The sequence below is a fragment of the Pan troglodytes genome, chromosome X (genome assembly GCF_028858775.2).
Source record: "Pan troglodytes isolate AG18354 chromosome X, NHGRI_mPanTro3-v2.0_pri, whole genome shotgun sequence".
NCBI lineage: Eukaryota > Metazoa > Chordata > Mammalia > Primates > Hominidae > Pan > Pan troglodytes.
In genome coordinates, this window is record NC_072421.2 from 586,560 (window position 1) to 730,738 (window position 144,179).

Below are 144,179 nucleotides of genomic sequence, written 5' to 3' on the forward strand. Positions count from 1 at the left end.
ATACCTACACAGTCATCTGTATAAACTTGGAAATATCTACACCTCCGTCTGTATAAACAGGGAAATATCTACACCGCCTTCAGTATAAACATGGAAATATCTACACAGCCATCTCTATAAACTTGGAAATATCTACACCGCTATCTCTATAAACTTGGAAATATATACACCGCCATCTCTATAAACATGGAAATATCTTCACCGCCATCTACATAAACAAGGAAATGACTACACCGCCATCTGTATAAACATGGAAATATCTACACTGCCATCTGTAGAAATATGGAAATATCTACACCGCGATCTGTATAAACATGGAAATATCTACACCGCTATCGGTATAAATATGGAAATATCTACAATGCTATCTGTATAAACATGGAAATATCTACACCATGATCTGTATAAACATGGAAATATCTACACCGCTATCTGTATAAACCTGGAAATACCTACACTGCTCTCTGTATAAATATGGAAATATCTACTCCGCTATTTCTATAAACATGGAAATATCTGCAACGCTTTCTGTATAAACATGGAAATACCTACACCGCTATCTTTATAAACATGGAAATATCTACACCGCCATCTGTAAAACCATGGAAATATATTCACAGTAATCTGTGTAAACATGGAAATATCTACACCACCATCTGTATACACATGGAAATATCTACACTGCCATCTGTATACACATGGAAATATCTACACAGCCATCTGTATAAACATTGAGAAATCTATCCCGCTATCTCTATAAACATGGAAATACCTACACCGCTATCTCTATAAACGTGGAATAATCTACACCGATATCTCTATAAACATGGAAATATCTACACCGCCATCTCTATAAACATGAAAATATCTACACTGCCATCTCCATAAACATGGAAATATCTACACTGCCATCTGTATAAACATGGAAATATCTACACAGCCATCTCTATACACGTAGAAATATCTACACCGCCATCTCTATAAACATGGAAATATCTACACCGCTATCTGTATAAACATGGAAATACCCACACCGCTATCTGTATAAACATGGAAATACCTACACCGCTATCTGTATAAACATGGGGATATCTACACCGCTATCCCTTTAAACATGGAAATATCAACACCGCTATCTGTATAAACATGGAAATATCTACTCCGCTGTCTGTATAAACATGGAAATATCTACACCGATATCACTATAAACATGGAAATAGCTACACCGCTATCTCTATAAACATGGAAATATCTACACCGCTATCTCTATAAACATGGAAATATCTACACCGCCATCTCTATAAACATGAAAATATATACACCGCCATCTCTATAAACATGGAAATATCTACACTGCCATCTACATAAACAAGGAAATAGCTACACCGCCATCTATATAAACATGGAAATATCTACACCGCCATCTGTATAAACATGAAAATATCTACACTTCCATCTGTAGGAAGATGGAAATATCTACACTGCCATCTGTATAAAGATGTAAATATCTACATCGCGAGCTGTATAAACATGGAAATATCTACACCGCTATCTGCATTAACATGGAAATACCAACACTGCTATCTGTATAAACCTGGAAATATCTACACCGCTGTCTGTTTAAACATGGAAATATCTACACCGCTTTCTCTATAAACATGGAAATATATACACCGCCATCTCTATAAACATGGAAATATCTATGCCGCCATCTACATAAACAAGGAAATATCTACACCGCCATCTATATAAACATGGAAATATCTATACTGCCAGGTGCTCAAGAGCAGCCTGGGCAATACAGCAAGACCTCATCTCTACAAATAAATAAGAAAAATTAGCTGGCCATGGTGGCATGCACCTGTAGTCCCAGCTTCTTGAGAGTCTGAGGTGGGAGGTTCCACGTATCCCAGGAGTTTAAGGCTGCAGTGAGCTTGGATAACGTCTGCACTCCAGCCTGGATGACAGAACAAGAACCTTTTTCAAAAATGAAAAAAGAAAAAAAAAACCTAAAAACTAAAAACTGGATGTAGTTTGCTAATAACTAAACAGCAAATTAATTTTAACATGCTTACATATCAACGATGTCTTTCTTCTTTGATCATAAACCTGCTCACTAAGAAGCTGCTGAAGTCCATGGTAGTGACAGGTGCATGTCTGCATCCTTGTCCTGACCTGCATCTTCTTTGATTGTCCCCATCTGTGTCTCCGACTGGCACTGCCAAACCGGCTTGCTACCTGATCAATGTTGTACTGAACCGGACTGCTAACTGATCAATGTTGTTGGGCTCACTGCACAAAGCTGTTCTTACAAGGTAGATTTCTGCCTGGAATAGTCGTACTTACACTGTTTATATTCCTTACTCCTGACCCATCCGACGCAGCACAAGTTCTATTTATTGCCATGGAAACATAGATCATTTGGAAACACCTCCTTCATTTCTATGGAATGTTCAAACATTTCTGACATTTTGGACTCTGTTCTAGCCTCTTGTTAAATATATCCAGAAAAGAGACAAAGCTTTATTGGGGGGCTATATGCACACATATGCTATAGAATAAGCTATCTAAATGTTTAAAAATACTTTCCATTTGGCACTGCACCTTAATTTGTAGACAGAAATTAAGTATGTGTATATCTATCTGTATAGATACGTATAAATATATATCCCCAAAACAAAAACTCATTCTCTTACTTATACATAGGTAGAATATAGGTGAATATACATATACATTTATAGGTAGAACAATAAAACCCCTCAGCCTCTTTAGGGCCATGTGTTTTCTCTGAGTAACTGTCACAATTAATTAAAATACATGTGTATGCCTTTTTAGATAAATTCCATCAGACCAGTTTCTGTCTGGTTGGAAAATAATAAGTGCCTATTTGCTAAGTGCCCCTGCCCCCATACTATGTTCCAGTGAACTAAAGACCTCTGGCAATCGTAGATTTACAACTCAGCAAGATTAAACAATTTATTGTTATTTATGACATCCAAGCTGGATCTTCTGTATTATATTCCACATTAGCATCTATCACTTTACATTTGGGAGATCCTGTCCAAAAAATGATTATGCCTCCTAACCAAACATTCAGCAGGGCTGCAGGAACAGGCCCCCTGAACAAACATCCTGCCAAAGTACTTTAAAGCACCGTGAGCTCCCACAGCTGTGCATTTTCAGATCACTCAGCAGATTAGCGTGGAGTCTCTTAGCCTCTGCTTGGTCTGTTCCTTTCAGTGATCTCTCACATGGCCCAGTCCATTCGGTTTGAAAATCCTCATGAAATGAGCAGATTATGATCTGGCTTCAGTAGAGGGCCATGGGGTGGGCCTGGAGGGGAGAGGGTTTGCTCTTAACACAGCCTGAGGCTCAGAAAGGTTTCAGATGGAAAAGCATGGCACTGACTCAGCTCATGCTTAACAGGAAATAATGCACAGACCACACCAAAAAAGCCCTTTATGTTGTGTGAAAGTCTATGCCGGAGCAGCTGCTGCCACCTCATGTACTGTGATAGAGTGTGCATGTGTGTGTTTGTGTGTGCATGAGTGTGAGTATGCACACAAATGTGTGCTGGGAGGGGGAGGAGATCACACCTTCCACAGTCGCCACCTCAGCCTTAGCTAGCAGCATGGAGAAATGCCAAAAGTCAAGAGGAAGCTGCACCAAAGCAACTGTGATCACCACATCAGCAGGCGCTTTCTGTTTAGTAAAGCTACTGGGACTGAAAAACACACACGATCTCGTCCTTCTTTTATTTTAATCAGAGCAAAATATTTTTATAATAATTGTGTTATATGAATAAATAATTCATAATGCTGTAACCCATTATCACATTCAATCCTCCTAACAACCCTAGAAGATACGTAGACAAGTATTATTACTTTCCCTATTTTTATAAATGAGGAAATAAACCCCAGGAGGCTAGGCGACTTCCCCACGGTCATAGAAGTTGCAAACAGTAGTATCATGATTCAAATCCAAAGCTTCTCCTTTTGTCTTTATCATTTTAATTTTGAAGGTAATGCATATGCATGTATGATCTTTTAAATCCAGAGATGTATATGGAATAGATAGGAAAAGGGACTCTCCTTCCCCATTATACACCCCCTCCACCCAAGCTATATACACTGTTGACTAGAGTATGTCCTTTCAATCCTATTTTCTATGCCTACATTATATACAGAAAAGCAGGATTACGTTACACACAATATTCCAGTCATTGCTGTTTTTCACCAACAAGCTATCATTCACATCTTTTTCATACTACATATAAATTTATATCCTTTATTTTACTGGTGTATATTGTGCAGTTGTGTCATAAATTATGTACCTGTTCTCTGTTGAACATATAGATTTTTTCTGAGTTTTTCCTTAGCAAAATGCTGCAGTGAGTACCCTTGTACACAGATGTTTGTACATTTGTTCTAGAAAAATCTACAGTAAAGTTTCTTAGATTAAGAGATTCCCAGGTTATTAGAAAACTACTCTATTAATTTAGATATATACTTCCAAATTGCCTGACCAAAAAGTTATGTCAATTTAACTTCTATGAACAGTATACAAACATGACAATTTTCCATCACCTACACCAACTCTGGGTAATTTCATCTTTTTTACAAGTTGATGGATTGTTTTAATTTATATTTCTCTGGTTATTAATAAGGTTGGCCACCTGTTCATGTGTTATTATTGATGATATTTGTATTGAATTGTTTGAATTTTCTTGATTGCAAAAAACTTTTTACATGTCATAGATATTAAATATTTGTTGTAAAACTCTCCTTCCAGTATTTTGTATGTGTTTGGTCAAGTAGAATAAACTCTCGTCCTCTGATTTCAGATTCCTTTCTCTTTCCATTAGAAATCCCTAAATGTAAAACTACATATTGATAGCTAAAAACCAGGATGTTTACTAGAGAAAAAGAATACAAAGGCAATAACTAAATATTATATTTATACAAAATACCTACTAGTACAAACTTAAAAAGAGAAAGTAAAAGTCAAATGCTTCTACGACTTCAGACTAAGAAAAAGAACTTTTGAGGTTGAATGTTCCTGAAATTTTTCTTTTCATACAACTACGGACATGACTTCAAAAGTTGATGTAAAACTTTTACATCAAAAGTTGATGTAAAAATGTAAGATATGAAAGATATTTGAAGACTCAGAGAAGGTGGATTTTCATTTTAACAAGTCACATATATATTCTAGATATCCTCTTATTCGTAACTAAGAGAGTCAAATCAGATGAAAGAATCTAAAAATTTCCCTTTGACTGTGTTAAGTAGAAGTAGTAGAGGCATATTGGCCAAATCTTGAGTGTTTGCAAATTGACTCTTAAGGCTATAGGCTGGCACAGGTCATTGAAGCCCTAGCTTTTTATCTTTAATTTTAAAATCCCCAACAATTTATACTAATTTTTCTTGTCCATTATTTCCAAATAATCTTGTTTAAAGGTTATTACAGTGCTTGCTCATGTTACTGTTGTCTAACAGAAGGGTATCCGGGGCCTTAAAACTGAGAGGGTTAGGATTAATGATTCCAATACCTATGCTTGGACATCTCCAAAAGTGGGTTCCAACTTCTTGTCCTCAAGTCTGTATAGAAACTAGCAAACTTCCAGAGTTCACAAAAGGCTCAAAGAGAACAGATGTTTTATAGAAAATTCTTAGAGCAAGTTTCACGCATAATGTTGCTGATGCGTGTCTGCCTTTTCAATAAACATCACTATGCTTTATCACAAGATTTAATAAAGCAGCTTAGTTAAAAATGCCATCTGGGTCTCTGGACACATTAAACAAAGCTTAAAATAACCACCCCAGCAACTGGGAGGACCCAGCTGTTCTCATAATCTGTCCCACTCCTTTTACTTCCCAATAAAAAAAGAGTGAATGAAGACCACAGACTAAAAGCATCCAGAAGGAACTGACACAAACAGGGAGATAGATGGAGCCAAGGGCTCCTGTAAGTTTGCTATTGCTCACATAATAGATTTGCTAATTCCACAACCTGCGGATGGTGATTAAGAACGGGAAGCAGAAAGAGGGAAGGGAGAATCATAGAAGGGCTCATTCAAGTTTTCTAATGTATCACAAACCTGTCCTCCCTAATGTCTGGATCATAGCAGCCCATTCCATTCACCTATTCTGTAGTGAACTCCAATAGAAAATACAAAGCCATCACCACCCAGTTCTTTCTCCCTTCTAGAGATGAGATATTAGCCACCCAATCCCAGATTCTCAGATCCATTCCAGGAAAGAAGCCCTAGGTATTGAAGCACAGCTTTCCCTCCCTCCCTTCTTTCTTCCACCCCAAGATTTGTTCCCCAGATAGTTCTAGTAAACGCAAAACCAAGTATATTCTCATTCTTTAGAGCAACCAGCTTTTCATGGCCAACTGGAATCAAATACAACCTGCACAAACATCTATCTGGAGGACACTCCCAAGGCTCCTACTGAGCCAGCCTTCTGCATACCACTGCATTTCAGCTTCCTAGTTCACAAGACACTGAGACATTCTTGAATTCTGCAAGGTGCACTGTGTGTTAATATCTTTGCTGCTCATCATGTGGCCAATAAAGGGCATGACTAGTCAACAAATAAATTTTCTCTTGGCTAAAACTTGCAACAAAACTGTAAGCTGTTTACCAAGGGGCCCACTACAGGTTATATTCAATATATACAGTCAAATCATAACTATCTGAGATATATTCAGTTGACCATACACCTTTATATTTCAGTAAAAGGTCTTTACATTTCCCAGTGCTATCGATGTTACAAAGTGCTTTCATATGCAGTGCTTCATCTGATTTCCAGGATAATTAAATGATCCTGTCATACCTGATTTTTAGATGAGGAAACAAGTGGTTTCTGGGTATTTCAAGAGGCTAACGCATCTGCCCTCCAACTTGTATGTGAAAACCAAAAACAAAATTCCAAGGCCCCTCAACCATCTGAATGGACTTTGACTCTTTTGGTGAATATATGGCAGAGCTAGGAAAAGAAGGTGAGTCTTCCAGCTGCTGATACAGGGTTTTTTCTGCCATACTCCATTACCTCCAAGGCTAAAGTCAAAAGAGGGTGTGGTTATCACATGAAAAAATCTGGTTTGGATTTCCCAAATGTGTATGTAGTATTTGGTGATTTACCTTAATTTAACCTACAGTTCTTTTGGGTTGTAACAGTCTGACTCCATTTTTGAAAACAAAACAAAATCGATTTTAAATGCTGAATTATAGATCTTTGCTGTCCAGTATGGTAGCTACTAACCACTTATGGTTATTTGCATTTCTATTTTAATTAATTAAAATTCAGTAAAATGCAAAATTCAGTTCTTCAGTTGCTCTAGCCACATTTCAAGTGTTACAGTAGTCACATATGGCTAGTGGCTGGGACAATGCAGATTATAGAACAGTTCCATCATCAAAGAAACTTCTATTGAACAGTGCTATTATATAATGTCATCTCCAGAGAAAGAAGACTTTAGAAAATGTCAGAAACGGCCGGGCGCAGTGGCTCACACGTGTAATCCCAGCACTTTGGGAGGCCAAGGCAGGCAGATCCCTTGAGGTCAGGAGTTCAAGACCAGCCTGGCCGACATGGTGAAACCCCGTCTCTAGTAAAAATACAAAAAATTAGCTAGGCGTGGTGGTGCATGCCTGTAACCCCAGCTACTCAGGAGGCTGAGTTGGGAGAACCACTGGAACCCAGGACGCAGAAGTTGTAGTGAGCCAAGATTGTGCCACTGCACTGTAGCCTGGGTGACAGAGCAAGACTCCATCTCAAAAAAAGAAAAAGAAAAAGTCAGAAACATCTTGAGGCAGGCATAGTGCTGTCATCTGTCCAATATTGAAGATGATTTAAGAATAAGAAAGAAGAAGAGAACAAAGAAGAGAAAAAGAAGTTGCCTTAGGTGTACCTACCCAGAAAAGGACAAAGGCATTCTTGTAGTCATTGTGTTGTATTTTAGCTCTTAAACTTTTTAAGAGATTAGAATAATTTGACACATAGAAGATCTAAACCACTGAAGAGGCTCTGAAGCAGATAAAAGTAGAAAGAAAATAAAAAACTAATTAGTTACAAACTAAGCTTAACCACAATTCGTTTAAACGATACTATTTACTCTTCACATGATTGGTTTTTCTTTTGCTTTATAGTATGACATAGGTTATACCTTTAAAGGGGAATTAAAATATTTCTGGGAATTTTTAAAAGTAAGTTCACACAGCCACATAAAAACTACAGAAACAGATAAAACCTATCTTCTCATTTATTCCCTAATCCATTCAAATTAAATATAAAAATCCAAGCAGCCACAGTGATATTCAAAAAAGCAAAAGTGAGACAAAACAAAATTCATTTGTCACCTGTGGAGGTAGTTAACTCACCTAATCTTCACTCCAAACACCAGTAATTTTTAAAAGACAGAAATAAACATATGTTCTGCCTTCCCGGAAGGAACTATGTTTCAGGGTAGCCAAATAACCCAGTTGTGAAGAAAATGGTCTGCTTATAGAAAAATGCCAGCTAAAACATGTAGATAGAATTAGAGAATTAGAAATTCACCATTTTGAAACCCCTAATGAAATAATCAACTCAAGCAAGGATCATTAATAAATGCTAAAACAATCAAGTAACTATTGATACAGAATATAACTGGATATACACATGGTACAAAGTTCACGTCACAGACTACTGGCTTGACCCAAGGGGGAATATAGCAGAGGAGATAGGCAGTGATCACCCTAACCTTGCGATCATCTCACCATCACTAATGATGGGATGTGAATACACATTATTGCCTATGAAATAGTCTTTAAAAAAAGAAGTTGAACCTGAATCTAACTAAACCTTGCAATGGGCTGAACGTGTATGTCTTCCCAAAATTAATATGTTGACATCCTAACCCCAAAGGTGCTGGTATTAAAAGGTGGGGCCTTTAGGGGGTCATTAGATCATAAGGACAGAGGCTTCATGATTGGAATTAGTGCCCTTATAAAAGAGGCCCCAGAGAGCTAGCTAGTCTCTCCCACTATGTGGGAGAAGCCACATAGTGGCAAGAAGGCCAATCTATGAACCAGAAAGTTGGTCCTAACCAGATATCAAAACCACATGCTCCTTGATCTTAAACTTGCTAGCCTCTAGAACTGTGAGAAATAAATTTCTGTTCTTTATAAGTCATCCAGTTTTTGGTATTTTGTTATAGCAGGCCTAAAAGCCTTTAGAACTAACTTCCAGTTAACCAGGAAAAAACAGAGTGAAAAGTTAAATGACACCATAAAAAGCAACCAGAAAATTCCAGAAGGGGAAATATTCTACAGGACAACTGACTAGTTTTTCAACAAGTCAATTTCACTAAATAAATACATAAACAAAGAGTATGGGTATTTTCCAGGTTAAAAAAGTCTTGAGCTAAATAATCAAATGCAATGTGTGTCCCTTGATTAGAAGAAACTAATTTGAACGAACCAGCCACAAAAGATATTTCAGGGAGACCAAGCTGGAAGGATCACTTGAGGCCAGGAGTTTGAGACCAGCCTGGGCAACGTAGTAAGACCTCCATCTCTACAAAAACAATAAATTAGCTGGGCATGGTGGTGTGCACCTATAGTCCTACCTACTCAGGAAGCTGAGGCAGGAAGATCACTGGAGCCCAGGAGTTTGAGGCTGCAATGAGCTATGATTGTTTCACTGCACTTCAGGCTGTGTGAAAGAGCAAGACTTTGTCTCAAAAAATAAAAGGACATTTCATAATAATTGAGGAAATCTGAATGTGGACTGGGTAATAAATGATATAAAAAAGCCATTTTTTATTTTGTTTGAAAAGATGATTTTGTAACTATACAGGAAAATGTTCTTATTTTTTTAGAAATCTGTACTAAAGAATTTAGGGGTAAAATATCATTTTCTTTAATATACTTTCAAACACAAGCAAAAAATAGTCATGACACAAATATAGCAAAATGTTTACAATCTTTGTTCTATGCTTGCCTGTGAGTGCCATTAATCTCATCTCTCTGCTTTCCTGAAAGTTTGAAAATTTCAAAGTTTTATAATAAATTTTTTTACATCCCATAATTTTATAATAATTTTTTAAAGTTTGAAGCAAATCAACAACTATAGCTTCAAAAGTATCCTGACCCACAATAAACATTGAACAGGGTATATTTCTCCCATTTCCTAAAAAGTTGGCCCAGGAAGGAGTATGAGAGCTGCCATAGCTCTCCCAAGGCTCATTATTCTCCATCACTCCATGGGAAATCCCAAAATAAATTTTTTAAAAAGTTGTTTAAATTTATAATGTTTTTGATTCTATAGTAATTTTATAATAAAATCATTGTAAAATGTTTTTGATTTTATATTTTAATTTATAAAAATTTTTATACATGTTTATGTTTGAAATGTCTATTTCAAACTTTATGAGATATTAAAATATAAGTAATATAGTTCATCATTTTAGAAATGCCATGCTTTTCTTCTCCAGCAATTACATAATCAAAGAGTAACTGTAGTTTTTCCCAGAACATTGCTTTGTAGGCTGGGCATGGTGGTTCATGACACTTTAGGAGGCCAAGGCAGACAGATCTCTTGAGATCAGGAGTTTGAGACTAGACTGGGCAACACAGAGAAACCCTATGAGTAGTAAAAACACAAAAATCAGCTGTGCGTAGTGGTGTGCACCTATAGCCCCAGCTACTCAGGAGGCTGAGGTGGGAAGATCACCTGAATCTGGGGAGGTCAAGGCTACAGTGAGCCAAGACTGTACCATTGCACTCCAGCCTGGGCAACAAAGTGAGACCCTGTCTCAAAAAAAATGAAATTTAATTTAAAAAAAGAAAATTGCTTTGTAAAATTAACTTTTTCAATCAAAACCAAGATTTTTCAGATATAGAGAATGCAGCCCACTGGTCAGATTTGTCAGTTCAAAGAGAATAAATTCTAGTTTCCTATTTTTCTAGCCTGCTTATGATTATCCAATAGGATATCAAAAAAGACCAAAGCCTTTGGGATCCATGTTCAGTATTCCTGAGTCTAACTCAGGATGCCAAATCAGGAGACAAGCACATTCTCATCAATTTTCAATCATTCGAGACCAATTTTGCTTATAATTATCCAGTTCTTTTAGACCACCTTTCTCCTGAAGCCAGCCTTATGGCTATTCACTTCACTTTAGCATAAGCCCCCAAGAAGGTGAACAAAATGAGGAAACGATTGGTTAAAGTTGGCGTTTGAAATTCTGAAACATGTCCACCATTCCCTTCACCCATGCCCGCCCCTCTTAGAAGTAGTACTTTCAGATTATTTAAGAGTCGATGCTTCTATGTGGATTTTGTCATCTGTCCTTTATAACAGCTAGTAGGTTTAATTTGACTCTATTTTAAGCATATATTGACCTATGCTAATTATCTGTTAAAATAAATTCCACTCTTAGAGTTAATAAAGTGTGTTTGTCATGGAAGACCCATTGAAGTAAGAAGCTGAGGAGCCCTTATGGTAAAGTGGGACAAGAAATAATAAGACATAATAATTTTCCCATGCAAATCAACAACCGTAGCTTCAAAAATATCCTGACCCACAACAAGTATTGGACAGGCCATGTTTCTCTCACTCCCTAAAAAATTGGCTCGGGAAGGAGTATGAGAGCTCCCATAGCTCTCCCAAGGCTCATTATTCTCCATCACTCCACAGGAACAGCCTGTCAGAGAAGAGTGAAAGACCATTTGTCAACCTCTCTTCAACTCCCTGATTCTAGCCAAACTTCATCAATCTCAAGTGAGAAGCCAGAGAGAAATCAAACCCCATATATCCAGCATCATTGTCTACTGGAGTCAAAAATCACAATTCCACTACCCACCCCAACACCACTGGCCCTGTTTCTCCCAATTGCTTTTTATTGTGTTTTTTAAAAAATCCTCTTTCCCCATCCCTGCAACACCGAGAAGGAGGAATTATAGTAGATAAATATGAAGCATGGAGATCCTTTAAAAATGTTTTTAATAATAAATGAGAAAATGAAAAGGAGAGGGTTGGGAAGGAAGGAGGGAATTCAAATGCCAGGGAATTGTTCAGTTTCGCCTTTAAAGATGTTAACACTCATTTATACATCTGCAAGACACTCCCCTTAAAGAAAAGTTCTATGAGTGTGGGTCTGGTTGCATGAATAAGGATAAAATTACTTTTTTAGACGATGTTTCCCACATATCATTCAGAGACCCCTGAAGTTAGGTATCCCTCTTGTAGATGTCCTTGAGATGCTGCTGGACCTGGGAAAGAGGAAACTGGGATACGGGTCTATGCCAAAAGGTGCTTCTAGTTATAGGACAGAGAGGAAAGGGGCAGAGGGAGAAAAACCCGAAGTCTGAGAATCTGGATTGCAGAAGACTACCGAGGTCGTGGGAGAAGGGAGAGAAAACAAGGATGAAAAGCGAAAGGGGAAGAGGCATGAAATGTTGTCAAATGTCAAAAGGCATTTGGAGAGAAGTTGGGAATTGCATTAAGAAAACCACTGCAAATCTCGTTTCAGACCATTTAGAGATATGCCCCCTGGGAACTGCGAGCTCAGGCTGTTTAGCATCAAACAAATGGATCCACTCCATCCCTACCCTAATTAAATAAATCATTCAGTAATTCCACTGGGTTAAAGAACCAAAATATTAAAAACCTTCAGGGCCTACTCTTGCCAAATATGTCAGGGATCGTGCGCGCGCGCGCGTGTGTGTGTGTGTGTGTGTGTGTGTGTGTGTGTGTGTGTGTGTGTGTGTTCTGAGACACCACTACTGTTAAATAGGCAGAGCTAAGACTTAGGGGACTGGCAGATTATTGCAAAAAGGGCACGGGGCAGAGGGACTATGTTGTGAGCCTGGGAAAGAAGTTTGTGTGGGGACTGTGGGCAGTGAACGCGTTGGGAACAATATGGAAAACTGGGAGCTGCCTCGGAATCTACAGGGCCGGGTAAGAGAATGTCCGAAAGAAAAATGAGCAGGTGTGGGATGTGTGCAGAGTCGGAGAAGAGTCCAGGGCGCCCGGAGTGGCTCCAGGAATGACGGACACCCCTCAAGGCTTTTGGGGGCGGTGGGTACTAATAGAACCCAGTGTCCGGGGTGCACCGGGGAGGCTGCGAGCGCGGCGGGAGTGGGGCGCTGGAGGGTGAGGACGCGGGAGTGAGGAAGCAAAGCCGGGGCCGGGCAGGGGCCTCCCAGCTGGGCCCGGAGGCAGCAGGGGGACAAGGGCTAGGAGAGGGCGTGGCGGCGGCGCGGCGGGAAGCGAGGGGCATCCGGACACTCACCCCGTTGGCCGCGGCCATCTGCACCACGATCTCGATGGCCATCCTGCTAAAGTACCTGCCGTCGCTGCCCACCACCGTGGTGCAGCCCCGACGGTCGCGCAGGTCGATGGACGACAGCACGCTCTGGATAAAGTCGGGCAGGTAGTTGCGCTGGCCCTCGAAGAGGCCGGTAGGTCGCCGCAGACCCCCGCCGCCGGCCGGCCGCTGGTCCTCGTAGGGCGCGGTGGGCACTGTCAGCACCGGGATGGGGCTCCCCTCCGTGGCGCCTCCTGGCCGGTCCTGCTGCGGCTCCCGGGGCCGGAGGGAATCTGCAGCCTGCCGGGGGCCTCCGCCAGCCTGGCCGCGCGCCGGGACTCCGCCTCGGGCCCGGGCCCCCTCTCCGGCAGGTCGGCGCCCTGCGCCCGCCCGCCTGGGGACCGCCCGCCCCTCCTCTCCGCGCGGCCGCTCGCTGACTCCCTCGGCGGAGATTGCTTCTGCCTTCCTGTAAAGTTTTCTCCCGCCCACCTTCTCCGCTGCCAGACCGCCCGAGGTGCCCTCAGTTTCTCCCCAAGTTGGACTCACTTTCGGGGTGTCCCAAAAGCCTGATTCCAGGGCCTGCTAGCCCGACCCCGGTGACGCCTGCACCCGCGCCTGGCCCCAGCCTTCACGCGCGATCGCCGCCCTCCGGGGCACACCCTCCGCCAGAAAACAGCCGGCGGGCGGCGAGACTTTGGGCAGAGTCCGGGTTCCTTTCCGGCGCCAGGCCCGTCTCCCTGTCTCCCTGGGAGTGCGCAGCCTACACGCACCAGTTTCTCTTTAGAACGGGGAGGGATTTGGGAGGGGGCTGAAACCTTTTGCCATCAGCGAACAGCCTCAGCCAAAAATAACCCTGGAAAGGCGAGCTAAGAATGGCTATCTCCTGCCAGCGCTGAAATCGGAGGCTGGGCGCTGCGTGTGGGGTGTGTGTGTGTGTGTGTGTGTGTGTGTGTGTACCCTCCCACCCCGACCATTTGTTGAAGGGAATCACCACTGTCAGACTTCAATCCAACAGGACCCACTCGAGCCATCCACACTTTCCCCAGCCTCCTCCAAAACAGCACACTTTCTGGTATGGACAATTCTTTTTTTTTTTTTTTTTCACTTGTTTGTTTGTTGTGGTGGTTGCAACAGCAGCAACACAGACGACACATATTTCCCTATTCTTCTCGCCCTTCTCACCCTCCCTACCCAGCTCCTGCCTTAGAAACAGGCTTGGCCTACACTGTATCTGTCCACACTGCCTGAACTCTTCCCTGAATTAATCGTTTTCAATAGAAGGGGGCTAAATCCCTTATTAATGCCCTACCAGGAGTGAATGAATAGAGCCACGTTAAAGGGGAACTGGGTACCACATACTGTGCTAGGTTCCTTTGCATGTATCCTTTCATTCTGCTGGAGCTAAAGATGTTCTGCCTCCTCTCCATAAAACACACCCAAACTCCAAAACCAGGAAATTCTCCATAGAAAATAGGAGTGAAGAGAGAAAAGACTAACAGGATAAACCCCAAAGCAGGAAGAAAGTTTTGTCTCCCATTTCGCTCAAGGAATTTTTGGACCCACCAAGGCTACTGTCCTGAAAGATCCTGCTGCTTCTCCTTCCCCAAATATTGTCCACTTCCTGAGAGTAAGGCTGACTTGCCGCAGGCTTATAAAGTGTTTGGTCACAGTAAGACAACTGTGAGTAATAACACACATTGTATACTGTTTTGCAATTGATAAAAGGCTTTGCATCTGTTTTTTCTTTGGAGGCTGAAGAAAAGAAGAATGGTATTCACGCAGTTCCCATTTTACAGATGAAAACAAGAGGACTTTTTCTGTGAAGTCAGGAAAGTGGTTACAATGGTACTTTCTGCCTGTCTGAATTATGTATTGCCCCTCCCCTTTCTATTAATAACATTGAAGTGCGATGGGACAACCACTGAAGCCGTCAGTTGAAACCTGCTGGGACTTTTTAGCCATTCTCTTCAACATAAAGAATGGGTGTTTTTGGAGGGGGTGAGAGGAATGGGGAAATGTTGTCAAAGAGTACAATGTTTTAGTTGAGACAGGAAGAATACATTTTGTTGAGATCTACAGCACAGCATGGTGACTGTAGTTAACAATGAAGTATTGTGTATTTCAAAATTGCTAAGACAATAAATTTCAAATGTTCTCACCACAAAAAAAGATAGGTTTTGAGGTGATGAATCTATTAATTCTCTGGATTTAATTATTCCACAATGTATACATATATCATAACATCACATTATACCTCCGTAAATACATACAATTTTAATTTGTCAATTAACATTTTTTTAAAAGAATAGTGTGGCCAGTTGGGGAGGTAGTTTTTTTTTTTTTCCTCTAGTCTCTACTCAGTCTCCAAGATCCCATTCCCCATAAAGTTCCTGTCACCCAGGTGGAGTGCAGTGGCACAATCATGGCTCACTGCACCCTCTCCCTCTTGGGCTCAAGCGATCCTCCCGCCTACAGGTACATGCCACCACGCCCAGCTAATTTTTGTAGTTTTTGTAGACATGGGGTTTCACCATGTTGCCTAGGCTGGTCTCGAACTCCTCAGCTCAATCAATCTGCCCACTTTAGCCTCCCACAGTGCTGGGATTACAGGTGGGAGCCACCAAGCCCAACCCATAAAGTTCCTTTTTATCTCCCTGGGAGTGCACAGCCTACACACACCAGTTTCTCTTTAGAACATACTTAAGAGTCTTGGCTTAGCATCCAACAGACAGAACTTTAACACTTCTACGGATCTGTGCACCTGTCTATGGTGTGGGGTTTTTAAGATCTCTAATGACACTTTATTTTGCAAAGCAGGACAGTTTCATTCCCAGAAGAGCAGGTATGGTAAATCCTTTGTTCCAGTAACAAAGACAATGATCCAAACCCTAAGCCTCAGAGAAGCCCAGAAACCCTCCAGGCCTCCATCTCTCTGCTCCTAGCACCTGCCTCTCTCTTGACATCAACATCATTCTCCCCTCTCACAGCCCAGCTCCTTCCACAGACCCAGGGATTAGGCACCAGCACCTCAGACTAGATTTTAGAGAATTACCATTCAAGAGGCAATCCTCTTCCCTTGGTTCCAATTTCAAGGTTCTCAAAGACTGGAACAGGGCTAGTTTGAGGCAATGTGCCCCATCGCATAGCCAGAAAGAACCTTACAGTGAAAAGGAGAACAATTCTTCCAAAGTAAGGGGGTGCTGACCCCCAGAGGGAGGACTGATGGGCAACCAAACAGTAACCGGGCCACCACATGCTTCACACTCACTGATCAAGAATTTCTAAAAACCACTTTTCTTTTCTCTGAATTTATATAGGACTTTGTATCACTCATAAAGGAATGTCTTATAGGCTGATAACACCTTTCTATTCATGCTTATACTTAACATTTAGGCTAGGATAATTTCCTAACCTCAGTGTCCTCACTATAAGATGGGAATTATTATAATCCCTACCTCATAAATTGTTGGGAGGATTAAAATACTTAGTAAAGTGCCTGACTAATAGAAAGGCATTCAATAAATGTTAGCTATTCATGGTGTCATCATCATTATATTTACCATTATTACTAATCTCCTGTATTGCAAGAATTACACTTTATATTTTTGTAGACCATCACTGTAGCTAAAGGGTCTTTGGGCCATAGGTGATATTCCATAAAGGTTGGTTAAATTGATCTGTGGTTTTTGACTATGGAAACTCAGAACTCCCTCAAAATGTACAAAACAGATTTACCTGCTAAATAAATCTCTTCAAAGCTGACCCCAGGTTTAATTGAATTAATTCCAATGAATTTGTCACAATGATGGAGAAAGGAAACTTAGAGGGCCCCACAGTTGTTTGCTGGTAAAGTGAGAAGTTTGGATTAGATCAATGTTCCCCAAAATATTTTCCTCAGAATGTTAGTGCCGCTCGAATCCTGCACAAAGCAAGAGTTTCATGACCAAGTAGCTTTTAAAACTCCTGTACACTCTACTCCCATTCTTCACAATGCACACTTTCATATTAAAAGTTCTGAGAGGTCCTCAACAGAAGACATCACTTAACTTTTTTTTTTATTTTTTTAAGACAGATTCTAATTCTGTCACACAGGCTGGAGTACAGTGGCCACCACTCCTGGCCTAAACATTTTTTAACCTGGTACTTCCCAATCTAAACTCACAGGGACCAGTTTTCTTAATGAAAGAGAATCAGACTAGCTTGTAACCATAGCTGGTGACACTCCCCTGCCCCATTCCTTGTATGTCCTCAGTGGACTAGGTCAGGAATAAATAAATTTTCCTGATTCTCAAGGGCTGGTCACTCCTTTGCACTGAGCTCAAAGCTTCTCTGTAGCATGGGTCACAATGAATGGTAGCCCTGATAGCCTAGAGTAGCCTTTCAGCCTTCTCTGAGCCTCTAAAGACTGAGGATCCTTGGCATGAAATGGAGCAACTGATATACCCTTGCTTCCCCTGGGGACTCTCTTGCTCTCAAAAAGGCATCAGCCATCATCTCCATCTAGAGAATATACTAGCTGACTCAGCTTGACCAGCCTGTCCCAAAATGAGAATCTGGGTAAAATAAGCATTGAAACACTTCATTCCTTGTAGATTCACAAAACATATTAGCATATTAAAGACTATGAAGTTCTGCAGGAAAAAAAAACCTATTTAACTTTAATCCAACATTGCCAAGTTTTATTTGACCATGGAAGATTTTTCCAAAACACTTACAAACAGATCAAGGACATTAATCTTTCATGAAACACTAGATCCCCAGGGTCCTCTCCAGCTACATCATTCTGTGATTTTCTTTTTTATTTATGATGCATTAAAAGATTAATCTCTATCAGACTTCCATTTAGAAATTCACCAGAATGTGCAAAGGCAGCAGGTAAAATTGCTGAAGGGTATTATAAAAATACCCTCCAGTGATTTTTGAAACTTAAACTGAAATATTTATGTAACTATATATTTCAGTTTGTATATTATATATATATGTATATACACACATACATATGTGTGTATATATATTGGTGTATGTATATCTATATCTATGTATATATGGCATTATATCCATTTTACAGATGCAGAAACTGAGCTTTAGAGGGGGTGAGCAATTGGTCCAAAGCCACACAGCACACAGGTAGTCATTGATAAAGGTAAAAACAAGAGTTGAAGCCTGAGGTGTAAGGACACAGAGACAAGTACACAAATGTTTACAAGTTACACATATGACACGTGCCTTTAACATGAATTTCTTGAACATTCATTTAGAGGCCTTACAATGAAGACATCAGAGTGGCAGCAAGTTCTGTTGGAATCAGGGGAACGTGTTCTTCTATAATCCCCTGGCTAACAGGAAAGCACACTGATTTGGCCCATGGTAGTTATACACTCCCATTGAGTCAGGGGCCACTTCTATGCACACAGGAGGTGCTAAAAATATGCTGTTGACTCATTGCCTCTAAGAGCAGAAGAAATGCCAAAAGTATAGGACAAGAGGCAGAAAAGCACACGGAAAAATGTCGTAGGGCAGTCCTCTGAGGAAGTGTTAGATCCCTTTGAAATATGTCCAAACACTTTCTTGTGCTGGGGAAAGTCAATTACATATTTCAAGCAACCCCACATGTCATACGAGTATCTTGTACGTGTTTGTGTACTCGTGTCTGTGAACTTACATCTCAGACTTCAACTTCTCGCTCCCCACCCTTATCAATGACTGCCTGCATGGCCTTGGGCAAGTTGCTTTCCCTCTTCAAAGCTCAGTTTCTGCATCTATAAAATGGACATAATGCTACCTACCTCATGGGGTTAGTGATCACATTTAAGGAGCTAATATGTGGAAACTGCTTACACAGTACCTATCACATAATAAGGGTTTAATAAGTGTTTGATGTAATTGTTTTGATTATTACTACTATTACTAAAATAATAATTACTACAATAATAATGATTCTTATTCTCTATATTAGTATTATCTTTGAAAATGGGCATGGATTATGTCTATGTAACACTTTTGGCACAATATCTAGCATTATATCACACACAAATTAGAGAATTCATGTTATTAAGGATGAAAAAATATTTTTACTGACCCTTAAATTCTTCGTAAGTAACTGCAAAAGAAGCCATTATCCCAACACATGAAATAAAAAAAAAAAAAATTCAGTTCCTCTGGAGTTTGTTTTTAGAGGTAGCCACAGGATACCTAAATTTTTTTTCTTTTCAGAGAGACTGAGGGGCTCACTAGGTTGACCAGGCTGGTCTTGAACTCCTGGTCTCAAGCCATCCTCCCACCTCAGCCTCCCAAAGTGCTGGGATTACATGCATGAGCCATCACATCCAGCCTACCTAAAATATTGAATGCTGTTAATAAATCTCCTGAGGCCAGCATAAGAAGGTGATGGGCAAAACTAATGCAGGTATGTTTTTCTGGCTTTTTCATGTATTGGGCCAAACTTTGAAAAGCACTTACTATTAATGGCTAACTTGCAAAATTTGTGATTTATTAAAAGCAGATTTTAATTGTTTTACCTAAAAATAATAGGCCTCTGATCTGCCAAAGATGAAGATTTAATTTCTAGGTGTTCCCCACAATACCTAGAAACATCAGTGTAATCGATTATTAAACACTTTAGAACTATTCTCATCAAAGTTCTTTAATATATAATACAGCAAAAGAAAAGTTTCTTTTCTAAAGGCTTCTCTATACTTTTTTTAATAGTTGAATTTCATTTCTGAAGGCTCCTAAAAAGAATAGAATTTAGATCTTTATTAAAGAGGAAATACATTTTCCATGTTTAATTTAAATTACATTCCATCAGTCATTTGCAATCTTAGCCTACACGGAATTTTTTTTTTTTTTGGTAGTTTTTATGTTTGGGCTTTAGGAGGGGATTCCCAATAATCTCTATATAAATATTTCTAATCTCTATATAAATATTTTAACATTTCAATGTAAATTAGTTTTTTAAAGCTATTTTATCCATAAAAATAATGAATTTGCATGGCTGAGGGTGAAATAATGTGTTACCAGGACCCCTCAGTTTTGGGGGTTGTGAGTAGATCCCATCTTCATGTTCCTCCAGCCCAGCCCAAGCCTGGCTCAGGTCCTCCTCCCCCATTTGTCAGGAACCACCATCCCCAGGGATTCTATGTGCCCTGCCTGACCAGTGTTCTCCATCAGAGTTTACCAATCTTTTGTTCATTCCCTCAGAGCACAGCTAAGCAAGAGTACACTAATTTCAAAATTAACTCAAGCAAATAGAGGAACAATACCCCCAACACATTGCATTTTAACATAGGGTTTCCTGGACACACTGTTTCAACTCAAGAGTTGGGCTAATAGTAGGAGTTCCATCTGCTAAAATACGGCTGTCAGCTTCAGAGGGAAATTCATGAATGTCTTCGTAGTTTGTTTTTACGTTTCACTTGGCACTGTTTCTAAAATTTCCTCTGAAGCCAAAAAATAAGTTATTTCCCAGCACACTGGTCACTTTTCATTTATCATTGGATTGATTTTTGTAACTTGCAGTAGGAGCTGAAATCGACCAGGGGGTTCTTATCCAACAGACAGCAGCAAAACTCTTTGTGTATCTGCGTTCCTTTCAACAAGCGTGACTTCCTCAATGGCATCATTCGTGAGCGTAACACAGAGCTCAGCAATAACGTTTCTTCACTAACCCTACCAGGTATCCAACATAGGATGTTACTTCCTTTCACTGTTTTCCGACTCCTGGCAGATATTAATCATTGGGATTTGGGAACAAGGAAATAGAATTTCTGAGAATGCTTGGGAATTCCCAAATTCATATGATTTTCATAACACTTCACTTACAAGTTTTTGAAAAATATTAAGTGACTATAATAACAAGCAAATAGTCGTTTTTTTCTGTAACAGGATTATATGAAAAGTTTTAGTAGTCTTCTGTTTTAAAAAGATATGATAACAAATGATGATTTATTATTATTATGAGCCAACATATTGTAACAAGATTATAAAATCCAATAGCATTAATAGAGAAAACATTAAAAAGAAATGAATATTATCACAAAATAAATGCTACAGAAAAGTCCTTTAAAGATTGAAAGGTAACACCACAAATACTTAATGCTTTAATCATTGTTTACATGACATTGTTAAACAAGGCATCAATCATCCCCGCCAATACCATTTAAATAACGTAACATTCCGATCTCCTGGCAAGATGAATAGCACTAGAAAGAAGCAACTGTCAAAATTGCCGATTTAAGGGCATATTTTGTTTCTAAAACTTGGCATTTCTTAGAAAACCTCTCATAGGATTTGTAAAACATATACTATGCCTATGAACACATTAATATTTATTTGCAGAAATGGTTCACTGTTAGCAGTGGACAAGGCCATGAACACACACTTGTAACACAGCAACAGATACAAGGAAGTCTGACTGAGGCTCTTTACTGCTCCTGTCCTGTTCACCTTAACTTTCATCTCCACATGTCAGTGCTTCCTCATCTTGCTTGACTTGAAGTCAGTGCATTTCTTCAAGCCAGTAAGTTCTCTATACTGACTATTAAGCTGTAATTTTCACAGCAAAATTAGAATGTTCCTTCCCATTTTCCTAATTTCTCAACTGATTTTTCTCAGAATTCAGAATCCATAAATATTGAAATGCCAGGAGAGAATTTCCAAATGGAAATGCTGTTCCCTTCGTCCATTTTCAGAAGAAACTGTAGGATAGTGTTATCCTTCTCTTCTCCAATTTTTTTTTTCCTGCAAACTTATGGTTATCACCTCTTTAAGTGCATAGCTCACAATTTTGCCTCCCCTGCAAATGGTCCCAAAACAGCGAAGTGGGTCCTCTTTAGCTGTGTCTTTACTACATAATCCTGCATTTCTGACCGTAGGCAGGGAGGGTGACCCAGGGAATGATCCCTGACTCAATGGGATTTCTCTTGCTGTCTCTAGAATTTGAACACCGGAACCCAGACGTACAGAGGCTGGGAGCCATTGTGGTGTGCTATATTGATGACGGCAGCAGTGGGTGGTGTGGGGGCAGTTAATTGACAGCTACCTGTTGCTGACATCCCAGGAACTGCCTGAACCTCCTCTTTCCCAGTCATAAGATATCTAAGATTCTGCAGTATTCTTCATTAAATCCTAGCATGGTTTAAGCTAGCCAGAATTAGGTTCTGTTGCTTTCAATCAACAGAACCTTAGCTAATACATTGTTATCTCCTGGTCCTTGTTCCTTTAATTTTCCAGGAAAAGAAGGGAAAATGGCTTACTGGTTTTAAAAAGAGACAAGGGACAACATACCATTTATGCAAAATTTAGAAGCACTCAAAGGAAACTCTGGAAAGCTCCTGAGACATATATAGGTAGGATCAGCATAAAACTTGAAAAGTGTATCTAGATCATGGTTGCCATGGTTGCCTTGACACAATGAACATCTGTATCAAGATCATATTTTCTTGGTGGGACAGAGAGAAGCACAAGGCGGGGCTCACATTTACAGTAATCCTTGTTTTCCAGGGACCATACAACCCAGTTTGTCCAGAGCTGTTCATCTTAAGTTTGTTATCCCACCATAATTATAAATAGAACCTCCTTTTTCTCTCAAGAATATCCCACTTTGGATGATAATTTCTATGACTACCCATAAAGAATATTTAATAACTATAGAAAACTGCTTCTCTATATTTTTTGTATGTTTGAAACATTTTATAACAAAAATATCTTTAAAGTTATCACCTACACAGAATATAGCTGCCAAATGCTCCTACTCTGCTATTCTAACCATGAATCCCTCTGGGGCCCCTTCCTCCTACAGCGCTTGTGAGGATGAAATGAAATAAGCTCTATGAAATGCCCAACAGTGACCAACACTGAATAAAATACAGCCACCATAGGCGGCCTTCCCTTATGTTCACCAAACTCCTGATAAGTTATTCGGTGATGTTTTAATCTTAATATTTTATGTAGATTATACATTCATCTGATTCAAAATGCAAAAGGTACAAAAGCGTATACAGTTAAAAGTTTCCCAACCCACTACCATTTATCTCCCTGGAGGCAACTGTTTCCAGATTTTTGAATATCCTTAAAGAATATCATATGTATGGAAAAGAAAGATTATATATTTATATGCATCTGTGTATCCATTTTCCTATCAGAGGCTCACAAAGTCTCCTTGAAGAGATATCATTATTACAAATACCCCTCAATTTACAATGGGGTTATATTCCAATAAACTTATGAAAATATTGTAAGCTGAAAATGCATTTAATACACTTAACCTACTAAACATCATAGCTTAGCTCAGCCTACCTTAAACACTCACATTAACCTACAGTTAGGCAAAATCATCTAACAGAAAGCCCATTTTATAATAAAGTGGGCTTTGAATATCTCATGTAATATAATGAATACTGTACTGAAAGTGGAAAACAGAATGGTTGTATGGGTACTCAAAGTACAGCTTCTGCTGAATGTGTATTGCTTTCAAACTATCTGAAAGTTGAAAAATCATAAGTCAAAATATTGTAAGTCAGGGATTGTTTGTACTTCCACTTTACATGATGAAATTGAGCCTTGAAAAGATTAAGTGACTCGCCCAAGGTCACACTGGCAGTTAAATAGTGAAACTTGGATCCAAATTGTTCAGTCACTACATGTATTGTCTTGAAATTTGAAAAAGAGGAAGAGGAATTAAACTACTAAATTGAAGGAATATTTTAGGCATAGAAGAAGCAGATGCCTTCATGTCCAAGTGATTGTGAAAAGCCCACTTGCCCCAAAATATGTCTCCTGGTCATATGAAATTCCACCATTTCAGATTTTTACCTGGGGATTTAGAGTAATCTGCTGTTTTCCTAGAGCTCCCCTAAAATAGAAATAGAAATTTTGAAAGGCTAAGTATATGCTAACATTGGAAAACTCATTTTCTCCCCTTTGTAAGGCAAGGTACTGAAGGAGGGGGCCCTACGGGCTGTGCAGGGACATCCTGGAGGCATGGGGAGAAGAAACTGAAAGGCAAGTTTGTATGGAACAAAGAATACCGATCTCAGGATTCTCCCTTGAACCTGCCCTAACTTTGTTCAAATAGACTTAGCCACTGACCGGCTGTCAAAAGACCACAGCCAATCTGACTTGTTTTCAATATAATGATGAATATTGATTTGGTCCCTTCATCCAACATTCTCAGCTGGATCTTTTTTGACCAAGGATATACATTACTAGGTGAGTACAGGCAGTTAATTCTTCCACACGGGACTTCGGAGTTTCTGAGTTAATCAGAATCACCCACCTTAACATCTGCCAGTTTATACCCCAAGTCCTGACCAGTGCCCCCTACCTGCTATGCCTCATGTTTTCAATAGAGCATAAAATCAGAAATGAAAGATGAAACATCATAGCCAATATCACAGAAATACAAAGGATCCTAAGAAACTGCTAGGTATAATTACACACTAACTAATTGGATCATCTAGAAGAAATGGATAAATTCCCAGACACATAAAACCTACCAAGATTGACTCATGAAGAAATTTAAAAATCTGAACAGACTAATAGCAAGCAAGGAGGTTGAATCAGTAAGAAAACGTCTCCTATCAATGAAAAACCCAAAACCAGATGGCTTCCCAGATTAATTCTACCAAATATTTTAAGAAGAACTAATACCAGTCCTTCTCAAACTCTTCCAAAAAGCTGAAGTGGAGGGAATACTTCCAAACTCATCTTACAGGGCCAGCATTACCCTGATTCCATAGCCAGACAAGAACACTACAAGAAAGGAAAATGGCAGGCCAATATCCTTGATCTACATAGATGCAAAAATCCTCAACAAAATCCTAGCAAACCAAATTCAATAGCACATTGAAAGAATCATTCACCATGATCATGTCATGGTTCAACATAAGCAAACGAATACATATAATATACCATATTAAAAAAATAAAGGATAGAAACTATATGGCCATCTCAATAGATATAGAAAAAGCTTTTGACAAAAGTCGAAACCCTTTCATGGTTAAAAAAAAAAAAAACACCCAACAGATCACGTATTGAGGGACTGTATCCCAACAAAATAAAGGCCATATATGACAAACCCATAGCTAACACCATAATCAGTGGTGAAAAGTTGAAACTTTTCTTCTACCATCAGGAACAAGACAAGGATGCCCACGGACACCACTTCTCAGGGTAATTAGGCAAAAGAAAGAAATAAAAGGCATCCTAATAGGAAAGGAAGAAGTGAAACTGTCTCTACTGACAGCATGATCTTGTTATATATAGAAAACCCTACAAACTTCACTAAAAAAAGGTTAGAACTCAACACAAAGAAGGGAACAATAGACACTGGGGGACTCCAAAGGTGGGAGGGAAGGATAGTGGGAGCAAGAGTTGAAAAACTACCTATCGATTACTATGCTCACTGCTTGGGTGGTGGGATCATTAGAAGCCCAAACCTCAGCACCATGCAATATACCTGTGTAAGAAACCTGTACATCTACCCTCCTGACTCTAAAATGAAACATACAATATTTAAAAAACAAAAACAAATAAATAAAATTTGAAAACTGTTGGAACTGAACTGATAGGTGAAATCAGTAAAGTTGTAGGATACAAAATCAACATATAGAGCCTTGAACACAGCAACATCCAGCTGTCTGACATGAAAGTCTCAGGGGCAAGAAAACCTCTATAGGAACTCAGAAACAATGAGCTAAGTTGTGTTTATGTCTGAAAGGATGTTAAGAACTTCATTCATGTTACATCAGAGCCAACAGAAAGAACCAACAGGAAACCTGTACCCAACAAACAGAAATGACAAGATGAAGGGAAAGCAGAGGTAACGGCTTACCTTAGACAGGGCAAGTGATTAGCTCACTATGCAATACAATGTTTGCTCCTGAGCCAAAAATTTGTACAATAATTTGGATATTACTTGCTCAACCAGAAAAATCAGCCACTCATTAGGAAAATGTGTTTCTGTATATGTCTTAGGACTCAGCTATCTATAATAACATGAAAAGACAATATTTTCATCCAAAATGAGTATTTTTGTTTGTCTTGGCTTGTTATTCTAATGTCAACAGCCTCTAAATAAACTGTTGAAGTACATGATATAACCACCTCTTTCTCCATCTTTCCCATTGCTCCCATAGGGTTTCAGTTGTGCAATTTCACCATTAGGAAAGCTTTTTGCTGAAATCTGGCTTTTCAAAGGGAGAGTATCCAGAAACAGAAGATGCTGATCTGGGAGGCTCTTCCTAATAGAACTACTGCTTCAGTTTAGCTTGAAAAAGCCCACACCCAGTTCCTAATGACAAACATCTGAACACCAGGTCTTCCCACGAGCAAGACCATGCTATGCCTCCTGCTCGCTCTGTTCTATAAGCAACCCACAGATTGCTCCCTGTGAAGAGGAGCCTGCCAGGGGAGCAGCATTCCACCAGACCCTGATTTAGCAAGATATTTCCGTATCATTCCCCCAACCAGCTGGAAGTCCTCCACTGCTCTTGTGAAAAAATCTAACTCATCTCGCTGAATTTCCTGATTTAAAAGTCTAATTCATTTCAGCAAAAGTGTGACAGAAGGAAACCAAGTACACCATCTCTCTCTTACCAAACCAAAGCTATTGCATGTGCATTCTGGGGGAAAAAAATGGTCCAAATATGTTATGGAGGGGGTGCCAGCCCAGTGTCATCCTCTTACTATTGCCATAGGATCTTGGCTGATGGCATCAGAGGAAAAACAAGTTTATCGATTACTTTCAACCATTAAGCTCACTCCTCCATGAAAAATAAGTCACAAGTCCAATGTCTCTTATTAAAATAAGCACTGCAAAATATAAAGGAGTCACAGTTTTAAAATGGGACACACGTTCTCTAAGCGGTGAACCACGTTAGAGGTGCACTGTTTACATTGTATAAAGTCCCCTGGAGCCAGGGTTAGGAAGCGCATCTGTTCTTTGGTGTTCTGGGATGAAGGAGAAAGGAAAATGTGCTGCCAGAAGTGAGTGGGAAGGAGCCCATGAGATAAAGGAAGTAAATCCATTTGCTGATTGCAATAATAATGGTAATACACGAAGCTATACATACATACATACATACATACATGCAAACTTTCACATTTTTTAAAAAAAAGAACTTAAGGCTTCCACTCATGTAATCAGCCCTTATGAACTCTCCTGATTAGCTGCAAGGAAAATCTTCCTTTCTCCTTTTTCCTGCACCATCCTGGGCTCCCTTTTGACTTGTTTTTTTTTTTTTTTTAACTTATAAACGATCAGCTCATATTCTGAAGTTTGTAGTCCCCTCCCGCCCCCTCTCTCTCTATACGGCTCATTTACATTGGCAGCTGTCGTGCTGCTGGGCATCCTCAAACCCACCAGTTTCCCTTTAATGTTTGAGCAGACAAACATGATCATGCACTAGGCATCACTGTGCCACTCAAAATGCTTTTTTGTTTTTTTTATTGCATCTGAGAGAAATCTCAAGGTTGCAAACCTGGAGTCAGAATTGTTTCCATGTGTCTCAGTGGGAAGAGTATCGTGTGAAGAAACAAGTTGATTCTACTAATCAAAAGGAATTTTTTTTGATATCAGGTCATCCTCCGAATGAATTTATATTACCAAGTGGAGGGTCACATGAAGAAAATGGTCAAACAGCACCACCTAGAGCAAGAGCTGAGAAGTGCAGCGGAGCCGGGCTGTGTCAGGAAAGAAAAGCAAACTGGGGCCTGGCTCAGCGCTCTCCCCTCTGCTCCTGTCTGCACGGAAAGATTAGGATGACAGTGGCAGGAAGCCTGTGCACCTAGTATGCATCACTTGAAGGGAACACACAGATTCCAGTAAACAGTTGGAAGGAAATGTTAATACCAGGCTCTGCTAAACAATATGAAATGACTCCTAGATGAGACAAGCGACTTTCATCAAAGTTTCCTGATACCTGAAAAGACAGCCCAGGGGATCCTGCACTACATGTGGTGTATGTAAATTAAGCGGGTTTTTTTCCCCTTTGTAATCAAGGCTCATAGACAAACAAAATCACACTTTAGAAACGGCCTATTTCAACTTGTAACTAGCTTGCTTTCAGGGGCTCCAGGTCAAAAAGAAATAGAGCACAAAGACGCTTTCTCCTTAGGGATCATACACAAATTCACTCTGTCCGTTTCTTTCCCACATGGAGCAACAAAGCCGTCAGACCTCTCCATCCACCCATCGGGTCCTTCCTGATTAAAGTGAGATAAATCACAGCCCTCTCTCTCCAGATGGCAGGTGACAAGAGGGGGATGCTTGCCTCAAGAAGTCCTCTCCATCCCTCTGTATTCATGCAAGCCCGAGCGGAGAGATGCAAGAAATTACGGATGCATTTTAATTCCCCAGACCCTGCAATTAAAAATGGAAAATTTTTGGCCACGCGTGTTGGCTCACGCCTGTAATCCCAGCACTTTCAGAGGCCGAGGTCAGCGGATCACCTGGGGTCAGGAGTTCGAGACCAGCCTGGCCAACATGGTGAAACCCTGTCTCTACTAAAAATACAAAAATTAGCTAGGAATGGTGGTGGGCGTCTGTAGTCCCAGCTACTCGGGAGGATGAGGCAGGAGAATCACTTGAACCCGGGAGGCAAAGTTTGCAGTGAGCCAAGATCGCACCACTGCACTCCACTCTGGGTGACAAAGGAAGACTTCATCTCAAAAAATGTTTTTAAAAAATGGAAGTGTTGTTCTTTCATTTGTAAATGTGTTTTGGTAAAAGAGGGGCAGTTTAAGCAACCCTTTCTATTGTCTACATTGTTAAAATTCATCAGACATGGACTCTTGACTCCGTTTTGCCTGGGCAGACCCAATTCAAGCATTTACAACAGCTATAACCTCCTCAAATCAAAAAGAGGAATCAGCATTATTGCTAAGTTCAAATAAGGTCTTGTTTTATTTCATTTTTGAATGCAGCCATTCCTCCAGGTGCTGTCATCAGGTAAGATTGTCAGTCCTGATTAGGTAAAGGTATTATTACAAAATGCAATTCTTAAAAATTCAGTGTCTAACTACACTTTTAATAAGCCTTTCCCCCTCCCCTATGTATTCTCCCTTAGACACCCCTTCTCAAATTTAAAATCACAGAAACTAAAATATGATGCCTAAAGAGAGCCTAGCGACTGCCCAGTCCTCTAATTTGATGAGTGGGAGTACTGAAGCCCAGAGGAGGTCAAGTAATTTGTTCCCAATGTCTTAGATAAGAAGAAAATGACCAGCTGGGAAATCCCACTCATGTCAAGGCAGAGGCACAGGGCCACAGACTGTGGTTGAATTGTGCCACACTCCTACATCCTTCTTTAGGAATCACAGAACATTCCTGTGTTGAGTCGGAGTCACTGACTTCCTTTTCAGGCTGATTGAGTTCTGTCCTTACGGGCTGCGACAAGAAGTTTTGGTATTATGCTACACCAAGACCATTTATCTAGTTCAAGAAATGAGCACAGTCCTTAGAGCCCAACAACTTTCCCCATGTCCAGTAAATGTAGCTTCTCCATTAGAAGCTGTCAGAATGGAGCCTTCTGGCTCATCTTGATTTTGATTTCTGCAAGAATGAATGGTTGTGCTAAGACAGCTTTCCTAGCTGATAGCGAAACTTTTTTCTCATAATCTATAAAAATTAAATTAGAACTTTTTTCTCATAATCTGTGAAAAAATATTAAATTAAATCTGGCTCGTCTTGATTTTGATTTGTGCAAGAATGAATGGTTGTGCTAAGACAGCTTTCCTAGCTGATAGTGAGCAAAACTTTTTTCTCATAATCTATAAAAAAATATTAAATTAGAAGCATAGAGTTTATTTCATGACTTTTATCCTGCAATTTTCTTGTGGGCATAAATGATTTGTTTTTATCCTGCCTGCCCCCCAATCCCTTTTCCAAGAGACTAAAAGAGTATCTAGTGCAAAGTAGAGACTCAAATATTTTTTAATAAACAGTGATCCCAGCCACCCAGTGCATGTTGCCAAATGCCAACCCCATAAATGATCAAACACATCATCTCATTCAGCCAATCAAAATCAAGTGCTACCTATTTTTTTAAGTTTTCATAGCCCTTGGGCATCTGTTTTCTCAGCATTTCCCAAACTTGAGTCATTCTCATCCTGCCTTCCTAATTTTGCTCTGTCAATTACCTCTACTATTATTTATTTCATATATTTTTAAATAGCCCCACTTTTGAAACTTAAATACATGCCTTTTAAAAGGAAGCTTTCTTACTACTATACATCAAAAGCCATTATTACTTGTTCTAAGTACTCATAACAACATGTTCACAACTATTAAAATTTACTAATGTGCATCCACATACTCTCTAAATTCATGGAGCATCTGCACACAATTTAAGAAACAATTCTGCATTACTCACTCAATTTTCTTGACATCCTTCTGAGGCAGGACAAACCTTGGGCCCAAAGAATTGAGGTAGGAGTCCAAGCAAGTTGCCAGCCACATAAAGGCAAACCTTGGCTTGGAAGTCAGGACTACCAGCCCCTAGGTTATGGTTCATGCTCTTTCCTCTGCTCTCCAGAACCTCCTATCTCCAAGTGTAGTTAGCAGCCCAGATGCAGCAGCATCCTCTAGAGACTTGTTAAAAATGCAGAAGCTCAGGCTCCACCCCAGGCCTATGCAGACTGAATCTGCATTTTAACAAGGTCCAGCTAATTCACGCGCACATTAAGTTTGAAAAGGCCTGGTCTAGATCAGCGGTTCTCTAACTTAGCAGCACATTAGAACCATCTGTAGAGACTTTAAAAATACCAGTGCCTGGGCTTCACCTCCCAGAGAATCTGACTTAAGTGTCTGGGGTTTGCCCTGAGTCTAGGTATTTTTAAAAACTCCTCAGCTTATACAAAGCTGGCAGGGCCGGGCACAGTGGCTCATGCCTATAATCCCAGCACTTTGTGAGGCCAAAGTGGGCAGATTGCTTGAGTCCAGGAGTTTGAGACTAGCCTGGGCTAAAACCCCATCCCTGCAAAAAAAAAAATACAAAAAGTAGTTGGGCATGGTGGTGGCACATACCTGTAATCCCGGCTACTCAGGAGGCTGAGTCCTCGCTTGAACCCAGGAGGTCACGGTCTGGTCAACAGAGCAAGACCCTGTATCAAAACAAACAAACAAACAAACAAAAAATGCTAGCAGCTTACCAGCTAGGGAGGCCTGTACAGCCAAGTTTTCCAAACGGGGCTACATTAGTTGTTCCAGAACTTTAGCTGCATCAAAACCACCTGGATGGCTTGTTCAGCTACAGAGGGTCTGGCCATGCCCCTAGAGTTTCCAGCTGAGGGTCTGGAATGAGGCCCGATGATTTGCATTTCTAACAATCTCCAGGTGATGCTGATGCTGTGGGTCCAGGGACCACATTTTGAGAATCTATGCTAAATGAATCGGAGAAGACCAAAGCTCAAACTTATTCCAAGAACTTTTCAAGGCCCACCTGCAAGTTGTAGTGGAAGTAAGCATCTAAGGGTGCAAAAAAGTTTCACTGTAGACTAAGGCCTTTTACCTGAGCTCTCAAATGTTCACATTTCTCTTATCAACCTAAATAACAAACAGAGAGAGGCTCTCCACAAGAAAAAGATATTCGTTTGGAAACAGAGCCTTGCAATAGAAATAGGCAAGCCAGAGTAAACTATATGCATATTCACGGAGGTAAAGGAAGACAAAAGAAAAAATTAGGAAGATTATATGATCATTTGGAAATGATTATCCTTGGCTACAAAGATCAATAACAAAGGTGATGCCAGGCCCAGGTTGGACAGGCAGTTGTTGGGCAAATATCCTTCAGAAGCATTGTTGTGTGCAAAGTTGCAATGGGCTTTGTGCAAGATTCTGTTTTTTGCAGTCTTCTGTGATAAGTTTTTGTTATCAGGCATACAAGCCCAAGAATCCTTTTTTGCATGGCCTTCCCTGGCTCTATTTGTCAGGGTTTTGGTTAGGGGAGGGGTATTTTTAACACTCTCAATGTAAAAAAATGCCATAAGGTAGGTACCCCAATTGCTTGTTTCGTCTTCATAAAATAACTTTTCCACCCGAACAAAGTCTACACATAAATTGTAAAAATACCCTGGCATGCAGTCCCTGGAAAAGTCTGGAGTCATTCTCGGGGTTCCCACCCAGGTGGGCAGGCGTAGCCACCACAGATAAACACAAAGTAGGGGTGCCCTCTGGGGTTCGGTGGCAGGCAGTGGCCCTGGTTCTGATATTTGGCTGAAAACACAGCTCCTCTTTGTCACCCTCAGGACATTTCAGCTATTTCCTAGATAATAATCTCACTTCACCCTGCACAAAACAGGCACATGATCATGTCACTCTGACCTGGTTTGAGTCCAAGGAGACTTTTGTTTTTAAAATAATTTAGGTTAGTAGTTAAAATATGAACTTTGGGCCAGGAGTGGTGGCTCATGCCTATAATCCCAGCACTTCGGGAGGCTGAGGCGGGCGGATGACTTGAAGTCAGGAGTTGGAGACTGGCCTGGCCAACATGATGAAACCCCATCTCTACTAAAAAAAATAATAATAATACAAAAATTAGCTGGGTGTGGTGGCGGGCACCTATAATCCCAGCTACTTGGGAGACTGAGGCAGGAGAATTGCTTGAACCTGGGAAGTGGAGGTTGCAGTGAGCAGAGATCTTACCACTACACTCCAAAACAAACAACAAACAAAAAAATTCTAGAGTCACACTGAAAATCTTAACAACCTGCTTCTACTACTCATTTTTTTAATTTTTATTTTGACCTGATTTTAGACTGATAGTAAAATGCACAAATAACACAAAGTGCCCCCTATGTCCCTCACCCTACTTCCCCTAATGCTAACATTTTCAGAGCCATCCTTATTTTCTCTATAAAAGAGCAGAATTCTCCTTTTAGAGATTTGGAAAGATTATTAAAAGATAAGTTACAAAATACAGTACCTGACACGTATAAAATATTAAATATATATTAGCCATGCTTAATTATTTTGTTTTAAGTCTATATGAGTCAAGTTTTAGTAGAAATATGGGCTAGAAAAAAAAAAACAGAAAGCGGGACTCTGTGATCCGACTTGGGCTTATAGAACAGACTGTACTAGTTTGTTCTCATGCTGCTAATAAAGTCATACCCAAGACCGGGTAATTTATAAAGGAAAGAGGTTTAATGAACTCACAATTCCACATGGCTGGGGAGGCCTCACAGTCACGGCAGAAGGCAAAAGAGAAGCAAAGGCACATCTTAAATGGTAGCAGAGAAGAAAGCTTGTGTAGGGAAACTCCCATTTTAAAACCATCAGATCTCGTGAGACTTATTCGCTACCACGAGAACAGTAGGGGGAAACCGCCCCTATGATTCAATCATCTCCACCTGACTCCATCCTTGACATGTGGGGATAATTACAATCAAGGTGAGATTCGGGCGGAGACACAGCCGAATCATATCAATGACTAATGAGAGTTATGTCCAGAACCTAATGAAAACCTGTCTGAGGCCACATTCCCTGTAAAGCAGATTTGAGATAGAGATTTGTGTAGAGAACATTTAACTGGGTAAAATCCTAGGAACCAACAACTGTGGCGAAAAAGCTGAATTGGATAAAGGGAGTTGAGATGTGAGGCAGTCACAACAAATACCTCAGCTAATCTCAAGGGGGAGCTGAGAAGCTGGGGTGACCCTTCAGAGTTGCCCTAAATTGAGGCAGGAGTATGGAGTTTTAATACCTTTCACTGGCCATTCTTCAGATACGAGTTGTCCCCAAGGATGGACATCAGCTTGACAAGTTATTAATTAGATCTCCTGAGAATAAATTCTAGAGAGAATCAGCTGAGAGGCATGATTTGCCAACACTCCCAATAGCTGGGCAAACTTCAGTTTTGAGGGAGGATTTGGGTCACACACAAAAGTCTCCACAACCAATTATTCATGGGAAATTCTATGTAGGCAGAGCTATTTCATGGCCAGTTAATCAAAACTACATAATCTATTTGGTTAAGCAAAAGAAATTAAAAAGATAAAATAAAATCTATATATTAACACTCAAAAGTTTTTAATGCATTTGCCTTGCATTTCGTATGTTTTGCCTTGCATTTCATATGTTTTGCCTTGCATTTGTTTATTTGCTTTTAAGAACCTTTAGAGAACAATAATTACTAATATAATATGGAGTAGCACAGCACCCACAATTGCGTTTGAAATGTGAAATTGTATTAGTCAGCTCATGTTAATAACAGTACCCACTACTATGCTTACATTTATGAGAAGATTGTTAGTGCTATGGTGATATGAGGTGGGTTGTTATTAGACAAGTAGTATAATTTTTTTTAGATAATCACATTAACAGTATACTATAGTAATATAGATGAACAAAATGTATGATTCGTAAAAGACCCTACTATTTTTTCTCTGGGGGTAGGCAGAAATCAGTGATGTATTTTTAAAATAACGTGATTTTTTTCTGTCATGTTAAATGTTTATTTATATTGTCTTTGCATTATATATATGTGTGTGTATATATATATTTTTTTTCCCCAGACTAGGCTAATGATCTCAAATGTTTCATACTTCTTGACAAAAGCTCAATTACCTAAAGAGCCAAAATATGAATATTTTAAGCTAAAACTCAAGTTGCTTGCTTAAAATTCACAGGTATCTCTTATTACCCAAGATAACCTGCTCTCCAGGATATAAGGAATTATTTATATTAACGCTACCCATTTTTACAACCCAAATCAAGTGCAATTGCATTAATATTCCCATGTCTTGTAGCACAATTTAATAATTCCATTTTTCTTTTCTTTGTTTTTTTGAGATGGGGTCTCGCTGTGTTGCCCAGGCTGGATGCAGTGGCATGATCACGGCTCACTGCAGCCTCAACCTCCCGGGCTCAAGAGATCCTTTCATCTCAGCCTCTGAGTAGCTGGGACTACAGGCATGTGCCACCATGCCCAGCTAATTTTTGTATTTTTTGTAGAGATGAGGTTTTGCCATGTTGCCCAGACTGGTCTGGAACTCCTGGGCTTAAGCGATCCTCCTGCCTCAGCCTCTTAAAGTGCTGAGATTACAGGTGTGAGCCACTGAGCCTGGCTTGATAGTTCCATCTTATTTCATGGCTATGTATGCCTGATGTTGTAAGTTATTTTATCACTACTTCCCATTCCCTCTTAACAATTATATTGTTGATCGTTTGTTGAAATAATGTTGGCCTCCTTTCAGAACTCATTGTGGGGCATACAGTATTTCCAGGAACTGAAGAAATATTTGAAAAATCTGTCTAATAAATTTCAAAACTGAAAAGAATATAAAGCCATATTTCAAGGATCCCTGTGAGCACAAAAGAACAAATACAAAGAAAACCCACATAGGCACACCCTAGCCAAACTGCCAAAAATCTGTGTCAGAGAGAAAACTGTTAAAAGCGGCTGGAAAAAAAAGCATAAATCACCTTCAAAGAATAATTATTAGACCTCTTTAATAGATGCAATGGAAACCAGAAGGAAAAGGAATGTTATCTTTAGAGTGTTGAAAGAAAGTAACTGCCAGTGCATTTGTTTTCTATTGATACCCAGGTCATTTGTTTTATTTTAGTTTCTATTAGTTTTCTATTGCTATGTAACAAACAACCACAAACCTAGAGACTTGCAACACTCATTTATTATCTCTTAGTTTCTGTAGGTCGGAGGTCTAGGATGGCATGGCATGGCTGTCTGCTTAGGGTCTCAAAAGGTAGTAATAAAAGTACAAGGTACGATGGCTCTATCTGGAGGCTGGGGGGCGGAAATCTACTTCCTGGCTTATTCTCATTTAGATGGTTGGCAGAATTCAGTTTCTTGTGGCTACAAGACTGAGATCCTTGTTTTATTGCTGCCTGTCTGCTGAGGATTTCTTTCATCTCCTTAAGCCCACCTGTCATATCTTTTCATGTGGCTCCTTACATCTTTAAACCAGCAGTGGTATATCAAGCCCTCTTCTTATTTGCTTTTTCCCCTACTTTTTCTTTATTGTGATAAAATACACATAACATAAAATGTATTATTATCGAAACCATTTTAAGTGCACAACTTAGGAGTATTAAGTGCTTTCATATTGCTGCACAACCATCACCAACATCCATGTCCAAAACTCTTTTCATCTCACAAAACTGACATCTGTACCTATTACACAAGAATTATCCACTCCTTTCTTCCCTCAGGCCCAGGAATCTACCATTCTACTTTCTGTCTCTAAGATTTAGGCTATTCACTATACCTCAGATAAGTCTAATCATATCATTACTTCTTTTTGTGACTGGCTTATTTCACTGAGCAGTATGTCCTCAAGTTTTTTTATTTTATTTTATTTATTTTCATTTATTTACTTATCTCTTTGGACAGAGTTTTGCTCTATTGCCCAGGCTGGAGTGCAGTGGCACGAGCGATTTCAGGTCACTACAACCTCGTCTTCCCAGGTTCAAGCAATTCTCCTGCCTCAGCCTCCTGAGTAGCTGGGATTACAGATGCACACCACCACTCCCAGCTAATTTTTGTATTTTTAGTAGAGATGGGATTTCACCATGTTGGCCATGTTGGTCTCAAACTCCTGACCTCAGGTGATCCACCTACCTCAGCCTCCCGAAGTGCTAGGATTACAGGTGTGAGTAACCGCACCTGGCCATGTCCTCAAGTTTTATTCACTTTGTAGTGCATGTCAGAATTTCTTTCCTTGTTATGACTAAATAACATTCCATTGTATGCATTCACCACATTTTTCTGATCCACTCATCAGTCAATGAATAATTGGGTTACTTTCAGGTTTTAGCTATTGTGAATAATGTTTCTATGAACACGAGTGTGCAAATATCTCTTTGAGATCTTGCTTTTAATTATTTTGAGTATATACCCAAAACTGGAATTGCCGAATCATATGGTAATTATATTTTTAATTTTTTTGAAGAATTGCTTTCCTCTTCCACAGTAGCTATGCCACTTTACATTCCTTAACAGTGCACAAGAGTTCTAATTTCCACATCCTCACCAACACTTGTTCACTTCTGGATTGGTTTTTTGTTTGGTTTTGTTTTGGGTTTTTATTATTTTTGGGTAGTAATCTAATGGATGCAAGGTGGTATCTCATTGTTTTGATTTGCATTTCCCTAATGTTGGTGATGTTGGACATCTTTTCACATGCTTATTGGAGAAATGTCCATTAAAATATTTTGTCTTCTTTGGAGAAATGTCCATTAAAATATTTTGTCTATTTTTGAATTGAGCTGTTGGTCTATTATTGAGTTTTAGAAGTTCTCTCCTATATTGTGGATATCAATCTCTTATCAGATATATAGTTTGCAAGAAGTTTCTCCCCTTCTTGGGGTTGCCTTTTTACTCTGTTGATAGTGTTTTAGGATGCAAAAAATTTTAAAGCTCTCATAAAGTCCGATTTGTCTATTTTTTATTTTGTTGCCTGTGTCTTTGGTGTCATCCATTAAATCATTGACAGACACAGCATCATAAGGTTTCTGTCCTATATTTTCTTCTGAGAGTTTTATAGTTTTAGGTCTTATATTTAGTTTATGGATTGATTTTGAGTTAGTTTTTGAATATGACGTTAGGTAAGGGTCCAACTTCATACTTTTGCAAGTTGATATCTAGTTTTCCCAGCAGCATGTATTGAAAATACTGGATTTTACCAATTGAATGGTATTGGTACCTTTGCCAAAAAAAAAAATCACTTTTTCATATATGTGAGGATTTATTTCTGGACTCTGTAATCTATTCCACTGATCTATACATTGGTCTTTTTGGCAGTACCATACTGTTTTGTTTACTGTAGTTTTGTAATAAGTTTTGAAATCAGGGTGTGTGTGTCCTCCAACTTTGTTCCTCTTTTTCAGAATTATTTTGTCTATTTGGGGTTCTTTGAGATTCAATATGAACTTACTTTCTATTTCAGCTAAAAAATGTTGACTGGTATTTTAACAGGGATTATATTGAATCTGTAGATCACTTTGAGTGATACTGACATCTTAAGAATATTACGTCTTCTGATCTATGAACATGGAATATCTTTTCATTACCTATATTTTTAAAAATTTATTTCAGAAATGTTTTTTATTTTTTATTGTACAAGTCTTTCACCATCTTAATTCCTAAAGACTTTTATTCTTTTTTATGTTATTGCAAGAGAATTGGTTTTTTAATTTCCTTTTTGGATGGTTCATAGCTAATGTAAAGAAATGCAACCAATTTTTGTATTTTAACTTTACATTTTGTTGAATTCATTTTTTAGTTCTAACAGGGTTTTTTGTAGAACTTACAGGGATATTTACATATAAAAATTCTTTGTTTCCAATTTGTATGACTTTTATTTCATTTTCTTTATTCCTATTATTTTCTTTTTTGTTATGTTTTAAACTAATTGCTTTTGCTAGTACTACGAATAGAAGTGGCAAACATGGATATGGATGGACATCCTTTCCTTATTCCTGATCTTAGAAGAAAAGCTTTTAGTCTTTCACCAATGAGTATAATGTAGCTGTGAGTTTTTCATACATGGCTTTTATTATGTTGAGGTGGTTTCCTTTTATTCCTGGTTTGTTGAGTATTTTTATCCTGAATTAAATATTGAATTGTATCAAATGTTTTTTTCTGCATCAATTGAGGTGACCACGTGTTTTTTTCTTTCCTTTGTTCTGTTAATGTGGTGCATTACATAGACAGATATTCCTAGGTTGAACCATTCCTGCATTCCAGGAAAAAAATCCCACTTGGTCATGTTGTATAATCTTTTTAATATGCTTCTGAAATAAGTTTGCTAATATTTTGTTGAGGATTTTGCATAAAGGATCATAAAGGATATAGGTTCATAGTTTTTTTTTGCAGTCTCTTTGTCTGGCTTGAGTCTCAGGGTAATGCTGGCCTCATTGAATAAGTTAGAAAATATTCCTTGTCTTCAATTTTTTGGAAAAAATTGAGAGGATTGTTGTTAGTTCTTTTTTACATACTTGGCAAACTTCACCACTGACATTAATGGAACAGTTCCAGGGCTTTACTTTGTTGGCAGATCTTTTATTACTCATCAAATCTCTTTGCTAGTTGTAGGTCCATTCAGATTTTCTATTTCTTTGTGCTTTAATCTTGGTAGGTTTTACATTTCTAGGAATCTGTTTATTATACTTAAGTTATCCAATTTTGTGGCATGTACTTGTATATGGTACTCTAATCTTATAATCTTTTTTATTTATGTAGAATTGAAAGTAATGTCCCCACTTTTATTTCTGATTATAGTAATTTGAATCTTCTCTCTCTCTCTTTGTCTATCCCTCTCTCTGTCTCTCTCCCTTTCTCTCTCTCCCTAGGTCCATTTCATTAAAGGTTTGTCAATTTTACCAATCTTTTTGAAGAATCAATGTTTGATTTCTTTGATTTGCTTTATTATCTTTATATTATTTATTCATTTCTATCAAAGCTTTTCACTTCTACCTGCCTTCAGAATAGATCCAGAATCTGCCCACTTCTGACCATCTCTACTGCTCTCTCCCTACCTAGCTCAAGTCACCATCATTTAGTTATTCAGTCCTTGGAATACTCCCCAACTTCTCTTTCTGCTTCCATTTCTGGCACTGGCCAACAGTTGGCAGTTTGCTGGTGATGTCGTCTAGACTTTGGTGTTGCTAGTACCTGAACTTACAATAACAGCTGAGCTGTAGTGATCTTCCGTTGAACATAAAGATTTGCACATATCAACAACATTAAACAAGGTCACTCCGTAGACTGAGAAATAAAACCACACAAAAAGAAGCCCACTCTATTCATTTCTGAACACAGACAAAAAAAGATCACAGTGTAAACTCGAAACTCCTCAAATATTCATTCCCCTTTCCTGACTGACATGAGTATTGTATTTTAACCAATTATAACTTTAGTTCAATTTCTCTCACCTCCTAAATAAAATTCGTTCAGATATACAATTACAGAATTATCCTATTTCTTGAAAACATCCAATCAAAAGAAAATTCTTGCTTCCTTGAGCCCTTCTCTAAATGACCCAACACACGTCCAAATCCTAGAACAAGTTCCTCTTGTTAAGCCACGTCCCAGTTTCTCCTAGTAGGCTATTTTCCTTGCTTAGCAACTATCAATAAACCCAATCTTGTTACAGGTGGTCATTGACGATGGGCATCAATAACCCCCTTCTATCTCTTCTCAATGTAGCAAACACAGTGATTGTGGCAAGTCAGATCTTGCAAGTCTTCTGTTCAAAATGCTCCCAGTCTCATTTAAAAGCTAGTGTCCTTACAATCACCCATAAGGCCTCGGCTGAAATGGTCCTCAACCTTGGCTGCACATAATTTAAAAACTGTGAATGCCAGGATTCTACCCTAGAGATTGTGATTTAATTAGCCCTGCCTCAAGACTTTTTATTTCGACTTTTATTTTAGATATAGTGAATACATGTGCAAATTTGTTACATGGCAATGTTGCACGATGCTGAGGTTTGGAGTACAGATCCCATAACCCAGGTAGTGAGCACAGTACCCAATAGGTAGTTTTGAAACCCGCCCACCTCTCCACCCTCCAGTAGTCCATTGTCTATTGTGTCCATATTTATGTGCATGTGAACTCAATGTTTTAGTTCCCACTTACGAGTGAGAACATGTGGTATTTGGTTTCCGTTTCTGTTCATTTGCTTAGGATTCCGGCCTCCAACTCAATCCATGTTGCTGCAAAGAACTCTGAGTGTCTCTCACACACAGCCAATGTTGGGAACCATTGCTCTAGGTGGGCTGCTCTTCCTCAGCCTTATTATCCTATAATTGTTCTCTATAATCAACCTCGTCCAGCCACATTGGTCCCCTTGCTATTATTGTTCAAATTCACCAGATGTATTCCTGTCCCAATCCCTTAGTTCCTTCTTTCTGCTTAGAACACTCTTTCTTTTCTTTTGAGATATCTCAAAGCTTGTTTCCTCACCTTCTCAAGTCTTTGTTACAATGCCACCTTGTAACTGAGATGCACTATGACCACTCTCTTGGAAATTGCAAAGTTCCCTTGCCTTCCCCCATTGCCCTTTCCTTGCCTCATTTTTTTTTCTACAGCATACATCCCTTCTAAAAATAGTACATAATTTATTCACTCATTATAAGGGTCAGTCTCTCCCAAGCTAGGAAGCAGGGCCCTAATATTAATCCTCTTTATGCCTTATTTTACAGAGCTATAAATTAGTTTGTGCATGCAAATTTACTTCAAACACTGTCAGCTATAAAGTAAGTGCTTAAAAGTAAGCATGTGAGTATTTATACTACATAAATTAACTAAATTATTATGTGGTCTTTTAGGTGTCTTTCAACGTATAACCCAAAGAGAGAATTATATCACATCAGAAGCAGTGTACATTACACTCCCTACAGTGGTGTGTTTCTGCAAGGCAGGGAGACATCGATTGCTTGGATGCTTGGAACACTTAGTGTCAGGTGGGGAAGGCTCTTTCCACCCCCTTTTTACCTATCACACACATTGCTAACCTGAAAATGGAAACAAAATGAACAAGAGTAGTGGCATGTGAGAAAAGAGAATAACTGAATAGTTTCAGCAGATAAGCAACAAAAAGAAAAGGAAAGGCAGTAATACTTCTAACACAATTTTAAGAGTGAAGAAGAACAATGATCTTGTCAAAAAAAATAATATCCCAGCCGAGCTCAAAGTATGACATGGAAAAAAAAATCCACTCTCTCCACAGTCACCATTAATAATCTAATGTATTGAAACTTAATCTTAAATAATTACAGAAAAAGGCTTTCTTGTTAAATGCCTGACTTTTATTCTCAATAGAATTTTCAATGGCGGAAGAAGAATCACTTATTTTCACTACTATCCTGAATTCTCCTAATTTAACAACATGATTATCTGCAGCAAAGATTGATCAAAATAGCATGGGTTATTTATCAGATTTTACCTGACTATAGAAATAGTTTTCACTTTTCTTTATCGGAGATCAGTGACTTCCATAAATGAGGGTGAATGGACGTTTTCTCCTCTTCTTGATTTCATGCCACAGAAATGATCAGCCTTCACCAGAAACAACCTCCCATTAGGGTCTTTCACAATGACATCTGTCTAGAGGGGTTTGTCTGAATAGAAAATAGTTGTCTAGATTTTAAACTTGAGGACAATGAGAAGAGAATGGAAATCCAGTTTACTAAGGAAAAATAACTAGATAGCCTTTTTTTTCCCTACAGAGACTTATTTGCCAATATGCATTTAATAAAAGGGGAAGATACTCAATAATTAGCAAGTGTAGGTATATTTTCAGACTTTTTTTCCTTGTATTCAGGGCTATAGAAAAAGAATATAAGATAGAACATAGAAAACAGCAGCTCATTTTTCTAGACCTTACAAAATTAAAAGTAATTTGTAATTATACAGAGAGACACATCATAGAAATCCTTTAATATTATAATTAAGATGAAGTATCTCCAATCTAGCCAAAAAGGCCTACTCAGAAACATTTTTCAGAAAATACACTGAAAAAAGTAGTCCTAATTCAAAGACTGACACGCACACACACACACACACACATCTCAAAACATATAGAGCAGAGAGTTGCTATAGGAAATTCAAGCCTTCTCTTAATGCATTTATGTAATAAAAGAAAACATAAGTCTCAGTGCAGAGTAATGCAATTATTCTTCGTCAATACTGAGTACATAAGATACATGGCTTGCAAAGTATCAACACACATAAAATGACTTTGTCTCTATTATGCATCTCTGCTGTGGAAATGCCAGTGTCTAATGCACATATTTCTGTATTTAGCAGATATACTAGTTTGGGGAAAATATATAATCAGCATCTAAGATTGAATAAATAAATAAATAATAAATCACTCCTTTTCCTTGTACTATTCAACCTTGGCTAAGGTTTCATTGAATTCAACTACTCAGTAGAGACTTACATGGTTTTTTTTTCTCATGAGTAGACAGAAAAGTAGAATATAGGAAATTGTTTAGAATTTTTTCATAAAATTAGTACATGCACTTTGGACTAAATAGGTTTTAGACAGACATAAATTATAGTGCTCACTAAATGCTGTTTGGAAATATTAAAATGTCTTTACAACTTACAGAGCTGCTTAAGTAAATTTTGGCTTTCTTGCCTGCATTACATAGCACAGCCAGAACAAAATAGTTTATATATGTCCTGTTAATACAATGTAGGTGTGAGAAAATGTACCATTTATACTATTTGACACATAATATCTTCATTTTCCAGTATACACATTATCTCTTGGAACGAAAGAAAGCACTACATAAAGTAGCATTATTTATTTTAGTCTTGAGGAAACAAAGTATTTGTTCACAAAAATAGGAACTTATAAATAGTATTTGCATAATCATGAAAAGTGAAAGTAAATTTCAAAATGGACTTCAAACACAGGGACACTGCCACAGTTTTACTTTGTTGATATCATTGTTTATTAGCATAATGTTTTGGGGAAACATTTGGCAAAATGTGTTGAATGTCATTAAATGACAATTTAGGCCAGGCATGGCAGCTCATGCCTGTAATCTCAGCACTTCGGGAGGCCAAGGCGAGTGGATCACCTGAGGTCAGGAGTTCGAGACCAGCCTGGCCAACATGGCAAAACCCCATCTCCACTAAAAATACAAAAATTAGCTGGGCACGGTGGTGCTCACCTGTAGTCTAGCCACTAGGGAGGCTGAGGCAGGAGAATCACTTGAATCCGGGAAGCAGAGGTTGCAGTGAGCCAAGATCGCACCACTGCACCCCAGCCTGGGCAACAGAGCAAGACCCTGTTTCAAAAACAAAACAAAACAACAACTACAAAAAACTCAAACCCCAAATTTCCCTTTTTATGATCTATCCTAAAGAAACAATTCAGAGTAACAATTTTGATCTAAAAAAAAATAAAGATAAGCTTTCAAAAATGATGAGGTAGCATTTTGATTGGCCTCAACATCAAATAACCCGTCCAGGAGAAATGGACTTTTCAGAACACTGGAACTATGGGAAGACACCTAGGTACTGGCTCTGCTCTCTGGAGCTCACTCCTCATCTGCCTTCTTTTAGGGTTTGTCCTGATGCCAAGTTTGACTTGAGAGCTAAGATGTGCAGATCATGTTAAACATTCCCTTAAATGAAAACATACAGAGTATTTGTCTAGTTCCTCATAAATGGCAACATGATCCCAGGTCTAAAATCCACTCTGGCATTGAACTTTTCTGATACACTGTAATTTCGCTACGTCCAGGCAAAAATTACAACCAACAGTGATTCACCCTGCAGCCTGTCCCTTAGAGTTTCTGAAGGTCCAGAGAAGTTTTGTTGAGATATGTTGTATTTGTCATGCTATGTAGGTTTTTCAGCCCTTCAGTTATCATAAATAAAAATCAGAGATAATTTAACATCATAGTCAGTGTGTGGTGTTTTAACTGGCAGAGAGAGAGAGACTCCTTGAAAACCTGTACACCTGGGTTACATTTTAAGTAACTGCACTTTTATATCATAATACAAATAAGTATGGAAACATTCGATTAAATTATCCAAGGCTATCAAAATTCTGCAAAGCTTCCTAACCTCTATGTATCCCAAACAGTTCTTGAACAAATCCAATAACTTGTTCTCTCATTTACCAAAATTGGTTGCAATTTATGTTTGCTATTTTTTTCTACAAAATCTGAAAATATTTCAAGGCACTGAAGACCTAAATTTTTAGCAAACTTAATAACCCGTTTGAAGTAGGTCATAATCAGTCTCATGTAAAAAAGAAAGTAAATTGTGTTAAAGATGGTTGTGAACGTGAGAAAAATTAAAATAAATAGCATTAAAATATTAAATGTTTGAAATTCAAGAATAGCAATGGTCCTTTTTAGGAGGATTTAAGTTCATAAATAGAAATCCAGAGGGTGGCATTGCCTTTTCCTCCTTATAAGAAACCCCTGTCTTTTCAAGCAGTTAAGGTCTCTGTAAGAGAAGTGATATGCTCATTTGTTCAACATTAGAATCGCAGCCTAAATTTTGCATGCTTCCTTCAAACCTTTTTGCTGCAAAGAAGACAAGAAAAAAAAAAAGACTCCTACTTCTCTGTATTCTTCACTGTGTCTTTACCTCACCTCCACTCATTGCCAGAATCTTTAATGAAAGGATTCACAAAAATGGGATGAAGAATTAGCACTTCTATGAATAAACAGATTCACAGTATAAAAATTAGTTTTTTCAAAAAAGCAGGCAAAAAAAAAACCCTCAAAATAAGACTTTAGAGAACTGGAGGTCGTTTGCTAATTTTCTAATTCAATTCCCTATGAGGGTGGGTCCCTTATCCAAATAGTGATCTTTTATTTTCCTTTTATGTCTAAAAAATTATCTTTTAGGTCCCCGAAAAGCACTATAAGAATTAAAAGCAATTTAATACATTTCAGATTATAAAAGGTACTGTGATTAAAGAAATAATTACTAAGGAGAAAGTATTAAGTATTATTTTTTAAAGACATTCATTCCTTAAACTTCTCGACAGCATTTACTAACTGACCATTTGACATATTAGAGACTAAGGGCATCGTTTCTCCTCCAAAAGTGAAGTTTTGATCATTGGCTTCAAACTTCCCATTGCTTAAACTGCTCATGTAGGGAACTTTTCACATTTTCTAAAAACATCATTCTCAATGTAATGATGACCTTAAAAGGATAGAAAGGCTATACGATTTGCAGTTAAGAACGTAGGTTTTGGGCCGGGTGCGGTGGCTCACACCTGTAATCCCAGCACTTTGGGAGGCTGAGGCGGACGGATTACGAGGTCAGGAGATAGAGACCATCCTGGCTAACACGGTGAAACCCCGTCTCTACTAAAAAAATACAAAAAAAAAAAATTAGCCAGGCGTGATGGCGGGCGCCTGCTGTCCCAGCTACTCGGGAGGCTGAGGCAGGAGAATGGTGTGAACCCGGGAGGCAGAGCTGGCAGTGAGCCCAGATCGCACCACTGCACTCCAGCCTGGGCAACAGACTCCGTCTCAAAAAAATAAAAAAATTAAAAAAAATGTAGGTTTTGGAGGCAGACTGTGTTTAAAATGGAATTCTAACTGATAAGAAACTAAATGACAAGAAAGTTCGTAAAATGAGGAAAATAGTACCTCTTATATTTATTTTGCTGATTAAAAGACTATATAGGTAAGGTTCTTAAACCATGTACATTTGGTAACAGTCTTAATGTATATCAGAGACAGGCCTAGAACTGTTAATCCCTGGCAGAACTTGCAATAGACACTCTTCTTACACAGCAAGAAAACTAGAAAACATCTTAAGAAATTCCTAAAGTATGATAATAATAAAATAAAATAAAATTGCTGCTGAGGACTTACCTACTTTCTGTTGAATATATTCTCCAACTTCCTAGAGTTAAAATAGCTACTTGTTTACATCTCTATTCCAGTTATCATTACAACACTATTAAATCAATACATTTCTTACCTAATAGACTACGCTTCTTTTCTTAATTTTTAAAACAAATTTTATTATGTATATTAAAGATATACAACATAAGGTTATGTGATACATACAGATAGTCAAATGGTTATTATAGTGAGGCAAATTATCCATTATCTCACATAATTGCCCTTTTTTTTCTTTTTTTGTGGCAAGAGTAGCTAAAACTTACTCATTTATCAAATCTCAAATCTCAAATCTGTTATTAACTGTAGTCCTCAAGTGTTATTAACTGTAGTCCTCACGTTGTACATTACATCTCTAGACACATTTCTCCTCCATATCTGTTACATCATATCCTCTGAGCTACATATCTCCATTTCCTTCCCTTGGCCCCTGCCTCTGGTAACCACTGTTTCATTCTCTATATCTGTATATAATTTTTAGATGCCACACATAATTGAGATCATGCAATATTTTCCTTCTTGTGTTTGGCTTATTTCACATAGCATAATTTCCTCCAGATTCACCTAGGATGTGAAAAATGGCAGAATCTCTTTTTTTAAGGCTGAATAATATTCCACTGATTTTTAGATACCACAGTTTATCTATCTGTACATCAACAGACACTTAGGTTGTTTTCATATCTTGGCTATCAAGAATAATCCTGCAGCGAACATGGGAGTAATAAATAAAATTACTCCAGTTAGGTTTGGTTCAGGAGTGCAAGAGGGGTTTAATATTTAAAAAATCAATTTACCTTACAGACAAAAAAGATAATCTGACAATCATATCATAATAGATGCTGAAAAATACTGAAAACTTTCAACATACATTCAATTTCTTAATTTTTTTAAAAAGCACACTCTTGAATAGAAGGGAACATTTTTATCTGATAAAGAATACAATTTTTCAGTAAGCATGGCACTTAAGGTTCAACTATTGACAGCTTTTCCTCTGAGAGAGAAATAAGACAAGTCTAGCAGCTACCACTAGTTCTATTCAACACATTCTAGAAATTCTGTCCAGTACATAAAACAACAAAAGGAAGATAGAACTGTTAATATTTAGAAAAAAGGAAATAAAATTGCCATTATTTGCAGACAAAATAATTGTGATCCTAGAAAATAAAATATATATGTATAAGTTCCTAGCTATGATAAATAAAATTAGCAAGGCCACTGGATACAAGGTCAATATTTTCTATAAAACTGCATTTCTATATGTCAGCAATAATCAAAATCAGAAGTTCTTTAAAAGTAACACAAAAACCTAGGAAAATACTAGCAAAAGATTTTCAAAATCTCTACCCCGAAAGCTGTAAAATATTACTTAGTAAAATTAAAGAACCCAAATAAATTGAGACATTGGAAACATTTGAAAAAAATATTTTTCAGTGAAATGCAAATAAATATTACATATGAGAAATCGTTGTACACCCATTAATTGGAAATTTTTATAGAGAATTATAATGCCTCTTGCTGGTAGGAAAATAGGAAAAAGTAGTCCCATTTTGTCACTAAAAATTGAAGTACTAAAGTTTTAGGGTAAATGAATCTATAAATGTTTATTGAAAATATAAATACATATCTTGCTTAAAAAATATAGAAGTCTCACTCCTAGTTATTATCTATTGCATAAAATCGAAAGTATCCTACAGGAGGAAATGTGTACAAGAATAAATTTGAAACATCGTCATGATATTGATGTCACTGGATAGGGGAATAGCTAGATACATTATGGTATATCCAAATCAAATAAATTTAGCTAAATAAACAAACATGAATCCAGTATCACAGACTGGATTTTATCTTCTGTCTTAAACGAGCAAAAGAAAAATATTACAAAAAAAGCATATTTAGCATGGACTGTCAAATATAGGACAATGGGAATGTAAAATAGTGATAGATTACAGGATAGTGATCTCTGAGAGAGGGGAAACAAATGAGTTAAGTCCTGTAATTCCCACAGCTTACTGCCTAGACAGAGTTTCCAGGAGCCTGTGCAGAGGGGAAACACAGGAGTGTGGTAGTCTCCTCAAGTTGAAACAGATAGAGTCGGTGCTTTGGGGAGACCCACATGGGTAGAATTCATAAGACAGAGTGCCAGCTGCCCCTTTCAGGTACTGGAGCTTTGAAAAGACAGCAAGCTCCCGAGATCTGCAGACAGTCCCCCCTAAATTGCCATGTAAGGACCGATCGTGTGCATGGATTGGAGAAAACTACCTGAGTCTGGGGGTAAAAACACCTGAAATGAATAGCTGGAACATTTCCCGAAGGTCACAGAAAGTCAGGAATGGTAGAGTTCTCTCACCAACCAGAGTGCAAAAAAAAACAAAAACAAAAACAAAAACAGACATAGGCATTGGATAGAGAACTCAAACCAAATAAACACTTATGTCCAGACAAAAACACGTATGCAAATTTAATGGTGTTTTTACTCATATTTGACAATATTTGGAAACAATCTAAGTGTCCTTCAGCTGGTTAGTGGATAAATGAAGTGTGGCTCATCCACACAATGGACCCAACTATTCAGCAGTGAAAAAGGAAGGAATTGTGGCTGAAGCCAGCGACATGGATGAGTCTCAAGTCCTTCATGCTAATTGAAAGAAGGCAGAATCAAAATGCTACATATGATATGATTCCATTTTCAAGACATTCTGGAACAGGCATACACTAGGGCTAGAAATCAGATCACTGGTGTCAGTGGTGGGAGGTGGGAGAATTATTGAGTACATAATGGCACAGAACAATGTGTTGGGCAGGAATAGAATTGTTTTATATCTTCATTTTTGTGATGGTTACACAATTGTGTATGTATGTCAGAACTCAGTGAACTGTACACTAAAATGGTTGAATTTTACATTTAACCAATACTTTATCATAAAAAATGAAAAAAAAAGATAGTATTTGATGACTTGGAGCAACTGCCAGAAGCTATCTTTAGTAAGAAGATAGGGACAATAGTTACAAGATAATATATTTCTTAAAAAACAAACAATCACAGAAACACATATAATTTTGAATATGTATGTATCTACTATATATATATATCTGTGTGTGACTATATGAACATAGATAAAAGTGGAACATAATTAACATGAGTTGCCTATTTCGATGGAAATTTAACAGAGTAGGAATAGGAAGGTAGAAACGAAGCAAAAAAGGCAGGAAGGAAATTCGAGGCTTAATTACACACATACACACAAAAACTACATAATATCAACATATCCAGCCTGGTCAACACGGTGAAACCTCTGGCTCTACTAAAAATACAAAAACAAAAAACCAGCTGGGCGTGGTGGTGTGCACCTGTAGTCCCAGCTACTTGGGAGGAAAAGGCAGGAGAATTGCTTGAACCTGGGAGGTGGAGTTTGCAGTGAGCATGGATCACACCACTGCACTCCAGCCTGAGCAACTAAGCGAGACTCTGTCTCAGCTAGATAGATAGATAGATAGATAGATAGATAGATAGATAGATAGATAGATAGACAGATAGATAGACAGATAGACAGATTTAAAAGCTGCAACCTATATGTTTAAGGCTGTAAGAACAAAATGAACTAGAACTCCACTTTCTTAGATATCGGAACTATTAGGCTGCCTCTGACTCTACCAGAAATTTCCATTTCACTTTCCTTTCCTTTCCTGGTCCTTTTTCATTTTTTTTAATTCTCCTCCTCACTTGCAATTTAAAACCACTACTGATTCTCTTTAAGGTTTGATCATGGCAATCATGGGTAAAGAGATGTTGACTCCGTGATCCAGATAGATATATATATTTTTTTTTAATTGGCCCTTTCTAAAATGAGAAAGACTGCGTTTTTGTCCCTCACACTCTGGGTGAGACCAGCTGCCCCTAGTTTTATCAGTCATATTGTTATCTTTCACTATTCTTCAACTCACCGGAAAAGAATGGGTCTTTCAACATCTAACACAGGGGCTCTATTAGAATCTTTTTAATGCAAATCATAGTTATGTAGTAATTATAAGATGGCAAAAGACTAAAGGTGAATTACAAACATATTTTCTAATTGTCTTATCTGGTGTTTTTCCTAGTCTTCTTATTAGAATGGACAACAAATATCTATTATTGTTTATGGAGCTCTTACTACATGGAAAAACCTTCACAGGTGTTATTTCATTTAATCCTCATGACAACTCCACAGGGAAGCTACTTTTCTTTTCTCTATTTTCTATCTAATAAAACTGAAGCACCCTAATATTTAGACATGGGTGCAGTGTCAACATCGTGTCGGAACCCTGGGCAGCCCGTGCTCTTCCCTAACTGCTTATGGTATGCTCACATCAGACCAACATGACACACTGCCCGCACAGCTTCCCTTTGAGAATCACTGCCTTGGCTTAGGCCTTCATCATCTCTCACTGATATTTCTTCAGCACATCCATGTTTTTTTGACTCCAGCCTTTCACCCTCTCCATTCTCCTCATCTCAGACAGAACAGCCCTTTAGAGCAAATTTGATTGGTCACATGCTTTAACATGACTACCTGGGTCACCATCATCCTGCAGACACATTTCCAATTCCTCAGCACTCTCTAGAGTCCCCTTCCTTCCTCTCCTGTTTCATCAGTTCTCTTCTCCCTGTCCAATCACACACGTCTTTCATCCCTAACTACTCCCATCTTTCTGCCCTCTTTGGGGATTCTTCCCTCCAATTAGGACATGATCCCTCCCACCTCTCTTTGGTTCCGTCTTCTCTCAGTAATTCCTTACTTCTGGCTTCCTGACTACTTTTCATTTCCCTTCAGTGCTCAGTTCAGGAGTCATCTCCTTCAACAAGGCATCTCGAATCCATCTGAATCACCTTCCATCCCTCTTAAAGCATCCTTCATAACCGATTGCAATTCCTTGCTTATCTACTTAAGCTACCAGACTGAGACCACCTCAAAGGCAGGGATCGTGGCATCCATCTTTGTGCATCCAGGTATCATCTATGCTATGTATTTAATAATTGGCTTGAACAGAGAAAAAGAAGTAAAATATTATATGAGTTTAGAGAAAATGTGTTGTTAATACATAGTTCCAATGATTTATAGTCCCCTTTCTATTTTAAACTTTAAACTTAACTTTGTCTGCTACAAAATGTTAAAGAAATGAGTCATGGCACAAAAGCAAAAATTAAGAACTTACCACACTGTTAAACAATTAACTGGGTTTATGGCTGTAGCCAACAGATGGATGGTTGAATTTTCCCACCCCATCCCCTAGCACCCTCACCCACTACCACCAACCCCAATTTCCAATGGCTGTAATTAAAAATATGATCAATACTTATTTTTGGTATAATTCTTTGGAAGTCTGAAAGAAGAAACAAATAGGATAATGTTCAATGAGGTTGAAAGATGATCTATAGTACAAGTACAGTTGTGCTATTGTAAGGTTTGCCAGGTGTGGTGGCTCCCTCTTGTAATCTCAGCACTTTTGGGAGGCTGAGGTGAGAGGATTGCTTGAGGCCAGGAGTTTGAGATCAACCTGGGCAACATGGCGAGACACTCTTTACTTAAAACATATACATTTAAAAAGTAAAGTTAACACGATGCTAACGTATATGGGGAATGACATTCGATGATAAATGTGAACAAAACAAAAGAGAAAAGAGAACAAACACTTTCTGTTTTATTGGAGTTTCACAGACACTTATTGGAATACCACAGGTAGTTATGGTTCCTCTATTTTAAGATGATATGTAAACACTGGAATGATGGTTAAAAATATATATGTGGAAGAATAAGACTGTTTATTATAAAGAAGCCCGAAGACTGATTAAATTGCATTCAAGTATTTGTAAATTTATTTCACAGATAGTGCTAAATCTCTGTTCTCAGTTCCCAGAAACAAGATTAGACTATTTTTCTTCCTGTTTTGAAAAAATTGGATTGCTCTAAAAAGAAGGCAAGCCTACTGTACTTGATTCTGGGCAACTTGAGAAAATGATCAGAAAACTTTTCCACCTCTTTATGCCTTTAACCCAACTTATAAAAATTGCAACAACAAACATGTTGGTGATTAAAACAATGCTCCTTTCAGGGAACTCAATTACCCGCCAATTATTAACTTGGTCAGGAGCTTTTAAAGCAAGACAAACCAGAGTTCCATGTATACAGTCTACAGAATAGAAATGCGAATACACAGTATCATCATTCCACAACATGCAAGAAAGAAAACTTTTTTTTTTTTAAAGAGGAAAATGTCCTACCATGATTTATGTTTGCTGTGTGATCAGCTGCAGGAAAGTGGTGCTCTCCATTATTCAATCCTTTCATCAGCTTCCAGTGTGAATCTTCTGTGAGAAATGGCTCCCAACCGTAGAAACCCGACTCAAAGTCACAGGCGAGATGCTTTGCTGTTACACGTAGAAAAGAAAACAGGTGAGGAGAAATGAAGAGCATGCAGGCAAACACTGCTCTACGCTAGCTAATCATCTTAGGAGGCCTGCAAAATTATTCTGCTTGGTAGTGAATATTCTCTAATAATCGGAGTAGCTTTCCTTTATCTAGTCACACACAATATCTCAGGTGCTGTGTGAGGCATGACCCTTCCACATGCTTCCATCTGTAAGTCTGGTACATTTCATTCTGGTTGGCCATCTCCATTTTATTTAATGATGCAAGGTGGAACTCCAAAGCTTTTCAGGGAGTAACTAATTTGCTTGCCCAGTATAAACCTGCTGAGATGGTAGTTTAAATGAAAAAAATCCACTGGGAAGGGGGAAGTTTAAATTAATTCTGGACACACAAATAACTTGAGGTCAGCATCTCAGTATGCATTTTATTATTCTATCCTAACACTTTCTCAAAAAAAAAATACCTAGCCATTTTGGAATTGCAGGTAAATTAGATATTCGGAACTGAGCTGGTGTTATCTTTTGTCTTTTTTTTTTTTTTTTTTTTTTTTTTAAGGCAGAGTCTCGCTCTGAGGCCCAGGCTGGAGTGCAGTGGTGCAATCTTGGCTCACTGCAAGCTCCACCTCCCGGGTTCACGCCATTCTCCTGCCTGAGCCTCCCGAGTAGCTGGGACTACAGGCGCCCACCACAACGCCCGGCTAATTTTTTATATTTTTAGTAGAGATGGGGTTTCACTGTGTTAGCAAGGATGGTCTTGATCTCCTGACCTCGTGATCCACCCGCCTCAGCCTCCCAAAATGCTGGGATTACAGGCGTGAGCCACCGCACCCGGCCCAACATTTTTTTTTACATGAAAGACATCTGGAGACAATATCACAGTAAAAATTAATGCATCATACAAGATCCTTGGTTTAAATTTCTTTCATTTGACTATTATACCAACGTCCCCTGTGAAGGTACACCATTCATATTAGCATTTAAAATTGTTTTTAAAGTCCTATAATTTAAAAAACCCCTTTTTCATGGAATTTCCTGAACTATTTTGATTTGAAGATATATCTATCATGCCAACTTTTTTGGAACACAGTGAAGTAGATTCTATATATATTTTTTTTCTTATATGAGTTATTGAAATTTTATATATAAATACAAATGTGTATTTTATTGTGGTAAAATATACATGACATAAATGTAACATTTTAACAATTTTTAATGTAAGCTTCTATGGTATTAGGTACATTCCCATTGTTGTACAACCATTACCACCATCCATCTCCAGAACTTTTTCATTCCCAAACTGAATCTCCACCCCCATTAAGCAATAATTTCCATCTCCCCTCCCCTCAAACCCTGGCAACCACCATTTTACTATCTGTCTCTATGAGTTTGCCTACTTTAGGTAGTTCATATAACTGGGACCAAACAATACGTGTCCTTTTGTCTCTGGCTTATTTCAAGGTTCATCCATGTTGTAGCATGTGTCTGAAAATTAGATCTATTTCATGTATAAACTGTTCAGGGATCCAATGTGTATCTTTGGACATGTTTGGCATGTTGTATTTTAATTATTTTGATAGAGATTTTTAAAACATATTGCATATATATGTATTAATTTTTTAAGCTTTATTGATGTATAAGTGACAAACAAAATTGTAACTAAGGTACGCAATGTAATGTTTTGATATACATATACATAGAGAAAGGATTACCACAGTAAAGCTAATTAGCATCATTTCATCATATAGTTACCTTTTGTGTGTGTGATCAGAACATTTCAGATCTACTCTCAGCAAATTTCAAGTATACAATACAGTGTTATTAACTATAGTCACCAGGCTGTACACTAGACTCCCAGAACTTATTTATCTTGTAAGTGAAAATTTGTATCTTTTGACCAACACCTCCCCATTTCGGCCAGGCCTCAGCCCTGGACAACTGCCATTCTACTCTCTGTTTCTACAAATTCAACTTTTTTATGTTCCATGTATAAGTGAGATCGTGCTGTATTTGTCTTTCTCTGTCTGGGTTATTTCATTTTGCATAATCCCCTCCAGGCTCATCATTGTCACAAATAGCAAGTTTTTTCTTCATTATTGCTGAATAATATTTCATTGTGAACACATATACATTTTATACACACACACACACACATACACACACACACACAGCCCACTTGTTTGATCCATTCTCAGAGACTTCAGTTGTTTTGGCCGGATATTTTGAATAATGCTGCAATGAACATGAGGGTGCAGATATATTTTAATCTTAACTGCCCTCATTTAATACAGGATTATGTTAATAAACATCAAAAATCTATTGTTTGGTTTTAGAGAAATTTTACTCAGAGTTCATCAGTTAAAGTAATATTTTAAGATCATGACAAAGCTTTCTCTTGCATATTTAACCACTACAGCATATGAGCAGACAAGAAAGAATTTCATTGTGCAGCTGGGAAAGTTCTGGATCATGAAAAGTAAAATATTTTATGAATCCTCCAGAAGTTAATCAGCTCTCTGTGAAATAAGAAAGAAAGCTATGTATGGGAAATGAATGGGGAATATTTCATTTAATGAGAATATATTAGATTCTAACAGGATTATATTGTAAATATTGTGTTAATATACATTACAAATACACATTATAAATATTGTACTAATATTGATGCTCTTAAGGACTAGCAAAGTAAAGAGAGTTTTTGCTTCTACCCTGAGAGAACTCTGACTTGTTTGCCTTTAGTTTTTCTCAATTTTTTTAGATGCCATCTGTTTCTTCCCCTAGCTGTCTTCCTTCCTGAAGCCTCTTTGGTACAGTGGTTCTCAAAGTTTCATATGCAGACAAATCACCTGGGACCTTGTTCCATGTAGCTTTTGGTTCCGTAAGGCTGGGCCAGGGCCTGAGGTTCTGCATTTCCACTAAGTTCCCAGGTAATGCTGATGCTCTGGTCCATGGAGTCTGCTGTTGCAGCAAAACCCACAGGCCATTTTTATTAACTGATTTTGAAAAGCCACCGGTCTGGAGGCTACGTTATGCCATATATTAAAATAATACCTAAAAGTAAGAGCAACTTGATAATGAGAGAAGACCTGAGTGAGTCTGCCTTTGGGGAAAAGCACACTGGCTGTGGAATACCAACTGACAATCCTCACGAGTTCATATTTACTCATTCTCCAGAATTTGGTAAGTATTCCTGGTGCTATTCAAACTGCCTGCACAAGCTATACCCTCCTAGAGATTCATTCTAAAGTGCAATAAAAAATATATATAAAGAAATTTTTCTTGTGCTTCATGAACATGGAAGAATCGTTTATGAAAAAAACTTGATATTACAAATTCGAATTTGTAAAACACAAATGTTTTCGTATGTGTAAAATGTTTCAATATGGTTTTAAATTTCAAAGGAAAGCCTCTTTTATTTTGTAAGAATATACATATGCACGTGTCTATATGCAAAAATATATTAAATACTTTAGTGCAGCAAATAGTGTAAATTTATATCAATTCTAATAATCCAAATCTATATAATTTCACAGCATAAATAATTGTATATATATTTACATGAAACACTCATTTTGGTATCAAAATACATGAATACACATATATACTGTATGCAATATGGCTACATTTTTATGACATATTCCCTATATCAAGTCAATCTCAATCATGCAAACATGACAGGTTTTCTTTGGACAAATGAGGTTACACTATTTAAAAACTTGAAAGACTAATAAGTAACACTGTTTTTGTTGAGAAACACAATTACCCATTCCTGCATTCACCCAAAGAAAATAGCAGAATATGGCATCAAGAGCTACTGAACTGGAAAAATGTCATATACATAATCAATGAAACTTCAATAAATGAGAAAATATGTCGAAAATCAAATGCTAAACAATTTTTTAAAAGGTGAACATAAAGTATGATTTACTACGGGGAAAATAATGGAGGGGAAAAAGCTAAGCTTCCAAATATACAAGTGCCCAGGTGCAGTGGCTCATGCCTGTAATCCCAGCACTTTGGGAGGCTGAGGCCGGTGGATCACCTGAGATCAGGAGTTCAAGACCAGCCTGGCCAACATGATGAAACCTGTCACTACTAAAAATACAAAAATTATCTGGGTGTGGTGGCACATGCTTGTAATCCCAGCTACTCTGGAGGCCGAGACAGGAGAATCACTTGAACCCGGGAAGTGGAGGTTGTAGTGAGCAGAGATCATGCCATTGCACTCCAGCCTGGGTGACAGAGCAAGACTCTGTCTCAAAAAAAAAAAAAATTATATACGTGGAAAGAAAGGAAATATATTTTCCTTCAGTTATTGACATTAAGAATTATAGAAACTGTTAGAAAGAAATATTTCCCCAACAGAAATGAAGCAAATTGTCTGTAAAAAATTTAAATAAAACATAGAAAGAAACTTCACATACATTGGAGTAGATAAATTGCTCTTACATCGCTTGTTTTGAACAAAAGAAGAGAGCAGCCCAAAAGCTCCGTTGAGCTCACACTGGTTAGCCGATTACTTGGTTTAAAGCTAGGAGTCTGAAGTATTAACTGGATTGCTGTTGATGAACATGGCAGAAGGGGATTTTAGCCTTACTTTCTCATCTCCTCTCTCCTGTGTCCCTCCGCATTGCTCTTAATAAAATCCAAGCTTCCCAAGAGAAACCAATTATACAGAGCTTTTCACTTAAAAGGTGGCATTTATCTTATTACAATATTTTCACCTCTGCTCAACAAAACATCTCACTAAAATAAGACACTGCAGTAAAATAAACGTCAAATTTTTAATATCTTTTAAAAACCACCTGTTTGTGATACAGATTGGATTCATATCCTTGGAATTCATGTTTTCTAAAGAGACACAGGGATCTCAGTTGCTAAGTTACCTCATATGAGAATCATCCTGTGGATTGTAAATTAAATTATATTTTTGTTGAACTATGACTATGCTTGAATAGCGATGGGATCTCTTGTCATCACTTCTATCAAAGACTCTTCAGAAAAGGCCTGAAAGAAAGGTGTTGGGGCACTTTGGCCCTCCCAAACGCCAGTCATGGCTGAAGTGATTTCTTTTCTTTTTTTTTTTTTTTTTTTTCAGACGGAGTCTCACACTGTCGCCTGGGCTGGAGTGCAATGGCGTGATCTCAGCTCACGGCAACCTCCACCTCCCATGTTCAGGCAGTTCTCCTACCTCAGCCTCCCAAGTAGCTGTGATTACAGGTGCCCACCACCACGCCTGGCTAATTTTTTGTATTTTTAGTAGAGACGGGGGTTTCACTATGTTGGCCAGGCTGGTCTTGAACTCCTGACCTCGTGATCTGCCTGCCTCGGCCTCCCAGAGTGCTGCGATTACAGGTGTGAGCCATTGCACCCGGTTGGCTGAAGTGTTTTCTAGGCAAGTAAGAGGAGAGCGGCCCTTCCTCCAGGGCAGCCATGATGGCTGAAGTGATTTCTACAATCATGGTAGCTGCCCTGTAGGAAGGGCCACCCTCCTCCTACTCATCCCTCCCAGCTACAGCTTCCAAGATGATTGACTAGAGAGGAAAAAAGCATACACAATAAAAGTTAGCAACCCATACTATATGCCTCCAAGGCAAAGGTACAAAAAGTTTCCTTCTACCACCCATCTTCTCTTTAATCAAAGCACACACATTCGCACACCCAGCCAACAATAATCACAACTATTCATTTGTAGAATAAATTGAGAGATGTTGCAGACTTTGCAACAAGCACCAAAACATTAAGTTAAAATAGAGATCCCTGAAGGCATAGTACTAATAGTTTCAGAGCAATAATGCATATTTATCACATTTCATACATATGACTTACCTTTGCCTTGATAGAAACAAAGACTGTTTTAAATCCAACTAACAGTCTTGAATTAGAGCATGTAAACTAGTAAGCCATTCACTCACTTACAGCAAGTTGCTGGGTCTTCATCACTCTCATCGGAGCAGTCCTGCCGAGAGTCACAGACAGATTCTTTGGCGATGCACTGGCCACTAGTGCAAGGGAATTCGTCTGCAGAGCAAAGCTTTCTGGATTGGGTCTGTCCACAGGCATAGACCCAGAGGTGATCAAGGGCAATAAAACTTCTCTGGCTCTAAAGAGTCCCTTCAAAAATAATCTTTAGGAAGAAAAAGATTAATTTATGAGTTTGCAATCTCCTTAATAAGACAAAAAACTAAAGAAGGTTGATAAAGACAAAGTAGTTATTGAGAAAAAGTGTTTAAAGCAACCAAGGCAATATATAACAAAGTTCCTGTTTGATAAGCTCAACCCATGCTCATACGACTGATGTAACAAACCTGCACGTTGTGCACATGTGCCCTAAAACTTAAAGTATTAAAAAAAAAAAAAACTGATGGAAACATTTGCTCCTCTAAAGGCTCAGAGAAACCTCCCAGGATCAGGCAAAACACAAGCATCCCACTTAACTATCAAAAATGTCCCTGACTGCAAACTTGTTACTTGGTCATCATCTTTACAGCTCTCTTTCTTTCATTTTCAAGGAAAATAAGAAGTATTGTCATTACTTATAGAACAAGAGCTGTAACTGCATCTGACTTATTTTTTAACTAGTGAAATTAGTATTTGAATACATGAAGAAAAATATCAGGCAAACGGAAACAGACACAATATAGGAATAAAAAAATGTAAGGGAATAAACATAAAACTCTATTCAACTTACATAAAAGAGTAACTTCTTTAATGAGAAAAGAAGTGTCAATTAAAGTAAATTAATTTTGTTGTCACCAATTGAATTGCTAGCTTTTCTGGAGATAAGCAATATTAGCAAATGAAACAACCACACATTGCTGGTCAAGTGTAAGATAATGTCAAAGTATTAGCATTCCTTGAGTTTCTACCAAGAGCAATTATTACTTAACACCAAAAGTGCAGAAGTATAAATAGCTGACTGTATCACAGATAACTAATTATTTGCTGTCCAGAACATTAGCCATGAGCTACAGAGGACTATTTCAATTCAAATTAATGAAAATAAAATAAAATTTAGTTCCCTCAGTCATGGTAGCCAAATTTCAATTGTTCAATAGCCTCATGTGATGAGTGGCTACCATAGTGGACATCAGATATAAAGCATTTCCATTAGGCAGAAAGTTCTATTAAACAGCACTAAATGTGGTTAAAATTCCAGCCAGATACTAAGAATTAAAATTGACTTCCTTCAGTTTCATCCAGCTTAAAGTTTCTGAATAGATTTTCTTTTCAAAACACGAGGGATAGGTCAGGTGCAGTGACTCACACCTGTAATCCCAGCACTTTGTGAGGCCAAGGAGGTGGATCACTTGAGGTCAGGAATTCGAGACCAGCCTGGCCAATATGATAAAACCCATCTCTACTAAAAATACAAAAAATTAGCTGGGCATGGTGGCACATGCCTGTAGTCCCAGCTGCTTGGGAGGCTAACGCGAGAGAATTGCTTGAGCCCAGGAGGTGGAAGCTGCAGTGAGACAAAATCCCAGCACTGCACTCCAGCCTGGGTGACAGAGCAAGACTCCATTTCAAACAAACAAAATACGAGGGATATATATTTCTTTGTTCATTAATAATTACTTAAGGTCAGATTTTCAGTTTGCAAATATGTCTAATAATTTGGTTTAGAAAATAATATTAAATTTAAATCATATCCAACAATAAGAAAACTTTGTATGCTGCTACATACTTTTCCCATAATGAATATCATACATGTAAAAATTATTAATGTATAGCTGTATATTTTCACAGCAGCAAGAGATCAGAAATGCAGAAATGATATCAATTTGAGGTTCAAAAATTGATGGTTTTAAACTTAGATCTCAAAGGCCTATAATTATTGAACAGCTAATTACATTACATATCCACTTGAGAACCTGGAATAACTCTCAAATTCATTTTCTTTACATTTTACTTCGTTTTATCTTTGAGTTAAAACAAAATTTAATCTTCAGTTTATAAAAAAAGAAACTTGTTTAGTACCTGAGAAGTTATAAAAACAGATATCAGCCTATGAAAATTAAATAGTGTCAAAATGTTAACTCAATAGGCTGTGATAGGATGTATAAATGGAATATCACTATAAAGAAATGAAATTGGCTTCATAACCCACACATATAATCAGTATCATCATTTTATACTCACACTCCAGCATAAATAAACTTACGCATTCCGTATATCATGTTGGTGCAAAAATAATTGAGGTTTTGGCCATTAAAAGCAATGGCAAAAGCCACAATGGCAAAAGCTGCAATTACATTTGCACCAACCTAATACAACACAAAATATCAATTTAATTTTTTAAGAGACAGCATTCCTATTGAGCCTATGTATGTTTCTTATGTTTCTTGGTGTACATAGAGCTTTCCATGTGTTATAAAGATATGAATTATTGCATTCAAAACATTTGCCTATACTCTACTAAGTTTCAATGCCAGTTTACTATTTACCTACTTCATAATGCAATTTGTTTCCCTGGGGCAAAGCATGGTGCTGGGGAGCAAGAAAGGAAGGCTGTGGAGAATGAGGAAGCTGTGAACAACAGTGGATACACTCTATTTCCCCCGCCATGGGAAATTTGGTCTCAGAAGGAAAAGGTACAATTTAAAAAGTAAGCAATCACTCTCCCCAAATATACAAGCACGCATCCCTAACTTAAATGCTAATTTAACTTTAGCAGTGCATGATCAATTTATTGCTGCAAAGCTAAAACTTAAACCATGATAAAAAAATACTTTTTTTTTCTTTCATACCTTAAATGTCTTCAGATCTTCTGGTATTAACACATCTGCTTTCACCCATTGGCTGTGAGTTGATATGTTGTATGTCCAAAATATTTCTTCTTCCTTTGATTTGAAGAGAAAAACATCACTCATTACCCATATTCTAATCTTCACATTTACATACATGCTCTTTTAATTACATTGTAGTACGTATTACCTTACCTGTATGATATAAAGTACTAGGAAATCTAAAGTCTTGGTAGTCAAATTGAAAAAGCTGAATATCATTAAAAAATAAGAAAATGAAGCATGTTTATGTAGTAAAGCTGCTTTTTGTAGATAAACAGTATTAGGATGGAACAAAAATTTGGATGAAATCTTTTAAAAAAACAGTACTGCGTTTCAAAAATAAAATTCTAAATAACAGTTAATAAGATCAGCAATTTAAATGTTGATCTCAATAACATCATTACATTTTGTAATATTGCCATGATACTAGAAAAGAAAAAGATTACAGGCAAACAATATAAAGGTTACAAATGTTGTCAGATGCATTTTCTGCACAATTTCAATTTATACTAAATATTTTTTCCTGTGGAAACATTTGGTCCAAGTTCCAAACAATACAGTTACATTCTGAAAATTATATTCTTAATTTGGTCATTCTATCAAAGGCCTATTTACATCTTTTAGAGAAATCTGTGTTATGTACCTGTACAATGATCATTTTTCAGATTGCAAAATCTATGTAAAATTGTTACTACATGCTATGAGTGTAGTAACAAGCCTTTACTGCATTCAAAACACGTATTGAATGTAAGAAGCTCAATAAAAGTCTATGGTGAAACTCCATCTCTACTAAAAATACAAAAATTAGCCAGGCGTGGTGGTGGGTGCCTGTAATCCCAGCTACTCAGGAGGCTGAGGCAGGAGAATAACTTGAACCTGGGAGGCGCAGGTTGCAGTGAGCCAAGATGCCACCACTACATTCCAGCCTGGGCGACAGAGCATGAATCCGTCCCAAAAAAACTAAATAAAATAAAAAAGTCTATAAGGTACTCAAAATTTTGTCTACGGCATGTATGGCATTGGTCTTTATGATGTATGTTGATGCTTTTATGCTCTGAAATCTTATTTTTATTTACATTTTATTAGACATTCAAATTCACATTTCTTCCCAAAAATAGACCAAATTGTTCATAATGTTTACATATAGAATGCATGAATTTTTAGGTAACAATATGGTAAAAATGTGAAGATTGACATAATTATGTCTCAGGTTGAGCTCTGAGCCTGGCTCTGTCCCACTTTCTAGCATGAGATAGAAAACGGCCCTGAAAGGCAACATCTTGTTTTAATCCAAATGATAAGTGATATCAATATTTGTGTCCTCACTCAGCCTCACATATTTTATGCATGCCCAAGATTTTCTAAAAATGAATCTACTTTCAACTTAGTCCTGCACCCTCAGATGCCTACTCCAAATTTCCAAGACCTAAATATTTCAGAAGATAGTCTAAATCCATTACAATTTGCTTCATTACTTATTCATATCAACTGTGAAGATTTCCACAAGACAATGAAGCACATGGGGTGGACATATTTTCGGCTGATAGCTTTCATGGCGGATCAGGATGAACTGGAGTTATAAAAAGTTGAGACAAGCAACTAATTTTTCTCCTGCTTATTTCTTACACAACTTCAGTTATTTAGCATCAAAACACTTACACCCTACACAGATGCTTTTAGTGACACCTCTTGGCAAATTGCATTCACCACTTTCCCCCGTTTTCATTTTATGAAAATAATTTAGAGCTATTGTGCTCTTTTTTCACAGTGACTAATTGATTCCCCTCTGCTCCCCCTGAAGATGGGTGCACTTACATTTTTGAAAAGTGAGCAGTGTTCTTTCCAAACTTAAATAGTTTTTCATAAGCCAAGTTCATAGTACACAGTGAATGAGATCTATATTTTTCTATACATTTTCCAGTCTGATGGCACAAGCAATGTTTTGTAAAAAGAATTTATTCTTAGTGAAATCAGGTTTCATTTTATTTCTGTTCTTACTCTTCCACTTTCTAGCTACTTTTCACAGGTGTTAATGTAAAAAAGAAATCTCCAACTCAGCAAAGCTTTTCAAGTGATGTTCTACTTTTATCTTAAAATCAGTAAATAATTTTTTTTTAAAATATACCTTTGCTCCGCCGGTCCAGGATCAATAATGCCGATTTACCTTTCAAGAAAAAATATTTAACATATTTATTAACACTCTATCTCTTAGAGATGCCAGTCTATGCTTTTCTCTTCCAGTGAAGAAATCAAGGGTACCAAAGTCAATGTTGTTGAGTTTCACTGCTTTTGATCGCATCTAGGAATAAGACCATGTAATTTGGTAAAGAATTACAAGTAAATTTGGTTGTAAAGAAAAATTACATGTAAATTTCTTGGTAAATAATTACATGGAAACCCTACACAGAACAAAAGTAGTCTGTTGCTATGAGTATTATTTTATAGATCATGGACGCAGATCTAACCCAAGAATGGTTAGATGGTACAAACTAGAAATGCTACACACTTGAGCTGATTCTAAAGAGTGAACTCTTTATTTAACAACTTGCCTTCACCTGAGTTTTTCACTTCTCAAGTTCTAATGTCCTCTGGAAATAAAGAAAACAACCTTCAGATTTCTTGCTAGATATTTCTTGGCTTACCTCCTCACATTTATAGAGTAATAGATGTTCGCAACATACAACAGCATTCTGTTCATGGAAAGATGTAAATCATCATTTTCATCAAGAGCTACTTTTTTAAATGATAGGTTTGTTTGGAGTCATTTTAAGCGTGTGATAAAACATTGTCTTGGGACTTAAATGTACTTTGATGCAGATTTTGCATCAGTGAGTAACATATGTATACAGGGTAGCAAATAGTGTCAGAAAAGACAGGACACCTCACAGGATACTAACAAATCAAACATCAGTCAACAATCTCTAAGATGTACATTCATTTGGTTCTGGTTAATACACTAGATCATTTCCCTATGATTAACTTCTTTTCTTATAATATGAGAGACAGAATCTTGATAACTGTATTACTGATTAATAGAGTTAATGATGTGTGGTATCTAACGTCATTTTTATATGATGTAACACTTGAAGCCAATTTGTTTTCACTCTTTTCTTGTATGGTTCTAAAGCCACCAGAAGAATGGCATGGCTCATTTTCAGTAATTCCAATCTATATACATTCATAATTACATACATACTAAATACACACATTCATAATTACATAATACATATACACATTCATAATTACATACACAGTACATACTCACATTCATAATTAAATACACAATTCCATTCTACATGCATTGAAACTTTTAAAATACATCACTCATTTTCAGAGCAGATTAAAATAATCCTCAGGATTAGACCATATTATACTACAAATTTCCACTTAAATTTAGGCTAAAAATTCATTCAATTTTCATGAAATAATTAATTATCTGTCATCTGAAAAGCATTACCATAGGCCCACATATATAATTTAACCATTTTAACTATAATTTAAACTCATCGAAATTATTCAAGAATTTCTCTACTATGCCTTTATTGAAGAAGGAGTTGGAAATTATAGAATGCTGTAGATTGCATGGAGGCTTGCTGGGATTGGTTCAAACAGCACAGGTGACAGCAACTGAAATATTGAGGCATGAATGGTGGAACATACATGGATACAGTTAAATTTTTTCTCTCTTCCTTTTTGGTAAAATTGATCCCACGTCTCTGGACAGTTTGTAATGCTGCAGGAAGGATAGGGAGATGTTGTCCCCTTTTCTTCCTCCCCCCACACCTTACCAAATGGAGTGAAATATATTAAATAGATTGCAGGGCAGTGACTACAAAGTACTATTGCAAAAAACACAAAAACATAACAAGTTCCAGAATGCCAGGAAAATTATATCTCATTCAATTAAAAAAGAATTTATATACATATGTATATTACTTTATATATCTATATGTGTGTATATGGATGTGTGGGGAGATATATATATATATATAATCACATCCACATATCTACAGATATGTGATATATATATGACATCCATATTTATCTATCTATATATTTATATCTATATTGATGTGTAGAGATATATATCTATAGATATCTCACATACATATAGATGTAATTATGTGAATCATATAAATCTGGATACATAAAATAATAAATATGTTATTTGTTATATATTATATTACATATAATTATACATTATATATTATTTATTATGAATATATTTATTCATCTCCAGTTTCTGGCAGATAGTTCCCAAAAACCTGTTAATTTCCTAATCAGTAGGGATGTTAATAGAATCTTATGGGACTCATCACCAGAAAGATCAAGCTATGATTAGAAGCTTTGAACTTTCAGCCCCACCTCTTTGGGGAAGAAGAGAGGGGCTGGAGATTGAGCTAATAAATGATCATACCTATGTGACAAATCCTCTATACAAATTCCTGAAGTACAGGTTTCAGAGAGCTTCTAGATTGCTGAACGCATTTTGGTTCCTAGAGGGTGCACACCCGGGAATGCATGGAAGAGAAGCACCACCCCTCTTCCCACATACTTTGCCCTATTCATCTCTTCCATATGGTTGTTCACCTACATTTTTAATAATAAATGGGTAACATGAGTAAAGTGTTTTCCTGAATTCTGTGAGCCATCCTAGCAAATTATCAAACCTAAGAAGGGGGTCATGGGAACTCCAATTTATAGCTGGTAGGTAAGAGGCACAATAGGAAGCTTGTGATTGACATCTGAAGTAGGGGTAGTCTTGTGGGCCTGAGACCTCAACCTGTGGAATCTGTACTATCTTCACGTAGCAGTGTCAGAATTGAGGCAAATCAAAGGACACTCAGTTGGTGTCCACTAGAGAACTGAATTGCTGTGTTGGAAAAAAAACATGCATCTGGTGTCAGAAGTGACATATTGGGAGTGCTGAGTGCGTAAGAGGAGAAAAAGCAGGGTGTTTTCCTATACTATGGAATCAGCTGTCAGTTTGTTTTTATCTGTTATACTAATTGGAGTACTCACCCAGCTTTACACTTTAGAACTCATTGAGCATATTGGACAAGGAGAGAGAAGAAGAATGGACTCACTCTACCCAGTGTGCCATTGTGCAATATTTAATCAATAATTACCAGTCTTAAAAATTATGTCTACTGCTACCCAAACAAGTAAGTTTTAACCATTATATTTATAGTTCTAATGATATATAGATGTAATGTCCAAAACAGATCACATCAGAGCTTCAATACAGAGCTCACAATACAGAATCTCAGCTATCCCATTTTTATTAGATCTATAGTTTCTTTAATAAACTTCCATGAATTTTGAAAACTTTATGAAATAATATTGGGCAAGTTATCACATTAACTTTTGTACATGAGAGTGTCCCCTATCCTACTTTCTTAATCATTCTTTTTAAAAGTATACCAAATAAAGTCAAGTTAAAGAATAAAAGCCTATGCGCAACTGAGAAATCGAAACACAAGTTGCCAAGAGTTAGAAACTTCATTGATTCAATGAATTTGAAATAAATGCAACTTTCTTCTTACCTTATTATTATACAGTCTTACTCTCAGGACACTGCTTTCCATTGCATAATAGAATTGAAGATGACAGCTCTTGCCCAGGCAATGACACACAGAGCTATTTAGATAAGCCCTGCTGTCTAAATGGTTAAGAGTGAAAGCATGCTTAGCGCCTACCCATACATAATAACCTGAAAGATAAAAGAAAAAAAGAAGCAATTTAGGAAAACATTAGCTTCTTTCTGTCTGACTAAAACTATCTCATTTCTGAAGTTTTCAAAACCAGACTTAAAACACAAATATTTTACTTAAAAGGATAGAGTGTTTTCAAATGATTACATCAACTACAAATAACAGGTTTTCATTTTTATATATCATTTCCAATATGTAGAGAAATCTCCTAATTTCTATAATCAAAATTTGATAACACCCTTTTGTAAAAATTCAAGATTCCTGTAAAAGAAACCTACATATACAAATTGCTATACCACCAAATTATTGTCATTTTCTTTTAAATATCACAATTCAATCCTTTTTTAATCAAGAATTTCTCTTCATCCTTCCCAGAATTCTTGCCCCTCTGGATGATTTTTTGATTTACTTTCTGTAGAAAATCCTTTATAGTTTTAGGAAATACAACTTAAAATGTCTTCTTTCTTACCAAGCCACATAGAGGTATGAGATATCTACAGTCCTTTTAAACGTCACCTATGGATTTTGTTTTACATAAAGATATTGTATATAAATTTTTCCCCATCTGATATTTAAAACCAGTTGGAGCTGTTCTTGAACTTAATAACAATGACAACACAGATTTATAAGGAGATTTCTACAATTTTACAACTTCATTTTCAAAAATAAAGTCTGAAATGCTTCTTCATGCTACTGAAACTGCTGCACGTCTCTGACATTTATTTAAAAAGAAGTCTCTAAGGAAACCCAAATACAACAAGAAAGACAAAAACAAGAACATGAGACCAAATTTTAGCTCACATATTTATAGCTACAGCAAATACTAAGCATAATATGATCCTTAACTGGATAAACGTAATGTAAAAGCTTACACTATTTACATTAATGTCTTTTGCACAGTAAATCATGTCTGACTTTCAACAAAAAATTACAAGGCACCTGCAAGGCAAAAAGCAGTTTGAAAAGAGTAATTCTAAAAAGTAAAGTCTATTAATCTTTTTAAAAATAGTCTGTACACTATTCACAATAGCAAAGACATGGAATCAACCCAAATGCCCATCAATGATAGACTGGATAAAGGAAATGTGGTACATATACACCATGGAACACTATGCATCCATAAAAAGGAATGAGATCATGTCCTTTGCAGGAGCATGGATGGGGCTGGAAGCCATTATCCTGAGCAAACTAATGCTGGAACAGAAAGCCAAGCACCACATGTTCTCACTTATATGTGGGAGCTGAACAACTTGAACACAGACACAGGGAAGGGGAACAACACACACTGGGGCCTGTTGAGGGGTGAGGGGAGGGAGATCATTGGGATAAATAGCTAATGCACGCTGGTCTTAATACCTAGGTAATGGGTTGACAGGTGCAGCCAACCACCACAGCACATGTTTACTTATGTAACAAACCTGCACATCCTGCACACGTAGCCTGGAACTTAAATAAAATAAATAACCATAATAATAATATTACTGCTACCCCCAAAAAATAAAAAAATAAAAAATAATAATCTGCACAGTAAAATATATAAATATAATGCTAAAGACAGCAAAAATGAATTACATTTATAAATTGTACAAAAAAGAAATTAAATTTCATGCAATTCTAATACATTCTATTAAAAACATATTAAGATACACTAGGAAATAAATAAGAAAATATTAGCAAGTATACACTTAAAACAAAAATAAATTAAGACGTTAAATTAAATGCCCAATAGGCAGAATATAACCTAGACTGGCCATAGTGTCAAAGAGAAAATTCATGTACCAGAAGCCCTGAAATGTAACTCAAAATAGAGTAAATTATATAGAAAATAAAAAGGAGGAGTCAGGTTATGGAGTGTGAACATTAGTTGTGTTTAATAGAAACTCAAGATGAAAAGATTAGAGGGAGTAAGAGAGAATTACTTGAATAGAATAACATAATTTCTGCAAGTGATGATATATGTGCATTCTGAGCATTAAAAATTAAACATATACTCATTCCTGCACTCATCATACTGAAATTTTCAAATAACAAAGATAAAGAAACATTTTTAAAATCTGCATTAAACTAGAAACCATTACATGCACTCAGACTTCTCCGTCACTACAGCACATATCAGGAGCTAAAGAGGGAAAATCACCCTGTACTTAGAAATTAAAAAAAAAATTCTAAAATTGTATGACCAGATAAATTATTATTTCGAAGTGAGAACAATTTTAAAACATTTTAAGTTTACAGGTACTATGGGAGCTCATCACCACAGATCTTTTCTAAATAAAAGAAAAATTGATTAAAGAGTCAACCTTTGCAAGGGGATAAGGGAACCAAGAAGGAAAGCATAAAATCTAAAAAACAATGGTGAGTAAGAAAAATAATGAAATATATAAACTTACTAATTACAAGTATCATAACAAGATATTGACTTTAAAACTCTTTAAAATGTTCAACTGTAACTCAGGACCAAAAAATAATTAAATGATAGTTTGGTCTTTCTCATGTTCAAGAAGGCAGAAATACTAGAGCACTTTAGGTTTTGTTAAAGAAATTTCATATAAAGAATATACCCTAAAAATTAAGAATAGTCATAACAATAAGATATACAAATTAAAGCTTCCAGATCAGTGAAAAAAATAAAAATAAAAATGTAACAATACTCACCCCTCCAAGAAAAGGAAGAAAGAAAAAAAAGCAAAAAGAATAAAAGTAAACAGAAAATACAAATTAATATGTTAGCAAGAGGAAGAAACTCATTGACAACAGAGCAGTGTTGAAAGAAAGAGAGAAAGAAAGAAAGAAGGAAGGAAGCATGGATGGAAGGAAGGTAGGAAAGAAAGAAGGAAAGAAAGAAAGAAAAAGAAAGAAAGAAAGAAAGAGAAAAAAGAAAGAAAGAAAGAAAGAAAGAAAGAAAGAAAGAAAGAAAGAAAGAAAGAAAGAAAGAAAGAAAGGAAAGAGAGAAAGAAAGAGCTGGCTGACTTGGCTGGGCATGATGGCTCACACCTGTAATCTCAGCACTTCAGGAGGCTAAGGTGGGTGGATCACTTGAGGTCAGGAGTTTGATACCAGCCTGGCCAACATGGTGAATTCCTGTCTCTACTAAAAATTCAAAAATTAGCCAGGCATGGTAGCACGTGCCTGTAGTCCCAGCTACTTGGGAGGCTGAGACAGGAGAATCACTTGAACCCAGGAGGCGGGGGTTGCAGTGAGCCGAGATCTCACCACTGCATTCCAGCCTGGGTGACAGAGTGAGACTCTGTCTCAAAAAAAAAAAAAAAAAGCCTTTTAATACTTTTTGTTCACACGATAATAAATCCTGAAGGAAATAATAAAACTTAAAAAATATTGTTAACCTAGTATAATTCTTGTTTTACACTGTTGGAAACATAATTGTTATTTTCACCTTCAGCTCCTATGGCAGAATGTATTTTCAATAAAATATACTCAGTATATTCACCAAGGCCTCCTATGTAATGTCTTATAACTAGTCACCATAAAGCAGAATTCTGAAAGTAATACATAAAAGATATTATTTTTTTTTCTACCTTCATCATCACCTCCTTGATCCTGCTGTGGTGTGGATTCGAATGCAGGGATCTCTCTCGCTTTTGTGCGCATCCAGGAAATTTGGCCAGCAGATGCTTCTGACGTCCACTCACACATGTCAAATTCATACCCACAGGCCTGACACACTAAACGGGAGAACAAGATCTTGGTGGACTATTAGTCTGCTAGAGTGGCTGCTTAACCAAGTTATGTGTTGTAATCAACCAAAAGGCTTATATACACACATACACATCAGCACACACTCATTTATATCTGGAAGTTGGGATTCAATAAGCCTTAGAGTGTACCAGCAACTCCATTTTGCAAAAATTTCTCAGTTGATCCACATGTACAATATCCTCTCAAATGTGACCCATTGCCATAAAAAAAGGAGATTCCTAGTTTTTGTTGTATGTGTCACCACTTCAGTCACAATATGTTTTAATTTTTTTAAGAGACAGGGTCTTGTTCTGCCACCCAGGCCAAATGCAGTGTTGCAATCATAGCCCACTGTAGCCTCAAACTCCTGGGCTCAAGCAATCTTCCAGCCTCAGCCTCCCAAGTAGCTAGGACCACAGGTGCATGCCACCATGCTCAGGTAATTCTTTTTTTTTTTTTTTTTTTTGGTAGAGATGACATCTTGCTATATTGCCCAGGCTAATTTTGAGCTCTTGGCCTCAAGCAATCCTCTCATCCCGGCCTCCCAAAGTGCTGGGATTACAGGCATGAGCCACCATGCCCAGTCAACAATTTTTAAAATGGCTTTATATTTTACCTTACCTACTTTATGGGATTAGATTAGTTAGTTTAAATTATTTACTATTCATAATCACACTGAAATTTTATAGAAGAAACATTGCATATCATTCCACAATGGCTTTAGTTTGTTTCACAAAATGACATCGCCTTAAATTGATGTATTTAGTATAAACCACCACAGCCTCCCAATAACACTCCAGCTAAAACTAGGACATTAATGTCAACAAAAGTTGGCGTGTGCACTTTCCTGTGAGTGGTCTCTGAGTCTCACATATTGCATATATACCAGAAAAGTGAATATCTCAATTTAACACTTACATCTCAACTCTTCATCTGTAGCATCAAATCTGCAGAGATCTGTATCTGGATGACATAGCTCCCGCTCAGCATTCAATGCTTCTTGACACAGTAAAATTCCATCTGTTAAATTTAAAGATTGGCAAGAAGTGAAATGCAGGTGCAACTGGAAAGACTCAAGTATTTTGCTTTAATGTTAATATTCATTCTACAAAGCACTCTGTAACCAATTTCTCTTTATGGTATCATCAACCCTAAGGTAACCCTATCTCTCTCTCTCTCTCTCTCTCTCACACACACACACACACACACACACACACACACACACACACCACTCAAATAGAGACAGAGAAAAACAGAACAAAACAACTATGCCAATGTTTCAGAATTTTAATCATATCTCCATAATGACAGGCAAGCCCCAAAGCCAATCCTTCATAGGAGTAAAAAAATTGCCCTAATGTTGGAACTCAGAGTCTACTATTTGAAGGACAGTTGTACATGTGTCCAATACAAGATATGGTGCCCCTTAAACGTGGAAGGTGGATCTTCCCTGGAACTGCTTTCTCTGGAGCCTTCCCAAATTGTGCCTGTTGGCCGGCCATGGTGGCTCACACCTGTAATCCCAGGCATGGGCTGGCCTTTGGGAGGCCAAGGAGGGTGGATCACCTGAGGTCAGGAGTTCAAGATGAGCCTGGCCAACATGGTGAAACCCCGTCTCTATTAAAAATACAAAAATTATCTGGGCGTGGTGGCATGCATCCATAATCCCAGCTACTAGGGAGGCTGAGGTAGGAGAATTGCTTGAACCCAGGAGGTGGAGGTTGCAGTGAGCAAAGGTCACGCCACTTCACTCCACCCTGGGTGACAGAGCGAGACTCCATCTCAAAAAAAAAATTGTGCCTGTGTTTTTGTTTTCTTTTCCCCAAGCCCCCCAATATAAGACTTGAAGGTAGACTAGGAGTCCTTTCTGCCCATACCACTTGCAGACAATTCTCCCTCTGACCTTCCTAAATACCCAAGCTTTGACTCTCATGTCAAATGGCACCCCTCACTGTTCCAGCTTGTTACAATCACCTACAGACACTGTAGGTGAGCCCTGAGGATGCCCTGCCCCTCAACCCCTGAAGATTCTAGCTCTGAGCTCACTGTCATTCTCTGTCATGTAAATATTCACTTTTATTTGCTTCTCAGTTTCTTGATCTCTTCTTATTGATGACTTTGAAGGAGAACTTTGATGAAAAACAACCTTTGCCACCACTCTTCAAAAGAAGTATTACCATTACTAATGATGATAACGTTTCCTTGTCTTCATTTCAAGTGGTCCACTCACCAACCATCATCCCTATCTGTCCAGCTCACTTCTTTTCATATCTCTACTCTAACAATATTTCAGCTGTGCCAGCTTCTACAAGCCCAGGATCCTAAATTATTTTCAGTTATTTCCCTCACCTATCTTGTCTTCATTTCCTTTATTAGAGATGTCAGACAAGCAATCACTCCCTGGCCATGCTCATACTTCTCCATACTCTCATGGCAAAAACTCTAGAAAATAAATCCCTTCACTTACTCTAGCCTGTATCTGTGCAGCTGAATGAGTGAAGAAATCATGCAGATTTCACTTTGTCCACAATCATGCAGACTGAAATGACTTCGTATTCATGACTACTCACTCCATTGGCATCAAGGTGACCCTCATTCTTTCCTTTTCCGCATTCCTAGACAACTATTCAAAGCTTTCTATTCCCTCTTTTAACTTCCAGCTCTTCCTTCCCTATTGTCATTCTCAGCTCACCACCTTGCTTCACATTTCATTGGGAAAATGAGAGAAATCAGAAGAAAACTTTACTAGTCGCATCATCAATCTCACTGGCCAGCTGTCCACACGCTTTGCCCCCTGTAGGAACGGGTCAACTCTCCATGCCCTTCTCTGAATGACGTCTTCCATTTAGACAGAAATTTCATCTCTGCTCGGCTATTTAAGGAATCATGCTGCCAATTTCCTCTCCTCTCATTTACAACGATGTGTTCTCTTTCTCTACAAGATCATTTCCTTCAGGACCTAAATGGCCAAAACTTCATCCATCTTAGAAAAACATTCTCCTGATCCGACAACCTTCTCCAACTAACTTCTCAAAGTTCTGCCTATTCTCACACTGACTCAAACACCAGTTCTTTCCCCTCCTATTCTCTCTTGAATCTATGTCAATAACAGTCTTTTTAATTGAGATAAACTTCACAAAACATATCATTAACCATTTCCATTTTATCTATTTTAAAGTGTACAAGTAGGCTGGGCACAGTGGCTCACAACTGTAATCCCAGCACTTGGGAGGCCGAGGCAGGTGGATCACTTGAGTTCAGGAGTTCGAGACCAGCCTGGCCAACATGGTGAAACCCCATCTCTACTAAAAATACAAAAATTAGCAAGGCATGGTGGCACACGCGTGTAATCCCAGCTAGGAAATCTGAGGCAGGAGAATTGCTTGAACCCAGGAGGCGGAGGTTGCAGTGAGCCGAGATCGCACCACTGCACTTTAGCCTGGGCAACAGAGTGAGAGTCCAGCTCAAAAAAAAAAAAAAAAAAAGGCCGGGCACAGTGGCTCATGCCTGTAATCCCAGCATTTTGGGAGGCTGAGGCAGATGGATCACCTGAGGTCAGGAGTTCAAGATCAGCCTGGCCAACATGGCGAAACTCCGTCTCTACTAAAAATACAAAAATTAGCCAGGTGTGGTGTTGCATGCCTGTAGTCCCAGCTACTCAGGAGGCTGAGACAGGAGAATCAATTGAACCCGGGAGGCAGGGTTGCAGTGAACTGAGATCGTGCCACTGCACTCCAGCTTGGGCAACAAGAGCGAAACTCTGCTTCAACAACTACAACAAAAAAGTGTAAAAGTCAGTGGCTTTTATTAAATTTGAAATGTTGTGCAATCATCAAACTACCTAATTCCAAGACATTTTCATCACTTGTACCCATCAGTCACTTCACCATTCTCTCTTCTCCCCCCTACCCTGGCAGCCACTACATCTGCTTTCTATCTCTATGGATTTGCCGACTCTGCTATTTCACATAAATGGAATCATGCAGGCTGTAGCCTTTGTGCTTGGTTCCTTTCACTCAGCAAAATGTTTTTGAGGTTCATCCATGTTGTAGCATGGATCAGTATTTTATTCCTTATTTGTTTGTTTGTTTTTTCATCACCTTTACCACTCCCCTGAAACTGCATATATCAAGATTGACCTCTATATTGCTAAATCTCATATTTAATTTTTTTCATCAACATATTTGACATATCAGTAATATTGGACAGAGCTGATCCCTCCCTTTTTCTTGAAATATTTTCTTCACCAGGCTTTTGCATAAAACTCTTTTCTGGTTTTCTGATTGTGTTACCACCTATTTTTTTTCTCAGTCTCTCTTGTGGTTTTCCCTCATCTGCTCAACATGAGACTGCCTGGAAGCTCAGTCCCTCCATCTCTTCTCCTCTCTACACACCCACAACCTTGTTAATATCACCTAGTAACATGCTATTAAACCCTTTCCTAAATGCTGGGGACTCATAAAATTATACCTCAGGCCCAAAATTTTTGTGGACTCCAACTCTACACTCCAGCAGTATCCTGATACTGACTTAAGCCTCTTCCCTCGGGTCACAGAAATAGGTCTAAATCTTGAAACCACCTTTGCAAAAGTATGACTGAGACAGTGAAAGAGATCTAATTTAATCGACTCCATCTTGCTTCTAACTTCCAAGCTGTCCTTGCTCATTCCTGGGTGGAGGCTGGACTAACTTTGGGAGGAACTTAGTTTATAGTTTAAACAAGGACGGTAACAGCCCTTTCCCAAAGCAGACCTCTTTCTTGTCTGGGGACTAGATTGCCTTTGTAGGACTAACATTAGCCACAAGAATAGAAATTATAGTTTAGGAGTCATGCAGCTGGAGGCCACAAGATTCTGACCCTCCCTAAACTGCTTCTAAGATCAGTGCTTGACATATTTCACAGAACCTGCACTTGATGGATCAACTGGCACCATCCAGGTCAATAAATTGGCTCATCTGATCTTGTGGCCTCAACCCAGGAACCGACTGAGCACAAGAAGACAGCTCCGACTTCCTATGATTTCATCTCTGACCAGTCAGCACTCCTGGCTCATTGGCTTCCCCCCACCCACCAAGTTATCCTTAAAAACTCTGATCCCTGAATGCTCAGCGAGACTGATTTGCGTGATAATATAACTCCAGTCTCCCACATAGCCGGCTCTGCATGAATTACTCTTTCTCTATTGCAATTCCCATCTTGATGAATTGGCTCTGCCCAGGCAGCTGGCAAGGTGAACCCCTTGGGCAGTTACTATCTCAATAAACTTCTGATTTTTCTCAACGTAAACTTTCTCTTCCCACAGCCTTTCTTATCCCAGTTAATGAAACTCCATCCTTCTAGTTAAGGCGAGAAATTTGGGGTCTTCCAAGACTCATCTCTTTCTCTCTCTCTCACCAAACATGCAATCCATCAGCAAATTTCTGCATTATCAATAAACCACATCCAGAATCCAACTACATCTTACGACCTCCACTACTACTACCAACTCTGGCTCAGGAAACATCATCTCTTTCCTGATCATCTTAGTAACTTCTTAATTTGTCTTTCTGTCCTTGTCCCTGCTCCACTATAATCTTGAGGGTCAGATCATGTCTTCTCTGCTTAAAGCCCTTCCATGGGTTTTCATCCTACATGAAGTAAACATCAATGCCTTACTATGACCTTCCTCATATAAACCAAAGCCTCTTTCCTCAAGGCCTCTGCATTTATAGCTGGATATATAAATAAAAAAATTAAATCCTAAGCCCCCAACCATCTGAATGGACTCCTCCTCTCATCTACAGACATTCCGAAGTTAACCTGTAAAACTAGTTCAGGCCATGATGGGAAAGTGAAGCCAGACATGCCTCATTATACCCTCCTCCCTTTTGCAATTACTGGTAGAACAAACTAAGTATGATAAGAAACATCTACAGTCTATTTTCTCTGAAGCTTGCTATCTGGAGGCTTCATCTACATGGTAAAACCTTGGTCTCTACGAGCTCTTATTGTAACCTAGACATTACTTTCTATTGATTCCAGGTCTTCAGATAATAACTCAACCAATGGTCAACCAGAAAATCTATGAATCTACCTATGACCTGGAAGCCCCCTCTTCCAGTTGTTCTGCCTTTCTAAACTCAACCAATGTACATCTTGCATTCATTGATTGATATTTTATATCTCCCCAAATTGTGTAAAACCAACTTGTAGCCCAACTACCTTGGGCACCTGTTCTCAGGATCTCCTGAGGACTGTGTCATGAGCCATTGATCACTCATGTTTGGCTCAGAATAAATCTCTTTTAATATTTTACAGACCTTGACTGTTTTTGTCAACATATGTAATATTCACATGGCTTATTTCCTCTATTGTTTGGCTATTTTTCTCGGATTATATGTTTTAATGTGACCATACTGACTATTTAAAAATCACCATCTCATCCTCATTTCTAGAACTTCTTATCACAGTTTTTTGTTTTACTGTTCTCCATAGCAAATATCACCACTTGACATAAACTATATTTTTTATTTATTTGCTTACTATCATTTTTCTCCCTGACTAAATTGTAAGCTTGGTGAACGCAATGATTACTATTTGCTTTTTCACTGCTATCACACGACTATCTAAAAAACTTATTGGCATAATAGGTGCTCAATGTATACTTGTTTGATAAAAGAATAAATGGCCTAAGAACAACCTGATGAAAAATTTTAAAACATTGTAGAGTCAATATACATCATGTTCACTTTTATTTGTGATAAAACTGAAGCAATTGGTTATGGAAATGATTTATGAATGCATCCACAATCTGGTTTCTCATAATGGGAGTTTACAAATGATGAATATGCAAATCCTCTTGAATGTAAGATGCACTGAAAACAAAGCTGCATATGCAATTAAGGGAATGTTGGCAATAAATGAAGCTAAGATTGCACAATAACGATTACCATGAAACAATTAAAACTGTAATTTTTGTAGATTCATATAATAGCTACAAATCTTCTGTCCCTAGAGCTACATAACTAAATATTGGCCATAGTTCAGTTGAATGTTGCATATTATCTCTAATTCATCACTATTTACACAAGACAAAAAAAAAAACCCAGAAGCACTATAAACAAAAATAGCAAAACAGTTGAGTACAAATTGCATGGAATTAAAAACGTAGCTTTTGTCAAAAGTATTACATTTCTTTCACCAGTGTCTACCACTTTAACTACCTTTGGCCTGAAAACTGGAATTTACAACCATAAAACCAGTGGTATATGAGTAAGTATTTTGGCCTGGTATGCATAAATTGTCAATTAATAAATCTGGACAGCTATTTTTATTTTAGTGCATTCAATCCCAGAGCTCAAAGCTATTTAAAGATGTCCGTTATTTATACTCATATTAATTCTCCCTTCTTCCCTCTCTCCTCTCACTCTTTCTTTCTTTCTTTCTTTCTTTTTTTTTTTTTTTTTTTTGAGACAGAGTCTCACTCTGTTGCCCAGGCTGGAGTGCAGTGGCACAATCTCGGCTCACTGCAACCTCTGCCTCTCAGGTTCAAGCGATTCTCCTGCCTCAGCCTCCCCAGTAGCTGGGACTACAGGGGCCCACGACCACGCCTGGCTAATTTTTGTATTTTTAGTAGAGATAGGGTTTTGTCATGTTGGCCAGGTTGAGGCTGGCCTCGAACTCCTGACCTCAGGTGATCTGCCCACCTCAGCCTCCCAAAGTGCTGAGATTACAGGTGTGAGCCACTGTGCCCAACTCTCTTTCTCTTATTCTTACATTGTACCACAATCTGGCAGTACAATATTATTTTAGGGGTTTTCAAATCCTCCATCAATGATACATGATTAGTGGAATACGGCTTTGCCAACCATTTCAAGGTGTCTGTACCACTAAAGTCACATGTCTAGGGTCTGCCATCCTTCCAATCTTATCTTGCACAGATTAAATGAAATTGTCCAGACTCTCTCAGAGGGTAGAAAATGAAGTCCAAGTGTCAAGGCCATTGTGGTAAAAGTTATAATTGACACCCAGTTTTTACTCCAGAGGTTTTAGACAATGTGTCAGTTATCCTTATTGGTAGTGGATTTCAAGGAAGGAACAGTTACTGTCTCTTAAAAGAGAACTGGAAGCTACTAAAATAAAAAAGGTCCTTAGTTATTTAACTGGATAATATATATGCATCATTCAGATTCTAATAAAGGGATGATTGGTATATTTGAGGGCTTTACAAATGAGACTTAAGCAAAGTCCTGAAAAACCAATCTAAAAATATTCACAGAATATTCAAAGTATTCTGATTGTGAGCCACAGCATGAAATCGTCATACAAAATTATAATCAGCTGTTTCTTTAAGAATCAGTGTTATTCAAGAATCAGTGATTAAACATGTTCTTATTTAATCACAATAGTAAGGCTTGATTTTTTTTTCATACTAGCTACTTTGGTAAAATCTAAAGTGATCCTCTTTTCAATAAGTGTACAATAAAATTTCATGTCTTGGAAGGGGCAGAGGTTAGAACGGTATTGTTTGAAAATCTGGAAATAGGCTAAACAATTTCTTTCATATTAAAAATTAGTTTTATTCTCCAATTTGCAAAGTGTTCAGAAACTGTGAACATACCTAATACTAAGCAGTTTTATACATAAAATAGCTTATATGTATTTTTTTCTTTTTTCTTTTGTTTGAGATGGGATCTCACCCTGTCACCCAGGCTGGAGTGCAGTGCCGTGATCTCAGCTCACTGCAACCTCTGCCTCCTGGGTTCAAGCAATTCTCCCATCTCAGCCTCCCCAGTAGCTGGGATTACAGGTATGTGCCACCACGCCTGGCTAATTTTTATATTTTTAGTAGATACAGGGTTTCACCATGTTGCCCGGGTTGGTCTCGAACTCCTGACTTCATGATATATTTTTAGAGTAAAGAGAAATATATATGGTAAAATAATAGTTTCATTTTCATAAATAACGGTATAACAAATAAGCCATATATTATAAACTTCCTCATCTCAGAATTTTTCAACTTTAAAAGTTGGTCATTTCATTTTCAAATTTATTTATAAATTTACATATGGTAAAGTTCCTATTTTCCAGTATTCAGCTCTATGAGTTGTTTTTTACTTTTTAAAAAAAGCTTTTATTTTAACTTCGGGGTACATATGTGGGTTTGTTATATAGGTAAATTCGTGTCATGGGGGTCTGTTATACAGATTATTTGGTCACCCAGAGTATAGACCTCCTCTTGGGTGTCTCTAGACACCTCCTCTCCAAGAAGAGGGAGCACGTGGGAAAGTCCCAGCGTCAGTCAGGAGGCAGAGGAAGAGGAGTGAAATGTGGGTAAGAAACTTTCTTCTGGTTTCTAGGAGAAGAAGCAGGGGAGGCAGGGTAAGCAAGCCTAGGACTGGCTAGTTTTAATGATGTCAGCAGGCCCTAGAACATAGAAGCTGTTTCTAGTTGTCTGGAACTTGGTTATTATGGGTTAAATCATGCCTCCCAAAATTCCTATGTTGAAGTGTTAACCCAAAGTACTACTGAAAGTGACTGTATTGGAAATACAGCCTTTATAGAGCTAACTAAGGTAAAATGAGGTAACCAGGGTGGCCCTAATCCAATATGGCTGGTGTACTTAAACTAGAGTTTAGGTCATAGTCAGGTATAGAATGACCATGTGAAGACACAGGGAGAAAACAGCCATCTATAAGCCAAGAAGAAAGGACACAAAACTCAATCAATCCTGCTGACATTTTGAACTTGGATGTCTGGCCTCAATAATCAAGAAAAAATAAATTTCTATTGTTTGAGTAACACAGTCTGAGGTACTTTGTTATGGCAGCCATAATAGACTAATATACTAGAACTGGGGTGTGTAGGGCAGGTGCATAGTGGCCCACGTATGTGAAAAGAAGTCTTTTTAGGAAATCTAAATATCATTTTTTTTTCCAGGACAGAGTCTTTTTTTGTCACCCAGGCTGGAGTGCAGTGGTGCCATCTCAGCTCACTGCAACCTCCACCTCCCAGGTTCAACCCTCTGGAGTAGCTGGGATTACAGTGGCACGCCATCATGCCCAGCTAATTTTTGTATTTTTAGTAGAGATGGGGTTTCACCATGTTGGCCAGGCTGGTCTTGAACTCCTGACCTCAAGTGATCTGTCCACCTCAGCCTCCTAAACAATCATTTCTATAAACCAAAAAGACTTACCACAAGACGGCTATGTTACAACTTAAGTCCACTCATTTTCTTTAAGTCCACTCATTTCTAAATACAATATTTCTGTTATAATATGTCAAAAGTACCTGTATGTCTTTTAAAATATGGGAAATGCTTGGCCCAGATTAATTCTTCTTCAATAAAGCATCATTATATAGTTTGAGGACTTAGCTTCATTTTTCATACTAAAACAAAAACCTAGAAATAATATAACATTCTTAGCACAAATGTAAGTACTGTTAAAAACATCTTCCCTTGATATTTTATTTAAATCTGCTTTTTTATGGAATAGAGCACATGTATCTCACAAGGAAGAAGAAATAATCCAAAATCTCAAATATTTGGCATTTGAATAACTGCACATGTTCTTTGTTCAATCATTTGGTCAATCTATATTTATTAAGAGCTTGTTCTGTTCTAGGGTCCACAAATGAATTAGACAGGGTAGGAACTATGCCTCAAGGCACTTAGAATTTAGTCATGGAGATAAATCAATACACGTGTGTCTGTGTGTGTGTGTCTGTGTGTGTGTGTGTGTGTGTGTAGGGGGTGGTAGTGGCAATGTGGAGGGATAGTCTATAAGGGAAAATTCCCTGCACAAGAAACCTCAACTCACAAGAAACTTTTGCTCAGAAACCTGAGCATAAATGGTGGAAGGACATATCAAAAACAAAGAAAAGAAAGAAAGAAAGAAAGAAAGAGAAGGAACAAAGAAGGCAGAAGGGAGAAGAAGGAAGAAAAAGGAAAGGAGAGGAAGAAGGCAAGGGAGGTGGAGGAAGGAGGGAGGAGAAATGTAGGAGGAGGACAGAGGGGAGAGGAATGGGGAGAAAAGAGGGAAGAGAAGGTGGGGAGGATAGGGAGAGGATGAAGGAGAGGAAAAATGAGAAGAAGAAGAAAAAGAAAAGTCATGGAATGAGGCTTTCGGGCAGAGGAAAAGAGGTTTGCATAATACCCAAGAATTAGAGGACACTGTGTTGCTGAACTCACAAGTAATTTGTTTTGACCAGAGTATGGGATTCTTGGGGGAATTGTGAAGGAGGACATTGGACTACTGAAAAAGAGCAGTATTGTGAGGAGCTAATATCATGATAAAATATTTGAATTCTGTCCTGGAGGCAGTAAGACTTATTGATAGATCTATGAGAAGTGGAGACCAGGCCATAGGTGTCTGTTATAAAGTATAATCTGTTGGAAGTAGATTCTTGAGTAGAATACATTAAAATTGGAAGAAAAAAAAATCCCATAGGGGGAAAAAAATGTGGGCTGGAACAAAGTCAGGGTTGGATAAATAGTAGTAATAAAGAAGAGGAGAAAATTTAAGAAATAAGGTAGGACATTCCCTCCATAATATTTTTTAGCCAAATTGATATAAAGGTGAAAAAAAGAGAAGAATATGTAAAAATTACTCTTAACTTTTTGAGTGAGAAAAAACAACTGCCAATGACTAAAACACGGAATGAACAAGAGGGAACAGATTTTGAAAGAAAGTTGGAGTTTACTTCTAAATATTGTTGATTTCCAGTTTCTGTAGCAAATATACTTGTTTATTCCACTCATAAATCTGTTCTCCTTACTAACCTCTATTCCAAAGGCTAAAAGCTAAATATTCAGTTTTGTTAGCCTGCCTAGCAAATAAAGTTACCCAGATAAAATAGTCAAGACAATGATATGGCCAAAATATTGCCCCTTCTTATTTCGATGTTCTTCCTGCCAAAAATAAATGTGGAAATATTTACACTGCTATCTGTATAAACGTGGAAATATGTACACCACTGTCTGTATAAAAGTGGAAATATCTACACCGCTATCTGTATAAACGTGGAAATATCTACACCGCTGTCTGTATAAACGTGGAAATATCTACACAGCTGTCTCTATAAACGTGGAAATATCTACAACGCTGTCAGTATAAACGTGGAAATACCTCCACCGCTGTCGGTATAAAGGTGGAAACATCTACACCGCTGTCTGTATAAAAGTGGAAATATCTACACCGCTATCTGCATAAACGTGGAAATATAGACACCACTGTCTGTATAAATGTGGAAATATCTACACCGCTGTCTCTATAAACGTGGAAATATCTACACCGCTATCTGTATAAACGTGGAAATATCTACACCGCTGTATCTATAAACGTGAAAATATCTACACCGCTATCTGTATAAACGTGGAAATACCTACACGGCTGTCTCTATAAACGTGGAAATAACTACACTGTAATCTCTATAAACGTGGAAATATCTATACCGCACTCTCTATAAACGTGGAAATATCTACACCGCTCTCTCTATAAACGTGGAACTACCTACACCGCTGTCTCTATAAACGGGGAAATATCTACACCGCTATCTGTATAAACGTGGAAATATCTACACCGCTGTCTCTATAAATGTGGAAATATCTACACCACTATCGGTATAAACGTGGAAATATCTACACCGCTGTCTGTGTAAATGTGGAAATATCTACAACACTATCTGTATAAACGTGGAAATATCTACACCGCTGTCTGTATAAACGTGGAATTATCTACACCACTGTCTCTATAAACGTGGAAACATCTACACCGCTATCTGTATAAACATGGAAATATCTACACCGCTGTCTGTATAAACATGGAAATATCTACACCGCTGTCTCTATAAACATGGAAATATCTACACCGCTATCTGTATAAACATGAAAATATCTACACCGCTGTCTCTATAAACATGGAAATACCTACACCGCTATCTGTATAAACATGGAAATATCTACACCGCTGTCTCTATAAACATGGAACTATCTACACCGCTATCAGCATAAACATGGAAATATCTACACCGCTGTGTCTCTAAAAATGGAAATATCTACACCGCTATCTGTATAAACATGGAAATATCTACACCGCTGCCTTTATAAACATGGAAATATCTTCACCGCTATATGTATAAACATGGAAATATCTACAACGCCATCTGTATAGACATGGAAATACCTACACCTCTATCTCTATAAACATGGAAATATCTACATCGCTATCTCTATAAACTAGGAAATATCTACACCGCTATCTCTATTAACTGGGAAATATCTACATCGCTGTCTCTATAAACCTGGAAATATCTACAACGCTATCTGTATAAACATGGAAATATATACACCGCTATGTGTAAAACCGTGGAAATATCTAGAGCGCTATGTGTATAAACGTAGAAATATCTACACCGCTATTTCTATAAACGTGGAAATATCTACACTGCTATCTGTATAAACGAGGAAATATCTACACCGCTATCTCTATAAACGTGGAAATGTCTACACCGCTATCTGTATAAACGTGGAAATATCTACACCGCTATCTCTATAAACGTGTAAACATTTAAATGGCTATCTGTATAAAAGTGGAAATATTTACACCGCTATCTCTATAAACATGGAAATATCTACACCGCTATCTCTATAAACATGAAAATATCTACACCACTATCTGTATAAACATGGAAATATTTTCACAGCTATCTCTATAAACATGGAAATATCTACACAGCTTTCTCTATAAACATGGAAATATCTACAACGCGATCTCTATAAACATGGAAATATCTACACCGCTATATCTATAAACATGGGAATATCTAGACCGCTGTCTGTATAAACAAGAAAATATCTACACCGCTATCTCTATAAACATAGAAATATCTACACCGCTCTCTGTATAAACATGGAAATATCTACACCGCTATCTCTATAAACATGAAAATATCTACACCGCTGTGTCTATAAACATGGAAATACCTACACCACTATCTGTATAAACATGGAAATATCTACACCACTGTCTCTATAAACATGGAAATATATACACCGCAATCAGTATAAACACGGACATATCTAGACCGCTGTGTCTATAAAAATGGAAATATCTACACCGCTATCTGTATAAACATGGAAATATCTACACCGCTGCCTTTATAAACAAGGAAATATCTTCACCGCTATCTGTATAAACATGGAAATATCTACACAGCTGTCTCTATAAACATGGAAATATCTACACCGCTATCTCTATAAACATGGAAATATCTATACCGCTCTAGCTATAAACATGGAAATATCTACACCGCTATCTCTATAAACGTGGAAATATCTACACCGCTGTCTCTATAAACATGGAAATATCTACAATGCTATCTCTATAAACGTGGAAATATCTACACCGCTGTCTCCATAAAAACGGAAGTATCTACACCGCTATCTCTATAAACGAGGAAATATCTACACAGCTGTCTCTATAAACATGGAAATATCTACACCGCTATCCCTATAAACGTGGAAATATCTACACCGCTGTCTCTATAAATGTGGAAATACCTACTCCGCTATCTTTAAAAAAGTGGAAATATCTACACCGCTATCTCTACAAACGTGGAAATATCTACACCGATATCTGCATAAATGTGGAAATATCTACACCGCTATCTGTATAAACGTGGAAATATTTACACCGCTATCCCTATAAACATGGAAATATCTACACCGCTATCTCTATAAACATGAAAATATCTACACCACTATCTGTATAAACATGGAAATATTTTCACAGCTATCTCTATAAACATGGAAATATCTACACAGCTTTATCTATAAACATTGAAATATCTACAACGCGATCTCTATAAACATGGAAATATCTACACCGCTCTATCTATAAACATGGGAATATCTACACCGCTGTCTGTATAAACATGAAAATATCTACACCACTATCTCTATAAACATAGAAATATCTACACCGCTGTCTGTATAAACATGGAAATATCTACACCGCTATCTCTGTAAACATGAAAATATCTACACCGCTGTGTCTATAAACATGGAAATACCTACACCACTATCTGTATAAACATGGAAATATCTACACCACTGTCTCTATAAACATGGAAATATATACACCACAATCAGTATAAACACGGACATATCTAGACCGCTGTGTCTATAAAAATGGAAATATCTACACCGCTATCTGTATAAACATGGAAATATATACACCGCTGCCTTTATAAACATGGAAATATCTTCACCGCTATCTGTATAAACATGGAAATATCTACACAGCTGTCTCTATAAACATGGAAATATCTACACCGCTATCTCTATAAACATGGAAATAGCTATACGCTGTAGCTATAAACATGGAAATATCTACACCGCTATCCCTATAAACGTGGAAATATCTACACCGCTGTCTCTATAAACTTGGAAATATCTACACTGCTATCTATATAAAAGTGGAAATATCTACACCGCTGTCTCCATAAAAACGGAAGTATCTACACCGCTATCTCTGTAAACGAGGAAATATCTACACAGCTGTCTCTATAAACATGGAAATATCTACACCGCTATCCCTATAAACGTGGAAATATCTACACCGCTGTCTCTATAAATGTGGAAATACCTACTCCGCTATCATTAAAAAAGTGGAAATATCTACACCGCTGTCTCTACAAACGTGGAAATATCTACACCGATATCTGCATAAATGTGGAAATATCTACACCGCTATCTGTATAAACGTGGAAATATCTACACCGCTATATCTACAAACGTGGAAATATCTACACCGATATCTGCATAAATGTGGAAATATCTACACCGCTATCTGTATAAACGTGGAAATATTTACACCGCTATCCCTATAAACATGGAAATATCTACACCGCTATCTCTATAAACATGAAAATATCTACACCACTATCTGTATAAACATGGAAATATTTTCACAGCTATCTCTATAAACATGGAAATATCTACACAGCTTTCTCTATAAACATGGAAATATCTACAACGCGATCTCTATAAACATGGAAATATCTACACCGCTATATCTATAAACATGGGAATATCTACACCGCTGTCTGTATAAACATGAAAATATCTACACCACTATCTCTATAAACATAGAAATATCTACACCGCTGTCTGTATAAACATGGAAATATCTACACCGCTATCTCTGTAAACATGAAAATATCTACACCGCTGTGTCTATAAACATGGAAATACCTACACCACTATCTGTATAAACATGGAAATATCTACACCACTGTCTCTATAAACATGGAAATATATACACCACAATCAGTATAAACACGGACATATCTTGACCGCTGTGTCTATAAAAATGGAAATATCTACACCGCAATCTGTATAAACATGGAAATATCTACACCGCTGCCTTTATAAACATGGAAATATCTTCACCGCTATCTGTATAAACATGGAAATATCTGCACAGCTGTCTCTATAAACATGGAAATATCTACACCGCTATCTCTATAAACATGGAAATAGCTATACCGCTGTAGCTATAAACATGGAAATATCTACACCGCTATCCCTATAAACGTGGAAATATCTACACCGCTGTCTCTATAAACTTGGAAATATCTACACTGCTATCTATATAAAAGTGGAAATATCTACACCGCTGTCTCCATAAAAACGGAAGTATCTACACCGCTATCTCTGTAAACGAGGAAATATCTACACAGCTGTCTCTATAAACATGGAAATATCTACTCCACTATCCCTATAAACGTGGAAATATCTACACCGCTGTCTCTATAAATGTGGCAATACCTACTCCGCTATCATTAAAAAAGTGGAAATATCTACACCGCTGTCTCTACAAACGTGGAAATATCTACACCGATATCTGCATAAATGTGGAAATATCTACACCGCTATCTGTATAAACGTGGAAATATCTACACTGCTATGTCTACAAACGTGGAAATACCTACAACGCTATCTGTATAAACGTGGAACTATCTCCACAGCTATGTGTATAAACGTGGAAATATCTACAGCGCTATGTGTATAAACATAGAAATATCTACACCGCTATCTCTATAAACGTGGAAATATCTACACCGTTATCTGTATAAACGTGGAAATATCTACACCGCTATCTCTATAAACGGGGAAATGCCTACACCGCTATTGGTATAAACGTGGAAATATCTATACCGCTATCTCTATAAACGTGTAAATATTTACACGGCTATCTGTATAAATGTGGAAATATTTACACCGCTAATTCTATAAACATCAAATATCTACACCGCTATCTCTATAAACATGAAAATATTTACACTGCTATCTGTGTAAACATGGAAATATTTACACAGCTATCTCTATAAACATGGAAATGTCTACAGCACTATCTCTATAAAAATGGAAATATCTACAACGCGATCGCTATAAACATGGAAATATCTACAGAGCTATATCTATAAACCTGGGAATATCTATACCGTTGTCTGTATAAACATGAAAATATCTACACCGCTATCTCTATAAACATAGAAATATCTACACCGCTGTCTGTATAAACATGGAAATATCTACACCGCTATCTGTATAAACATTGAAATATCTACACCGCTGTCTCTATAAACATGGAAATATCTACACCGCTATCTCTATAAACATGGAAATATCTACACCGCTGTCTCTATAAACATGGAAATATCTACACCGCTATCTCTATAAACATGCAAATATCTACACCACTGTCTCTATAAACATGGAAATATCTGCATCGCTATCTCCATAAACGTGGAAATATCTACACCGCTGTCTCTATAAACATGGAAATATAAACAACGCTATCTCTATAAACGTGGCAATATCTACACCGGTGTCTCTGTAAACATGGAAATATCTACACCGCTGTCTATATAAACGTGGAAATATCTACAACGCTATCTCTATAAACGTGGAAATAACTACACCGCTATCAGTGTAAACGTGGAAATATCTACACCGCTATCTGTATAAACATGGAAATATCTACACCGCTATCTCTATAAATGTGTAAATATCTACAATGCTAACTGTTTAAACGTAGAAATATCTACACCACTATCTCTATACACGTGGCAATGTCTACACCGCTGTCTGTATAAACGTGGAAATATCTACACCGCTATCTGTATAAACATGGAAATATCTACACCGCTATCTGTATAAACATGGAAATATCTACAACGTTATCTGTATAAACATGGAAATATTTACACCGCTACCTGTATAAACATGGAAATATCTGCACCGCTATCTGTATAAACATGGAATTATCTACACCACAATTTGTATAAACATGGAAATATCTACACCGCCCTCTGTAGGAACATGTAAATATCTACACCGCTATCTCTATAAACATGGAAACATCTACAACGCCATCTGTATAAACGTGGAAATACCTACACCGCTATCTCTATAAACATGGAAATATCTACACCGCTATCTCTATAAACATGGAAATATCTACACCGCTATCTGTATAAACATGGAAATATCTACAACGATCTCTGCATAAACATGGAAATATCTACACCTCTCTTTCTATAAACATGGAAATATCTACACCGCTGTCTGTGTAAACTTGGAAATGTCATCACCGCTATCTGCATAAACATTGAAATATCTACACCGCTACCTGTAGCAACATGGAAATATCTACACTGCTGTCTGTATAAACATGGAAATATCTACACCGCTATCTGTATAAATATGGAAATATCTGCACCGCTATCTGTATAAACATGGAAATATCTACACGGCTGTCTGTATAAACATGGAAATATCTACACCGCCATCTCTATAAACATGGAAATATCTAAAGTGCTATCTGCATAAACCTGGAAATATCTACATCGCCATCTCTATAACCATGGAAATTTCTACACTGCTATCAGCATAAATTTGGAAATATCTACACTGCCATCTCTATAAACTTGGAAATACCTACACCACCATCTGTATAAACATACAAATATCTACACCGCTATCTGTATAAGCATGGAAATATCTACAACGCTCTCTGCATAAACATGGAAATATGTACACCTCTATCTCTATAAAGATGGAAATATCTACACTGCTATATGTATAAACATGGAAATATCTGCACCGCCATCAGTATAAACACGGAAATATCTACACGGCTATCCGTATAAACATGGAAATATCTGCACCGCTATCTGTATAAACAAGGAAATATCTACACCGCTATCTGTATAAACATGGAAATATCTACACCGCTATCTCTATAAACATGGAAATATCTACACTGCTATCTCTATAAACATCGAAATATCTACACCGCTATCTGTATAGGCATGGAAATATCTTCAACGCTCTGTGCATGAACATTGAAATATCTACACTTCTATCTCTATAAAGATGGAAATATATACACCACTTTCTCTATAAACATGGAAATGTCTACATGACTATCTGCATAAACATGGAAATATCTTCACCACTGTCTGTATAAACATGGAAATATCTGCACCGCTATCTGTATAAACATGGAAATATCTACACGGCTATCTGCATAAACATGGAAATATCTGCACCGCCATCTGTACAAACCTGAAAATATCTACACCGCCATCAGTATAAACATGGAAATATCTACACCGCCATCTCTATAAACATGGAAATATCTACACCGCTATCTGTATAAACATGGAAATATCTACACAACTATCTGTATAAACATGGAAATATCTACATCGCTATCTGTATAAACGTGGAAATATCTACACCGCCATCTCCATAAACATGGAAATAACTACACAGCCATCTGTATAAACATGGAAATATCTACTCCGCCGTCTGTATAAACTTGGAAATATCCACACCGCTCTCTGTGTAAACATGGAAATATCTACAGCGCTATCTCTATAAACGTGGAAATATCTATACCGCTATCTCTATAAACATGGAAATATCTACACTGCTATCTGTATAAACATGGAACTATCTACACCGCTATCTCTATAAACATGCAAATACCTACAATGCTCTCTGCAAAAACATGGAAATATCTACACCATAGTCTCTATAAACATGGAAATATCTACAGCACCAACTCTATAAACATGGAAATATCTGCACCGTTATCTGTATAACCATGGAAATATCTACACCACTCTCTGTATAAACATGGAAATATCTACACCGCTATCTGCATAAACATGGAAATAACTACAACGCTATCTGTATAAACACGGAAATATCTACACCGCTATCTGTATAAAGTTGGAAATATCTACACTGGGATCTGTGTAAACATGGAAATATCTACACCACTATCTGTGTAAACAAGGAAATATCTACATCGCTGTCTCTGTAAACATGGAAATATCTCCACCTATATCGGTATAAACATGGAAATATCTACACCACAAGCAGTATAAACATGGAAATATCTACACCGCTATCTGAATAAACATGGAAATAACTACACAGCTATCTATGTAAACATGGAAATATCTACACCGCTATCTATATAAACATGGAAATATCTACACCGCTATCTGTATAAACATGGAAATATCTACACAGCTATCTGTATAAACATGGAAATATCTACACAGCTATCTATGTGAACATGGAAATACCTACACCGCTATCTGCAAAAACATGGAAATATCTACAACGACCTCTGCATAAACATGGAAATACCTACACCTCTATCTCTATAAACATGGAAATATGTACACCGCTGTCTGTATAAACTTGGAAATGTCTTCACCGCTATCTGCATAAACATGGAAATATCTACACCGCTATCTGTATAAATATGGAAATATCTGCACCGCTATCTGTATAAACATGGAAATATCTACACCGTTGTCTGTATAAACATGGAAATATCTACACAGCCATCTATATAAACATGGAAATATCTAAACTGCTATCTGCATAAACTTGGAAATATCTACACCACCATCTCTATAACCATGGAAATATCTACACTGCTATCTGCATAAACTTGGAAATATCTACACCGCCATCTCTATAAACGTGGAAATGCCTACACCGCCATCTGTATAAACATGCAAATATCTACACCGCTATCTGTGTAAACATGGAGATATCTATACCACTATCTCTGTAAACATGGAAATATCTACACCGCTATCTCTGTTCACATGGAAATATCTACACCGTTATCTGTATAAACATGGAAATATCTACACCGCTATCTGTATAAACATTCAAATATCTACACCGCAACTTTCATAAACATGGAAATATCTACACCGCTATCTCTATAAACATGGAAATAACTACACAGCCATCTGTATCAACATGGAAATATCCACACGGCTATCTGCATAAACGTGGAAATATCTACAAGGCTCTCTGCATGAACAGGGAAATATCAACACTGCTGTCTCTATAAACATGGAAATATCTACACCGCTAACTGTATGAATATTGAAATATCTACACCGTTATCTGTATAAACATGGAAATAGCTACACTGCCATCTCTATAAAAATGGAAATATCTATGCCGCTATGTTTATAAACGTGGAAATATCTACACCGCCATCTCTATAAACATGGAAATATCTACACTGCTATCCGTATAAACGTAGAAACATCTACACCGCCATCTCTATAAACATGGAAATACCTACACCACTATCTCTAAAAACATAGAAATAACTACACCGCAATCTCTATAAACATGGAAATATCTACACCGCCATGTGTATAAACATGTAAATATCTACACTGCTATTTGAATGAACATGGAAATATCTACACCGCTATCTGTAGAAACATGGAAATATCTACACCGCGATCTCTATAAACATGTAAATATCTACACCGCCATCTGTAGGAACATGGAAATATCTACACCGCTATCTCTATAAACATGGAAACATCTACAATGCCATCTGTATAAACATGGAAATATCTACACTGCTATCTCTATAAACATGGAAATATCTACACCGCTATCTCTATAAACATGGAAATATCTACACCGCTATCTGTATAAGCATAGAAATATCTACAACGCTCTCTGCATAAACATGGAAATATCTACACCTCTATCTCTATAAAGATGGAAATATCTACACCGCTATCTGTATACACATGGAAATGTCCACACCGCTATCTGCATAAACATGGAAATACCTGCAACACCATCTGTATAAACATGGGAATATCTACACCGCCATCAGTATAGACATGGAAATATCTACACCGCCATCTCTATAGATATGGAAATATCTACACCGCCATCTCTATAAACATGGAAATACCTTCAACACCATCTGTATAAACATGGGAATATCTACACCGCCATCAGTATAGACATGGAAATATCTACAACGCCATCTCTATAGATATGGAAATATCTACACCGCCATCTCTATAAACATGGAAATATCTACACCGCCATCTCTATAAACATGGAAATATCTACACCGCCATCTCTACAAACATGGAAATATCTACACCGCCATCTGCATAAACATGGAAATGTCTACACCGCTATCTGTATAAACATTCAAATATCTACACCGCTATCTACATAAACATGGAAATATCTACACCGCTATCTGTATAAACATGGAAATATCAACACCGCTATCTCTATAAACATGAAAATATCTACACCGCTCTCTGTGTAAAAATGGAAATATCTACACCGCCATCTCTTTAAAAATGTAAATATCTACACCGTCATCTGCATAAACATGGAAATATCTACATCGCTATCTTTGTAAACACGGAAATAATTACACCACAATCTGTATAAACAAGGAAATATCTACACTGCTATCTCTATAAAAATGGAAATCTCTACACCGCTGTCTCTATAAACATGGAAATATCTACACCGCTATCTCTATAAACATGGAAATATCTACACTGCAATCTGTAAGAACATGGAATTATCTACACCGCTTTCTCTATAAACATGGAAATATCTACACCGCCATTTGTATAACATGGAAACATCTACAACGCTATCTGTATCAACATGAAAATATGTGCACCGCAGTCTCTATAAACCTGGAAATATCTTCACCGCCATCTCTATACACATGGAAATATCTACATCGCTACCTCTATAAACATAGAAATATCTACAGCGCTATCAGTATAAACAAGGAAATATCTTCACTGCCATCTCTATAAAGGTGAAAATGTCTACACCGCCATTTCTATAAACATGGAAATATCTACACCGCTATCTCTATAAACATAGAAAGATCTATACCGCTATCTGTATAAACAAGGAAATAACTTCACCGCCATCTTTATAAAGATGGAAATATCTATGCTGCCATCTGTATAAACATGGAAATATCTGCCCTTCTATCTGTATATACATGGAAACATCTACAAGGCTATCTGTATAAACATGGAAATATCTACACCGCAATATGTATAAACATGGAAATATCTACACCGCTATCTGTATAAACATGGAAATATCTACACCGCTATCTCTATAAACATGGAAATATCTGCACCGCTATCAGTATAAACATGGAAATATCTACACCGCTATCTCTATAAACATGGAAATATCTACACCGCTATCTGTATAAACATAGAAATACCTACACAGCTATCTTTGTAAACATGGAAATATCTACACTGCTATCTGTGTAAACATGGAAATATCTACACCGCTGTCTGTATAAACATGGAAATATCTACACCGTTATCTGTGTAAACATGGAAATATCTACACCACTATCTGTACAAACATGGAAATATTTACACCGCTATCTGTAGCAACATGGAAATATCTACACAGCTATCTCTATAAACATGGAAATATCTACACCGCTATCTGTATAAACATGGAAATATCTACACTGCTATGTGTATAAGCATGGAAATATCTAAACCGCTATCTGTATAAACATGGAAATATCTACACCGCTATTTGTATAAACATGGAAATCCCTACACCGCTATCTCGATAAACATGGAAATGTCTACATCGCTATCTGTATAAACATGGAAATATCTACACTGCTATCTGTATAAATATGGAAATATCTACACCGCTATCTATATAAACATTGTGATATCTACACCGCTGTCTCTGTAAACATGGAAATATCTAAACCGCTCTCTTTGTAAACATGGTAATATCTACACCGCTGTCTCTATAAACATGGAAATATCTACACCGTTATCTGTATAAACATGGAAATATCTACACCGCTATCTGTATAAACATGGAAATATCAACAACGCGCTCTGCATAAACATGGAAATATCTACACCGCTCTCTCTATAAATATGGAAATATCTACACCGCTGTCTCTATAACTAGGAAATATCTACACTGCTATCTCCATAAACATGGAAGTGTCTACACCGCAAGCTGTAAGACCATGGAAATATCTACACCGATATCTCTATAAAAATTGACATATCTACACCGCCATTTGTATAAACATGGAAATAACTACAACGTTATCTGTATAAACATGAAAATATCTACACCGCCATCTCTATAAACATAGAAATATCTACACTGCCATCTCTATAAACATGGAAATACCTACATCACTACCTCCATAAACATAGAAATATCTACACCGCTATCTGTGTAAACAAGGAAAAACCTTCACCGCCATCTCTATAAACATGGAAATATCTACGCCGCACCCTGTATGAACATGGAAATATCTACACTGCTAAATGTATGTACATGGAAATATCTACACCGCAATCTCTATAAACATGGAAATATCTACACCGCTATCTGTATAAACATGAAAATATCTACACCGCTAACTCTATAAACATGGAAATATCTACACAGCAATCAGTATAAACATGGAAATATCTACACCGCTATCTGTTTAAACATGGAAATATCTACACCGCTATATGTATAAATACGGAAATATCCACACCACTATCTGTGTAAACGTGGAAATATCTACACTGCTATCTGTGTAAACGTGGAAATATCTACACCACTGTCTCTATGAACATGGAAATATCTACACCGTTATCTGTGTAAACATGGAAATATCTACACCTCTATTTGTACAAACATGGAAATATCTACACCGCTATCTGTATAAACATGGAAATATCTAAACCGCTATCTGTATAAACACAGAAATATCTACACTGCTATGTCTATAAGCATGGAAATATCTACATCGCTAACTCTATAAACCTGGAAATATCTACCCCGCTATCTGTATAAACATGGAAATATCTACACCGCTATCTCTAAAAACATGGAAATATCTACACCGCTATGTGTATAAACATGGAAATATCCGTACCGCTATCTCTATAAACATGAAAATATCTACATCACTATCTGTACAAACATGGAAATATCTACACCGCTATCAGTATACATATGGAAATATCTACACTCCTATCTGTATAAACATGGAAATATCTACACGGCTGTCTGTGTAAACATGGAAATATCTACACTGCTATCTGTATAATCATGGACATATCTACACCGCTGTCTGTGTAAACATGGAAATATCTAAATCACTATCTGTGTAAACATGGAAATATCTACACCGTTATCTGTATAAACATGGAAATATCTACACCACTATCTGTATAAACATGGAAATATCTACACCGCAATCTTTATAAACATGGAAATATCTACACCGATATCTGTATAAACATGGAAATATCTACACCGCTATCTCTATAAACATGGAAATATCTACACTGCCATTTGTATAAACATGGAAATATCTACAACGCTATCTGTATAAACATGAAAATATCTACACCGCCGTCTCTATAAACATGGAAATATCTACACCGCCATCTATCAACGTGGAAGTATCTACACCGCAGCCTCTATAAACATAGAAATATCTACACTGCTATCTGTATAAACAAGGGAATATCTTCACCGCCATCTCTATAAACATGGAAATATCTACACTGCTATCTGTATATACATGGAAATATCTACATCACTATCTGTATAAAGAGTGAAATATCTACACTGCTTTCTGTATAAACATGGAAATATCTTCACCGCTATCTCTATAAACATGGAAATATCTACACCATCCTCTGTATAAACATGGAAATATCTACACCGTTATCTGTATAAACATGGAAATATCTACACCGCTATCTCTATAAACATGGAAATATCTACACCGTTATCTGTATAAACATGGAAATATCTACACCGTTATCTGTATAAACATGGAAATATCTACACCGCTATCTGTACCAACATGGAAATATCTACTCCGCAATCTGTATAAACGTGGAAATATCTACACCGCCATCTCTACAAACATGGAAATATCTACACCGCTATCTGCATAAACATGGTAATATCTACACCGCCGTCTCTATAAACATGGAAATACGTACACAGCTATCTCTATAAACATAGAGATATCTACACTGCATCTATATAAACGTGGAAATATCTGCACCACCATCTGTATAAACATGGAAATATCTACACCGCTATCAGTATAAACATGGAAATATCTACACCGCTAACTGTGTAAACATGGAAATATCTACACCGCTATCTGTGTAAACGTGGAAATGTCTACACCGCTATCTGTATGAACATGGAAATATCTACACCGCTATCTGTATGAACGTGGAAATATCTACACCGCTATCTGTGTAAACATGGAAATATCTACACCGCTATCTGTGTAAACGTGGAAATATCTACACTGCTATCTGTGTAAACATGGAAATATCTACACCGCCATCTGTATAAACATGGAAATATCTACACCGCCGTCTGTATAAACATGGAAATATCTACACCGCCGTCTGTATAAACATGGGAATATCTACACCGCCGTCTGTATAAACATGGAAATATCTACACCGCCGTCTGTATAAACATGGAAATATCTACACCGCTATCTGTATAAACATGGAAATATCTACACCGCCATCTGTGTAAACATGGAAATATCTAAACCGCTATCTCTGTAAACATGGAAATATCTACACCGCTGTCTCTATAAACATGGAAATATCTCCACCGCCATCTGTGTAAACATGGAAATATCTACACCGCTATCTCTATATACATGGAAATATCTACACCGCCATCTGTAGGAACATGGAAATATCTACACTGCTATCTCTATATACATGGAAATATCTACACCGCCACCTGTAGGAACATGGAAATATGTACACCGCTATCTCTGTAAACATGGAAATATCTACACCGTTATCTGTATAAACATGGAAATATCTACACCGCTATCTCTATAAACATGGAAATATCTACACCGCTATCTGTATAAACATGGAAATCTCTACACCGCTATCTGTATAAACGTGGAAATATCTACACCGCCATCTCTATAAACATGGAAATATCTACACTGCTATCTGTATAAACGTAGAAATATCTACACCGCCAACTCTATAAACATGGAAATATCTACACTGCTATCTCTATTAACGTGGAAATATCTACACCGCGATCTCTATAAACATGGAAATACCTACACCGCTATCTCTATAAACATAGAAATATCTACACCGCCATCTCTATAAACATGCAAATATCTACACCGCCGTCTGTATAAACATGGAAATATCTACACCGCTATCTCCATAAACCTGGAAATATCTACACTGCTGTCTGTATAAACATGGAAATATCTACACCGCCATCTCTATAAACAAGGAAATATCCCTTTCCATACTGTGGAAGCTTCGTTCTTTCACTCTTTGCAATAAATCTTGCTACTGGTCACTCTTCGAGTCCACACTGCCTTTATGAGCTGTGACACTCACCGCATATGTCTGCAGCTTCACTCCTGAGCCAGTGAGTCCACAACCCCACCAGAAGGAAGAAACTCCGAACACATCTGAACGTCAGAAGAAACAAACTCCGGACATGCCACCTTTAAGAACTGTGACACTCACTGCGAGTGTCCGCATCTTCATTCTTGAAGTCAGTGAGACCAAGAACCCACCAATTCCAGACACACTAGGACCCTGAGACAGCCCTTAGAGGAGCACCTGGTCGATAACCCAGTTCCCATCTGGGATTTAGGGGACCTGGACAGCCCGGAAAATGAGCTCCTCATCTCTAACCCAGTTCCCCTGTGGGGATTTAGGGGACCAGGGACAGCCTGGTACATGAGCCCCTGGTCTGTAACCCAGTTCCCTTCTGGAATTTAGGGGCCCTGGGACAGCCCTATACATGAGCTCCTGGTCTGTAACACAGTTCCCCTGTGGGGATTTAGGGATCTGGGCCGTCTGTCTTTGGGATCTACTGTCTATGAACCACACAGATATGTCTTCCAACTTCCCTACACAGGGGTGACTTCAAAGAGTGCCTTGAGCTGATCTGGTGATTGCTTTTTTGTACTGTTATTTATCTTATTCTTTTCATTGTTAGGTACTGATGCAAACACTTTGTACGAAAAGGTCTTTCTCAGCTCGGGAGTCCCCGTCTATTTGTCCTGGTCCCTGTTAACCCAGTCCCTGACAGGAGCCCCTTCTGCACCTTCAGCTCTCACCACTCACCGTCCATCCAGCCCCAGCTCTGCCTGCAACCCACCCATCCCTGGGACTCGGGCCTCCCCTCTCTAGTGGTCTGGTCATTAGGCCAGGGGCACGTGGGAGAAGCTATCGTGGCAAAGGGAGCAGTCATACCCCCAAAATCTGTGGTTGGTTTACCACCACCATGGAAACCCCAGGGTGGGGCTCTAGTTTCAGGTTGGAGCTGAGCCCTGTCGGGAGTGAGCTTTCCCCAGCTGTGGCTTCTTGGGGCCCCTGTGCCCTGAGCTGTGTCTCCCAGCATCCGGTCCCCTCCATGCACATGGCCCAGTCAGGCACAGTGGCACGATGGCTGCATGCGTGAGGGGGGCCTGGGCCCAGGGCTGGGAGTCCTTTGTGTCTCATGGCCATGATGGTCCTTCCGAATATGATATGGTGGACAATTTCTTTTATTCTGTCATTCAGAGTGAGTAAATGATGTAGAGTTCATGCAGAAAAAAATACAACAAAAACCAAGGGAACATAGAATTGGAAAACGTGTCACAGTAATGAGTTAAATAGATAACAAATTTCATCATTTGAAGAAAGACTTAGAGTGCCAAAAGTGCCTTTTAACTCTCCTTTAAAAAGTAGCAAAATTCATCCCTGAAGAAGCATCTTGGCCTTTTTCATGTACTCAAAGTGCTGGTGAAGAACAAAGATTGCTGAAAAATTATGTACCTAACAGCGTTACAGGGTGTAAATAACACACTGGAAAACCTGGTGGTTACAGTGGACACGTTCCATGAAGTCCTTGCCTGAGCTTTTCTGAGTTCAGTGGACACATTCCAGGAAGTCCTTGCCTGAGGTTTTCCAAGTTATGGAATTGTTTGAGATTGGAAGAGGCGATGGAGGGTAAAACTGTAATGCCCAACCTCATTTTTGCTAACCCTGTTTTTAGACTCTCCCTTTCCTTTAATCACCTAGCCTTCTTTCCACCTGAAAGGACTCTCCCTTAACTGAGAGAACCGGACAGACTCCATCTTGGCTCTTTCACTGGCAGCCCCTTCCTCAAAGGACTTAACTCCTGCAAGCTGACTCCCAGGACATCCGAGAATGCAATTAACTGACAAGATACTGTGGCAAGCTATATCCGCAGTCCCCAGGAATTCATCCGATTGATAACGCCCAATTACCCGCGTCTATCACCTTGTAATAGTCTTAAAGCACCTGCACCTGGAACTGTTTACTTTCCTGTAACCATTTATCCTTTTAACATTTTGCCTAATTTACTTATGTAAAATAGTTTTAACTAGACCGCCACTTCCCTTTCTAAACAAAAGTATAAAAGACAATCTAGCCCCTTCTTTGGGACTGAGAGAATTTTGAGCACTAGCCATCTCTTTGGCCACCAGCTAACTAAAGGACTCTTAATTCTTCTCAAAGTGTGGCGTTTTCTCTAACTCACTTGGGTACAACACAATGTGGTGGCTCCAGGATACTAAGCTCTGAGCTGAACTTCACTCTGATTCCGACCTTGGCCTCTATTGCCTCCCCACAACCCTAAAACTAACCCTAACCCTATTCCCTAACCCCTACCTGGTACTCCTACCCAAACCCTAAAAACCCCAAACCTAAAATCTATAAACCATATGTCTTAGTACATTTTCTGTTGCTATAACAGAATACCACAGAGTAGTTCATAAATGAAATGTCTCCCTTCCAGTTCTGCTGGCTGGGGAGGCCCAGAGCATCCCAGCCCAGGGGAGGGTGGTGCATGGAGGGAAGGAGGGAGTCCGTGTCCACTCACGGCAGTAGAGGGGAGGGTGAGTTCTGGTGGCTGGGGAGGCCTAGAGAATCACAGCCCAGTGGAGGGCTGCCCATGGCAGGGAAGGGGAGAGCGAGAGTGTCTGGGCGGGGGAGGGGAGGGCAAGAGTGGCTGTACGCTGCAGTCTCTCTTCCTCATCTTTTTAATCCACGAGTCCCATGACTGGGGACCCACCCTAATGAATTTATCTAATCCTAGTTACCTCCCAAAGGCCACATCTCCAATCGGCACAGGAATTTGGGGATTAAATTGCCAACACATGGCTGGGCACTGTGCCTTGTGCTTTTAATCCCAGCAATTTCAGAGGCCGAGGCGGGATCACCTGAGGTCAGGAGTTCAAGACCAGCCTGGCCAACACGGTGAAACCCCATCTCTACCAAAAATACAAAAACAAAATTAGTCAGAAATAACGCAGGATGCCTGTAATCCTAAGGAAGGAGACCACCACTTCTCCTGCTGCCCCTCCCTTCCCCACACCCCCTTCTCTAGTTTATAAAACAGGGAAAAAGGGAGAAAGCAAAAAGATTTAAAAAAAAAAAAAAAAGAAGTAAGATAAATTGCTAGACGACCTTGGCAGCACCACCTGGAACTGGTGGTTAAAATAATAATAATAATAATATTAACCCCTGACCTAAACTACTTGTGTTATCTGTAAATTCCAGACACTGTATGAGGAAGCACTGCAAAACTTTCTGTTCTGTTATCTGATGCGTGTAGCCCCCAGTCATGTTCCGATGCTTGCTCCATCTATCACGACCCTTTCACGTGAACCCCTTAGAGTCGTAAACCCTTAAAAGGGCCAGGAATTTCATTTTTGGGGAGCTCGGCTCTTCAAGCCCAAGTGTGCCCACACTCCCGACCGAATAAAGCCCTTCCTTCTTTAACCCGGAGTCTGTGGAATTTTGTCTGTGGCTTGTCCTGCTGCAATGCCAGCTACTGGGCATGCGAGACTCGCTTAAACCTGGGAGGCAGAGGTTGCAGTGAGGCAATATCGCACCATTGAACTCCAGCCTGGGTGATGGATGACACAGCGAGACACCATCTGAAAAAGAAAAAAGAAAACAAATTGCCAACACATGAAATCTGGAGAACACATTCAAGCAATAGCACCATATAAATCTGTACATACCTTGCAAACACTGTAAACCTGCCATATCTCACCTGAGACAAACCCCCAACCACAAAACCCAGACCTGGAATTTTCCCAGGACCAAACCCATCTATATTCTATAACTCGAAACCTCAAAGCCTAACCCTAACCCTAACCCTAACCCTAACCCCGACAGTTCAGGTCCCCCGGTCCCCGTGGCTACAGCTCAAGACAACCTGCCCCTCCATGGGTTTCCAGGCCCTTTGGTGGGGGTGGGAGCTGGAGGCCACACACAGCTCTCTGAGCTTAAGCCATTTTCTTTCTTTCTTTCTTCCTTCCTTCCTCCCTCCCTCCCTCCCCTCCTTCCCTCCCTCCCTTTTTTATTTCAGGGTCTTGCTCTGTCACCCAGGCTGGAGTGCAGTGTCATGATCATAGCTGACTGCAGCCTCGGACTCCCAGGCTCAAGTGATCTTCCTGCCTCAGCCTCCAGAGTAGGTGGGACTACAGGAGTGTGCCATTGCACCCGGCGAATTTCTTAATTTTTATTTTGTAGAGATGAGGCCTCCCGATATTTTCCAGGCTTGGAAGTAGATCTTGAAATTCAAGAGGATCTGGAAGTTCTGGTCTCCTGTCAATATCCCTTTCTAAGATGAAATGTAAAATCCTCTAATCACCCCAGGACACCTTTTCCAGCTATATTACCCTTTCCTTTCAGCCGACTAGAGTGGAAGCTCGGCAAAGAATGGACCTATGCCTGTACACAGGCAGCTTTGAACTCACTGAGATCTATAGAAGAATTTTTTAAAATTTGCCAGAATGAAAAAGAAGTATCCTCCCGTGAGCCTCGAGGACAGCCAGGGAAGGCAGCTACTGGGACCTGCCACTGGCCAGGAATGGGAGAGTCTGAGCTGTCCATTCTCCTATGGATGGGTCGCACATCAGCACTGAACCACAAACCCTTCCTGCCCCCTTGGGACGAAGCCGCCGTTCCTTCCTTGCCCTCACCTTGACCCTCCCATTCTGCCCCACCTGTCAGGATCACAAGCACCCCCAGCTCAGCAGATGGGAATCGGACCAAAAAGAGAATTAGCGCTGTCCCGCCCAAAAGTACCACCCCCAGACCCCCTGCTCCACCCTCCAGACCACAGGGAGACCCCATGCTCCACCCCTGAAAACCACAACCAGACCCCCCACTCCTCCCCTCAGGACAACATACAGACCCCCGCTCCTCCCCTCGGGACAACACACAGATCCCCCGCTCCTCCCCTCGGGACCACCCCCAGACCCCCGCTCCTCCCCGTGGGACCACCCCCAGACCCTCTCTCCAGCCTCGGGACCACAGGGAGACTCCATGCTCCACCCCTGAAAATCACATGCAGACCCCTGCTCCTCCCCTCGGGACCACCCCCAGACCCCCTCTCCTCCCCTCAGGACCATCCCCAGAACCCCCGCTCCTCCCCACGTGACCACGCCCAGAACCCTTGGCTCCTCCCCTCAGGACCACCCCCAGACCCCCGCTCCTCCCCGTGGGACCACCCCCAGACCCTCTCTCCAGCCTCGGGACCACAGGCAGACTCCATGCTGCAACCCTGAAAACCACACACAGACCCCCGCTCCTCCCATCAGGACCATCCCCAGACCCCTGCTCCTCCCCTCGGAACCATCCCCAGACCCCCTGCTCCTGTCCTCCGGACCACACCAGACCGCTCCTTCCCTCGGCGCCATCCCCAGACTGCAGATCCTCCTGTCCGGACCCCCTTCGGGCTATCTCCAGACCCTCCCCCGGCTCCACCCCTCGGGTCCCTCTCGGGACCATCCCCAGGCGCCCGCTCCTCCCCTCGGAACCCCCTCGCTGCCACCCCCAGACCCCCGCTCCTCCCCTCGGGACCACCCCCAGACCCCCCGCTCCTCCCCTCAGGACAACACACAGACCCCCCGCTTCTCCCCTGGGGACCATCCCCAGACCCCACACTTCTCCCCTCGGGACCACCCCCAGACCCCCCGCTCCACCCTTCGAAACCACCCCAGACCCTCCCCCCGATCCACCCCTCGGGACCCTCTCGGGACCATCCCCAGGCGCCCGCTCCTCTCCTCGGAACCCCCTCGCCGCCACCCCCAGACCCCCGCTCCTCCCCCTCGGGATCACCCCGAGACCTCCCGCTCACCACCATTATTCAGGCCGGGTAGTGGGGAGAGGCCTCTCAGGAGAGACCAGGCCACTCTCCCAGGAGTGAATGGAGGAGGACAGAGTCACGAGCAGACCAGAAATAACCAGAGACTGACACAGACAGCAGGATCGGAGAGTGACGGAAAAGGGCTAAGGGCAGGAAAAGTCCCTGAGGCTTTCTCTACCCGGAGAGCGGGGTAGGCAGCAGCCGGAGAGTGACGGAGGGTGACGGAGAGTCACGAAAGTACACGATGCCTGACGGAGAAGAGCCGAGCGGAACTGAAGGGCGGCGGAGAGCGACGGAAAGTGGCGAGAATTGACGGAAAGTGACGGGGACTGACGGACAGTGACGAAGAGTCACGAAATTTATCAGAGGGAGACAAAGGGGAAAGCGAAATGGTGAGATAAAGCAGGCCGAGCCTAATCGGAGAAGACGGAAAGTGACGGAGAGGAACGAGGAGTACAGAGGGGTGACGAAAAGAGCCGAAGCTGGTGGAGGCGAAGAACTGAGCGAGGGAAGATAGCCGAGATTAGCTGCTGGGCTGCAGCTGGAGCAGTCGCCGGAATGGGCGGGACCCCACGGAGTTACCGAGAGGATGCGAACAGCGGCCAGCCGGGCAGGACGCGAGCGAGGGAGGGCGAGGAGGGCCGTGGGTCCGCCTGCCGTGAGGCAGGCATGGGTGGCACCGAGGTGACCCGGGTGGGAGGTGCACCGCCGCCCCCTCACAGTCTCTCCGCGGAGCCCAAGCCCGTCTTCACCGCCCCTTTGCAGAACTCGGCGCCCAGCCTGGCCCCTGACGCCCACCCGCGGCCCCACCCAGCGCCCGGGCCCACGAGGCCGAGGAGCGGCGGAGGCTCGCGGCCCCTGGACCCCAGGCAGCACATGGCCCAGAGCATCCCAGCCCAGTGGAGGGCGGCACATGGCAGGTGGGCGGGAATCCGTGTCCACTCATGGCCGGGGAGGGGAGGGCGAGTTCTGGTGGCTGGGGAGGCCTAGAGCATCACAGCACAGTGGAGGGCGGCACATGGCAGGGGAGGGGAGAGTGAGAGTGTGCGGGCGAGGGAGGAGAGGGCAAGACTGCGTGTCCGCTCCAGTCTCTCTTCGTCATCTTATAAAGCCACGAGTCCCATGAGTGGGGACCCAACCTAATAACCTTATCTAATCCTAATTACCTCACAAAGGCCATATCTCCAATCAGGACATGAATTCGGGGATTAAATTGCCAACACATGGCTGGGCGCCGTGCCTTATGCCTCCCGAGTAGCTGGGACTACAGGCGCGTACCACCACGCCCGGATAATTTTTTTTTTGTATTTCTTTGTAGAGACGGGGTTTCACCATGTTAGGCAGGATGGTCTCAATCTCCTGACCTCGTGATCCACCCGCCTCGGCCTCCCAAAGTGCTGGGATTACAGGCGTGAGCCACCGCGCCCAGCTGCCTTGTGCTTTTAATCCCACCACTTTCAGAGGCGAAGGCGGGCGATCACCTGAGGTCAGGAGTTCAAGACCAGCCTGGGCAACATGGTGAAACCCCATCTCTAATACAAATACAAAAAAAAAAAAACATTAGCCAGGAATGAGGCCTGGTGCCTGTAATCCTAAGGAAGGAGACCACCACTCCTCCTGCTGCCCTTCCCTTCCCCACACCCCTTCCTTAGTTTATAAAACAGGGAAAAAGGGAGAAAGCAAAAAGCTTAAAAAAAAAAAAAGAAGTAAGATAAATAGCTACACGACCTTGGCAGCACCACCCGACCCTGGTGGTTAAAAGAATAATAATAATAATATTAACCCCTGACCTAAACTACTTCTGTTATCTGTAAATTCCAGACACTGTATGAGGAAGCACTGCAAAACTTTCTGTTCTGTTATCTCATGCGTGTAGCCCCCAGTCACGTTCCCCACGCTTCCTCGATCTATCACGACCCTTTCACGTGAACCCCTTAGAGTCGTAAACCCTTAAAAGGTCCAGGAATTTCGTTTTTGGGGAGCTCGGCTCTTCAGACGCAAGTGTGCTGATGCTCCTGGCAGAGTGAAGCCCTTCCTTCTTTAACCCGGTGTCTGAGGAATTTTGTCTGCGGCTTGTCCTGCCACAATGCCAGCTACCGGGAGGCTGAGGTGTGAGAATCGCTTGAACCTGGGAGGCAGAGGTTGCAGTGAGCCGAGATCGCACCATTGAACTCCAGCCTGGGTGATAGATGACACAGCGAGACACCATGTCAAAAAGAAAAGAAAACAAATTGCCAACACATGAAATCTGGAGAACACATTCAAGCAATAGCACCATATAAATCTGTACATACCTTGCAAACACTGTAAACCTGCCATATCTCACCTGAGACAAACCCCCAACCACAAATCCCAAACCTGGAATTTTCCCAGGACCAAACCCATCTATATTCTATAACTCGAAACCTCAAAGCCTAACCCTAACCCCGACAGTTCAGGTCCCCCGGTCCCCGTGGCTACAGCTCAAGACAACCTGCCCCTCCATGGGTTTCCAGGCCCTTTGGTGGGGGTGGGAGCTGGAGGCCACACACAGCTCTCTGAGCTTAAGCCATTTTCTTTCTTTCTTCCTTCCTTCCTCCCTCCCTCCCTCCCCTCCTTCCCTCCCTCCCTTTTTTATTTCAGGGTCTTGCTCTGTCACCCAGGCTGGAGTGCAGTGTCATGATCATAGCTGACTGCAGCCTCGGACTCCCAGGCTCAAGTGATCTTCCTGCCTCAGCCTCCAGAGTAGGTGGGACTACAGGAGTGTGCCATCGCACCCGGCGAATTTCTTAATTTTTATTTTGTAGAGATGAGGCCTCCCGATATTTTCCAGGCTTGGAAGTAGATCTTGAAATTCAAGAGGATCTGGAAGTTCTGGTCTCCTGTCAATATCCCTTTCTAAGATGAAATGTAAAATCCTCTAATCACCCCAGGACACCTTTTCCAGCTATATTACCCTTTCCTTTCAGCCGACTAGAGTGGAAGCTCGGCAAAGAACGGACCTATGCCTGCACACAGGCAGCTTTGAACTCACTGAGATCTATAGAAGAATTTTTTTAAAATTTGCCAGAATGAAAAAGAAGTATCCTCCAGTGAGCCTCGAGGACAGCCAGGGAAGGCAGCTACTGGGACCTGCCACTGGCCAGGAATGGGAGAGTCTGAGCTGTCCATTCTCCTATGGATGGGTCGCACATCAGCACTGAACCACAAACCCTTCCTGCCCCCTTGGGACCAGGCCGCCACTCCTTCCTTCCCCTCACCTTCACCCTCCCATTCTGCCCCACCTGTCAGGATCACAAGGACCCCCAGCTCAGCAGATGGGAACCGGTCCAAAAAGAGAAATAGCCCTGTGCTGCCCATAAGTACCACCCCCAGACCCCCTGCTCCACCCTCCGTACCAGAGGGAGACCCCATGCTCCACCCCTGAAAACCACAGCCAGATCCCCCGCTCCTCCCCTCCGGACCATCCCCGGACCCCACACTCCTCCCCTCGGGACCACCGCCAAACCCCCGCTCCTCCCCTCAGGACAACACACAGATCCCCCGCTCCTCCCCTCGGGACCATCCCCAGACCCCCCGCTCCTCCCCACGGGACCACCCCCAGAACCCCCGCTCCTCCCCTCGGGACCACCCCCAGAACCCCCGCTCCTCCCCACGTGACCACGCCCAGAACCCGCGGCTCCTCCCCTCAGGACCATCCCCAGACCCCCGCTCCTCCCATCAGGACAACCCCCAGACCCCCCGCTCCTCCCCACGGGACCACCCCCAGACCTCCCGCTCCTCCCCTCGGGACCACCCCCAGGCCCCCTCTCCAGCCTCCGGACCACAGGGAGACTCCATGCTTCACTCCTGAAAACCACACGCAGACCCCCGCTCCTCCCCTCAGGACCATCCCCAGACCCCTGCTCCTCCCCTCGGGACCACCCCCAGAACCCCCGCTCCTCCCCACGTGACCACGCCCAGAACCCGCGGCTCCTCCCCTCAGGACCACCCCCAGACCCCCGCTCCTCCCCACGGGACCATCCCCAGACCCCCGCTCCTCCCCTCAGGACAACACACAGACCCCCCCGCTCCTCCCCACGGGACCACCCCCAGACCCCCGCTCCTCCCCTCGGAACCACCCCCAGACCCCCTGCTCCTCCCCACGGGACCACCCCCAGACCCCCGCTCCTCCCCTCGGAACCACCCCCAGACCCCCTGCTCCTCCCCACGGGAACACCCCCAGACTCCCTGCTCCTGTCCTCCGGACCACACCAGACCGCTCCTTCCCTCGGCGCCACCCCCAGACCCCCCGCTCCTGCCCTCGGGACCACCCCCAGACCCCCTGCTCCTCCCCACGGGACCAACCCCAGACCCCCGCTCCTCCCCTCGGAACCACCCCCAGACCCCCTGCTCCTCCCCACGGGACCACCCCCAGACCCCCGCTCCTCCCCTCGGAACCACCCCCAGACCCCCTGCTCCTCCCCACGGGACCACCCCCAGACTCCCTGCTCCTGTCCTCCGGACCACACCAGACCGCTCCTTCCCTCGGCGCCACCCCCAGACCCCCCGCTCCTGCCCTCGGGACCACCCCCAGACCCCCTGCTCCTCCCCACGGGACCAACCCCAGACCCCCGCTCCTCCCCTCGGAACCACCCCCAGACCCCCTGCTCCTCCCCACGGGACCACCCCCAGACCCCCGCTCCTCCCCTCGGAACCACCCCCAGACCCCCTGCTCCTCCCCACGGGACCACCCCCAGACTCCCTGCTCCTGTCCTCCGGACCACACCAGGCCGCTCCTTCCCTCGGCGCCACCCCCAGACCCCCCGCTCCTGCCCTCGGGACCACCCCCAGACTCCCTGCTCCTGTCCTCCGGACCACACCAGACCGCTCCTTCCCTCGGCGCCACCCCCAGACCCCCCGCTCCTCCTGTAGGGACCCCCTCCGGGCGACCTCCAGACCCTCCCCCCGCTCCACCCCTCGGGTCCCTCTCGGGACCATCCCCAGGCGCCCGCTCCTCTCCTCGGAACCCCCTCGCCGCCACCCCCAGACCCCCGCTCCTCCCCCTCGGGATCACCCCGAGACCTCCCGCTCACCACCATCATTCAGGCCGGGTAGTGGGGAGAGGCCTCTCAGGAGAGACCAGGCCACTCTCCCAGGAGTGAATGGAGGAGGACAGAGTCACGAGCAGACCAGAAATAACCAGAGACTGACACAGACAGCAGGATCGGAGAGTGACGGAAAAGGGCTAAGGGCAGGAAAAGTCCCTGAGGCTTTCTCCACCCGGAGAGCGGGGTAGGCAGCAGCCGGAGAGTGACGGAGGGTGACGGAGAGTCACGAAAGTAGACGATGCCTGACGGAGAAGAGCCGAGCGGAGCTCAAGGGCGGCGGAGAGCGACGGAAAGTGGCGGGAATTGACGGAAAGTGACGGGGACTGACGGACAGTGACGAAGAGTCGCGAAATTTACCAGAGGGCGACAAAGAGGAAAGCGAAATGGTGAGATGCAGCCGGCCGAGCCTAATCGGAGATGACGGAAAGTGACGGAGAGGAACGAGGAGTACAGAGGGGTGACGAAAAGAGCCGAAGCTGGTGGAGGCGAAGAACTGAGTGAGGGAAGATAGCCGAGATTAGCTGCTGGGCTGCAGCCGGGGCAGTCGCCGGAATGGGCGGGACCCCACAAAGTTAACGAGAGGATGCGAACAGCGGCCAGCCGGGCAGGACGCGAGCGAGGGAGCGCGTGGAGGGCCGTGGGTCCGCCTGCCGTGAGGCAGGCATGGGTGGCACCGAGGTGACCCGGGTGGGAGGTGCACCGCCGCCCCCTGGCAGCCTCTGCGCGGAGCCCAAGCCCGTCTTCACCGCCCCTTTGCAGACCTCGGCGCCCACCCGCGGCCCCACCCAGCGCCCGGGCCCACGAGGCCGAGGAGCGGCGGAGGCTCGAGGCCCCTGGACCGCAGACCGCGTTCCCGGAGCCCGGCCGAGCCCCGAGTGGGGCCCTCGCGCGGACTGAGAGGGCGGCGGACGGACCACGGGGTCCTGCCCGGCCCGCATCGCGCGTGCTGGTGGGGACCGGCGGCTGCCTTGGGCCAACCCTGTTCCCGCAGCGGCCCAGCCCCGGGCGGGAGCCGACCAGGGGGACGCGGGACCCCGCGCGAGCTCCTCGGCCTGTAGGGGGCTGCGCGGCGGGGCGGGGCCGGCCGCGGCGCCCTCCCTCTCTCCCTCCCTCTCTCCGTAAGACACTTTCTCTTCTTTGTGGCACAATATACAAAACACGGAGTTTGCCATACTGGCCGTTTTCAGGGCACAGGTCGGTGGGACTGAGCACATTCGCGTGCTGCGCTCGGCACCAGCGTCTGTCTGCAGAACGTTTCCAGCTTTCCAAGCTGAGCAGCTCTCCTTTCCGCCTCCCCCAGCCCGTGACAACCTCCCCTCTACGTTTCGTCTCTCAGTTTGACCTACTAGGTACTGAGGTCCCCTGGGTGCTGAGATCTCCTCGGTACTGAAGTCTCCTCGGTGCTGAGGTCGCCTCGGTGCTGAGACCTCCTAGGTATTGAGGTCGCCTCGGTGCTGAGGTTGCCTCGGTGCTGAGGTCGCCACGGTGCTGAGACCTCCTAGATACTGAGGTCTCCTAGGCACGGAGATCTCCTGTGTACTGAGACCTCGTCGGTACTGAGGTCGCCTAGGTACTGAGACCTCGTCGGTACTGAGGTCACCTAGGTACTGAGGCCTTCTCCTGTCGCAGGTGGGAAACTACTCAGTGGTAAAGCAGAACCAAGACCTTCCTCTGAGGGTGGTGGGCTGAGCTGTCTCTTCCTTTCTAGGGGCCTTGTATTCACGCCATGAGAGACCCCCCTACTCTTCTGACACGTTCCCATTTTGCTGAAGACACTTGGAGCCAGTGTCATCTTTGTGACTGTGCCGTTGCCTGTTCGGGGTGCACTCTGCCGTATTCTCTTTGCAGATCACCTAAGGAAGCAGGCGTCGTGCCTAAGAACATGAGTGCTGCAAAAAGGGTGGTTTGTTCCAATCCAACCTGGACCGCTCCTGGCCCTCCCACATGGGTCAAGTTCACTAAACGTCTCTGTGCCTCCATTTCCTCGGCAGAAGAACAGGGACAGTAAATGTACCCGTCTGTATGAGTGTTCAGGGCCGCCATAAGGTACCAAGACTGGAGGGCTTCACGGAAAATTATCTTCCCACACACCTGGAGGCTGAGGTCCGAGAGCAAGGTGTTGTCAGCAGGGCTGGTTTCTCCTCTCCTCGGCTTGCGGACGCCGTCTGGTGTACGCTCATAGGGTCTTTTCACTGTGCACAAGTAACCCTACCGTCTTTGCTGTGTGTGTCCACACTGCCTCTCATGAGAACAGCAGGTTGCTTTAGGGCCCACCCTGACAGCCTCGTTCTAATACTATGAGGCCAAATACACTCACGTTCTGAGGCAGTGGGGGTTAGGGCTTCAACATCTACATCCGAGACTGGGAGATGATAAATTCCTGTTGACGTACCCACCCGGTTTCTGGTCATTGGTTATGGCAGCCCCAGGAAACCAGCCCACAGAAACAGCAGTCCCTCCACTTGGTTCTGATCCAGGATGAAGCCAGTGTAGACCGCCAGCGTTTGGGGAATGTGAATGCCTGATACGAAGGAATTCTTTGTGCCATATTGTTGCCTTAATGTAACTGTGAAGTTGCATCAAAATAAACATTAATGGCCGGGCGCGGTGGCTCACGCCTGTAATCCCAGCACTTTGGGAGGCCGAGGCAGGTGGATCACGAGGTCAGGAGATCGAGACCATCCTGGCTAACACAGTGAAACCCCATCTCTACTAAAAATACAAAAAATTCTCCGGGCGCGGTGGCGGGCGCCTGTAGTCCCAGCTACTCGGGAGGCTGAGGCAGGAGAACAGCGTGAGCCCGGGAGGTGGAGCTTGCAGTGAGCCGAGATTGTGCCACTGCACTCCAGCCTGGGCGACAGAGCGAGACTCCATCTCAAAAAATAAAAATAAAAAATAAACATTAATGAAAATTCTCAGCAAAAGTCATATATATTCTTGCCAAGGCGACACACCAGCTAATTACTGTGTCGACTCCTTTGTTTTGGGCTCGATTTTATGAACTTGGTGCAGTAACACCTGCCGTTTACCTCTGGCCTATCCAAAGCCCAGATAAGCACAGGCAACAAAAGCACAAATAGACAAATGGTCCAACTTCAAGGTTAAATATTTCTGCACAGGAAACAACAGTGAAAAGGCAAGACATGGAATAAGAGGAAATAACTGCAGATTATATGTCTGGTACGTCGGATATTCGTCCAGCACATATAAAGAGCTCCTGCAACTGAACAATTGAAAAACAAGTTAACTGATTGAAAAATGAGCAAACGACCTGAATAGATATTTCTGCAGAAAAGATATACAAGTAGCAAACAAACATGGAAGGATCCTCAACATCAGTAATCATTAGAGAAATACACATCAAAACCGCAGTGGTAGCACCTCACATCCATGAAATGCTACAGTTAAACAAAAATAGTGTTAACAAGGATGTGTGGAAATTGGAGCCCTCGTGGATTGCCTGTAGGACTAGAAAATGGTGTGGCCACCGTGGAAAACAGTATGGAGACTCCTCAAAAAAGCACTAAATATCAGGCCGGGCACCGTGGCTCACGCCTGTCATCCCAGCACTTTGGGAGCCCGAGGCAGGTGGATCACAAAGTCAGGAGTTCGAGACCAGCCTGGCCAACATGGTGGAACTCCGTCTCTACTAAAAATAAAAAATTAGCCGGGTGTGGTCGTGGGTGCCAGGAATCCCAGCTACCCGGGAGGCTGAGGCAGGAGAATTGCTTGAACCCCGGAGGCAGAGGTTGCAGTGAGCTGAGATCTTGCCGCTACACTCCAGCCTGGGTGACAAAGGAAGACTCCATCTCGAGGGGGTGGGGGGGGGGGAAGCAAACACAAAATAATTAGCTGAGTGTGGTGACAGATGCCTATAGTCCCAGCTACTCGGGAGGCTAAGGCAGGAGAAGCGCCTGAACCCAGGAGGTGGAGGCTGCAGTGAGCTGATTATGCCACCACACTCCACCCTGGGCGGCACAGTGAAACTCCATCTCCGCAAAAACAAAAACAGAAAAATAACAACTAAAAATCACTTGGGTGTGGTGATGTGCAGCTGCACTACTGGCTACTTGGGAGGCTGAGGGAAGGGGACCACTGAAGCCCAGGAGTTCAAGGCCAGCCTGGGCAACATATAAAACTCTGTCTCTTAAAAAATAAATAAATAACCAGAAACGGAACCACCTATGAACCGGCAATCACATTACTTCTCCGACTAAATCCAAAAGGATGGAAAGCAGAGTCTGGAAGGGATTATTGCACAACCGTGGTGGTTACAGCAGTATTCACAATAGCCAAAAGATGGAAGCAGCCCGGTGCCCATGATCGCATTATGGTATGACACCACCACTTCTCCTGTTGTCCTTCCCAGTTTCTCCCCAACCTCCCCTTTTCCCTAGTTTATAAGACAGGAGAAAAGAGAGAAAGCAAAAAGTTGGAAAGAAACAAAAGTAAGATAAATAGCTGGACGACCTTGGTGCCACCACCTGGCCCTGGTGATTAAAATAATAATAGTATTAACCCCTGACCAAAACTACTGGTGCTATCTGTAAATTCCAGACATTGTATGAGAAAGCACTGTAAAACTTTTTGTTCTGGCCGTGCGCGGTGGCTCACGCCTGTAATCCCAGGACTTTGGGAGGCCGAGGTGGGCGGATCATGAGGTCAGGAGATTGAGACCATCCTGGCTAACACGGTGAAACCCCGTCTCTACTAAAAATACAAAAAATTAGCTGGGTGCAGGCCGGGTGCAGTGGCTCATGCCTGTAATCCCAGCACTTTGGGAGGCCGAGGCGGGTGGATCACAAGGTCAGGAGATCGAGACCATCCTGGCTAACATGGTGAAACCCCATCTCTACCAAAAATACAAAAAATTAGCCGGGCGTGGTGGCAGGCGCCTGTAGTCCCAGCTGCTCGGGAGGCTGAGGCAGGAGAATGGCATGAACCTGGGAGGCGGAGCTTGCAGTGAGCTGAGATCACACCACTGCACTCCAGCCTGGGCGACAGAGCGAGATTCCGTCTCAAAAAAAATAAAAAAATAAAAACTTTTTGTTCTGTTAGCTGATGTATGTAGCCCCCAGTCACGTTCCTCACACTTACTTGATCTATTATGACTCTTTCACATAGACCCCTTAGAGTTCTTAGCCCTTAAAAGGGCTAGGAATTTCTTTTTCGGGGAGCTCGGCTCTTAAGACACGAGTCTGCCGAATCTCGCGGCCGAATAATAAAACCTCTTCCTTCTTTAATCTGGTGTCTGAGGAGTTTTGTCTGTGACTCATCCTGTTACAGCATGACTGGAGAAAGAAAATGTGGTTCATCCATATAATGAAATATGAATCAGCCCTAAAAAGGAAGGAATGATGAGACAGGCTGCCACATGGACTCACCTCTTGTTAACAAGATAAGCCAGACAAAAAAGTGCTGTGTGATCCCACTCCTACGAGGTCTCTGGAAGAGTCAAATCCATAGAGACAGAGAGTAGAGTGGTGGGTGCCAGGGGCCGGGGGAATGGGGCACCCTGGTTTGATGAGGACAGAGTTTCTATTTTGTAAGATGAAGAAGTTGTAAATATCTGTTATACAACAATGCGGATATGATGAACACTGCTGAAGTATATCCTTAAAAATACTTTAAAGGGGCCGGGCGCGGTGGCTCATGCCTGTAATCCCAGCACTTTGGGAGGCCGAGGCAGGCGGATCACGAGGTCAGGAGACCGAGACCGTCTTGGCCAACACAGTGAAACCCCGTCTCTACTAAAATACAAAAAATTGGCCAGGTGTGGTGGTGGGCGCCTGTGATCCCAGCTACTTGGGAGGCTGAGGCAGGAGAATCACTTGAACCCGGTAGGTAGAGGTTGAAGTGAGCTGAGATTGAGCCACTGCACTCCAGCCTGGGCAACAGAGCAAGCCTCCATCTAAAAAAAAAAAAAAGTAGTTGAAAGGGTAAATTTTATATTATGTGGCTTTTACCTCCATTAAAAATAAAAATAAAGGCTGAGTGTGGTAGCTTAGCCCTGTAATCCGAGCACTTTGGGAGGCCAAAGCAGGAGGATTACTTGAGCTCAGAAGTGTGAGACCAGCCTGGACAACTTGGTGAGACCCCATCTCTACTAAAAATTTTTTTTAATTGGCTGAGTGTGATGGTGTGCACCTATAATCCCCAGATACTCAGGAGGCTGAGGCAAGAGGATTGCTTGAGCCTAGGAGCGGGGGGTTGTGGTGAGCCATGATGGTACCATTGCACTCCAGCCTGGGTGACAGAGTGAGACCTTGCCTCAAAAAAAAAATTAAGTAAAATTTAAAAGGCCAGGCTAATGATATATTTCTTTTATTAATACATGTGGGAACCTTAATTTAACATGATGTCAATAAACATGATTATGGTTCTTCCAAATTTGGGGTCCCTGGTGAGAGAAAAAGAATAAGATAGGGCTGGGTGTGGTGGTGCACGCCTGTAATCCCAGCACTTTGGGAGGCCAAGGCCAGCAGCTCACCTGAGGTTGGGAGTTCGAGACCAGCCCGACCAACATAGAGAATCCCCATCTCTAAAAATACAAAAAATTAGCCAGGCGTGGTGGCGCCCACCTGTAATCCCAGCTACTTGGGAGGCTGAGGCAGGAGAATTGCTTGAACCAGGGAGGCGGAGGTTGAGGTGAGCTGAGATCACACCACTGCACTCCAGCCTGGGCAACAAGAGCGAAACTCCGTCTGTAATAATAATAATAATAAATAAAGGGCCTCAGGGTGAAGAATTTGGATACCGCTTGACTGGGGGCCACCTGGGGCCACTTCAGCTCTAGTTTCTGTGGTTTACGGGCTGTGTTGTCTTCCCTGCAACGTTCTCGTGGGTGCCGTATTGACAAAACATTAAAACGAGATGGCGTCCCTGCGAGACTCCCGAGGGAGGGAGCAGGAAGATCCGTGCGGCATCGCGAAGGTACAGCGTGTTCTCCACAACTCTCCCAGGCCACAAACAAAGACGAGTCAGTGGGCTCTGAATTCTCCAGCGCAGTCAGGGCGCGAGTCAAAGGGCTCCCAATCGGACTTGAAGAGATCACGCCGGAAGTCCTGACGTTCACGGCGAGCAGGGCTCTGTATCGGCCAACATGCCACCCACGGGTGCTCTGGAAAATCATGTGAAGACGGTCCAATGGGGAGAGATAGAGAGCCGTAAAAGCAAGTCCAAGTTCAGATTCTGCCAAGTGCCTCATTTGCAAACAATTCCCTAAAGATATTCCCAAAAGATATAGGACCTTATTTGGAAATAGGATACTTGCAGATGTAATCAAGTTAAGATGAGGCCATCGAGGAGCAGGGCAGGCTAAAAATCCAATGCGTGGTGTCCTTATAGGAGAAGAGAAGCGGAAAGACAGGGAAAATGCACAGAGACAAGGCCACGTGGAGACGGAGGCAGGGACTGGAGGGAGGCAGCCACAAACCCAGGGATGCCTGGAGCCCCCAAGGAGCTGGGAGAGGCAGGAAGGATCCTCCCCTAGAGCTTCGAGAGGGAGCACAGCCCTCTGACTTCTGCCCCCAGCACTGTGAGGATAAATATCTTTTAAGCCCCCCATTTGCTCGAGCGGCCCCAGAAAACTCACACACACCCTGTTCTTCAGACTTCGGGGAGTCTAGGTCTCATTGAGGGCAGATAGAGAGCAGACTGTGCAACCTTTAGAGTCTGCATTGGGCCTAGGTCTCATTGAGGGCAGATAGAGAGCAGGCTGTGCAACCTTTAGAGTCTGCGTTGGGCCTAGGTCTCATTGAGGGCAGATGGAGACCAGACTGTGCAACATTTAGAGTCTGCATTGGGACCCCAGAAATCCTAAAGCAGTGTGTGGTCCAAGGACGGTTGGAGAGCCACGTCTGGACCATCCCTGTGGCTGCCACCTGAATGCCGGCCAGCACGAGATCTTATGCTTGCAGCCTGTGCCTGCAAGGGTGGGAGGGGCTGGCGTATCTCAGACAACCTCCTGATAGTGGGGTAAACCAAAAATAGAATTCTAAGCCCCTCAGCTGACTGAATGGACCCGTTTGTAGCCAAGGGGATCCCAAAGAAACCTGAAAAACAACTCAGGCCGTGACAGGAAGAGGGAGTCTCGGGCCATGACAGGAAGAGGGGGTCTCAGGCCACGACAGGAAGAGGGGGTCTCGGGCCGTGACAGGAAGAGGGGTTCTCAGGCCGTGACAGGAAGAGGGGGTCTCGGGCCGTGACAGGAAGAGGGGGTCTCGGGCCGTGACAGGAAGAGGGAGTCTCGGGCTGCGACAGGAAGAGGGGGTCTCGGGCCGTGACAGGAAGAAGGGGTCTCGGGCCATGACAGGAAGAGGGAGTCTCGGGCTGCGACAGGAAGAGGGGGTCTCAGGCCACCACAGGAAGAGGGGGTCTCAGGCTGTGACTGGAAGAGGGGTTCTTGGGCCGTGACAGGAAGATGGAGTCTCGGGCCATGATAGGAAGATGGAGTCTCGGGCCGTGACAGGAAGAGGGAGTCTCGGGCCATGACAGGAAGAGGGAGTCTCGGGCCGCGACAGGAAGAGGGAGTCTCGGGCCGCGACAGGAAGAGGGGGTCTCGGGCCACCACAGGAAGAGGGGGTCTCGGGCCGTGACAGGAAGAGGGGGTCTCGGGCCGCGACAGGAAGAGGGGTTCTCGGGCCACGACAGGAAGAGGGGTTCTCGGGCCGCGACAGGAAGAGGGGGTCTCGGGCCGCGACAGGAAGAGGGGGTCTCGGGCCGTGACAGGAAGAGGGGGTCTCGGGCCGTGACAGGAAGAGGGGGTCTCGGGCCGTGACAGGAAGAGGGGGTCTCAAGTTATGACAGGAAGGGGGGTTCTCGGGCCGTGACAGGAAGGGGGGTTCTCAGGCCGTGACAGGAAGAGGGGGTCTCAGGCCGTGACAGGAAGAGGGGTTCTCAGGCCGTGACAGGAAGAGGGGGTCTCGGGCCGTGACAGGAAGAAGGGGTCTCGGGCCGTGACAGGAAGAGAGAGTCTCAGGCCGTGACAGGAAGAGGGGGTCTCGGGCCGTGACAGGAAGAAGGGGTCTCGGGCCGTGACAGGAAGAGGGAGTCTCGGGCCGCGACAGGAAGAGGGGGTCTCAGGCCGCGACAGGAAGAGGGAGTCTCAGGCCGTGACAGGAAGAGGGGTTCTCGGGCCGTGACAGGAAGAGGGGTTCTCGGGCCGTGACAGGAAGAGGGGTTCTCGGGCCGTGACAGGAAGAGGGGGTCTCAGGTTGTGACAGGAAGAGGGGGTCTCCTGTGTGTAGGGACTCATCCATTCTGGACAACTCATGTGCCTCCTTCCGTGTGCACCCTCCCATATGCATCCCCTCCCATGTGCACCCTCCCGTGTGCACCCTCCCGTGTGCATCCTTGAAGGGGTGGCCTGCCCGTCCACACCTGTGGGCATTTCTCATCAGGTGGAACCAGAGACTTGAAAAAAGAAAGAGACACAGAGATAAAGTAGAGAGAAAGAAAAATGGGCCCAGGGGACCGGCGCTCAGCATACGGAGGACCCGCGCTGGCACCGGCCTCTGAGTTCCCTTAGTATTTATCGATCATTATTGGGGAGAGGGGGATGCGGCAGGACAATAGGGTAATAGTGGAGAGAGGGTCAGCAGGAAAACGTGAACAAATGTCTCTGCATCATAAACAAGGTACAGAAAAAAGTGCTGTGCTTTGATGTGCACATACATAAACATCTCAACGCCTTAAAGAGCAGTGTTGCCGCCAGCATGTCCCACCTCCAGCCCTAAGGCGGTTTTCCCCTATCTCAGTAGATGGAATGTACAATCGGGCTTTACACTGAGACATTCCATTGCCCAGGGACGAGCAGGAGGCAGCTGCCTTCCTCTTATCTCAACTGCAAAGATGCCTTCCTGTTTTACTAATCCTCCTCAGCACAGACCCTTTATGGGTGTTGAGCTGGGGGATGGTCAGCTCTTTCCCTTCCCACGAGGCCATATTTCAGACTATCACATGGGGAGAAACCTTGGACAATACCCGGCTTTCAAGGGCAGAGGTCCCTGCGGCTTTCCGCACTGCACTGTGCCCCTGGTTTATTGAGATTAGAGGATGGTGATGACTTTTACCAAGTATACTGCTTGTGAACATCTTGTTAACAAGGCACATCCTGCACAGCCCTAGCTCCCTTAAACCTTGATTTCATACAACACATGTTTTTGTGAGCTCCAGGTTGGGTCAAAGTGGCTGGGGCAAAGTGGCTGGGGCAAAGCTACACATTAACAACATCTCAGCAAAGCAATTGTTTAAAGTACAGGTCTTTTTCAAAATGGAGTCTCTTATGTCTTCCCTTTCTATATAGACACAGTAACAGTCTGATCTCTCTTTCTTTTCCCTACAATCTGTGCATATCGATGGGGACGAAGTCATCCTGCATGCTGATTGCGACAAGGTTATCTCTGCTTGTTAGTGGGGACAAGTTCATCCCTGGGTGCTTATCATGACAAGGTCAGTCCTGGATGTTGGTGAAGACAAGGTCATCCTGATGTTGGTTGGTTCAAGGTTAACCTTGGATGTTGGTGGGGACAAGGTGATCTCTACATGTTTGGTGAATGTTGATGGGGATGAGGTCATCTCCGCATGTGGGTGGTGGACAAGGTCATCCTGGATGTTGACTGGGACAAGGTTATCCCTGGATGTTGGTGGGGACGAGGTCATCTCTGCATGTGGGTGGGGACAAGGTCGTCCTGGATGTTGATTGGGACAAGGTCATGTCTGCTTGTTAGTGGGGACAAGTTCATCCCTGGGTGCTTATCAGGACAAGGTCCGTCCTGGATGTTGGTGAAGACAAGGTCATTCTGGATGTTGATGGGGACAAGATTATCCCCGGACGTTGGTGAGAACAAGGTGATCTCTGCATGTTTGGTGAATGTTGATGGGGACGAGGTCATCTCCACATGTAGGTGGGGACAAAGTCATCCCTGGATGTTGACTGGGACAAGGTTATCCCTGGGTGTCGATGGGTTCAAGGTTATCCCTGGATGTTGGTGGGGACCAGGTCATCCTGCGTGTGGGTGAGGACTGCCACGTCCTGTTTCCCTGGTAAAGACATCTTTTTTCTAGCAGGATGGGCCACTGGAGCAGGGATAACTCTCAGTTCCCAGCTGGTGAACAGCCAAGTCCCCAGTTGTCTGGTGTCTGTCCTCGGGGCCATGTTCTTTCTTCTCATTTCCACCTGAGGAAAGAAAGGCCAAGGTACAAGGCCTTCGACCAGGTGTCACTGGGGTTTCTAGGCTGGAAGTGCTTTGGGTGGGGAGAGAAGTCTCCCATCTTCCACAAAGTCAACAGGTGTACATCAAGGCTTCGTTCATAATCCTCAGTGGGAACTAGGAGAGAGATTGGATGCTGTTTAAAGGGTGATGTCCTTGGACCGGCGTTTGAGGAGGTGTGTGCCCTGTTCAGCTGTATTGGGGGACATTAATTTTCAGCCTACAGCTGTTCGCCAAAGGGGGTCTGTACGCATCAGGATCCAGCCACGTCCAAGGCTCCCAACGAGCTGGGTGCACCTCCTCCAGGCTCCACTCACATCCAGGAGGGGCACGGGCCTGCCTGAGGTCTGCCTGCTCCTGGCACTCAGCAGGGCACTCACCAGGGCTGGGAAGGCCCCTGCCCATCCTGGTCCTCTCATTGCAGTGAACCGGAGGCTCCTGTACCGGCTGCATCCGGAGCAGGGCATGCCGGCCGGCATGTGCGTGGACGCCGCGTGGAAGCTCTGGGTGGCCTGCGTCGATAGAGGCACGGTGATACGCCTGGACCCCGAGACAGGTGTGTGCCGGGTGGCGGGGCCGTCTGAGGCTTGGCCACATCGGGTGTCCACTGCGTCTGCAGCTTCAGAAGTCGGGGCTGGGCAGCAATCGCGAATTTGTAGAGACTAAGGGGCCTCCGTTTCCCGACGGCATGGACTCCCAGGTTCCCTCTGCAGGTGTGCTAGGTCCTGGGGCTGCCGCAACAAAGGACCACACACTGGCTGCCTAAAAAAACAGGAAGTCACCTCCCCCAGTCCTGCAGAGCAGGAGTCTGAGACCGAGGAGTCTCAGGGCCGTACTCCCTCCAAGAGCTGTAGCGGAGGTTCCTTCCTGCCTCTCCCAGCTCCTGGGGGCTCCAGGCATCCCTGGGCTTGTGGCCGCATCACTCCAGTCTCTGCCTCCATCTCCACGTGGCCTCCTCCTCTGGGTCTGTGTCTCCTAATGACACCTGTCATTGCATTTAGGACCCAGCACAAAGCCAAGATGATTTCATCTTGAGCATTTTGAGAGCATGTGTAAAGACCCTATTTCCAAACAGGATCCCATTCACAGGTTCTGGGCGGGGGGTTAGGACTTGAACAGCTCTTTTGGGGATCACCACTCAAGTCATTGAAATTGTATTCAGTTCCTTCTAGAGGCTCTAGAGTGGGGGATCCTTCCTGCCTCTCCCACCTCCTGGGGGCTCCAGTCATCCCTGGGCTTGTGGCCGCATCATTCCAGTCTCTGCCTCCGTCTCCACGTGGCCTCCTCCTCTATGTCTGTGTCTCCTCTTCTGTCTCTAGAAGGACACCTGTCATTGCATTTAGGACCCATCCTACCCCAGGATGATCTCATCTCCAGATCCTTCACTAATTAGATCTTGAAACACCCTATTTCTATACAAGGTCTCATTCCTAGGTTGTGGATATTAGGGTGTAGACAGATCTTTTTGGGAACCACAGTTCAATCCACTTCAATTGTATTGAGACTCTAGGGGAGGATCCTTCCTGCCTCTCCCAGCTCCTGGGGGCTCCAGGCATCCCTGGGCTTGAGGCCAGATCACTCCTGTCTCTGACTCTGTTTCCACGTGGCCTTGTCCTCTGTGTCTGTGTCTGCTCTTCTGTCTCTTAGAAGGACACTGGTGATTGGATGTAGGGCCCACCGTAACCTGCTCTGACCTACTAATTACCTCTGCAAACACCCTGTTTCCAAATAAGGTCCCATTCTGAGATCCTACTTGACATGAATCTGGGGAGACTACAGAGCTCACTAGAGCAGGTGCGGCTGGGCCTGGCTGGGCAGGTGCCAATCTGGCAGCTCCAGGTGCCCCAGAGGCACTCATGCTGCCCAGGGGGTGGGCCCAGGGTCAGGAGGAACGGCCAGGCAGGTGGCCTGGGGTGCTCAGGCTCAGCCCTCACGCTCGCTCACAGGGAAGGTGCTGTGCACGGTGGAGCTGCCTGTGTACAGGGTCACCTCCTGCTGCTTCGGGGAGCCTGGCTACAACAACCTCTATGTGACCTCTGCGGCAGACCACCTGAGTCCGGAGCACTTGTTACGGGAGCCCCGGGCTGGACACATCTTGAAGGTTCCGTCAGGGTTTTCTGCCGAGAGTCCCTCCTGGGGCCGCGGGCGGGAGCTCATCTTTAACCTCGGTGGGAAGCTCGGGCAGGGTGGGCGATGTCTGCAGACAGACGGAGGTTATTGTTTCTGTTTCCTAGAAAACAAACATTTCCAAACTTTTTCTTTTTTTGAGATGGAGTTTCGCTCTTGTTGCCCCGGCTGCAGTGCAGTGGCGTGATCTCGGCTCACTGCAACCTCTGCCTCCTGGGTTCAAGCGATTCTCCCGCCTCAGCCTCCTGAGTAGCTGGGATTACAGGCATGCACCACCACGCCCGGCTAATTTTGTATTTTTAGTAGAGACGGGGTTTCACCATGTTGCTCAGGCTGGTCTCGAACTCCCGACCTCAGGTGATCCGCCCACCTCGGCCTCCCAAAGTGCTAGGATGACAGGTGCGAGCCACTGCGCCCGGCCAGTTTCAAAGGTTTTATGCCCCCTGGTGTTAGATAGAAATTGTGTTTTTAGGCCAGGCCCGGTGGCTCACGCCTTTAATCCCAGCACTTTGGGAGGCCGAGGCGGGCGGATCACCTGAGGTCGGGAGTTCGAGACCATCCTGGCTAACACGGTGAAACCCCGTCTCTACTAAAAAAAAAAAAAAAAAAAAAATTATCTGGGCGTGGTGGCACATGCCTGTAGTCCCAGCTACTCGGGAGTCTGAGGCAGGAGAATGGCATGAACCCGGGAGGCGGAGGTTGCAGTGAGCCGAGATCGCGCCACTCCATTCCAGCCTGGGCCACAGAGAGAGACTCCATCTCAAAACAAACAAACAAACAAACAAAAATTGTGTTTTTAACGCGTGGGTTTTAAAGCCTCCAGCATTGCCCTGGCCTTACTCTGCCGGTAACACGGTGTTTCGACCACACCCTTGGAACTGACCGCAGCATCCCGGCTCCATCCAGAGGTCACGGGCTTTGGGGTGAGAGGAGGCCCCCCCTTTACTCCTTCACTGGCTGAGCGGAGAGCCGCTCCCAGGGCAGCTTTGCGCGTTGGCCTCCGTGCAGGGGTGCTGGGCCGGCGTCAGCGGCCCCCCGCACGCTCATTCCCGCAGCAGCGTCAGGTTCACAGCAGGCAATAAAGGCAGCCGTTCTTCAAAGTCAACTCTGTTGTGGCTGCCGTGGGGACATCAGTCACAGCCGAGGGACCAAGCACCGGGTCTCTGTGTGGCATAAGTCGTGCCTGGGGCTGTGCAGACCCTCCTTACACACCTCACGGCCCCGTAAGCTCACCAGGCCCTCCCAGAAGTCGTCTGTGTGAGACAGAAGGCGTCTCTGCAGAATTCTAGCTCCCTGCCCAGAAGTGACTGATAGGATGAACACGGTTTTCTAATTGTGGTAAATATGTATATAATGAGCATTTTTTTTTTTGAGATGGAGTCTCACTCTGTTGCCCAGGCTGGAGGGCAGTGGTGTGATCTCAGCTCACTTCAAGCTCCGCCTCCCGGGTTCACACCATTCTCCTGCCTCAGCCTCCCGAGTAGCTGGGACTACAGGCGCCCGCCACCACACCCGGCTAATTTTTTGTATTTTTAGTAGAGACGGGGTTTCACCGTGTTAGCCAGGATGGTCTCGATCTCCTGAACTCGTGATCCCCCTGCCTCGGCATCCCAAAGTGCTGGGATGACAGGCGTGAGCCACCACACCCGGCGAACAATGTTTCCTAATTGTGGTAAATATATATATAATTAGCACTTTGTTTTTTTTTTTTTTTTTGAGACGGAGTGTTGCTCTGTTACCCAGGCTGGAGTCCAGTGGCACAAACTCAGCTCACTGCAACCTCTGCCTCCTGGGTTCTAGCGATTCTCCTGCCTCAGCCTCCCAAGTAGCTGGAACCACAGGCGCCCGCCACCACGCCCGGCTAATTTTTGTTCTTTTAGGGTTTTGCCATGTTGGCCAGGCTGGTCTCGAACTCCTGACCTCCCGATCCACCCGCCTCAGCCTCCCAAAGTGCTGGGATTATAGGTGTGAGCCACCGCGCCCGGCTAATTTTTATATTTTTAGTAGAGATGAGGTTTCACCATGTTGGCCAGGCTGCTCTTGAACTCTTGACCTCAGGTGATCCACCTGTCTCAAGTCAGGCAGGGTGGACAGGAGGGTGGGGAGTCTGGAAGCTCGGATGCAGTTGCCACGGGAGGCCCGGCTGGTCGCTGCTGCAACTGTGAGGCCAACGCCCAGGTTATTCTATGAATCGAGCTGCTTTCAACTGCTGTGAGATTTACCACAAGACAAAGCTTTAAAAAATACTTTGCTTGGCTGGGCGCGGTGGCTCACGCCCGTAATCCCAGCACTTTGGGAGGCAGAGGCGGGTGGATCACCTGAGTTCAGGAGTTTGAGACCATCCTGGCCAACTTGGCAAAACCCCATCTGTACTAAAAATACAAAAATTAGCTGGGCGTGGTGGCGGGCACCTGTAATTCCCGCTACTCGGGAGGCTGAGGCAGGAGAATCGCTTGAACCCGGGAGGTGGAGGTTGCAGTGAGCCGAGATCGCACCACTGCACTCCAGGCTGGGCAACAAGAGTGAAACTTCGTCTCAAAAAAAATAAAGTATTTTCCTTGAGCCGAGGAGCCAGGTTTCCCTCTCCACGTGCCGGAGCCAGTGTGGACGGAGCTCCTTGTATTGTCCAGGACTGCATGGGAAGGCTGAGGGCAGCCTGGATGAGTACGGGGAGGCCAGGATCTGGGCAGAGAGGGGTGGAGGGGTGCGAGGTGGCATAGGGGCCGGGGCCAGGGCCCTAAAGCAAAAGACTTCTGCGAAATCAGTGCTGTAAAAATAAGCAGAAAGTGGCCGGGCACGGTGGCTCATGCCTGTGATCCCGGCGCTTTGGGAGGCTGAGGCGGTTGGATCACCTGAGGTCAGGAGTTTGAGGGGGGCCTCTGCCTCCCTCCCACCGTGTTGGGGACATCGTGGCCCCCCAAGACCACCTGGGATGGTACAGCCGGCCCCTGCCGCACCCCCTGCATCCACCCCCAGAGCTGGGCTCTGCTGCTGGGACCTGACTGTGGCCACTGCCCTCCCAGGGCAATCGGCAGTGGGGGGTGAGCATGGGGATTCCACAGACCATCCCGGTCTTCCAACCCTAACCCTGGCCCCCGGCCAGCGTGGGAGATGCTGCCTGACCTTGCAGGTCCCTCTGACCTGCTGACTGTGGGTGTCCACACCTCACCTCACAGAGCAAACAGGAACCACACACAGGGAAGCTTCCTCCCTCCATTCCTGTCCTAAGGGCCCCTGGGGGGCTTCCAGCTGCCAACACTGCAATGGTGTATGGGTATGGGGGTGGGGAGCCCTTGAGGGACTCCCAGGGAGGGGGTCTCTAGTTGGGGAGAGGCTGCGAACCCCTAGGGGAAATGGTGGAGGCTCCCACATCCATGGGGTGGGTGTGGGGGTGTCTGTGTGAACCAGCTCATAGAGACCCACCCCATGCTCAGTGCCATTGGCTCAAAGGTGCAGCAGGAGGCCCCTCTGGTGACGTGAGCCACCCGGGCACCCAGCTGGGCCCCCACAGGGCTGGGCTTGCCCCTCATCTCAGCAACCTGCCTCATCTCTCCTGAACCTCAGCGTGGTCACCCGTGAGGTGGGAGGGGACCTGCTTGGGAGCCAGCAGAGGGTCTCTGGGACCTGCCAGGCAATGGCTTTGCACACACGTCACCTGCATGCATGGTGCATTCAGGAGAGAGCACAGGCCGTCATGAGAGGAAGGGACACACAAAATGTGGTCTGTCCACAGAGTGGAATAGTATGCAGCCATGAAAAGGAACGGGGTTCTGACACATGGTCTCCTTGTGGAGTCATGAGAATGTGCTGGAGCTAAAGAGAGGGTGGTAGCTAGAGAGAGTGGGGGTAGCTAGAGACAGTGGGGGTAGCTAGAGAGAGGCGGAGGTAGCTAGAGAGAGTGGGGGTAGCTAGAGAGACTGGGGGTAGGTAGAGAGGGGGGTAGCTAGAGAGAGGTGGGGGTAGCCAGAGAGAGTGGGGGTAGCTAGAGAGAGGTGGGGGTAGCTAGAGAGAGTGGGGGTAGCTAGAGAGAGGTGGGGGTAGCTAGAGAGAGGTGAGGGTAGCTAGAGAGAGGTGGGGGTAGCTAGAGAGAGTGGGGGTAGCTAGAGAGAGGTGGGGGTAGCTAGAGAGAGTGGGGGTAGCTAGAGAGAGTGGGGGTAGCTAGAGAGAGGTGGGGGTAGCTAGAGAGAGTGGGGGTAGCTACGGAGAGGTGGGGGTAGCTAGAGAGGTGGGGGTAGCTAGAGAGAGGTGGGGGTAGCTAGAGAGAGTGGGGGTAGCTAGAGAGAGTGGGGGTAGCTAGAGAGAGGTGGGGGTAGCTAGAGAGAGGTGGGGGTAGCTAGAGAGAGTGGGGGTAGCTACAGAGAGTGGGGGTAGCTACAGAGAGGTGAGGGTAGCTAGAGAGGTGAGGGTAGCTAGAGAGGTGAGGGTAGCTAGAGAGGTGGGGGTAGCTAGAGAGGTGGGGGTAGCTAGAGAGAGGTGGGGGTAGCTAGAGAGACAGGTAGCTAGAGAGAGGTGGGGGTAGCTAGAGAGAGGTGGGGGTAGCTAGAGAGAGGTGGGGGTAGCTAGAGAGACGGGTAGCTAGAGAGAGGTGGGGGTAGCTAGAGAGAGGTGGGGGTAGCTAGAGAGAGGTGGGGGTAGCTAGAGAGAGTGGGGGTAGCTACAGAGAGTGGGGGTAGCTACAGAGAGGTGGGGGTAGCTAGAGAGAGGTGGGGGTAGCTAGAGAGAGGTGAGGGTAGCTAGAGAGAGTGGGGGTAGCTACAGAGAGTGGGGGTAGCTAGAGAGAGTGGGGGTAGCTACAGAGAGGTGAGGGTAGCTAGAGAGGTGAGGGTAGCTAGAGAGGTGGGGGTAGCTAGAGAGAGTGGGGGTAGCTAGAGAGAGTGGGGGTAGCTAGAGAGAGGTGGGGGTAGCTAGAGAGATTGGGGGTAGCTAGAGAGAGTGGGGGTAGCTAGAGAGAGCTGGGGGTAGCTAGAGAGAGGTGGGGGTAGCTACAGAGAGGTGGGGGTAGCTAGAGAGAGGCGGGGGTACCTAGAGAGAGGTGGGGGTACCTAGAGAGAGTGGGGGTAGCTAGAGAGGTGGGGGGAGCTAGAAAGAGGTGGGGGCAGCTAGAGAGAGGTGGGGGTAGCTAGAGAGAGTGGGGGTAGCTAGAGAGAGGTGGGGGTAGCTAGAGAGAGTGGGGGTAGCTAGAGAGAGGTGGGGGTAGCTAGAGAGAGTGGGGGTAGCTACGGAGAGGTGGGGGTAGCTAGAGAGGTGGGGGTAGCTAGAGAGAGGTGGGGGTAGCTAGAGAGAGTGGGGGTAGCTAGAGAGAGTGGGGGTAGCTAGAGAGAGGTGGGGGTAGCTAGAGAGAGGTGGGGGTAGCTAGAGAGAGTGGGGGTAGCTACAGAGAGTGGGGGTAGCTACAGAGAGGTGAGGGTAGCTAGAGAGGTGAGGGTAGCTAGAGAGGTGAGGGTAGCTAGAGAGGTGGGGGTAGCTAGAGAGGTGGGGGTAGCTAGAGAGAGGTGGGGGTAGCTAGAGAGACGGGTAGCTAGAGAGAGGTGGGGGTAGCTAGAGAGAGGTGGGGGTAGCTAGAGAGAGGTGGGGGTAGCTAGAGAGACGGGTAGCTAGAGAGAGGTGGGGGTAGCTAGAGAGAGGTGGGGGTAGCTAGAGAGAGGTGGGGGTAGCTAGAGAGAGTGGGGGTAGCTACAGAGAGTGGGGGTAGCTAGAGAGAGGTGGGGGTAGCTAGAGAGAGGTGGGGGTAGCTAGAGAGAGGTGAGGGTAGCTAGAGAGAGTGGGGGTAGCTACAGAGAGTGGGGGTAGCTAGAGAGAGTGGGGGTAGCTACAGAGAGGTGAGGGTAGCTAGAGAGGTGAGGGTAGCTAGAGAGGTGGGGGTAGCTAGAGAGAGTGGGGGTAGCTAGAGAGAGTGGGGGTAGCTAGAGAGAGGTGGGGGTAGCTAGAGAGATTGGGGGTAGCTAGAGAGAGTGGGGGTAGCTAGAGAGAGCTGGGGGTAGCTAGAGAGAGGTGGGGGTAGCTACAGAGAGGTGGGGGTAGCTAGAGAGAGGCGGGGGTAGCTAGAGAGAGGTGGGGGTACCTAGAGAGAGTGGGGGTAGCTAGAGAGGTGGGGGGAGCTAGAGAGAGGTGGGGGCAGCTACAGAGAGGTGGGGGTAGCTAGAGAGAGTGGGGGTAGCTAGAGAGAGGTGGGGGTAGCTAGAGAGAGTGGGGGGAGCTAGAGAGAGGTGGGGGCAGCTACAGAGAGGTGGGGGTAGCTAGAGAGAGGTGCGGGTAGCTAGAGAGAGGTGGGGGTAGCTAGAGAGAGTGGGGGGAGCTAGAGAGAGGTGGGGGCAGCTACAGAGAGGTGGGGGTAGCTAGAGAGAGGTGGGGGTAGAGAGAGGTGGGGGTAGCTAGAGAGAGGTGGAGGTAGCTAGAGAGGGGGATAGCTAGAGAGAGGTGGAGGTTGCATCTGACAGTGAGTGTTTGTGGAAGAGAGAGCAACTCCGTCTGGAATGCTGATCCACCTGTTCACTTCTGATCAACCGCTGTTCTGGGAAGGTCCCTGAGATGATTTTGCTACTTTCTCCAATGTGACCTCAATCCCGCCCTTGGGTCAAAATAGCCTGGACCATAAACCCTGCCCTGGGGCAGGTGCACGTGGCTGTCCCTGAGGCACCTTCCCTGACCGTGAGGGCCGCCCTCCCTCCCACCAACGTTTTCCTGCATATTCCTCCCTAGGGTGAAACCCTGGGTCTGCAGGGATGACCAGGATCCACCCTCCTTGCAGACACGGCTTCTGTTCTTACGTCTCTGCTACGTATTTCTTTCAGAGACTCTGGATTAGTCAGCTTCTTCCTTCAGCTCTCAGCTTCCCCGACCTCTGGGGTGTGGTTTGCACAGACTTGGCCCCTGCGGAAACAGGTGCTAAATGCTAATGAATGGACCCATTAGAATAGTTAATTCTGGCCGGGCACGGTGAAAATGGTTCACTGTGGCCGGGCACGGTGGCTCACACCTCTAATCCGAGCACTTTGGGAGGCCGAAGTGGGCGGATCATGAGGTCAGGAGTTTGAGACCAGCCTGGCTGAGGCAGGAGAATTGCTTGAACCTGGTGTAATGTGAAAAAAAAACCAGTACGAAGCCCAGTTCACAAGGCCTTCCCCCTTTAGGCTTAGAACGATAGCGGGGTGCAGTGGCTCACACCTGCAATCCCAGCACTTTGGGAGGCCGAGGCAGGCGGATCACGAGGTCAGGAGGTCGAGACCATCCTGACTAACCTGGTGAAACCCCGTCTCTACTAAAAATACAAAAAATTAGCCGGGTGTGGTGGCGGGTGCCTGTAGTCCCAGCTACTCGGGAGGCTGAGGCAGATAATTGCTTGAACCCGGGAGGCGGAGCTTGCAGTGAGCTGAGGTCACACCACTGCACTCCAGCCTGGGCGACAGAGCGAAACTCCATCTCAAAAAAAAAAAAAAAAAAAATGAAGCCTGCAATCCCAGCACTTTGGGAGGCTGAGGCAGGTGGATCACGAGGTCAGGAGTTCAAGACCAGCCTGGCCAAGATGGTGAAACCCCGTCTCTACTAAAAATAAAAGAAATTAGCCAGACATGGTGGCAGGTGCCTGTAGTCCCAGCTACTCCAGAGGCTGAGGCAGGAGAATTGCTTGAACCCGGGAGGCAGAGGTTGCAGTGAGCCAAGATCGCGCCACTGCACTCCAGCCCCGGCTACAAGAGCGAAACTCCGTCTCAAAAAAAAAAAAAAATAGGGTCTCAAACCGCACCTCATGAAGCCCAGGGATGGGCTTTTGGGGTGGGCCCCACCGTGAGGTATGTGGGTTTCCAAGCAGTTCTCTGGGGGCACAGAGCACCTTGGGAATCAGCAGGGAAAATGGATCTGGGCAGGCTCCGGCCCTGACATGGACCTGGGGTTCCGGGGACCCCTCTTCTGGGCCAGCCAGGCCCCCTTGCGCCTGTGACCCTCTGGCGACGTACCCCGGCCTTTGCAAGCTGTGTCCGTTCTTCCCACCACCTGCAGGCGGTGCACGGCGTCTGCCTGGGACGAGGACTCCAGAGGCTTCTGTGGAATCTGCCGCTGCCTTCCAAGGCCGGCACCTCCTGCCCCTGCTGTCCTTTGATCTTGGGGTTCCCATCCGAGCCACGGCTGTGACCTCGCGCCCCCAGGAGCTGGGTTTTCTTTATCCTCCTTGTTCTTCCTGTCACCGCCCAAGGGGCTCACCTCGCTGGCTTTGTGGACAGAGTGATTTATCACTACCACAAAGCTGCAATCCCAGCCGGCTGCGTGGGAGGCCGGAGTTTCCTTATTCCTCAAATGCGTCTCCCCAAAGACCCTGGGACTGGAGTTTTTCAGGATAATTTGGTGGGTAGGAGGTCAGAAAGTGGGGAGTGCTGATTGGTTGGGTCAGAGATGGAATCACAGGGAGTCGAAGCTGTCGTCTGGCACTGAGTCAGTTCCTGGGTGGGGGCCGCAGACCAGATGAGCCGGTTGATCATCTGGGTGGTGCCAGCTGATCCGTCCAGTGCAGGGTCTGTGACATATCTCAGCACTGATTGTAGGTTTCACAAAAGCGATGTGAGCAGGAGCAATTTGAGGAGGGTCAGAAACTTGCAGCCTCCAGAGGCGTGAGTCCTAAACCATGATTTCTAATCCAGGGGATAATCTCTTAGTCCTGTAAACACAGCCTAGTCCCCAGGCAAGAAGGAGGTTTGCACTGGGAAAGGGCTATTATCATCTTCGTTTCAAAGCTAAACTATAAACCAAGTTCCTCCCAAAGATAGTGTGGCTGACACCCATGAGAGAAGAAGGACAGCTTGGAGACAGCTTGGAGACAGCTGGGAGGTAGCTTGCAGACAGCTTGGAGACAGCTTGGAGGTAGCTTGCAGACAGCTTGGAGAAAGCTTGCAGACAGCTTGCAGACAGCTTGGAGACAGCTTGCAGACAGCTTGGAGACAGCTTGCAGAAAGCTTGCAGACAGCTTGGAGACAGCTTGGAGGTAGCTTGCAGGCAGCTTGCAGGCAGCTTGCAGGCAGCTTGCAGACAGCTTGGAGACAGCTTGGAGGTGGTTTGGAAACAGCTTGGAGACAGCTTGCAGACAGCTTGCAGACAGCTTGGAGACAGCTCGGAGGTAGCTCGGAGACAGCTTGGAGAAAGCTTGCAGACAGCTTGCAGACAGCTTGGAGACAGCTTGCAGACAGCTTGGAGACAGCTTGCAGACAGCTTGGAGACAGCTTGCAGACAGCTTGCAGACAGTTTGGAGACAGCTTGGGGACATCTTGCAGACAGCTTGGACACAGCTTGCAGACAGCTTGCAGGCAGCTTGCAGACAGCTTGGAGACAGCTTGCAGACAGCTTGCAGACAGCTTGGAGACAGCTTGCAGACAGTTTGGAGACAGCTTGGGGACATCTTGCAGGCAGCTTGGACACAGCTTGCACATAGCTTGCAGACAGCTTGGAGACAGCTTACAGAGAGCTTGGAGACAGGTTGCAGACAGCTTGCAGACAGCTTGGAGACAGCTTGGAGACAGCTTGCAGACAGCTTGGAGGCAGCTTGCAGACAGCTTGGAGGCAGCTTGCAGACAGCTTGGAGGCAGCTTGCAGACAGCTTGGACGCAGCTTGCAGACAGCTTGGAGACAGGTTGCAGACAGTTTAGAGACAGCTTGGAGACAGCTTGCAGTCAGCTTGGAGACAGCTTGCAGACAGTTTAGAGACAGCTTGGAGACAGGTTGCAGACAGTTTGGAGACAGCTTGCAGACAGCTTGGAGACAGCTTGCAGACAGCTTGCAGACAGCTTGGAGACGGCTTGGAGGCAGCTTGGAGGCAGCTTGGGGGCAGCTTGGGGGCAGCTTCGAGGCAGCTTGGAGACAGCTTGCAGACAGCTTGGAGATAGCGTGGAAGTTCGAAGCAAGACGGACTCAGTGAGGTTAGCTCTCCTTCACTGCCCTAATGTTCTCACTTACAATTTTATCAGGCCGGGCGCGGTGGCTCATGCCTGTAATCCCACCGCTTTGGGAGGCTGAGGTGGGTGGATCACAGCGTCAGGGGTTTGAGACCAGCCTGGCCAATGTGGTGAAACCCCGTCTCTAATAAAAATACCAAAACTAGCCGAGTGTGGTGGTGGGTGCCTGTGGTCCCAGCTACCCAGGAGGTTGAGACAGATGAATGGCTTGAACATGGGAGGCGAAGGTTGCAGAGAGCCGAGATCGTGCCACTGCACTCCAGCCTGGGTGACAGAGCGAGACTCTGTCTCAAAACAAAAAAAAGAAATATTGTTTTTGCAAAAATAGTTTCAATCTCAGGGAGTGGAGCCCTTTCCTGTGGGACCCTCCTGGCCCAGCTCCCTGGCTCCCTCCCTGCCCGGCCACCCTGCAGGATGCCAGGGGTGGAGGGTCTCTGAGGGTTACCATGGAGGCCCACCTGTTCCTGGGGGCTGCCTAGAGAGTCCCCACCCACGGGGAGCTGAGGACCTCAGAGGAGGAGCAGAGACTCCAGTTCCTGCTAGGGTCAGTTGAGGTTATCTGTAGTTAATTTTTATCTAAAAGGTGATGCAAGCTTATTTTTAAAATGCAAACAGGCCGGTGAAGTGGCTCACGCCTGCAATCCCAGCACCTTGGGAGGCTGAGGTGGGGGGATCGCTTGAGCCCCAGATTTAGAGACCAGCCGGGGCAACATAGCCAGGTCCCGTCTCTACAAAAAATAATAATTATAAATAAATAAAAATAAAAATTCAACTGTAAAGATGTTTATAAAGGAAAAAATGTCTTTTTTAACCTCTCCTATTCTTCAGAAAAGGTAACCTATTCATACTCAATACTTATTTGTAATCATTCAATTTGCAATTTAATTAATCATTGAATTTTACATTCAATTTGCATTTTTGTTTTTAATCATTCAATGTGAAATTATATAATGTCAACTTACCCATTTCAAAGTGTGCACTGCAGTAGCATTTAGTAGTCACAAGCTTGGCAGGATCTCTTTTTTTTTTTTTTTTTTTGAGATAATCTCTCTCTCTAGCTCTGTCACCCAGGCTGGAGTGCAGTGGCGTGATCTCAGCTCACCACAACCTCCACCTCCCGGGTTCAAGTAATTCTGCCTCAGCCTCCAGAGTAGCTGGGGTTAGAGACGTACGCCACCGCACCCGGCTAATTTTTGTGTTTTTTGTAGAGACGGGGTTTTACCATGTTGGCCAGACTGGTCTTGAACTCCAGACCTCGGGTGATCCGGCCCACCTTGGCCTCCCAAAGTGCTGGGATGACAGGTGTGAGCCACCGCACCTGGCCCTGCAGCCTGTTTTTTGTTTTTTTTGTTTTGTTTTGTTTTTTGAGATGGAGTCTCGCTCTGTCACCCAGGCTGAAGTGCAGTGGTGTGATCTCAGCTCACTGCAAGCTCTGCCTCCCGGGTTCACACCATTCTCCTGCCTCAGCCTCCCGAGTAGCTGGGATGACAGGCGTGAGCCACCACGCCCGGCCAAGGCGTTTTAGGCGACACAACAAAAGCCTGTCTCAAAAAAGGAAATGAAATATATATATGTGTATATGAAGAAGAGTAAGATGGAATATATTTTACGACAATCAGTGTCTATGGCCTGTATACCTGAAATAAAAGAGGAAACCAGCTGTGGTCAAAAACTGAATCAGGGGCCGGGCGCGGTGGCTCATGCCTGTCATCCCAGCACTTTGGGAGGCCGAGGCAGGTGGATCACCTGAGGTCAGGAGTTCGAGACCAGCCTGACCAACATGGTGAAAAACCTTCTCTGCTAAAAATACAAAAAATTAGCCGGGTGTGGTGGCGGGCGCCTGTAATCCCAGGTACTCACTTGGGAGGCTGAGGCAGGAGAATCACTTGAACCTGGAAGGCGGAGGTTGCAGTGAGCCAAGATCGTGCCACTGCACTCCAGCCTGGGAGACAGAGTGAGACTCTGTCTCAAAAATAAAAGAAAAAAGATCAACCTGAGCCAGCACAGGCTTCTTGTACCCTGAGCTGTGGCTTCTTCCCTGCGCGGAAACAACAGGTGTCTGTCGTTGGCTTCCACGTCAGCAGCGTCTGAACCGCCTCCAAGGGGCAGGGTTGGGGACAGTGGGGAATCCAGGTCCGGTCGGGAACGCCCGTGTGGATTTGCAGACGCTGTAGTTTTGGGGATGTGGAAGAAAAATAAGTCTTAGGCTGGGTGCGGTGGCTCGTGCCTGTAATCTCAGCACTTTGGGAGGCTGAGGCAGGAGAATCGCTTGAACCCAGGAGGTGAAGGTTGCAGTGAGCCGAGATCGCGCCATTGCACTCCAGCCTGGGTGACAGACCGAGATTCTGTCTGAAAAATAAAAATAAAAAATAAAATAAAGTGGGCCGGGTGCGGTGGCTCACGCCTGTCATCCCAGCACTTTGGGAGGCCGAGGCGGGTGGATCACGAGGTCAGGAGATCGAGACCATCCTGGCTAACACGGTGAAACCCTGTCTCTACTAAAAATACAAAAAATTAGCCAGGCGTGGTGGCAGGTGCCCGTCGACCCAGCTACTCGGGAGGCTGAGGCAGGAGAATCGCTTGAACCCAGGAGATGGAGGTTGCAGTGAGCCGCGATTATCTCAGCCTTCCCAGTAGATGGGATTACAGGCGCGTGCCACCAGGCCCAGCTAAATTTTGTAATTTTTTTTTGGTAGAGACGAGGTTTCATCATGTTGGCCATCCGCCCGCCTTGGCCTCCCAAAGTTGTGTCTTTTCTCTGGTAAAGGGGTAAGACACAGCTTCGGAGACACAATTCTCTATCCTTCTCATGTCATTTTGCTTCTCGGCAAGGACAGGGGGAAACACAATTGATGACTTTACTTTTATTTTTTATTTTTTGAGACGGAGACCAGGCTGCAGTGCAATGGCGCGATGTCGGCTCACTGCAACCTCCACCTCCCCGGTTCAAGCGATTCTCCTGCCTCAGCCTCTGGAGTAGCTGGGACTACAGGCACCTGCCACCACGCCCAGCTATTTTTTTTTTTTTTTTTTTTTTTTTTTTAGTAGAGACGGGATTTCACCATGTTGCCCAGGCTGGTCTCGAACTCCAGAGCTCAGCTCAGGCAATCCACGCGCCTGGGCCTCCCGGAGTGTTAGGATGACAGGCGTGAGCCACCACGCCCGGCCCGGTGACGGTTTTAAACAAGGCAGCTCAGAACAGAGCAGCTTCAGGAATCGCACCTGCAGAATGATATCACGTAGCCTCCGGTCTCGGCTCAGCAGGTGTGCTCTGAGCCCGTCACGGCCCGGCCTGAGGCCCCGTGAGCCGCGCGGCTGCCCCATGCTGTTGAATCCCGGGTCCGGGGCTGCCAGCTTTGTGCCCCTGTTCCCGGCGACGCCTGCACGGTGCCACCTCTCAGAAACTCTCCGTGCTGGCTCTCAACCACCTGTGACAACTGGGAGCCAGAAACAGGGTGGGGTAATACCTTGGACTCAATAAAGGTGCTGGCCCAGGGTCCCTCTCTGTCTGCTGCATTCCTCACCACCCAGTGTGGGTGGGGCCTGCAGGACCCAGGACCCATAAATAATCAAATCCTTACCTCCGCCTGGGCAGGGCCTGCAGGACCCAGGACCCATAAATAATCAAATCCTTACCTCCGCCTGGGCGGGGCCTGCAGGACCCAGGACCCATAAATAATCAAATCCTTACCTCCGCCTGGGCGGGGCCTGCAGAACCCAGGACCCATAAATAATCAAATCCTTACCTCCGCCTGGGCGGGGCCTGCAGGACCCAGGACCCATAAATAATCAAATCCTTACCTCCGCCTGGGTGGGGCCTGCAGGACCCAGGACCCATAAATAATCAAATCCTTACCTCCGCCTGGGTGGGGACTGCAGAATCCAGGACACATAAATAATCAAATCCTTACCTCCGCCTGGGTGGAGACTGCAGGACCCAGGACCCAGGACCCATAAATAATCAAATCCTTACCTCCGCCTGGGTGGGGCCTGCAGGCTGGCCGTGGATGCAGGACTCGTAAATAATCAAACCTTTATCTCCGCCTGGTGTCTCTCCTAGCCATTGGAGGGGTGCTCCCCATGCTAAATATTCGAAACTCAAACGCGGGGTCATGGGATTTTCTAGTGCAGAAGAGGGTTTTCCATTCCAGGAAGCAGCTGGACCAAGGGCTTCCGTGCCCGGCCTTGGGAGGGGTTTGCAAACACCCCTTGTCGGACACAAGGGCACAGTCAACAGGGAAGTCACAGCCATTTACAGGGGCTCATACTTGGCCCACTTCACTCAAGCACCCTTCACAACCCTCGGCTCGCAGAAAACAGGCAGCACCGAGGCACGGACGACACGTCCCTCAGCCCATGTGATGTCCTCACCTCGTGTCCAGCCCACACCTGGCCGCCCAGGACACAGAGGGAGGAAGGGCCGGGCCCCAAGACCATGGGTCCACATCACACCAGGACATGGGAGGAGGAAGGGCCAGGCGTTGAGACTACGGGTCCACATCACATCAGGATATAGAGGAAGGGCCAGACCCCGTGACCACAGTCCACATCACATCAGGACACAGAGGGAGGAAGGGCCAGGCCCCGTGACCACGGTCCACATCACACCAGGACACAGAGGAAGGGCCAGACCCCGTGACCACAGTCCACATCACACCAGGACACAGAGGGAGGAAGGGCCAGGCCCCGTGACCACAGTCCACATCACACCAGGACACAGAGGAAGGGCCAGGCCCCGTGACCATGGTCCACATCACACCAGGACACAGAGGAAGGGCCAGGCCCCGTGACCACGGTCCACATCACACCAGGACACAGAGGGAGGAAGGGCCAGGCCCCGTGACCACGGTCCACATCACATCAGGACACAGAGGGAGGAAGGGCCAGGCCCCGTGACCACAGTCCACATCACACCAGGACACAGAGGAAGGGCCGGGCCTCATGACCACGGTCCACATCACACCAGGATACAGAGGAAGGGCCAGACCCCATGACCACGGTCCACATCACACCAGGCCATGGAGGAAGGGCCAGACCTCATGACCACGGTCCACATCACACCAGGACACAGAGGGAGGGCCCGGCCTCATGACCACAGGTCCACATCACACCAGGACACAGAGGAAGGGCCAGACCCCGTGACCACAGTCCACATCACATCAGGACACAGAGGGAGGAAGGGCCAGGCCCCGTGACCACGGTCCACATCACACCAGGACACAGAGGAAGGGCCAGACCCCGTGACCACAGTCCACATCACATCAGGACACAGAGGGAGGAAGGGCCAGGCCCCGTGACCACGGTCCACATCACACCAGGACACAGAGGAAGGGCCAGGCCCCGTGACCACAGTCCACATCACACCAGGACACAGAGGAAGGGCCGGGCCTCATGACCACGGTCCACATCACACCAGGACACAGAGGAAGGGCCAGACCCCATGACCATGGTCCACATCACACCAGGACACAGAGGAAGGGCCGGGCACTGTGACCACGGTCCACATCACACCAGGCCATGGAGGAAGGGCCGGGCCCCATGACTGTGGGAGGAGACGTGGAAGCCGCTTCCTGCTCCCGTGCCACACCAGGGCACAGGTCATTTTATAGACTCTCCCAGGGCTGTGGAAGGAGGCGGGAAACAGGAGGCTAGTGTCCCCGCAGGGCCTCAGTGAAGGGAGGAGGGAGGAGGGGGAGGGAGGAAAGAGGGGGAAGGGAGGAAACAGATGGGCCAAGAGGAAGCCACAGGGGGCTTTGGGCAGAGAGGGGGAGTCTCAATGGAGAGGAAGAAGGAGGGAGAGGATGGAGAAGGAGCAGGGGGAGGAAGGAGGAGGGGGAGGAGGAGCAGGGAGGAGGGCGGAGTGTGGGGAGGTGACGGGGCCTGAGTGAGGGTGGAAAGAGGCAGAGAGGCCGGTGGCCTGTGGCTTGTCGGCCGACCAGATGTCCCTGTGCCAGGACAGCAGCCGCCCTCAAGGTACCCCACAGCTGGGGTGAGGGAGGAAACAGGGAGCCGGGAAAGAAATGGGGTGCAGGGAGAGAAGCCCCAGCCGTGGCTACGCGGGAGAATTCCACCCGGGAACATGGGATCCCAAGGCAGCCCTTTGAGCCATCCGCTGCGGCCCCCAAATGTTCTGTGCGTTCTCTGAAGCCCACACTGGCCGTGTCCTGGCGTCCAGCCCGGGGTGGGAGACAGTGGGGTGCGTGGGGAGCACCTGCGGAGTGGACCGGAAGCAGCCAGGAGGAGGCAGGAACGGGGCCCTGGACAGACCCCTGACCTGGGCTCCTGGTTAGCTCCAGGTTGGCTCAGGGGGAGAGATTGCAGGCGTGGGCTGCGCTGGGAGGGCCCACTTCCACCGACGGAGGCGGCACGGGCTGCCCAGGGTCCGGGCCACGCGGGGCAGGAGAGGTCACAACCTGCAGGGGGAAGAACCCGGGGGGCTTGCTGGCCAAGGCGCTCAGAGCCTGCAGGCTTGGAACTGCCAGTCCCGTGCCTTGACCCCAGGGCCGAGATGAAAGCACCTGTTCAGCCCGTCCTGGGGGCTCCGGGAGACCCACCTCAGCCGCGGCCAGTGGCCCGAGTGGGGCCCGTCAGTCAGACACCTCAATGTCCCCTGCAAGGGCCCCTCTGACCACAGAGAACCTGTGGGCACACACCTCTGGGAGGTCCTTGCTGTCTCTAAGCCCCTGACCGGGGGACCCCGGGGACACCTTGTTGGGACACACCGTGGGGTCCCCTGGGAGGGATCTTCCGGTCCCCAGTCCTGGTCTGTGGGGACCCCGGCCCCTCCCCTGACCTCCCCCTCCCCGGCCCCTCCCCTGACTCTGGGCAGTGGGGTCCCCGTGGGAGTTCAGGGCGGTGTTTGCAGCCCAGCCGGTCCTGCTCCTGCGGTGGGGACAGATCCGTGGCGGGGGCGGGCTGTCCCTCCTCCTGGTGGCAGGAGTGTCCGCGCCAGCCAATCGCAGCGGCCTGGGTGTGTTTTAGGAAGAGTGTCCCGCAGAGACCCGGCGGGAGCTGCCAGGAGCTCTGGGATTCCAGCGGCTGGAAGGTGAGTGTGTCTACCCCATTCTCCTGATGCCAAGTCCCCTACGGGGGACGTGGCGGGTGCCGTCTGTGCCTGTTGCGGGCTGGGAATCAGGAACCCGCGCTTCCGTCATTGAGGCTCCTTCTCCTCCTCCCGGGACCCTTAGCTGGGGGCACGGGCAGGGGGTTCAGGGGGAGGGTCGCCTGGGATCTGTGGCCTGGACGTCGGCAGCCACAGGCGGCCTGCACCCCTTGCAGGCCTGGAATTCCCTGCTGGGTCAGAGCCGCGGAGCCAGTGTGGAAACAGCCCAGGACGGTGATGAAATGAGCCTGGGGGCCACGACTTGCTTGGCTGGTTGGACGTCCTCACCCTGCCGCCGGGGCCTGCGTGGGGATGGGTCGGGACGGCTGGGACGGTGGGGATGTTGGGACGCTGGGAATGCTGGGATCTGAGCACCCCTGTCCTTCCGTTGATTCACCCAGCAACTATTCACCCCGTGCGTTGAATGTGCGGGTCACGGCCACTCACGCCTCTGGGACGTGAGTCTCCCGAGGACTCAGCGGGCGGGAAGGTGTAGGTGTCTCACCCGGCCTGGCGGGTCACCGGGCGTCTCGGCCCGTCCGTCCTCTGCGCTGTCCCGTCGCGACTGTGAAGGCCAGGGTGGAGAGGACCTCCCCCAGGAAGGGTCAGTGCTCCGTGGGACGGCCTCCAGACCCCACTCCGCTGTGCCGTCCGGACGAGATGGCAGAGGCGGCTGGGAGTGGGGGCCGCCCCCGGGGCTCCTTCCTGCTCCACTTTGTCATGTGTGGGGAAGGGGTCGGGGGATGTGGGGACAGGAGGGGACACCCCTCAGTGGTCAGGGGACCTGGGATGTGATGGAGGGCTCAGGAGGACATGGGGACAGGTGTGGGGACAGGAGTGGACACCCCTCAGTGGTCAGAGGACCTGGGATGTCAGGGGAGGGGTCGGGGAAGGTGGGGACAGGAGGGGACACCCCTCAGTGGTCAGGGGACCTGGGATATGATGAAGGTCACGGGAGGGGAGGGACTGTGACGGGGGAAGGGACTGTGATGGGAGGGAGGGAGTATGACCGTAGCCGGAATGGATGGAATCCGTCATGACACAGAGGATGTGACTGTACAGCTTTGGGTCCAGCCTGTCCTAGGAGACACTGATTTCCTCGAGTCTTCTGAACCAAAAAGTATCTGAGACAGGTCTCAGGACATTTAGAAAGTGTGTTTTGCTGGCCGGGCACGGTGGCTCACGCATGTCATCCCAGCACTTTGGGCGGCCAAGGCGGGCAGATCACCTGACGTCACGAGTTCAAGACCAGCCTGACCAACAAGGTGAAACCCTGTCTCTACTAAAAATACAGAAATTACCTGGGTGTGGTGGCAGGCGCCTGTAGTCCCAGCTACTTGGGAGGCTGAGATAGGAGAATTGCTTGAACCTGGGAAGCGGAGGTTGCAGTGAGCCGAGATCGCACCACTGCACTCCAGCCTGGGCGACAGAGCGAGACTCCGTCTCAAAAAAAAAAAAAAAAAAAAAAAAGAAGTGTGTTTTGCTAAGGTTGAGGACGTGCCTGTGACCAAGCCTCAGGAGATCCTGATGACCTGAGCCCTAGGTGGTCGGAGGACATCTTGGTATTATGCATTTTAAGGAAACGTCAGACATGAATCCATACATGTAAGATGAACCTTGGTTCTGTCAAGCGCGTCGGTGCGAGGAGACCCCCGAACAGGCTTTGTGTGAGCGATATAGCTGTTCATTCACTTGGGTGCAAGTGGGCTGAGTCCGAAGAGAGAGTCAGCAAAGGGAGATGGGGAAGGGGTGGCTCAATAGGAGTTGGGTAGGTAATGGAAAATTACAGCAAAAGGTGGTTATCTATTGTCAGCAGAGGAGGGATTGCAAGGTGCATGGTGCACAGATCATAAGACTCATTGTCCAGAAGATAAACGGCACAAAGTCGATTGATCGGCTAAGGTAGGGCAGGGAGAAGTCACGATAGTAAAATGTTGTAATTTTAGTTAACCAGTTAAGGCAGGAACTGGCTGTTTTACTTCTCTGTGGTTTTTCCTTGGCTGCTCCAGACTTCTTGGCTCCTGCAGGCCACCTGGACGTATATGTGCAAGTCACAGGGGTGATAATGGCTGAGCTTCGGCTCAGAGGCCTGACAGGTTCAATCTGTGAAGGTGAGACAGCTCCATTGGTGGTGAGGCCGGCTTCCAGGTCATAAGGTAGATTTTAAAATTTTCTGACTGGCAATCGGTTGAAAGAGTTATTATTAGGCCGGGCACGGTGGCTCACGCCTGTCATCCCAGCAGTTTGGGAAGCCAAGGCGGGCGGATCACCTGAAGTCAGGAGTTCGAGACCAGCCTGGCCAACATGGTGAGACCCCCGTTGCTACCAAAAATACAAAAAATTAGCTGGGAATGGTGGCAAGTGCTTGTAATCCCAGCTGTGCTGGAGGCTGAGGCAGGCGAATAGCTTGAATCCAGGAGGCGGAGGCTGCAGTAAGCTGAGATCATGGCACTGCACACCAGTCTGCGCAACAGAGCGAGACCCTGTCTCTGAAAAAAAAATAAATAAATAAAAGAAGAAAAAAAATTATTAGTAGAAGGGAATATCTGCATTAAGATAAGAGGATGTGGAGACGAAGGTTTTTTGTTTTTGAACGGGAGTCTCACTCTGTCTCCCAGGCTGGAGTGCAGTGGCACGATCTCGGCTGACTGCAACCTCCGCCTCCCGGGTTCAAGCGATTCTCCTGCCTCAGCCTCCCAGTAGCTGGGACCACAGGCGCGCGCCAGCACGGCTAAATGATTTTTGTATTTTTACCAGTGATGGGGTTTCGCCATGTTGGCCAGGCTGGTTTCGAACTCCTGACCTCAGGTGATCCGCCCGCCTTGGCCTCCCAAAGTGTTGAAGTGCTGGAATTACAGGCGTGAGCCAGCGGGCCCCGCCCAGACCTGCATTTTAACCTCCCCTCCACCCCGCGGCCCCGGGACCCAGGGCATCCGGAGGCTCACAGCGGCCCTGCTGGGATGCTCCAGGCGGATCACTGCACAGCCATGCAGGCAGAGGGGAAGCCGTGCAGGGGGAGGGGGGGCCGTGCAGGCGGAGGGGGGTAGGTGCAGGCGGAGGGGGGTACGTGCAGGGGGAAGGGGGGCCGTGCAGGGGTAAGGGAGGCCGTGCAGGGGTAAGGGGGGCCGTGCAGGCGGAGGGGGGCCGTGCAGGCGGAGGGGGGGCCGTGCAGGCGGACGGGGGGCCGTGCAGGGGGAGGGGGGCCGTGCAGGGGGAGGGGGGCCGTGCAGGGGGAGTGGGGGCCGTGAAGGCGGAGGGGGGCCTTGCAGGGGAAAGGGGGGGCCGTGCAGGGGGAGGGGAGGCCGTGCAGGAGGAGGGGAGCCCGTGCAGGGGGAGGGGAGGCCGTGCAGGCGGAGGGGGGGCCGTGCAGGGGGAGGGGAGGCCGTGCAGGCGGAGGGGGGTCCGTGCAGGGGGAGGGGGGTCCGTGCAGGGGGAGGGGGGTCCGTGCAGGGGGAGGGGGGGCCGTGCAGGGGGAGGGGGGGCCGTGCAGGGGGAGGGGGGGCCGTGCAGGGGGAGGGGGGCCGTGCAGGGGGAGGGGGGTCCGTGCAGGGGGAGGGGGGGCCGTGCAGGCGGAGTGGGGTCCGTGCAGGGGGAGGAGGGTCCGTGCAGGCGGAGGGGGGGCCGTGCAGGGGGAGGGGGGGCCGTGCAGGTGGAGGGGGGCCGTGCAGGCGGAGGGGGGCCGTGCAGGCGGAGGGGGGGCCGTGCAGGTGGAGGGGGGGCCGTGCAGGTGGAGGGGGGCCGTGCAGGGGGAGGGGGGTCTGTGCAGGGGGAGGAGGGTCCGTGCAGGCGGAGGGGGGCCGTGCAGGGGGAAGGGGGGCCGTGCAAGGGGAGGGGAGGCCGTGCAGGGGGAGGGGAAGCCGTCCTGGGCCTTT

At 43.5% G+C, this 144,179-nt stretch overlaps 1 protein-coding gene and 1 long non-coding RNA gene across 2 annotated transcripts in view; both read right to left on the minus strand.

Moving 5' to 3' along the window:
• LOC112207723 (uncharacterized) overlaps positions 1-12,340 on the minus strand; it is a 575,632-nt gene extending 563,292 nt beyond the window's left edge. The window contains exons 1-2 of the long non-coding RNA XR_008542105.2: positions 12,179-12,340; positions 1,862-1,977 (exon numbers count right to left, since the gene is read on the minus strand). This is a non-coding gene — a long non-coding RNA (uncharacterized LOC112207723). The remainder of the gene's footprint in view (positions 1-1,861; positions 1,978-12,178) is intronic.
• Positions 12,341-45,190: 32,850 nt separating this feature from the next.
• Positions 45,191-105,201, minus strand: LOC104004304 (MAM and LDL-receptor class A domain-containing protein 1-like). The gene is made up of 8 exons (XM_054677029.2): positions 105,040-105,201; positions 102,595-102,639; positions 72,178-72,279; positions 71,100-71,246; positions 67,396-67,562; positions 61,811-61,903; positions 58,980-59,187; positions 45,191-53,063 (listed from the first exon to the last, which is right to left on the minus strand). The coding sequence occupies exons 4-7, from the start codon at positions 71,215-71,217 to the stop codon at positions 59,164-59,166; spliced, it is 402 nt and encodes a 133-aa protein (XP_054533004.1). The 5' UTR covers positions 71,218-71,246; positions 72,178-72,279; positions 102,595-102,639; positions 105,040-105,201; the 3' UTR covers positions 45,191-53,063; positions 58,980-59,163.
• Positions 105,202-144,179: the final 38,978 nt, after the last annotated feature.

Coding starts and splice junctions, on each gene's coding strand:
- LOC104004304 (XM_054677029.2), bottom strand. CDS start 71,217: ATGTGTGAGTGGACGTCAGAAGCATCTGCTGGCCAAATTTCCTGGATG. Junction 67,563..71,099: donor TCAAGGAGGTGATGATGAAG/GTAGAAAAAAAA, acceptor TTTATCTTTCAG/GTTATTATGTATGGGTAGGC. Junction 61,904..67,395: donor TAAGACTGTATAATAATAAG/GTAAGAAGAAAG, acceptor TTCAAATCAAAG/GAAGAAGAAATATTTTGGAC.